At 39.4% G+C, this 144,179-nt stretch overlaps 1 protein-coding gene across 1 annotated transcript; it reads right to left on the minus strand.

Annotated features, from left to right (window-relative positions):
• Window positions 1-1,236: 1,236 nt before the first annotated feature.
• LOC136867116 (zinc finger matrin-type protein 2) lies at window positions 1,237-121,281 on the minus strand. The gene is made up of 5 exons (XM_067144220.2): window positions 121,116-121,281; window positions 87,241-87,461; window positions 58,554-58,627; window positions 35,116-35,261; window positions 1,237-1,494 (listed from the first exon to the last, which is right to left on the minus strand). Exons 1-5 carry the CDS (start codon window positions 121,128-121,130, stop codon window positions 1,354-1,356), a joined length of 597 nt encoding a protein of 198 aa, XP_067000321.1. The 5' UTR covers window positions 121,131-121,281; the 3' UTR covers window positions 1,237-1,353.
• Between the last annotated feature and the right edge of the window lie 22,898 nt (window positions 121,282-144,179).

Raw genomic sequence — 144,179 nt, forward strand, 5'->3', positions numbered from 1 at the left:
CAGAACGCCAGCACCTCCACTGTCTGAGCCACTCAGCCCGGCACTTCATCCAAAAGGTGACAGTATTAGGCTGCATTAATTGTCCTTTGTTCATGAAGAAAACCCCCCCAGCAAAACGCCCGCAGAGTCCCAGAAAACTGTTGCAAGCACCTTTCCAGCAGACGGGCGTGTTTTGACCTTGACCGGACCTGCTTCACCTCTTCGCTGTCACACCATGCTTGCTTGCTTTGACTCGGGGTGTAATGATGCACCCAAGTTTTTATCACAAGTCACAATACACAAGAAATCTTCTCCATCCTCCTCATAGTGAAGGAGGAGTCTCTGACAAACTTCCTGGCATAAAGTTTTTTGTTCTTGGTTGAGACGAGGAACCCACCCGGCGGACAATTTTCTGAAATGGAGTTCATCTCGGATGATGGTTTGAACACAAAAACAATTTGCGAAATTTTTATTCGCCGATCTTCACCAATAATATCACGTACGGCATACTGAATCTAATTGGTGAGAGGAGATCGATTTGGCTAAATTTGACGAAAAGAAGAGATAGAATGATAGGACATATCTTAAGACACCCAGGACTTGTTCAGTTGGTTTTTGAAGGAAGTGTAGGTGGTAAGAACGGTAGGGGTAGACCAAGGTATTAGAGCAGATGTAGGATGCAATAGTTACCTAGAAATGAAAAGGTTAGCACAGGATAGGGTGGCATGGAGAGCTGCATCAAACCAGTCTATGGACTGATGACTCAAACACAACGGCAACAATGTTGTCTGCACTGATACTTGTCTGCGGTCTCCTTTCACAAGGTTTATTTTTCACAGCTTCTCTTCCTGCCACAAATTTTTTAGCCCACTCATACACTCGAGTCTGAAAGTGTTCCTTCCCCAAACTGTGCGCGGAGATTGCTAAAAATTTCGGCAGGTTTGGCCCCTCTTCTGCAAAAAATTTGATAATGATGCGTTGCACAACAGGCGTGTGCACCTCCTACTCATTCATGGCGTACTGAAGCAGCCCAGCTCTCTACCGTCATTCGAGCGCACAAATCCCTTCTCCAAACACCCCATCAACATCCTGGCAAAGTCCCACCTCACAATTATTACCAACAGCAGTGGTACATTCAAATTCCCGTTTATATTTGATCTGCCTTCGTATTAGAGGAAGGAGCACTAAAAAATATATAAATTAAAAATAATTTGTAAAGTATGCCAAGGAATGTAAAAATTATATGAACTAAGAGGCTTAAAAGAAGATGATTTTATTAATTTGTACAAGTGAGATAATGAGAACTTACAAAACATCGAGCTCTATCTCTAAATCATACAATAGAAAATGTACAAAATGTCACGTGAAAGCTGGTCACTTTTTTGATGAACCAAACCCTGAAAAACCCATTATTGAAGCTAATTCTGATTCTGGCTCCTTGGCTTCAGGTTCATCTTCCAGTTTCCTTTTTCTTTCTTTCCTCTTCTCCTTACGATACTCCTTCAATTTTTCCTCCTGTAAAAATGAACAGAAAATTATCCCTTTTGTAATCACTCATAAAGCCTATTTTTTAATCAACACAGGAAAAAATTCCATCAACAGACAAAATCTGAGATCTTATTTACCTATATTTATAGTTACTAATATAAAATAGTATTAGACTGTACAGTGTGACCTTCTATATTATATTACTCTAAAAATCTCAAGGTATAATATTCAACAAAAGATATACTATAAAATAAACTGAACTGGAGAAAACTATAATGAGCAAATTGTGGTGGTGTTTACTGATTTAAGATGAAGTACAACTGCGCAACCATCTTGTAACAACACTAATCTGGCCAACAAAATTGAGCAAGATAGTCGAGGAAATCAGAAACTATTATACAGAGTAAAAAAATTGAAAAGAATAAATCAAGAAAAAATCAAGGCATTAGAGAGAGAAGATGGATCCGTAGTACATGGCGAAAAGGGTCTTCAGAAGTTAATGGCAAAATATTTTGAAAAACTTTATAATGAGGATGACTGCTCGGAGGAAGAAGGAGATAAGAAAATGGAAATAATAGATGGAGAAAAAGAAGAAAACCCAATAACATGGTTGGAACTTGAAAGGGCAGTGAAAGCAATGATCAAAGGTAAAGCAAGTGGAGAAGACGAATTCAATGCGGATATGGTTAAGGCAGCAGGAAGCACTGGACTCCAGTGGCTATACCAGGCCCTCAATGCCATATGGAAGGATGCCTGAAGATTGGCAACAAGGAAGCATTGTAACACTGTTCAAAAAAGGAAATAGGAAGAAATGTGAAAAATATAGAGGTATAACCCTATTATCACCTGGGTTAAAAATAATGGAGAAAGTCATAGAAAAAAGACTGAGGGATATAACAGAAACACAGTTAGAGGAAGAACAATTTGGCTTTAGACCGAATAGATCAACAATAGACTTGATATTTACAGTGCGAACGATGATGGAAAAACATCTGGAAAGGAACAAGGAAATCATCTTCATATTTTTGGATTTGGAAAAAGAGTATGATACAGTTAAGAAAAAACATGTATAGGATTGGCTACTGAAAAGGAATGGACTAAAATTCATTAAGAAGATAAAAATGTTGTATCATGAGAGTAAAAGCATTGTACAAGTGGGGAGTGGTGATTCTGAAACATTTTATACAAAAAAAAGTCTCAAGCAAGAAAGTGCACTGTTGTCATTATTGTTTATTATATTAATGGGTGAAATAATAAAACATGTAAAACAGAGTATCAGTAGTGATGATGTGAATGCTATGGTATTTTTTTTTTTTTTTTTTTGCTAGGGGCTTTACGTCGCACCGACACAGATAGGTCTTATGGCGACGATGGGAGAGGAAAGGCTTAGGAGTTGGAAGGAAGCGGCCGTGGCCTTAATTAAGGTACAGCCCCAGCATTTGCCTGGTGTGAAAATGGGAAACCACGGAAAACCATTTTCAGGGCTGCCGATAGTGGGATTCGAACCTACTATCTCCCGGATGCAAGCTCACAGCCGCGCGCCTCTACGCGCACGGCCAACTCGCCCGGTGCTATGGTATTTGCAGATGGTGTGGTGATTTGGGGAAAGGGAGAAAAGGAACAAAGGATCCTGGATGTTTGAAATGAAAGTCTGAAGGAGTTTGGGATGGTAATTAGTAAAAAGAAAACTGTAGTCATGCACTGCGGAAAAGAGAAAAAGAGAAGCCAAGTGAACGTAGACTGAGAACGGTTAAAGAATGTAGAACAGTTTACATATCTGGGTAGCATTATTAATGGAAGTAATGAAATCAATCCTGAAATTAATAACGGACTTAGTAAAGGGACAACATTTTATCATCAAGTCAGAGAGGTTTTATAGGATGACAAAGTACTCAAGAGAACGAAATTAACATTATATGAACAGTATTTCATACCAATTGTAACATATGGACTAGAAACGCTGATAACTAATAAGAGACAAGATAATAAGATCCAAGCGGTAGAAATGAAATTTTTAAGAACATCGGTTTAAAAGACAAGAGAGAGAATTAAAAATATTAAAATCAGAGAAGAGCTAAATATAGAATCGTTAGTACAGAAGATACACAAAGCAAGACTGAGATGGTTTGGACATGTAAAAAGAATGGGAAAGGAACTGGTAGCAAGAAGGGAATAGGAAAGAGAAGGGAAAGAGACCAGTTGGAAGACCGAGAAGAAGGTGGATGGATCAGATTTGGAAGGACAGAAAGGAGTGAAGGAGGCTTATTAATCACACCCGGGCGACTGGAGTGGGACATTGATGATGATGATGATGATGATGATGATGATGATGATGATGATGATGATGATGGAGTTACATTCGCTGAGGTTAAACTTGGAGAAGACCGGGTGAGTTGGCCGTGCGCGTAGAGGCGCGCGGCTGTGAAGCTTGCATCCGGGAGATAGTAGGTTCGAATCCCACTATCGGCAGCCCTGAAAAGGGTTTTCCGTGGTTTCCCATTTTCACACCAGGCAAATGCTGGGGCTGTACCTTAATTAAGGCTACGGCCGCTTCCTTCCAACTCCTAGGCCTTTCCTGTCCCATCATCGCCATAAGACCTATTTGTGTCGGTGCGACGTAAAGCCCATAGCAAAAAAAAAAAAAAAAACAACTTGGAGAAGAGATTCAATTTAATGGTTCTTCACTGAAAGCAAATGGCCTGGTCTATTTAGGTGAACCAAAACCAGATTGTCAAAGAAATCAGATGGCAAATCATGCATTAGTTTTCATGTTTGTACCTCTTTTGCAGAACTGGGTGCCACTTATTGCCATTTATGCAAGCAGAATTGCTACTCCAAGAGATATCCTTGTTAAAATTCCAGTTCAAGTTATACTGTAGCCAGAGAAGACTGGGGCGAGAGTGCTAGGTTTCACTAGTAATGGCAGTCGCTTAAACAAGAAAGCCTGAAAATCTTTAGGAATTAGTGGGAAGAAAAATCAGTGTTATATTCTGAATCCAGCAGATGTACAATGGAAGATCTGGGCTTTTACAGATTTTGTGCATATATTAAAATTTATAAGAAACTTTTTCCATGACTATGTTACAATAGCAAAAGTATCAATTTTTAATTTTATAGGGAAATGTTTAAGGAAGATCTCTCTGGGTATTCAAGTCTTACAGCTTGCTTCAAGCTGACAAGAGCTCATTTAGATACTTCCTCCTTTCAAAGAATGAATGCCAGGCTAGCATTCCAATTATTCAGCAACAGTGTCACCAAAGAATGGGACTGAGTGGATTTGTAGGCAGTGAGGACACAGACATTTATAAACACCGAACTTGATAACTACAGTCTCTTAAGTGTGGCCAGTATCCAGTATTAGTAAGATACTGGGTTTGAACCCCACTGTTGGCAGCCCTGAAGATGGTTTACTGTGGTTTCCCATTTTCACACCAGGCAAATGCTGGAACTGTACCTTAATTAAGGCCACGGGTGCTTCCTTCCCACTCCTAGCTCATTCCTGTCTAATCGTCACCATAAGTCCTATCTGTGTCAGTGCTACGTAAACCAACTAGTAAAACCAAAACCATTTACAAATGACTAGAACAATGTTTCTGATGCAGTCAATGTATTCATACCTTCCAACACACTCTATAAAAACTTGTCATCCCATAGAACTGTCCTCACTTTCTCAAAGCTCTAAAATCTACAGACAACACATTTGCCTAACGTAGGACCATGGAATCCTTAATGGTAACACTTCAAATTACATTAGAGATGAGCAAGTGGCTCTGGGAACAAGGTTATGTGCATGTATTGACAGAAAAACTCACTCAGGATCCCTTGCAGCAACACTTTGGAATCATGCATTCACTCATTTCAGATGGCCATCTATCCACAATAGATTTCCTTCATTTGTATTTACTATAATGAATCTACGTTGCTGTAAAACAGGCACTATCACCTGGACGAAACTATGAACTGAAAAGGGAATTAGTGCTGAAGTCCTTCTGTAAACCAGATGCAAATGTTGGCCCAGAATGTAAAAGTGCACAACGAGACTGTAAAAAAAGTAGTGGAAACTTCCACCATAAAAGAAGAAATTGTTATTCAAGACATTTCAATATTGAAGACTAGGAAAGTACTGTGCCAGAGCTGAGCCCCATTCCTGATCCTTCGATGGGAAAGTATTTAGTTGATATCTAAGATTAAATTCTAAAATAATTTAACTGTGTAAAATCCACCTGTTCAATACACGTTTGCCATTTAATAAAGGATCTCTTTAAAAAGCTACACAATTAAATTCTTTTAGAATTTCATCTTAGACATTTAAAGTCAACAAGGAACCGAAAGTTCATTACTTGTAGTATTTAGTTGATCACGTAGCTGGGTATGTTGTTAGGCAATCCTCAAAATGTATCAAGCGTATATCCTGTGCCCATTCTCTCAGTCACGAAGGTGAAAGTCGTCTTTCACTTCTTACGGAAATGAAAAATTACAGATCCGGCAGTGGCATGAGGTTTCTAACACGTCCCCCTAGAAGTGTGTGTGACATTCTTTTCCAGAGTGAAAGGAAAATTAATGGAAAACTGAGCTCATCTAGGTCGATGTGGGGCGATATTTTTTTATGAGTCTCTTGATTTGATTGAGGCGATTTCAGTTTGGCTATCAGGAGCTGGCTGTTGTACTGATCACTCTTTGGACATTATTCCTAAAGTGGTCTACTGCTATTTAAAGCACTGATCCTCATTCAAAGCTACAGAAATCCACAGAGATCTTCAAGCTCGACAATCTGCTAAGTCTACACGTAAACTATCAAAAGTGGCCTCAAACTAGTTTTAGTGAGTAATTTACTTTAAAAGAAATTAAAAGAAATATGTTTCATAATGATAGATCCGTATTGAACTGTGATTACAATAGAGTAAATTACTTTATTTGAGAAAAGTGTCAATGTTATTTTTAATCTGGTGTATATTTAATGTTTTATGTGCTCTGTTTATGAAGTTTCTTAAAAATTTCCTATCCTATCGTTGCCATAAGACCTATCTGTGTCGGTGCGATGTAAAACAAATAGCAAAAAAAAAAAAAATTAAAAATTCCTTAACTTACTTGCAAATCTTTTCTCAACTACTTTTACAAATTGCATAGGAGTGAACTGTTTTCTAGAAAACACAGGTAAATCTTGGTCCCTACTGAACAAACCACTCGCTACTATCACCTCTCCCACTGTCTGACCTCTAAATTCTTGCCGTATAACTCTCTGGCAATTCAAAACTTCTTCCGCTACTCTCTCAGCATCCCCTTTCACTATTCTCACTTCTTCCTGTAATAGTTGATGGGTGCCAACTATAAATAGATGTAACGATAATAGAATGAGAGTCTTGAATATCTCTAGGGTGTGAGGTAATAAGCTTACTTTGACAGCATAACATGTAGGTTCTGAGAAAAAAAAGATTGGCGTTCGGTTTCCTCATTAAAATGTGGGGTTATCTGATCTACTCGACCACCTCATGAATTTCTTCCCGATTACTATAAATTTTATTACTTAACGGTGTGACATTGTTACTGTTTTCTGTATACTACAGCGCCATTGAAACCTACAGTAAGTGCTTCTATCGTTACGTGGATGACACATTTTCGGTCTGGCCACATGGAAGGAAAACATTAAATGAATTTTTTTTGGAACACCTAAATTCCATTAACAGTACGATCAAATTCATGATAGAAGTAGAAAATGAAGGTAAATTACCTTTTCTTGATGTGCTAGTATACAAGAAGAATGATGGTACACTAGGCCATGCAATGTACAGGAAACCTACACATCGCTAAAAGATACGTTCATAAGTCCTCACATCACCACCCATGCCAAAAAGCAGCTCTCCTTCGAACGTTATTTACTAGGGTGAATAACGTTGCAGACGCTGATAACCACTCAAGTGCATTAAGAGAACTGACAACATCAATGAAAAAAAAAAAAAAAAAAACGGCTATACGTCACGAGACGTAGCACGAGCTGTGAAGATCAAGGAGCCTAACAGGGACAGTACCAACCAGGACTACAGTAAAAAGAAGAAAGTATGCCTTCCTTACGTGGCAGGTATTAGTGACAGAATAGGGAGCATTCTTAGAAAGCACAATATAATTCCAGTTTTCACCACAGACCGGAAGCTCAAATCCCTGTTTCGACCATTCAAAGAAAAACCACATCTTGAAACACCAGGCGTATATGAAGTTCCATGTGGTTGTGGTTGCACATATATTGGCATGATGAAAAGGCTTGTCAGTACCAGGGTGAAAGAACACATTAGGTCGGTAAAAAATGTTGCTCTTTCATCCTCAACGGAGAATGCCATAAGCCAGTCAGCCATAACAGAACATTTCTACAGTACAGACCATGAAATCCTCTTTGACCAGGCGAAGGTCATCGCGCCTGTAAAAGACTTCTATGCTTGACTGGTAAGAGAAGCCATAGAGATAGAGCTGCGCACAAATAACATCAACAAGGAAGACTGCTTCAAGTTATCAAATACATGGAGACCTGTACTGCAGAAATACATGCATAACACCACCATGGAACAGTGGGATGCACTCATGAAACCGTCGACAGAGGGCGGTGAATTACAGCACAAAGATCCTTGAGACCTATTAGCGGGGTAGGCCGTGGGTAATATGGCCATGACTTCCAAGTTTCTTTGAATTTCTTTGCTCACTGTCAGAAGCAGAATTCAACTTGCCCTGATGAAGGCCAATGCAATTTGGCTGAAAGCTTGGCGTCATTAAATAAACATAGTGGCTTTAATCCAGTTATCATTTATTTATTTACGTTAATACTATGAGCCACAAAAACCTACGTTCATTAAATTAAGAAGTTGTCAGTCCATCCTCCCTGAGACTTCCTTTTGAGATTCATTGTGCTTCTCAACTTCTGCACCTTCCTGAATTACCTCAGAAGCTTCCATCGTGTTCACCTGCTCCCTATTCTCAACCTTACCTTGGATGTCCGTAGAAGAAACAGCCTCCTCGTCACGTGACTTGCTATTGTCTTCCTTGTCCATCTTTGGTTCACTAGTAATAGCATGCAATCTCAAATTGATTTCCCTTTTCAAATCCCTTGACATACCCGCAAAATACAAATATGTAACACAAAATTACGCTCCTCACATTTACCGGTTATAATTCCATTGGTTTAGATGTGCATATTCTTCCCTAAATCAACATATACTGTAGTATGTTGTCATTCAAAAACAAGTTCTGAATTATTCGAGCCTCATGTTGCAGTGACACTTTGTGACTTCGAATGAATGTAACGATAATATAAAACTGAATTAAAATGAAATAAAATAAAATGCTCAATCGTCGGACTACGTACTTACGTATCCAACTGACTGCTGCTATAGGATACAGCCCATATATATACAGTAGACATAAGTTGTCACCCCACACGTCATATCTCAAAATAACTATGATGTCACTCCCACCTAGCTACAAACGTTACAGACTGTGATGAAATAGCCTAAGGCACACTAGTAGTTCCCTAAATATGATCTCATCGCTAAATGCATACAATGACAGTGCGATGACTCGACAATTACGGTAGCCGTATTACACCATATGTTGCAATGTCAAAAGGTTTCACAAAACATATCCATAGCTGATATTAGGCAGTTAGTCTCACTTTACATGATTTTAATGCTAGTATACACATACATATACATATTCATTTCATTTCTGTTGTGCTTAGTAGTGACATACGGTACGGTACCGGTATCGTAATTAGGATACGTCTGAAAGTAGTTTAAAAATTACTGTAGTGTACTGTACAGTAGTATACGAGTAATATCCTATTAGAATTTAGTGTGCTTATTTTATTATTGTAAAATATTTGTGTAGTACTGGTGTGGTAGAGGTATCCGTAGAAACTCTTACTAAAATATTGTTGAAATTAGGATAGGCTTAATTGCAGTTTGGAATTGTGTAGTTCTTGTGTATTACTTTCGATATTCAGTAATTAACAGCAGCTTTTATCCTGTTAGGGGTTGTAGGATAAAAAAAATAATAATAATAGAGCACGACTAAGTAGTATTGTAGTGTAGTCGTATATTAATTACCTTATTGTTGTGTACTATCCCAGACAATATATCCCTCCGTTCATTTATTTTTTTTGCAAATAAGTTATTTTATTTTTTAATTTAAAAATTTTCGTAAAGAATGGCTAAGGAGCGCGAGTGTACTTATTGTGGGTGTGGTGAGGCATTGAGGGGTATGAGGGAGGAGTTGGAAAGTTTGAGGGAGATAATTAGGATTCTCACAGAAGACGGGAAGGAAGATAGGACTCCCTCAAACAATGTACAGGTTACAGTAGGTGTACAAGAGGGAGGGGAAGGAAAGGGAGGAGTTGTAGAAGACAGGTGGTCTAATGTTCTAAGGGGAAGGAGATTGCAGGCCAAGGGCTCTATTCAGGATCAGAATTTAGGACAGGTGTCTGTGCGAAATCGGTATGAGTCACTCCAGGTAGAACAACAGAGGGAAGATGAGGGACAGGGAACTGTTGCTGAGATGCGTGGAAGTAGGAGGAAGGGAAAAGGTAGGAAAGGGAAATGTAGAGTAGAGGATAGGAAAAGACAGGTGGAACAGGGTCATGGGAAGGAGAAAAGGGAGGAGGAAGTAGCTTCTGCAGCTATCAGGAAAGATAGGGCTGACCAGGATGGGAGGGGATCAAATGAGGTGGGTAGGGTTGAGGCTGTGGTCATGGGGGATTCCATCGTTAGACATGTGGGGAAAGTGTGTGGAGGAAAGGGAACCAGGGTAGAATGTTATCCAGGAATTAGGTTGAGGCAGATGTTGAGGAAAGTAGAAGAGAGGGAGGAGGGGAAGGGGAAGGTGGTAGTGTTTCACGTTGGTACCAACAACGTAAGGCAAGCTGATATAAGTACCAACATAGTTGGAGATGTGTCGGATCTGGTAAATGCAGCACGGGTGAAGTTTAAGAAAGCGGAGATTGTTATTAGTGGAATACTGTGTAGGAGGGATACTGACTGGAGGGTGATCGGGGATTTAAATGAGACTATGGAGTGGGTATGTGGGAAACTGGGAGTGAAATTTCTAGATCCTAATGGGTGGATAGGAGAAAGGGATCTGCGCTCAGATGGCCTTCATTTAAACCGCAGTGGTACGTATAAGTTAGGAAATTTGTTTGGAAGGGTAATAGGGAGGTACATTCAGGGAAACGGGATGGCCTAGGGAGCGGTGATAAGGGAACAGGGAACTGGAAATCAAGTAGGGATGACATAAAATTGTTAGTGTTGAACTGTAGAAGTATTGTAAAGAAAGGAATAGAATTAAGTAATTTAATAGATATATATTTACCAGATATTGTAATAGGAGTCGAATCATGGCTGAGAAATGAAATAATGGATGCAGAAATTTTCTCACGGCACTGGAGTGTGTATCGTAGAGATAGGATAGGAAAGGTGGGAGGGGGAGTTTTCATTCTGGTGAAAGAAGAATTTGTAAGCTACGAAAAAGTTAAAGATGAGACACATGAAATTCTAGGTGTAAGGCTCATTTCTAAAGATAATAGGCAACTTGATATATTTGGAGTGTACAGATCGGGAAAGGGTAGCACTGATGCGGATTCGGAATTATTTGATAGGATAGTCAGCTATGTGGGAAACGACATGGAAAGAAATGTGATTGTAGCGGGAGATCTGAATTTGCCAGATGTCAATTGGGAAGGAAATGCAAACGACAGGAAGCATGACCAACAAATGGCAAATAAGTAAATATGGGAAGGACAGCTGATTCAGAAAGTGATGGAACCAACCAGAGGGAAAAATATCCTGGATGTCGTGCTGATAAAACCAGATGAGCTCTATAGGGAAATTGAAGTAATAGATGGTATTAGTGATCATGAAGCTGTTTATGTGGTAGTTAAAAATAAATGTGATAGAAAGGAAGGTCTTAAAAGTAGGACTGTTAGGCAGTACCATATGGCTGATAAAGCAGGTATGAGGCAGTTTCTAAAAAGTAACTATGATTGGTGGAAAACGGTAAATAAAAATGTAAACAGACTCTGGGATGGGTTTAAAGAAATTGTTGAGGAATGCGAAAACAGGTTTGTACCTTTAAGGGTGGTAAGGAATGGTAAAGACCCACCTTATTATAATAGAGAAATAAAGAGACTAAGAAGGAGGTGCAGACTGGAAAGAAATAGAGTTAGAAATGGCTGTGGAAGTAAGGAGAAATTGAAGGAACTTACTAGAAAATTGAATCTAGCAAAGAAGGCAGCTAAGGATAACATGATGGCAAGCATAATTGGCAGTCATACAAATTTTAGTGAAAAATGGAAGGCTATGTATAGGTATTTTAAGGCAGAAACAGGTTCCAAGAAGGACATTCCAGGAATAATTAATGAACAAGGGGAGTGTGTATGTGAGGATCTTCAAAAGGCAGAAGTATTCAGTCAGCAGTATGTAAAGATTGTTGGTTACAAGGATAATGTCGAGATAGAGGAAGAGACTAAGGCCAAAGAAGTAATAAAATTTACGTATGATAACAATGACATTTACAATAAGATACAAAAGTTGAAAACTAGAAAAGTGGCTGGAATTGATCAGATATCTGGGGATATACTAAAGACAATGGGTTGGGATATAGTACCATATCTGAAGTACTTATTTGATTACTGTTTGGCCGAAGGAGCTATACCAGATGAATGGAGAGTTGCTATAGTAGCCCCTGTGTATAAAGGAAAGGGTGATAGACATAAAGCTGAAAATTACAGGCCAGTAAGTTTGACATGCATTGTATGTAAGCTTTGGGAAGGCATTCTTTCTGATTATATTAGACATGTTTGTGAAATTAATAACTGGTTCGATAGAAGGCAATTCGGTTTTAGGAAAGGTTATTCCACTGAAGTTCAACTTGTAGGATTCCAGCAAGATATAGCAGATATCTTGGATTCTGGAGGTCAAATGGACTGTATCGCGATTGACATGTCTAAAGCATTTGATAGGGTGGATCATGGGAGACTACTGGCAAAAATGAGTGCAATTGGACTAGACAAAAGAGTGACTGAATGGGTTGTTATATTTCTAGAAAATAGATCTCAGAGAGTTAGAGTAGGTGAAGCTTTGTCTGGCCCTGTAATAGTTGAGAGGGGAGTTCCTCAGGGCAGTGTTAACGGACCTTTATGTTTTCTTATATATATAAATGATATGAGTAAAGGAGTGGAATTGGAGGTAAGGCTTTTTGTGGATGATGTTATTCTCTATAGAGTGATAAATAAGTTACAAGATTGTGAGCAACTGCAACGTGACCTCGAAAATATTGTGAGATGGACAGCAGGCAATGGTATGTTGATAAACGGGGTTAAAAGTCAGGTTGTGAGTTTCACAAATAGGAAAAGTCCTCTCAGTTTTAATTACTGCATTGATGGGGGTGAAAGTTCCTTTTGGGGATCATTGTAAGTATCTAGGTGTTAATATAAGGAAAGATCTTCACTGGGGTAATCACATAAATGGGATTGTAAATAAAGGGTACCGATCTCTGCACATGGTTATGAGGGTGTTTAGGGGTTGTAGTAAGGATGTAAAGGAGAGTGCATATAAGTCTCTGGTAAGACCCCAACTAGAGTATGGTTCCAGTGTATGGGACCCTCACCAGGATTACCTGATTCAAGAACTGGAAAAAATCCAAAGAAAAGCAGCTCGATTTGTTCTGGGTGATTTCCGACAAAAGAGTAACGTTACAAAAATGTTGCAATGTTTGGGTTGGGAAGAATTGAGAGAAAGAAGAAGAGCTGCTCGACTAAATGGTATGTAGGATGCTAAAAGGTTAGTTTTTTCCACCTATTCAATACATATAAATTTTATAAATTAGGAATTTATTGTTGATTCCACTTGAGACATGTTTCGCCCTTCATTGAGGGCATCATCAGTCAAAATATCACCTCAAGGTAAAAAATCAGGTAACTGGTTAGTAGTTGACGGTACAAATTAATACATATTATTAATACAATTACAAAAATTAAGTATGGGATATAGTTGTACAAAAGTGATGGTTGAACATATAGGTTTATAGATGAAAAGTCAGCACCAATGCCTAAAATTAACATAGTAGAGTTCGGCAGTGGTGCTCTGGAGAAACAGTTGACGCAATCATAGGGAAATAAAAAGTTAAAAAATATTTACATTAAAACAATTAAGGGAGAAAAGGTGTAGTGTTCGGCGTCAATGTTTGTATCCAAAAATTAATGTCAAAGGTTGGTAACTATACAGTATTTACATTGTTCAATTGAACAGTTGAGATACTGTATAGTAAATACTGTATAGTTACCAACCTTTGACATTAATTTTTGGATACAAACATTGACGCCGAACACTACACCTTTTCTCCCTTAATTGTTTTAATGTAAATATTTTTTAACTTTTTATTTCCCTATGATTGCGTCAACTGTTTCTCCAGAGCACCACTGCCGAACTCTACTATGTTAATTTTAGGCATTGGTGCTGACTTTTCATCTATAAACCTATATGTTCAACCATCACTTTTGTACAACTATATCCCATACTTAATTTTTGTAATTGTATTAATAATATGTATTAATTTGTACCGTCAACTACTAACCAGTTACCTGATTTTTTACCTTGAGGTGATATTTTGACTGATGATGCCCTCAATGAAGGGCGAAACATGTCTCAAGTGGAATCAACAATAAATTCCTAATTTATAAAATTTATATGTATTGAATAGGTGGAAAAAACTAACCTTTTAGCATCCTACATTCAGTATCTTCAATACGGATAGCAATGATTTTTATCACTTAAATGGTATGTTCCGAGCTGTCAGCGGAGAGATGGCGTGGAATGACATTAGTATACGAATAGGTTTGAATGGCGTCTATAAAAGTAGGAAAGATCACAATATGAAGATAAAGTTGGAATTCAAAAGGACAAACTGGGGCAAATATTCATTTATAGGAAGGGGAGTTAGGGATTGGAATAACTTACCAAGGGAGATGTTCAATAAATTTCCAATTTCTTTGAAATCATTTCGGAAAAGGCTAGGAAAGCAACAGATAGGGAATCTGCCACCTGGGCGACTGCCCTAAATGCAGATCAGTATTGATTGATTGATATATACACTTATACACAATAAATTAAATACAATAAAGCAAATGATAATTAATTAATACATAGTGAAATCAGATTATAGAATTGAATCAAACAATAATAATAGTTACAACAACAACAACAACAACAACAACAACAACAACAATAATTCTTGATATTATTATTAATAATAGTAATCAATATTTGAATTATTTACCCATGGGTTAAAGAATCTTGTTTCTAAGTTATATTACTTTATTACACTTGTGTCAACTTGACCCTGTAAAAGACCGTATGTATCGTTGCATTGGGTAAGGTGCTGGGTTGGACGAGGATAAGGAGATGATGGTCTGTGGCCAGTTAGCTACGTCGTACATGTTCCAGGCTTCGTAGACTACAGGTAGGGCAAAGTATGCCCCAGTGGAACAAGAACAGCATGCAATGGCATGTAAGTATGTAGCTGCACAAACTCCCCTCCTTCGAAGCAGTTTACAACACAAAGTTTATTCACTGCCTCAAGATGTATTCCAGCGACGAGTATGTGGATATGTTACTTATCTATGGAGAAGCTGGACAGAATGCATACCAGGTACAATGCCTGTACCAAGAATGCTATCCGGATAGACGACAACCGACGGGCATGACATTTCAGAGTTTGGAAAGACGCCTGCGGGATACTGCATACCTGGGAGGAACACGGCCTGTTTGAGATCATCCTGTGACGTCTCCTGACAATCAAGAGGTCGCGTTTGATGCTATCCGGCATAACTCTTACACTAGCACAAGGGGCCATTGCACAGGAGATGAACATCAGCCGAGTGCCTGTTAAGCAGAAATTGCATACCCACTGGTTTCACTCGTACCATCTGCACTTACACCAGGAGCTCCAGGGTCATGATTTCGATGCCCGGGTTGCGTTCTCTCAATGGATCCTACAGCATGTGCACACTGATCCTGCTTTTCTAGTGACCCTCTTATTTACAGACGAAGCACGATTCCACAACAATGGAACTGTTAATTGCCATAATATGCATTACTGGAGTGTGGATAATCCCCACTGATTGCAACAGCTTTTCAGGTACAGTGGGGCGTGAATGTACGGTGTGGAGTCATGGGTGATCACCTCATCGATCCCCATTTCTTTGAGAGCCACCTGACCAGACAACGTTATCTGTGGTTTCTCCAAGATGAACTACCACCGATTTAGGGACATGTGCCACTCCTTGACTGATGCAGGATGTGGTTTTTCAACATGACGGAGCTCAACCGCACGCGGCAGTGGTCGTCCGGAACCATCTCCATGCGACGTATCCTGATAAATGGATAGGAAGGGGAGGACCTGTCTCCTGGCCTGCCAGATCTTACACCCCTGGATTTTTTTTCCGTGGGGCCATGTAAAACAACTGGTGTATGCACAGGAGCCAGCCAGTCCTTGTCACCTTAGACAGCTCATTACCGAGGCATGCCGACCCGTTTCGCTGCAGATGTTGCAATGGGCCAGATGGTTCTTACAACGTCGTGTGCAGCTCTGTATCGACCATAAAGGTTGTTAGTTCAAGCAGGTGCTGCGTTAAACGACGTGGATAACTGAAATCCTGGCGACTAGAGGAGACACGCGCAAGCTTAGTGTTGCTGCAGTTTGTGTTGTTTGTGTGGTAATAATCAGAGTTGTTGCGCTTTACGGTTCTCTGCACGGGTCTATTCGAGTTAAGGAATCGGTGTGTGCAAGTGAAAAAGTGAGTTCTCCTTTTGCATGGCTACTAGCAGAGAGAAACTACTACATTCTGGTGTTCTCTCTGACTGGATGCGCCATTTTCCAGACTTATAGGCGCCTCCCTACTAGCTCTGAGCCGAACAAGCCTAGGCCTGGTCGCTCAGCGATTAGGGGCTTACTTTGCCTCCTACTAATGGCTGGACATGTCCACTTAAACCCCGGTCCCACCACTTGTGAAATGAAAAAAGACATAAACATCTATTGTCAGAATGTGCAAACCCTAAACAATAAGTTGTCTGATTGTGAACTATCCCTGCCAGACTTAAGAGAAGTTGATGTGATTGGACTTACTGAAACATGGCTCTCGTGGGCTAGTGACAGTGAACTACCACTCAGTGCTAATTACAGCATATTCCGTCGTGATCGCGCTACTCTAGGTGGTGGAGTGATGCTAGCAGTGAACAGTGCGTTACCATGTAAACGAAGGACAGATCTCGAACGGAACTGTGAGTTAGTGTGGGTGGAGCTACTCTTTCCTCGACACCCTGTACTTGTAGGATGTTACTACAGACCACCAAACAGCCCATTCTGTGACCTTGAAAAAAAAATTTTTTTTTTTTGCTAGGGGCTTTACGTCGCACCGACACAGATAGGTCTTATGGCGACGATGGGATAGGAAAGGCCTAGGAGTTGGAAGGAAGCGGCCGTGGCCTTAATTAAGGTACAGCCCCAGCATTTGCCTGGTGTGAAAATGGGAAACCACGGAAAACCATCTTCAGGGATGCCGATAGTGGGATTCGAACCTACTATCTCCCGGATGCAAGCTCACAGCCGCGCGCCTCTACGCACACGGCCAACTCGCCCGGTGACCTGACCTTGAAAAGTGCCTGGACTCAGTCATTGCAGCTCTCCCTCATGGCGAAGTAATTTTAATGTGCGACTTTAATCTGTCTATAAAGTGGTCTTCTCCAACTACCGGACAGTCAGCTAACAACTGTGACACATACTTTATAGACAGTTTTATTAATGGCCTCGGACTGAAACAGTTTAATATGTACCCAACCCGTGGACCCAACACCCTGGACTTCATACTCTCCTCATTAGAACTTAAAACAATAACCCCAGGCAGAAACCTTTTCCTGTGCGACCACCAGTCTCTCGATGCTACATTCCTCCTTCACCACCCCTCCTCAAAGCCTCACAGCAGGACATCCTACCGCCCTACCTACATCTGGCGCCGTGCCGACTGGCCTGCAATGTGTCGTGCCCTGGAATGCCTTCCCTGGAGTTTGCTCGAAATAGCTGATATCGAATCGGCTCTTGACCTGCTGTACGACTGGCTGCAAGCTGCAATTAAAGACTTTGTACCTGCACAACGGGCTACTACCAGCAAATATCAACACTGGATATCACAAGAGACCAGACTGGTACTATTTAATAAGAAGAGAACTTGGCACCTGTGGAAAGACTTCCCTAACCCACACACTCACAATACCTTAGTTAAAATCCGCCGCCACGCGAGGTTTATGGTCAGAAGAGACTACAAAACACATGTAGACACTGTCACTGAAAACGTCCGCAGCAATCCCAAGCGCTACTGGAGTCTCATCAACACACGGGGAAGGACGGAGTGGATTCCTGTCAGCGTGAACCACAACGATGCAACAGCAGACGGCGCTGATCACAATGAACTGTTCAACAGGTATTTCTTCTCCAACTTCTCCCCTCCCTTACAAAACCAACCGCTCCCTCCCGTTGGTACAGCTTCAAACAGAACCCTATCAAGCATAACTACCACACCAAGTGAAGTACATAACCTTCTTCAAACTCTTCGTACCAACAAAGCTACCGGTGCCGACACTATAGGTCCTCTTTTCCTAAAAAATACTGCCAGCACTCTTTGCGTCCCTCTCTCTAAATTATTTAACAGATGTTTTGCTGCGGGCTATTTTCCTATTACCTGGAAACAGGCAAATATTGTTCCACTTCTCAAATCAGGCAACAAATTTAATGTTTCATCTTACCGACCAATTTCTATTCTCCCCACACTATCCTTTATCTTTGAAAAAATTATACACCAGCGTCTCCTCGCATTCACTTTGCCGTATATCTCAACCATGCAGCATGGTTTTCTACCAGGTGGCTCTTGTCTAACAAACCTGGCCACTCTGCATAGCTTTGCATCACACGCCACTGCAGCTAAATCACAGCTGGATATCTGCTACATAGACATTTCGAAAGCTTACTCTGTTGCTTCATAAAATCTCCGAACGATTTAATATACATGGCAGTCTTCTGACCCTTCTTGCTGGCTTCCTACATAACCGTTGGCAGAGAGTGGTAATATCAGGCACTTCATCCTCAAGGTTACCAGTCACCCCCGGTGTCCCACAAGGCAGTACTCTTGGCCCCTTGCTGTTTTCTTTGTTTATGGACGATCTGCCGTCCGAACTCAATGAAACAGCGAATACCCTACTCTTTGCTGATGACTGCAAGATATTTAGAGAAATCAGGAATCCAGCAGATGCAGCTCTGCTACAGTCCTCACTTAATACCCTCTCGAACTGGTGCCGTACTTGGAAACTTATACTCAATCCACAAAAATGCAGCCACATGACCATAACACTACGTAAATCTCCTCTACCGACATCATATTACCTACTCGACAAGCCAATCACCGTGGTTATGCAACAGCATGACCTAGGTGTAATATTCGATACAAAACTACAATTTAAGACCCACATAGAAACATATACAACCTAGGCTATGAAATTACTAGGCATTCTCTATCGCTTCACAGAAATTTCTGACCCCATTGCTCTTCGTCACTTCTTCCTCGTGATCATTCAACCTCTCTTAAACTACTGCTCTCCGATTTGGACAACAGCCTCCCCCTCCAATACTAAGCAGTTAGACAGAGCAGTGTCCTTCTTTGCTGCAATTGTAAGGAACAGAAACCCCAAGCTCAGAAATCTGTCTACGCAGCAGGTATTAATGGCAATTAATATGTCACCGCTGCACATCAGGCGACAGGTAGCTGACCTGAGTTTCCTTCACGGGATCTTAAATGGGCATTACCGCTCGGAACATCTTGTCTCACTCTTCTCTCTCCGTGTTCCTTCCCGCTCCACCAGAACCAAAGACTTTCTCCACATTCCCCACACTCAGCACTCAATACTTCAACGATCTTTCCTAATCCGCCTCCCAACACTCTTTAACAATATTAATACGAGACAAGAGCTTGATATAACATCAAATAAAAGTGTATTCGAGAGGTGTGTAAATAGTATGTTAAAGATAAGTTGATGTGAAGGGATTATACCGCCATCTTGACCCACGACGACTTGGCTATGAACATGGACATTCTCATGGTTTTCGATTTGGACAGTTATTAGTAGGCTGTGTACCTAATATTGTTATATTTTGTTATGTTTGTTATATTTTATTAGGAAAGTTTACGTTTGTTAAATAGTCTGTTGACAGTGCAAGAGAAATTTGCTCAGTGTAGCTGTATCTTGTGCTTCGTGAATAAATAAATAAATAAATGTTTCCTAGCCTCTATCAACCCAGCTCCATACCAATGGCCCTTTTCAATGCCAAATAAACAAATCAGTCTGTGAAAAATACTGGTAGTAGGTATACTACCTTGCCACATCGCAGGCAACTGGCTTAAAAAAATACTTGCATGGGACTTGAGGACAGTGAATCCCAACGTTGCATTAGAAAGGATTTTTGAAATAATTCCGGCAAGCTCTCACATGGCTATGCGTGTGGCATGAACCGGGGTCCACTGCATAAAGAGAAGAAATTTACGGAGTGTATTCCGGATATTGTCAATAACGAGTCTGAAGAAACGGTTCCAGAACAGAGAGAGATTATGCTTTTTATTATGTGTTATTGAGAGGCCAAAAGCACCTGCAGTCTGTCCCAGTTGAAGGGATGAAATTTCATTCAGCTGAGAGTTGCCTTGGACTGTTAGTTAGAGAGGGGACCCATTTGCCATGTGAGGAAAACCAGAAGGGAGCCTTGGCCGTGTAGCTACGTGTATTTGCAGACAGACATATGTTCTTGATTGAAACAGCGAGGGTAAGACGACCCCGAGATGCGATTACATCACCAAGCCTGCAGGACCAGTGTATTTCTTTTCATGTGTTTATTTCAGATCCTGTGGAATATTTGTGATTTGTTTATTATTGTTCTTTATTGTGTCTCTGTCATTTGATGGTAAACTGCTAGAGGGGAAGCACGTATGCATTTTAGGGCTTGCGAGTTCTATCCTCGTGTTTCATTATGAGCTCGGGCTCCTATTAGCTTCAGTGTCTTTTTGGGGTATAAAAAAAGTCCTATATAAGCATTTGTGTGGATTTTGTACCCCAGATTTATGAGAATAACTTTAATCTTAGTTTCTTATATATGCAAAGTGTTCTGTTGTTTATCTTGTGTACCCAGACGTGTAAGTACAACACAAATAGTCGAGTCTGTTCAAACTTATTTAAATGTACAGTGTAGTGTTTGTGTAATGCCCCCACGGATTCCAAGATAATTGATTTTTGACTTGTTGCCACTTGATGGCTATCAACGATTACTGTAATATATTTTGTATCGAGTTAACTAAGGAATTTTTTTTTTAAATACAATTTTTATGTTTTAGCACATTAAAATTTTGTTCTAAGTAATATTTTAATCCTCATTCACTCACACAAAGCAATTCCTGTCCTACTTGTCCGACTTACATCTTTAAGATTTTATTTTGTGATATTTTGGAGACCAAATTACGGACATTTCAAAGGCAATGACCTCGATAATGTTGTGAGATGGACAGTAGGCAATGGTATGATGATAAATGGGATTAAAAGTCAGGTTGTGAGTTTCACAAACAGGAAAAGTCCTCTGAGTTTTAATTACTGCGTTGATGGGGGTGAAAGTTCCTTTTGGGGATCATTGTAAGTATCTGGATGTTAATATAAGGAAAAATCTTCACTGGGGTAATCACATAAATGGGATTGTAAATAAAGGATACAGCTCTCTGCACATGGTTATGAGGGTGTTTAGAGGTTGTAGTAAGGATGTAAAGGAGAGGGCTTATAAGTCTCTGGTAAGACCCCAACTAGAGTATGGTTCCAGTGGATTCAAGAACTGGAAAAAATCCAAAGAAAACCAGCTCGATTTGTTCTGGGTAATTTCCGACAAAAGAGTAGCGTTACAAAAATGTTGCAAAGTTTGGGCTGGGAAGAACTGGGAGAAAGGAGACGAGCTGCTCGACTGAGTGGTATGTATATAACAAATACTATTATAATATTTGTAGATCCTCCTGTTCAATACAATTCCAGTATTTCATGTGGTTAAAATTTATACATAATATATAAAAGTCATAGGTACATGTTTCACCCTTTTTTTTAGGGGGATCATCAGCCTATATCAATCTTAAAAATTAATGGATATGGGATCTTTCTAATCTTATAAACTATAAAGTACAATGCTCGACAATGATATCATAAAATGTTGTACTATAACATCTAAAATAGGGATATTGCACAGAAAGTATGTTAAAAATACTGTGAATTAACAGTTTTTGAAGATTATAATGTGGTTAATCATGAATATTTGAGCGTTTAAAACCAAAATGGATCCTCTTCTTATACATAATTAGGACTGTGACGGCCTTGAGTGTAAAAGCACAATCATCCAAGGGGGATGTTTGCTCCATTCCTATAGCATGAGTTCATACATACATACATACATACATACATACATACATACATACATACATACATACATACATACATACATACATACATACATACATACATACATACATTATCATTATAGACTGTTATGCCTTTCAGTGTTCAGTCTACAAGCCTCCGTGAATTTACTAAATGTCGCCAAAATCCTCGATTTGCAACTAGTGTTGTGGCCTCATTTAGTTCTATACCTCTTAAATCGTTAGAAACCCGAGTCTACCCATCGTCGTCTTGGTCTCCCTCTACTTCTCTTACCCTCCATAGCAGACTCCATTATTCTCCTAGGTAACCTATCATCCTCCATTCGCCTCACATGACCCTGCCACCGAAACCGGTTTATGCGTACAGCTTCATCCATCGAGTTCATTCCTAAATTAGCCTTTATCTCCTCATTCCGAGTACCCTCCAGCCTTTGTTCCCACCTGTTTGTACCAGCAATCATTCTTGCTACTTTCATGTCTGTTACTTCTAACTTATGAATATGATATACTGAGTCCACCCAGCTTTCGCTCCCGTAAAGCAAAGTTGGTCTGAAAACAGACCGATGTAATGATAGTTTCGTCTGGGAGCTGACTTCCTTCTTACAGAATACTGCTGATCGCAACTGCGAGCTCACTGCATTAGCTTTACTACATCTTGATTCAATCTCACTTACTATATTACCATCCTGGGAGAACATACAACCTAAATACTTGAAATTATCAACCTGTTCTAGCTTTGTATCACCAATCTGATATTCAATTCTGTTGAATTTCTTACCTACTGACATCAATTTAGTCTTCGAGAGGCTAATTTTCATACCATACTCATCGCACCTATTTACAAGTTCCAGGATATTAGACTGCAGGCTTTCGGCACAATCTGCCATTACGACCAAGTCGTCAGCATAGGCCAAACTGCTTACTACATTTCCACCTAAGTGAATCCCTCCCTACCATTTTATACCCTTCAGCAGATGATCCATGTAAACTACGAACAGCAAAGGTGAAAGATTACAGCCTTGTCTAACCCCTGTAAGTACCCTGAACCAAGAACTCATTCTACCATCAATTCTCACTGAAGCCCAATTGTCAACATAAATGCCTTTGATTGATTTTAATAATCTACCTTTAATTCCATAGTCCCCCAGTATAGTGAATATCTTTTCCCTCGATACCCTGTCATATGCTTTCTCTAGATCTACGAAACATAAACACAACTGCCTATTCCTCTCATAGCATTTTTCAATTACGTGGTGCATACTGAAAATCTGATCCTGACAGCCCGTCTGTGGTCTGAAACCACACTGGGTTTCATCCAACTTCCTCTCAACGACCAATTGCAGCCTCCATTCCAAGATGCCAGTGAATACTTTGCCTGGTAGACTAATCAATGAGATACCTCGATAGTTGTTGCAATCCTTCCTGTTCCCTTGCTTATAGATAGGTGCAATTACTGCTTTTGTCCAATCTGAAGGTACCTTACAAACACTCCATGCTGATTTTACTACTCTATGAAGCCATTTCATCCCTGCCTTCCCATTATACTTCACCATTTCAGGTCTCATTTCATCCATTCCTGCTGCCTTATGACAATGGAGGTTTTTTACCATCCTTTCCACTTCCTCAAGCATAATTTCACCAACATCATTTTCCTCCTCCCCATGAGCTTGGCTGTTTGCAACACCATTATAGGTGGGCCGGCGTAAGGTTGCACATGACAGCTGCGCAATGGCACACGAAGCGATGTTGCCGCCATAACAAAAGCTGATTGCATGACACGTGAGTTTTTAAAAACATGGGAGAAACGTTTTTAATATCATCGCGATGATGCACAATACAAATGAAATCGGCCGACAAAAATCGAACTTTCAACTCACCGATTATTCATCACACAAAATGATACGAGATAAATATACTACAAAGTTCCCATTAACGCGATGTTAGAAAATACGGAAGAAATCGGTCGACAAGAATCTCACTTTAAATACACCAATAAATGTTAGAATAATATACACCGGTGCTAATACAAAATGTTTCAAGTAAAATCTATAAAATTGACGAAAATTCAGAAGGCTTATTTTCATACCAGATAACTTTTTTTTTTTTTTTTTTTTTGCTACGGGCTTTACGTCGCACCGACACAGATAGGTCTTATGGCGACGATGGGATAGGAAAGGGCTAGGAGTTGGAAGGAAGCGGCCGTGGCCTTAATTAAGGTACAGCCCCAGCATTTGCCTGGTGTGAAAATGGGAAACCACGGAAAACCATCTTCAGGGCTGCCGATAGTGGGATTCGAACCTACTATCTCCCGGATACAAGCTCACAGCCGCACGCCTCTACGCGCACGGCCAACTCGCCCGGTATACCAGATAACCTCCAGATCACTGCCATCACTACCGTCGCCTTCGTTGTCATTGTCATCGTCGTCTAGGCAGATCATCAAGTCCTGACAGTCACTGATGATGCCATGTATTACAATTGCCGAGTTAATGAATGCTGCGACATGGCTAACTTTTTCCTCCACAAAGCCGCATCCATTCGAGTAATACTCTCCCGGAACAGACCTTCCACTTCAGTAACTGTGAAGGACTTGTTATTAATGCGTACGTAATGTTTTACTTCACCCCATACCGTACCAACTCAATGAGGTTAAAGTGACAGTAGTACGGCGGCAACCTAATAACCTCGTGGCCTTGTTCCTTCGCTACCTTGTCGACTAATTTAGTCATACACATATGCACTGGGATATTTATTTACTGCAGCCATTCCACTAACAGTTCTTTACGGGCGCTCGAAGTAGGGGTCTTGTCCATTATTATGGAATGATAAAGTGCACTGTCCATAACAATGACAGAAGGGACTTTGAGTTGTAATAATCGTACTCGTGTCTTTGTATTGCATCAGCTTGGAAAGAATTAATTCCTGTTACAGGAGATTTGTCCCTTTCCCGGAGTGCTGTGAAAAAAGTCCCTACTATCAGCCCCGTTTCCGCTACTGCTATGTACCCCAGTCCCTTTTTCCTTCTGTTCCTGGAGGCGAACACCTCTCTAAACAACAGAACGCTTTGAAAATGCGTTCCACAACATGATCTGCAGGAACAGAGAGACGGCTATACAAGCTTACGAATTTCCTCCCCCTCTCGTAAAACTCACGAATTCTCCGCACTAATTCTAATGCCTGACTATTAAGGGACACTCCACTTCGCGTTTAATGACTATGTTGTCATTTCCAAGACATCGCACTGTATTCGTTAAAATAAATATTCACAATTATCTCACAATCAAAACAAAACTTTCATAAACGCGCGAATCACACCCGACCACGTGCTAGCGGCGACAGACAAAACGGCAACACTTAAATACAGTAGTCAAGCTACTTATATATGGCACCACTATACCACCCATATTGCCAAAAACAATCAACTGAAAATAGTTCGTTTTTATTTTGTGGCTCGCATAAACCTTATAATTTTTTAAAATGCTCATATTTGTGAAAGCAAATAAAAATGTATAATCACTATGCGGAATTAAATACGAATTAACGTGAATAAAATGTGGAAATGTGTCTGACATTAAAAGTAGTGGTGATTGGTGATTCTGACTGACGGGTGACGTTCTTCACTTGATTTTTGTAGTGATGCCAACATGACTTACTACTATCAAGTGCAACCTTGTGCCGGCCCACCTTTAGAATGATTTACTTTTACATTGAGAAGATGTTCAAAATATTCCCTCCATCTCTCCAGTGATTCCCTGGGATCTATTATGAGTTCACCAGAATTACTCAAAACACTGTTCATTTTCTTTTCCCCTCCCTTCCTAAGATTCTTTATTACTGTCCAGAAAGGTTTCCCTGCTGCTTGACCTAGCCTTTCCAGGTTATTACCAAAATCTTCCCATGACTTCATGACTTCTTTTTGGATTCAACAACTATTTGTTTTGCTCTGTTTCTTTCATCTACGTACAAATCCCTGTCTGCCTCGGCCCTTGTTTGGAGCCATTTCTGATAAGCCTTCTTTTTACGTTTACAGACTGCTCTCACTTCATCATTCCACCAAGATGTTCACTTTTTCCTATCTTTACACACAGTTGTTCCTAGGCATTCCCTTGCTGTTTCTACTACAGCATCCCTGTATGCCACCCATTCACTTTCTATATCCTGAACCTGCTTACTGTCTACTGTTTGAAACTTCTCACTAATCATATCCATGTACTACTGTCTAATTTCCTCATCCTGGAGATTTTTTTCTACCCTTATTCGTTTGCAAACAGATTTCACTTTCTCTACCTTAGGCCTAGAGATACTTAGTTCACTACAGATCAGATGGTGGTCTGTATCATCGAAAAATCCCCGGAAAACTCGTACATTCCTAACAGATTTCCTGAATTCAAAGTCTGTTAAGATATAGTCTATTATGGATCTGGTACCCCTAGCCTCCCATGTGTAGCAGTGAATAGCCTTATGCTTGAAGAATGTATTCATAACAGCTAAACCCATACTAGCACAGAAGTCCAGCAAACGCTTCCCATTCCCATTAGCTTCCATATCTTCCCCACATTTACCGATCACCCTTTCGTTTCCTTCAGTTCCATTCCCAACTCTCGCATTGAAATCGCCCATTAACACTATTCTATCCTTGCTGTTGACCCTGTCCACGATGTCACTCAATGCTTCATAAAACTTGTCAACTTCATCCTCATCTGCACCCTCACATGGTGAATACACGGACACAATTCTTGTCCTAATTCCTCCAACTGACAAATCTACCCACATCATTCGCTCATTTATGTGCCTAACAGAAACTATGTTGCGTGCAATGGTATTCCTGATAAAGAGCCCTACCCCAGACTCTGCCCTTCCCTTTCTAACACCCGTCAAGTACACTTTATAATCTCCTATCTCTTCCTCATTATCTCCCATTACCAGAATATCACTTACTCCTAGCACATCCAGATGCATCCTCTTTGCTGACTCAACCAGTTCTACCTTCTTTCTTCCATAAGCCCCATTAATATTGATAGCTCCCCATCGAATTCCATTTCGTTCGCCAAGTTGTTTCCAAGGAGTCCCTCGCCTGTCATATGGGAGTGGGATTCCATTACTCCCATATGTCCGAGGCTTGCTTAAAATGTTCTGAGCTCAGTAAATTCATGAAGCAGGATGCTACTCTACTTGCACATAGTCCAAGTGAGGATCTCTCAGTTCAAGATAATAAAATCAATGTCAGTTATTTAAAATAGAAGTGTGAACGTATCAAATGTGTTTAAATATGTATGGTCGATTTGTCAGAAAGTCGTAGAAAAGAAGATGGAACTTCTTGTGGAGACGTTGCTAATGATAAAATGTTGTGTTAAAACTAGCTGATGTCAGTGTTTAGTTATGTTAGTACAGTAATCAATTGGATCCAAAAGATGGTCAAGTGGTATGTTGAGTGGTATGTTCCGAGCTGTCAGCGGAGAAATGGCGTGGAATGACATTAGTAGACGAATAAGTTTGAGTGGCGTCTTTAAAAGTAGGAAAGATCACAATATGAAGACAAAGTTGGAATACAAGAGGACTTAATTGGGGCATTCATTTATAGGAAAGGGAGTTAGGGATTGGAATAGCTTACCAAGGGAGATGTTCAATAAATTTCCAATGTCACTGAAATCATTTAAGAAAAGGCTAGGAAAACAACAGATAGGGAATCTGCAACCTGGGCGACTGCCCTAAATGTAAATCAGTATTGAGTGGCTGATTGATTGATCGATTGATGGTGATGCCGCTGAACTACCCAGGTCAAGAGAGGACAGGAAATATTGGTATATTGTGGCCTTTTTTTTTCCTGTGATGTCCCACCTTTTGTATTGTTATTTGTTTGTTTACTGACTTAGTAAGTACACCATCTATATAAAATAAGAGCTTAGTCTGTACATTGCTCAGAATTTAAAAGGAATGGTATTTCTGTAATAATTACAGTATGTCCACAGTAACAAGGAAATGCACTTTTTAATTTTTCCGTTATTTCTGTCTGTATGTATGTATGTACTACGTATGTATGTACTACGTATGTATGTACGCGCATCACGATAAAATGTCTGAAGAGAATTGAATGAAAATTGGTATGTAAAGTTGAGGAATGAGGCACTACAATCTAGGCCATAAATAATTTTATTCACGCTGAGTGAAATGGTAGTGTAAGGGAAGGCATAAAATTTAATTCTCAAATATTAATGTTATTAGTGGTCCTCTCAATACATACTACATAACTAAAGTTATAAAGAATTAAATTTCTGATCATTTATGTCTCATACATTTTTACCATTTCAGCTATGATGACAGAGATATTCATGAATTTCGATTTTTGTTGCAAAGTTCACATCAGTGCCAAGACCACGAGAAAATGGGTGAATAGAATTGAATGAAAATTGGTATGTAAGGTCTGGGAATAAGGCACTACAGTCTAGGATATACGTAGGTGGTTTGAAAAGTTCTCGGAATGTATTAGAATTAAGTATCTTACCTCGGTGGAACTGCTTTTATTTTTCAACATAGTCTCCCTGTAGACTAACGCATTTGGTCCAGCGATGTTCCAATGCCTTGATCCCATCTCGAAAATGAGATTCCTCCAGGCCTGCAAAATACCTCTCCAATTCGGCTGTCAGTTCTTCCCTTGTAGAAAATCTCCGTCCACTGAGGAAAATTTTCAGCTTGGGGAATAGATGAAAGTCTGATGGTGCCAAATCAGGTGAATAAGGTGGATGTGGCAACAATTCGTACCCCAGTTCATGAAGTTTTGCCATGGCAATAACACTTGTGTGGGGCGGAGCATTGTCCTGATGAAAGATGACCTTTTTCCTTGCCAAACCAGGCCTTGTTTCACGTATCTTTTCCTGTAGTTGGTCTAGGAGGTTTGCATAGTATTGACCCGTAATTTTTTGGCCAGTAGGAAGATAATCTATCAGCAGAATGCCTTTTGCATCCCAGAAAACTGAGGCCATGACCTTTCCGGCTGAACGCACTGCCTTTGCTTTCTTTGGTGGTGGTGAAAAAGCATGTTTCCACTGCTTTGACTGCTGTTTTGTCTAGGGGTATAGTAGTGGACCCAAGTTTTTTATCTGTAGTCACAAACCAGCGCAAAAAATCTTGTTGGTTGCACTGAAAACAGGCCAGACTTTGTTCGGACATTTCCAATCTGGTGCGTTTATTGTCCAATGTCAAGAGCCGCAGTACCCATCTTGCGGATAATTTTTTCATACCCAATTCTTCGGTTAAAATATAATATACCCATTCAGAAGACATTCCTACAGCTTCAGCAATCTCCCGCACTTTCAGTCGACGATCCCCCATGACCATTTTATGTACTTTTGCGATAAATTCTGGGGTCGTCCACTACAAGCTCTCCCGACCAAATTTAAACTCGCTGGTCCACTTGGCAACAGTTGAAATTGAAGGAGCAGAGTCCCCCAGTGTGTTCTGAAAGTTGGCATGAATTTCCTTTGCTTTCATACCTTTCTTTACAAAGTATTTAATCACTGCTCGAATCTAGTTTTTTCCATTGCCACAAATCACTATGCGGGAACAACAACAAAGAGTCGTCACTACCACACTCCTGCAGCTAGAGCACTGACGCGCCACGTGTTCACTCACAAAGGATGTGCGATTATTGCGTGGGAACCTCGTTGCTCTAGCACTGACATCTAGTGGTGATTCCGAGAACTTTTCAAACCATCCTCGTAAATCATTTCTCAACTATGTTAACACATACAAAGTAGCTAATTTTTTATGAAACAATGTTTAAAACTAGCCTTTAGAACGAACAATACATTACAAAGACACAGCAGCAAGTGCAACCTAAACAAAAAAGACCCTTTCTCAAAGTCAGGAGTATATGAACTCAAGTGCCAAGAACCTAACTGCATTGCCACATATATAGGTCAAATGAAACGTAATTTCCACACAAGATACAAAGAACACAAAAACGCGATCAGATATAATTGGCATTCAGCCTTCGGGGAGCACATATACGACTCTTCACGCCATTTGACAGACATCAACACTGATCTAAAAATTTTACACATCGAAAATAAAAGTACATCTTTGAATATAAAGGAAGCAATAGAAATTTACATTGCAAGAAATGCGAATGCAACTAACCTAAATAACCATTCACTCTTAAAAAATTCCCCTCTCTTTGCTTTACACACACAACATCTGGACAACACTTACTCATTAAATTAACTTTTCTCATAATAATATTTAACAGTCTCTATTTCAATTCCTTACTTTATTCACCTAAATCATTAATTTGCATTCATCCATATTACATAAAAGTGCATTTTAACATGAAGTAGGTCAATAACCTTCTCTCCCCTCTCCAGTGTTGATAGAAGGTTCCACATCACTCCACTTGCTCCGCCCTACTTCCCGCTCCCCTCTCCATGGTACAGTATACTAGATTTTGACATCCAATAGAAGAGATCCACAACGTTCCACAAGGCCCCTCCCATGCTTTTCCTCCCCTCTCCGTGAGCAGTATGCTTTACCCAAAAACTTTCCATGACCACGGTCCTGAAATAGTGTTTGGTGACAACGGACTTAGCATCGGCAGTCTAGATAAGTACATAAGTTTAAGTTTTTAATTACAGTGAAACTCTGTTAAGAAGTCTTTCAAGGGACTGCAAAAAAGAAACTTCTTAAGCAAGAAACTACTTAAAAGGGGTAATGCCCAAATACTTATTCTGCACTTTGAAATACATGTGAAACACACAGCCAAAAGATTTCCTTGTTTGTGAACAATACCAAAATAGGCTGATATATAAGAGCTGCTAACAGAAAGCCACAATATAAAAATTCGATTACCATGACAATATTTTTAGAGATAAAGAAAAATAATTGAACATATCGTATAATAAATATATTTTACTTAATTTTACCCCATGGCAAGATTCTCTCTTCAAAACTAGAGACATATCCAGAATAGGCTGGTAAAAAAGTGCGAATTCATTGAGATTAAAAACGTTGCAAAATTTGCTTATTTTAGCAGGCAGAATCATTTCCTTCCACGCTTCCCTTTCCTCCGCACACACACTCTCTGCTTCGGAACAAATTGTTTTGTAAACGATGCCGGCTCGATTTTTAAAGCGGTCCAGCAACTCGTTCGACGCGGTAAAAGGTACCCTTAATTTGCATGCAATTTTTCGGCTTTCTCCTTCACATTAGTCCCACTGAAAGGTATGTTTAAACTTCGCTGCTGTTTAAACCATATTAGCAAAGCTTGTTCTATTTCATCGTACTTTTCAGATTTAACTTCCTTGCAAATTGCTAAAGGATTCCCTGCAGAAGCAAAGATCTCTTCTTTCTTTGCTATAATGCCTTTTAATGTAGACGGCGGCATCTTCAGCTCCTTTTCCAAAGCAACACGGGAAAGTGTAGATGACCCCACTTTCCTTATAATCTCCACTTTGTCTTTTATTGTTAATGCCTTTCGCTTCATCTCTTTCCTCTGAGTTCCACTCATTTTCACTTAAAACCGTTTGTACGTTGATATTACAAGTACAACTAACTTCGCGACTCCTCTTCATACTAATTACGACGCTACACTATGCTTGGCAATCCGTAGCTTAGGCTTACAAGGCGTGTACTACAGTTTGTTAGCATGTGCTTTCTATCTTCCTCACACCCGCGACACTGGCTTCAAGGATAACGGCAGCAAATGGGAAATATGGCAACTTATTCTTAGAGATTCTTAGAACCTATGCCTAAATCACCCCTGCATTCCTACTGGTTGTCACGGCAACGGGCGTAGTTTCTGGCTGTTTCGCAAGTACCGCATGGCCAAGCCAGTATTGAGTTTATTTTCCTGCTTCAATCCTCTTCATGCTATAGGTAATGAAGAAAAGAAACACAGGTTCAAAGTTGCAGAAATGAGTGCATGGAAAAGTATCTGGGGTGTTACGTGGGAGTGATAAAGGTGCAATAGCAACGCTAGCACATCTAAATGTAAACAGTTTCTTTCCCCGTGAGAATTTTATTTCGTGTCTCCTCATCCTTGTGCTACGTTCTAATAATGCGAAGTAATAATTACGAGTGACACGATAATACAATGTTTAGCTCGTATAAAGGTAAAATTAAAAATAACTTTCAATTTTATGCCAAAATGTGGTATTGCAATGCCTGTGTGTGCCTCCCACCAACACCCAGTTGGCTATCAACATTCGTTCAACTTCGTAGACGATCGGGATCTTTCGGCCGGCTGTTTGGCGGCATGTATATCACCTGGCTTCTGGCAAGTCGGCTGTTTCCTGCTTGGAGTCGGGAAGTTGTTTTTGTTCACCTCACTAATAATGGACACGGAAAATCTTGTCAGTTTAGTTCAAAAACGCAATTTCCTCTACGACAAGACCCATAAGTATTATTGCAACAACGTAAGAGAGAATGCCTGGAAGGAAATAAGCAAGGAAATGAAAAATCAAACAGGTTAGAATATTCAATTTTGTGGTAGATTAACAGTCATGTTGTGGACAAATACACTTTACGGTTTTTAATTAAGGTTTAGGCCACCTCGATTAATGACTTCGCCCTGTCGCGGCCCGCAAATTACTGCATTAAAGTTTTATCAAACCATCCATTGCGTGCTTTATGTTTCCCACGTAGAATCCTGTTTGATTCTATTCTGCTAAATGGAACGGTGGAGTGAAAATTTCGACTGATGGGTTCGATTCGATTCCACAAGGTGAGAGTGAGCATCTGATGTCCGTATTGTCATAGCATGACGTCGTATGGCCTTGGAAAGCCCGCACAGGTTGTGTGACACCAGAGACACACCAAGAGCGCGCGAACGGTCCAACACAGGGTGCAACTTGCGTGGAGACTGGAGGGTTCTAACCATGGGCTGCTTTGAGCGGACGTTTTTTATCTCAAGGGGCTCTAAAATCTGAACTGTTTAACTAGGAAATATATTTACAACAGAACACTTTAAACGGGAAAAATATACATATATCTTAATGCAACTGATCAAGGGACCAAGAATATTGCACTTCTTAGGCAGGAAAACTTCTTATTCGGGAACTTCTTAACCGAGTTTCACTGTATATTAATACATGTAAATTTACTTTTTGTCATTACTGGTTCATGTTATCACTATACTCTGTATCATTGACAAGTTTATGCAACATAAACAATACTGTACATATATAAGCATGTTTTAAGTGATTTGATAGAATCTGAGGATGTTCTTGTAGAATGAAACATGCCGTTCTTTGTACAATAGTGTGTATTTTACAGGTATGTTTATAGTGTTATAATTTATATGGTAATTGCTGTGTGTTTGACAGACTAGAAAGTTTTTGTTACATTAAACTAAGTTACAAGTCGTCCATTTCATGACCGTATCGATGAGTATTATCAAGAAGTTAATATAAAGAACCACCTAATCGATACTTTATTTTTTGCCTCAGGCAAAATTTAATATATATTAACACTTACAGAACATGTTTCGACCACTTAGTGGTCATCTTCAGCTGTATAAAGAAAAAACTAAGATGAAAAAACATTAGGATAATAAGCACAAGTGATACTCTTAGGTTATAATGAAAAAAATTGCTGTGTTGACTGTTTGATAAAAGTTCTTTGGTGACTCCTTTGTTATTAAATGGCAGTCACCTGATCAGGACATCTTGCCTCTCGTTCTTATTTGGAAAAGATGTTTATTCTGCGCTGTCCAGAAGGTCTGTCTTTGTGCGCGATCTAGTGTAGTAGCGATGTGACACAGTCTGACAGTTCGTGCAATACTCTGGAGAGAAGGGAAGTAGAGTTCTGTCGTCATCTAATATATCAAGTGAGGGAGGAGGAAGATTAGGCTGTGCTTCTGCGATGTCGTGTTTGATTATATCTCTTGTCCGTCTTGTCTGTTTCCTGTCTAACCATTCCAAGTATTTACTGATATGCTCGTATAAGATGTTTTTTTGCTCGTTTTCGTTAAGATTCTGTTCAACGTTTTCTAATTTATCAAGAACGATGTGGATGTTTTCCAGTAAATACTTGGAATGGTTAGACAGGAAACAGACAAGATGGACAAGAGATATAATCAAACACGACATCGCAGAAGCACAGCCTAATCTTCCTCCTCCCGCACTTGATATATTAGATGACGAAAGAACTCGACTTCCCTTCTCTCCAGAGTATTGCACGAACTGTCAGACTGTGTCACATCGCTACTACACTAGATCGCACTCAAACACAGACCTTCTGGACAGCGCAGAATAAACATCTTTTCCAAATAAGAACGAGAGGCAAGATGTCCAGATCAGGTGACCGCCATTTTATAACAAAGGAGTCACCAAAGAACTTTTACCAAACAGTCAGCACAGCAATTTTTTTCATTATAACCTAAGAGTATCACTTGTGCTTATTATCCTAATGTTTTTCATCTTAGTTTTTTCTTTATACAGCTGAAGATGACCACTAAGTGGTCGAAACATGTTCTGTAAGTGTTAATATATATTCAATTTTGCCTGAGGCAAAAAATGAAGTATCGATTAGGTGGTTCTTTATATTAACTTCTTGACATTTAACTAAATCGACAATGACAAATATGGCTTCATTCTTAACAAATAAAGCCTGTACATAACTATGTAAATAATAATAATAATAATAATAATAATAATAATAATAATAATAATAATAATAATAATAATAATAATAATAATCATCATCATCATCATCGAGCTCGATATTTTCATTATTTACCCATGGGTTAAAGAATTGTTTCCAAGTTATACTAGTCCATTACACTTGCATCAGGATAAACTTACTGTAGTGTTGGGGTCATGTGAGGCGAATGGAGGAGGATAGTTTACGAAGAAGAAGAAGAAGAAGAAGAAGAAGAATTATGGACCTGGCTATGGAGGGTAAGAGAAGTAGAGGGACAGCAAGGTGACCATGATTGCACTCATTGATAATGATTCAATGATAACAGGTATGTAACTAAATCTGGTCACAGAGCTATTTGCAAATAGAGGATGTGGAGATGCTTAGTTAATTTAAAGAGGCTTGCAGATTAAATGCTGAAAGGCATAAAAGTCAACATGTATGTAGGTATGATGGTTATATGTTAGAGACTGTAATACTTCATTTACCTCTTCTCGTAATTCCTTCATTCTCTGCTCTATATCATAGTCTTTCTTCTTTTCTTCAAGCTTCTTTTTATTCATTTCAAAACGTTTCTTAACTTGATCCAGTGATGACCGCTCTACTCTCATTGACATACCCAAGTTACGTTGATCTAAAATTTAAATAAAAGAGTCCATGTAACGGTATTAACGAAAATGTGATACTACAAGTAACTTATAAATACAAACAATTATGATATCAATTAATAAAACTACTTACACTAAGTATAGGAAACTACTACTACAAATTAAATTCAGACAAACATAACTTTCGCACATCTTGTGGAGTTTGAGTTGCCTTTGGTTGCATACAGGTATGAACATAGGCATGACAATAAATGTAACAAGTGCCATACACTTGACTAATGAGGGAATGGTACGAAGTCAGACAGCAAATTTCATTTTAGTTTTATACATTTGTGAAGGTCTTTTTAAGTTGTAACAGGTAGTGGGTGTCCAATTATACGTTAGACCATTTTAAGGGAAATTAGGAGCTCCAAGTTCGCAGTGTGCACCCTGAATAGTAGAGTACATGAATACATGTTGGTATACATTAGCACCTTGCCTTCCTTCACCACACATTCTGTTCTCCACAGTCTACAGCTGTGTAAATGAAACGGCGAGTCCTAAGTTCTTCACGAGATATGGCTATTCCACATGCAGGCGAGCGCACTGGATTCGTTGATTTTTATGACTGCTTGCAACATTACTGCAGCTTTTATTAATGCCTACAGCATTAATATTTAGAAGCTACAGTGCTTTCTGATAAACAGCAAATCACGCACACACAGATAAAGACAACATTTGATGCAATTTTGGAAGGAAAATGCAAACTTGATCATGAGGAAGAAGCCATTTTTGTTGACTCAAAGATAAAGATGATGTCAGGGAGGAGGCACCATCATCAGAAGAATGTAAACATGAAGATGAGTTTAAGAAAGATAATATATCTTGTGATGACAAAGGATGACCTCATAAATCAGTGGAAAATTATGACCCCGAATCTTTGATGGTCATGTATCAAAATAGAAAGAGGACCTATGTATGCTGTATGGAAGTTTAAAAAGACTCGAAGACAAATTTATGAAGTCATTAACCATGTTGAACACAACGGAGAAATGGAGAAATTAGACAATGTACAATGGTTGAGCTTATGTGGAAGAACAGGTCACAAATGCAATCATGTGGTCTTTTATATGTCATAAAATCGAACATTGAACATTGAATTTGTATGAGTACAGAGTTGTTTTGCCCCAAACACTCTCTCCACAGCAGCTCCTCCTTGACAAACTTATTCGGTGTTTGAAAATTCGGTTCCACAAAGTAACCAAACTAGTCTATAAAACTTAAACAAAAAAAGACAAAGTAAAAGACAAAGTATGATATAAAAGTGGCTAAAAATTTTGTTACATTCATTAATGAATTGCATCAAGAGAAAGAGATCTCTGATGCTAATATTTGGAAATTGGACAAGTCTCGATTAGACTACAAAATGGCAACGCAGAGAAGTTATGACTATTGTGGTGTGAAAGAAGTACTTGCTACGCTTCTTTGCTTAAAGAGTTTTACACACTCCCACACAGTGCAATATCACATTTCAAAAGCCAGCAAAATGGGACATTGTTCTTGATGGTTTTCCAAGAAATGAATGGACAGTTTGGACCTAGGGTACAAGAAGATATCACGTACATGGAAACCTTCAAATATGTCATGACTGATTGGAGATGTGTCGGGAAGATGGGGAAAGCGCATGTGCATGACTGGTTCCAAAATGTTTTCCATCTGTAATTAAAGGATGGGAGAAACCTTCTCCTCTTGAATTCATTCAGTGCCGAGGAAAAATATTCACAACTTGAATCTGTGATGAACAAACATGTTCAAACAAACTGGTTAAGACGTCCCTTTCTAGCGCGTTTCCCTAGTTGTTATGCCATTATTCTGAAGTCTCAGGACATGTCCTATTAAATACATGCTAAAGAAACCTGGATAGCACTATTACGTCACTATTTAGTACGTTCGTAACTCCCACCATAAGAAATTTAAATTAGCGTTCCCGGCCACGTTGCACACAGGACGGGTCAGCAACAAATAGCCTGGGAAAGAATTTGGTAGATAACTTAATTTCACAGCCCCGGAGCACGGCTGTTGGTTGGCCTACAGCTGCAGGGAGCGTTAGTCCCAAGCCAGTCTTATTCCCTTTGCGTCTGATGTGTTTGTGCTTAATTTTAAGTTTGCGAGGCCTCTTTCAGATGGAGAGGGTTCGACCTACTTCCGCGCTTAGCCGCCGGTCCACCTAAGCCTAAACTAAGAACTGACTGTTCAAATGAAATCTTTCAGATGATGCGAAGGTAGAGAGTTACAGCGGGCAGGAAAAAAGATTGAGTGGGCAGTCTGTGGTGAGTCGTGTTCCCACGCCCATAGCTACTTGTTATTGAACATTAGTGAGTTTTTTTTTGGCGCTAGTTGTTTTACATCGCACCGACACAGATAGGTCTTATTGCGACGATGGGACAGGAAAGGCCTAGGAATGGGCAGGAAGCGGCCATGGCCTTAGTTAAGGTACAGCCCCAGCATGTGCCTGGTATGAAAATGGGAAACCACGCAAAACCATATTCAGGGCTGCCGACAGTGGGATTCGAACCTACTATCTCCCGAATAGTGGATACTGGCCGCACTTAAGCGACTGCAGCTATCAAGCTCGGTGAACATTAGTTTTTATGCATGTCACTGCACACAGCGGATCGACTGTGGTTGCGACATCAGTACTGCGACCTGTATCAGAACCCGATAGTGTACCTATAAGAAAGTAGAAATGGATTTAGATGATAAACAATCTGACATATTTCTTTCTCATTTTCAATTTAAAGTTATCTGTGTGCTTTTTTTCTTCTCCTGTGTGATTTATAGCGGTTGTTATGGAACCCGAAGGAGACACTGAGAACTTAATAACTTTAATGTCAGAAATACCAATGACCTTGTGTTTGGGAAAGCGTGATACCATTTAGACTCGTTATTCAGAGAATATCCTCAAAATTGTACCCATCTCCTTCTCTAATGCAATGTGAAGGACACAACATGCTTGAACTATTTTTGTATTTTCTTAAGTGTAGAAGGTAAACAAAGACTATTATGGTCCATATTTATTACCCACACTGAAAAGAGTGTTGAAAAGGATCCGCTGGAAAGAGTGGGGAGTTTTGCACCACTCGACCCGCTGTGTATGTAAGAATCAGAGGATGTGGGTGCACCCGCGCATACACATGGGCGCGTTTTACTCCCACGCCGTCTGAAAGGGGCCTGAATGACTTGTGTAACATTGTACGTAAATTAGGCCTACTGTACTTACATGTGTAACAACAAACATAAATTAGGCCTATTGTACTTAACGTATACAGCTGATATGTTGGTGCATAATTTTATGTCCGTAAGTGAATTGTGTAACAACATACATAAATTAGGTCTACTGTACTCACGCATAGTGATTTGCAGAACAATCATTTATGAAGAAGAAAGCTAGACAGTTTATAGATGATGAAAAATTAAAGCTTATTGAGAAAGTGGATGCTAAACCACACAGGAAACGTGTGCAAAGTGCCCAGCAGTTGGACTTCCCTGTGACAACTTTAAACATCATTGTAAGCGACGTGTATAATCCGCGTTTCTAAGAACGATTTTCCTTGATGTTTTACTGTGCTAGTGTTTTTAAAATGTATTATTTCATTAATTTCATTAATCATAATTGTGAACACTTTTTCTTTGTTTTCATCGTAATTATTTTTACGTTCAAACCTAACCTTAAATTTAACAGCGAAACTGTTTTTTATTTTTTAACACGTTCCCTCTTTATGGCATTCTTTTTTGGACCCCACAAAAATGCCTAACCAATTTTGGCTGTACATACCGAAAGGAACTAAATATATTTGCCAGCCGTGTGATCTCGGGCTCTTCTGACAACTAAAATGTTTACTCCATCAAATGGAAAATACTTGCTGAGTAAGAAATTTACCCAGTCAGTCAAAATTACACCCTAAAACAGATTTTTGCTCATAACTAGTCAAACGCTAGAGCATAACCAATTACAAGCTTACTGTTTTGTACCAGTGTTGAAACATGCTTGAAAAGCAGATGATTATGCAATTATTGACAATATGCCAAAATTTGACACAGTCTTACAAACTAATTTTCATGATTTGACTGATAACATGTATGCTAGAAATTATTGTACCAATTTCTTGTTTAAAAGGATTGTGTTAACGAGATAATGCTAAGATAAAGGTCACTGTCAGACTTCTTGAAAATAACTATATAATCTTATTGAAAGATATTACTTAAGTTTATGAATACATACACATGTGATTGGTAAATAGAAGGGCGGATCAAATCAGGAATTATTTTTTAAAATTCATTGCATCAACCAAAAAAATACACATATAGAGATCACTTTTCTAAATAGTGTCCTGCCTTTGATACACATTTTCTCTATCGGATTGGTTTAGTTTTTGATGCCGTTCTGATAGAAGGAAGAGGGACGTGCGTGGAGCCAGCTGCGTATAAACTCTCCTCCACTTGCATCATCATCATCATCATCATCATCATCATCATCATCATCATCATCGAACCGTTGTCCTCCTAGTTCTTGTTTGAGTGTTCTAAACAAATGGTAGTTTCAGGGCAATAAATCTGGACTGTAGGTAGGGTGTTCCAGAGGTGTCCAGTGAATTGCCTCCAGTTTTTCCTGCGTTAAAGCGGCAGTATGCGCCCTAGCATTGTCAATGAGAAGAATGATGTTTCGGATAGGTTGCCGGCGTTGCTTGTTACAATATGCAGGTTTTGCTTCATCCAAAAGGCGACGGTAATATGCTGCATTAATTGTTCTTTGGTTGTGAAGAAAATTCACCAGCAAAACACCCACGGATATCCCAGAAAATGGTGCAAGCACCTTTCCAGCAGATGGGTGTGTTTTGGCCTTGACCGGACATGCGTCGTCTCTTCACCGCCACTCCATGCTCGCTTGCTTTGACTTTAGGGGGTAATGATGCACCCAAGTTACATCACAAGTCACAATATGATGCAAGGAATCCCCTCCTTCCTCCTTGTAGAGACATAGGTGTCTGACAAACTTCCTGGCGTGAAGTTTTTTGTTCCTGATTGACTAGGAACCCACCTGGCAGACAATTTTCTGAAATGGAGTTCATCTCTGATGAAGGTTTGAACACTTGCGTAACTTATTTCTAGGCCTAAATTTGTAAAATTTTTATTCGCCTAGCTTCGCCAATGCCACGAATGGCAACATTGTTGTCTGCAGTGATGCTTGTCTGGTCTACTATCATGAGGTTCATTTTCCACAGCTTCTCTTCCCGCCACAAATTTTTTATCCCATTCATTCACTCGAGCCTGCGAAAGTGTTTATTTCCCAAACTGTGTGCAGAGCCGTCTCAAAATTTTGCAACGTTTGGTGTCCTCTTTTGCGAGAAATTTGATCATGATGCATTGCGCAGCAGACGTGTGCACCTCTCGCAGATTCATGGGATACTGAAGCAGCCCAGCTCTCCACGTCATTTGCGCGCGCAAACCCCTTCTCCAAACACCCCCACCAACATCCTGGCAAAGCCCCGCCTCAGAATTATTACTAACAGCAGAGGTACATTCAAATTCCCGCTTATATTTGATCTGCCTTCATAGGATAACTCCAAATAAATAACAAAGTAACAATTAATGAACGTAAGTTTTCGTGGCTCATTGTATTAACACAAAGAAATAAATGAACTGGATTAAAGCCACTATATATATATTTATTAATAATAAAGCCAAGCTTTCTGCCAAATTACATTGGCCTTCATCAGGGCATGTGAAGTTTTGCCTCCGACAGTGAGCAAAGAAATTATCTGAAGGAACATGGAAGTCATGCACGTACCATCCATGGCCTACCCTATTAACTGGACTCAAGGATCGTGGCGCTGTGCTGTGGTGGTTGGGAGGGAAGTTACTGATGCACCGCCCTCTGTCGACAGTTTGAGTGCGTCCCGCTGTGCCATGGTGGTGTTATGCATGTATTTCTGCAGTACAGGTCTCCATGTATTTGATAACTTGAAGCCGTCTTCCCTGTTGATGTTATTTGGGCGCAGCTCTATCTCTATGGCTTCCCTCACAAGACGACTGGGTGTATGTGTCATCTTCGTCATCATTTCATCCTCATCACAGCACGCAGGTTACCTACGGGTGTCAAATCAAAAGACCTGAACCTGGCGAGTCGAACATGTTCTCTGACACTTCCGGCACTAAAAGCCGTACGCCATTTCATTTACTAGCTTGCAATGAATATACATAATATCTAACATACTGCCCACCAAAAGGCATCTTGCCTTTTCTATTTAACAGTCGGTAAGAGACAGAGCTTGTGAATAGGCCTTTTACATTCACCGTTGTTCGTCTGCACAGTCACTACACGAATTAATCCGTCACTACCGAGATGTACATTGGTGATTACTACCATCTTCCACTGCATAGAAGGTACGTTATCTACTTTCAGTGTGACTATGTCTCCAGGCTGAAGATTGGGATTTTTTTGTCCATTTATTTCTTTGCTGTATGTTAGTGAGGTATTCAGTTGACTATCTCCTCCAGAAGTTCTGAGTGAGCTGCTGAATATATTGCCATCTGGACAAGGTGATGATGGGAGAAGTAATATAATCATGATCAGGGAGTGTAGTAATTGCCTCTCCTATACGGAAGTGGGACAGAGTGAAGTAAAAAGAGTCAAAAGGATCATCATTTAACTTGGTGGAGGAAAAGAGATTAGGAAAGCTTCAATTTGTGTTGTAAGAGTGCTCAATTCTGTGTAGGTGAAGCAGTGAGAACCCATCACTCTTCTGATGTGATATTTCAGACTCTTGACGGCTGCCTCCCAGATTCTACTGAAGTGTGGCACTGCAGGAGGGATAAAATGCCATGTCAATCCCATGCCTGCAGCTGCAATCAAGAGTTGGTTTCTTTCAGCGTTGTTTTGTAGAAAGGCCTTGATTTCTTTGGCTGCTCCGATGAAGTTCTTGCCATTATCGCTGCAAATATTCAGAGGTTGACCTCTACAAGACCTAAATCGATGAAGAGCAGCGAGAAATTCAGTTGTTGCAGGTTATAATGTATTGAATAGGGGGTCTATAATAAAATTATAATAAAATTATAATAATTTTGTATCACAAATGGAGTTGTGGTGAGATTAGATATCACCTCTATGTGAACAGCCTTGGGAGCTACACAAACGAATATTCCAATATATGCCTTCAGTCTAGTTTTGTTTGGTCTCACACCAGAGAACTGGGCCAGCTTAGTCTATTCCATTGTTAAGGAATGGGTGTAATAATAAAAAAGGAATGGGCTTGTCGGGGTTACACGCATCCTTGGCATATTTCCCATTAATTGCTTGGCAGTATCAGCATTCAACTTCCAACACGTAAGACATGCATGAATGAGCTTTATGATTTGTCTTACTGGTGTAATCCAAACCTTTTCTCTCAGAGATGTGATTAAGAGCCGAGTGCCAACATGAAGTAGTTGAAGATGTTCTGCTATTATGATTAGCTTTGTCAGATGACGATCCGGATGCAGAATGATCTCATGCTTTTACTCTTCCGTAATTTGGGCGTTATGCAGTCTTCTGCCGACATGAAGAATGAATGCCCTCTTGATCTATGATTGGGTTTAAAGTCTCAATATGAGTTGATAACTTAGATATTTCTCTTCAGCGATGGAAGTTCTTGAGGATATGTGACTTCTTGCATGATTTTGATGCAACATTTGAGGGCGGAGTTCAACTCTAATACGGACAGTGGACCTAATTTCGCTCCATGGATTGTTTACAACAATTTGAGATAAATCGTAAACAATATGTAACTACTCTTTGTAATTTGTGTAATTTTGAACATTTTGTTATGAACAGATCATTGTGCATGGTGGTAAGAAGAGTTAGTGGAGTTCTTTGTTCTAGGAGATTAGTTTGAACATCATGTTTTGATTGTGGTGGTGATTGAGGCCACTTCGAGGAATCGTGACTCAACCATCTAGGACGATGCCACCAAAGTGTATTGTTGATAATTACTTTGATTTGTAGTCCTCTAGTTACTAAGTCAGCAGGACTGTCCTTGGACGACACATGGCATCACTTGGTAATCAGTGCAGTTTCCTGGATTTTAGAAACCTGTTGGTGACGAATGTTTTCCATTTGGTAGGCCAGAAAGATAGTCATGACAATACTAATGTAGAGTCCGTCCACAGCTGGATCCTTGTCAAGTTCAAACTCAGAGCCCTTAATGTTTCCTTGAGTAGTCTTGTCAGGAGAAGGGCCGTGTTAAGCTCGAGATGTGGGAGACAGATTTGTTTTAGCGGTGCACCATAGGCCTTCTCAGAAGCATAAAAAAAGCCAAGGATTTGGATGTTTGATGGTATACCTCCGCCGAAAACAAGTCACAGTACACTAACTTTATATATAGAAAGAAGTTGAAGATACAGAGTCTGCCACTGACCGGTGAGGTCTGTGTCCAATGGATCGTCCCATGAGTGACTTGATTGCCATAGACATTGCATGAATATCTTAGTATAATAACTGGAGCTAGAATACCTAATGGATTGAAGCTGGAAGAAATTACGGATAGAACCACGCATTTTGTCAAAGTGGCTGTATGTTGTTCGTGTTCTTTTCTTAGGTTACTTATGACTTGAAACTGATCCTGAGCTGGTGTCCAGATGAACCCCAATGTTATTATTATTGTCACCATCTATGAGTTGATTTGGTTGTCTCTATTGTCTCTATCTGAGATGAGCAGGAATTGAATTCAACAAGTCTGGGCAGTTAGAGCTCCATTTCCTTAGATTGAAACCTCCACGATTGAGAAGGATTTGTAGTTCTTCACAAATTTTGATTGCTTCCTGTAATTTATCCACACTGGATATACAGTTGTCTACGTAGAAGTCTTGATTTATAACCTTTGCTGCATGAGCGAAGTCAGTACCTTCTTCTTCGGTGCGTTTCTTCATGCATCTTATGGCGAGGAATGCTGAAGATGGTATTCTGTAGGTCACAGTTGTGAGAGCATATGTTTTAATTGGCTCTTGTGGCCTTTCTCTCCAGAGTATACATTGAAAGTTGTAATTCTTAGGATTGATGTTCACCTGACGATACATTTCTTCTACATCCGCTGTGAATGCTATTTGTCGAGTTTGAAATTGGATGATTATAGAGAAGAGATCTTGAATAGCTGGCTGTACGAGAAGGATATCACTGAAACGCTGTTGTCAGTCTTGGCCCATGCATCGAAAACAATGCGTGCTCTTGTTGTTAACCCCATAACTGTCGCATGAGTTTTGGGTTTGACGCCTTTAGGCGTTCTTGTAATTCTAAATGTATTCTTACATGGGGTTAGCTTCTGCCATCTACTATCGTAATTTAAAACTAATTCCATTCATATTAGATGTGATTATTGCTGGCCTGTTCATTTTTATCCGATCTCACGCCAGTCGGGTAGTTTGCGCCTAGGCGGTAGTCCGCCAGCTGTCTCGTGTTGCCGCGTGCGGTCTGCGCCAAAGAATTTATTTGTGCATATGTAGATTGAAATTACTAAATTTGCGAATGGTTGTCGTCGTTGTTGTTACGATACAGTTGTTCTACAAACTCCATTGTCCATGTTCTGATAACTTTTTGTAAATTGGTCTGTGTATTGTAATAAAATGTTCCAAGTGACGTGAACATGGCTTGGTTAGAAAAGACGTTGAATTATCTGAGAACCTGCCAACCGGAAGTAGGAATCACTCAAGAAAACGTGTTGTGTGCCTGTCAAACCAGTGGCAACGGGAAACTGTCTACTGCTGTGAGGAATGTGACGTGGCACTTTGTGCTTGCCTGTGCTTCCGTATTTACCACACTGTGCGCAATTTCCGAATGACCTATAAACCCGAAGTATGTAGAACCTATTGATGCATATCTGAAAACTTGAAAAATGTCATAATAATGAAAGGAACACTTTTTATATTCACTTTTGTATGAACACACTGCGAATATATGTATATATTTACGGATTTACAAGAAAAATGGTAGTAACATAATGCTATTGAATTTCTACTACAGGGTCTTTTTTATGGCTTGCTTCATGAGTCAGGGGAACACGCACGGAAGGAGATAGCCAGGTGACTCGTTTGCCGAGAGATATATTGCTCTGAGTGGTGCTGTGGAACCAGCTAAGAAAAATACCCTGTATATCACTAATAATTCAAGTAATTCAAGTAAAATATATTTTTCTGTTGAGTATTTACATCTGCCGCACGCTAATGTACCCATTCCAAAAGTGCACGTTGCGCTGAATAATTATCCACTGACTGGTTGACGTTATGAAACTATTCCCCAGTTAAGGGGTTAAACTTAAGTGCTTTACAACAGTGTGATGTGGAATGTAATAGTGATTTTCTTCCTCTAATGGTTTCACAGTAACTTCTTTCATGTGGCCAAGGGACTCATATTGTCGCATGAACTTAATGTATTCCTGACAAAGCCTTTCATTGTGTTTCAGTCTTCTATCCAAGGACAAGAAACGCTTGAACTGCCATTTGTTTAGATCTACCAAGTTTTTGAGAGTTTGTTTTTAATAGGGAGTTCTACACTATATCTTTCTGATGAGTCTCTTGTTGTTTTGTTGGAAGTGTGCTTCACACTCCTCCTGTAGTGAATGCACAATATTGTACACTTTTTCTTTCCAAAATCATTGAAGTTGGTTTTCTAGGTTGCAGTCAGTGCGTAGGAATAGACACTGATGAACTGTTGTTCCTTCATCTTCCTTTCTTGTTTATACATAGCTATCATTGAGGATCCATCCCAGTTTTGGAGAACTGGGTAGTTTTCATGAGTTTTCTGTTCCATTATTAACAGCTGCATAAAAACTTGAGCTTTTAACAAAAGGTCTGTTGTTTGAGGAGTGTGGAACATAGGATCAGCAAGCATTAAGTTTCCAGGAATGTTCTAGCCTTGCTGATAGATGTACTGAGGAGGACTTGGTCTGTAAGTGCCCTGAGGACATGGTAGCTGGATTGCTGTGCTTCTCCGTTTGGTGTTTTCTGACTGACTTGGGTGTCACTGTTGTTTTGAGAGTGTGTATTAGACCTTGTGTCATCATGAATAAGGCTGTGCTGGTATTTCCTACATTCTCTGCATGTTCCTCTTGACATGCATGTTTTCCAGGTATGTGCTAGACTCAGACAGTTGTTACATGGTTTATTTTCTTTTACAATGTTGAATCTTGCACTGATATCTGTCTCTAGGAATTCGGGGCATTTGAAGACTCGATGCTCACCAGTACATTAGCAACATTGTTCGAACGTTGCTAGGTATGTTTAATTGTTTGCTTGTACTTACGCTTGAACTGGGAAGTTTGATGTGACTTCTTTACAATGTTTGGCATTTTCTGTCTAGGAATTGAATTAACTCTTTAAATGACAACTTGTTGAGAAAATTTGTTTTCAAACTCCAGTCTGATTTTTTTATTTTGACAGAAGTAGTTCATTTAAGATAGCATCAAGAGTGTTTACTTCATTGTTCAGTAACTGCAGAGCATTTAAATTTCCCTGGAATTTGTTTATTAAATGGCGTAGTTCTCGTCCAATGGAGCACGGCTTATCTGTGAGTTCGAGGATATGCTTCACATAATTTGATACAATCAGTTTAGGGGAATGATAGCAATTATGAAGTAAGTTATACACTACAGTAAAACTGGCTTCGGTCATTGCAATGCTTTTTATGGTGTTCTTTGCCTCACCTCAGGGACGAGGTGAGAAAATAACATTTTTCGATTCCAGTTAGATCTTCATTTTTAGTGATCAGATTTTCAAAGGTGTCCTTGAAATGTAGCCAAGACGTTAGGTCTCTGTCGAAAGTTGGTAAATTTATTTTCAGAAGCGACAGTTTTCTTACTGACTGACTCCAGTTATATGAAAGCCCGTCTTTAGTTCAGTTATTATTAGGTACTGGTATCAGATTTATGGTGGTTAAATTTTTGTCTTCAGTAAGTCATAAAAATCTTTGAAGTCTTCCCAATATATGTCGTGTCCAACTTCATCGATTATTTCCAATTCTGTCTGTACTGAGTTAAATTCTTCCTTTTTAATTTCACTTCTGCAGCAGTTTTGAGTTCATTCTTTACAAAGGTGTCAATATGGGTTCAGCCTGCCTTCAGTTTGCCTTTTTTCTTGATTAATTTCCATTTTACCATTTCATTCATTTTGTTGTTGTTTCGTCTATTTGTAAGTACTATAGAATGTAACGAGTAGCGCTATCTAGTGAGTTTTACAAGTGATAAAATTCATTTTTGGGTCCGTATTGAAAGTATTTGTATTAAATAACACTAGTATGTTTTTATTGTTCTCCCACCTATTCAATACAATCTTAAAAGTTAGGACTTTGTCCTTATCAAAATGTTAACATAAAATTAAAACATTGGATGGTACATGTTTTTCCCATCAATAGTAGGAATCATCGGCCATTTTTTACCTTAGGAATAGATCAGGTATCTGACTGGGAATGACTTATGAATACTGTTAAAAACTATGTCTTGTAAAATGGATAGTTGTTTAAGGATCTCCAATCCATTTTACAAGACATAGTTTTGAACAGTATTAATGTTATTCCCAATCAGGTACCTGAATCTATTCCTAAGGTAAAAAATGGCTGATGATACCTACTATTGATAGACATGTACCATCCAATGTTTTAATTTTATGTTAACATTTTGATAAGGACAAACTTTTAAGATTGTATTGAATAGGTGGGAGAACAATAAGAACATACTAGTGTTATTTAATCTAGTGAGTTTGCGTGAACTATTTGTGGTTAAAGGACGCTAGCATTCCTGGCGACCTCTTGGAAAAGTAAAGTTTGTGCAGTGGATGTTGGATTCACCTGGCCATGGTAACTTACGCTTAGCTTCTAACCATAAATATAGCTGGTGATACTGAGGGCCAGAGGATCATGTGTTAAGAAGATAATGCTAAGATCACTGGCAGCCTTTCTAATAAATAACTATTTAATTGAAAAATATTACTGAAATTTATGAATACATTATGTTAGTTGAACACATGTAATTGTTATATAAGAGAGTTCAAAATAACTAACACAGTTTAGGAGCCATCATGTCAATAATGTAGTATGGACACCTGTAACTAATGTGGTCTGTGGCACTAAATCAGTCCATGGCGATCATACAAATTACTAGGTTGCAATGAATAAATATGTAATATCTAACAGTATGCACCTTGTTCTCATGTGTCTTGTTATTCACTTTTTCTGCTAGATTTTCACCACCATGCTATGAACAATGAACTAATGCCAGACAGTGTTAGAATAAAGTCATTTCTTAAACAGTTTGAATGTGATGGAGATGGCATTTGATTATATATTGTTTTTGTGTTAAGTAGTGTTTTGATAAAACCATTATTTATTGTTTATTCATTCCATAATGAAATAATCTTTGTAAATAAGACACTCCAAATTAGGTCTGACAGTCTTAACTTACCGTCCCATATACACAACTGTAAGCAGCAGTACGTGGTGGGAGACAGAGAAGAACAAAACATGCGAAGAGGGAAGCCAAGACAAGATAGCCACTGTGAGTGCTGACATATACCGGCATGTACAGTACTATTCAGAGCGTGCACCGCAAACTTGGAGCTCCCAAATTCCCCCCAAAAAGGACTAGCAAAAAACTAGACCCAAGCTACCTGTTCTAGGTTAAAAGGATCTCATGAATATGTAAAGAATAAAATTGAAATTCACCATTCAACTTCATACCGGTCCCCTGAAAGGCTAACAAGGGATTCCCTATTCGTCACCACCGATTTCGCTCAAATTTATAGAACATGAAGAGCTTGGCTAGAAATGAAAGTACCCGAAGTGGGAACTCCAGATGGGCAAGCATATAGAAAATAAAAATAAAAATGTTGACGCGGCTCTCGCACCGTATAAGCCACTTACAAAGCATGTTACAAGTGTTATTTTTCATATCCACCTATTCAATACAAAGAGATCTAGTAAATTAAGAAAAATCTTATCATAAAAAGTTACAAGGGACATGTTTCGCCCATATTAAGGGCATCATCAGCCTCAAACTCAAACCTGTAAGGTGAATAATCAGGATCCTGATTGTTCTTACAAATTGTAAAATGAGGATTACAATGTAGGCGTTTGTTTAACATAAAATGATTAGAATGTCCTTGGTTAAAATTGTTTGAGTTTGAGGCTGATGATGCCCTTAATATGGGCGAAACATGTCCCTTGTAACTTTTTATGATAAGATTTAATTCTTAATTTACTGGATCCCTTTGTATTGAATAGGTGAATATTAAAAATAACACTTGTAACATACTTTGTATTTACGTACATTTCAATACAAATCTAACATGAGGATTATAATGCATATGCCACTTACATTAGTGCACACACCGAGCAGTAGTTGGCAAAGCGGTAAGAGCTCGGACTAGTAATTTGATGGTCATGAGTTTGACACCCCGTGAGGAGACTATTGTTTTCTCAATTTGTATACGAGGTTAATCCCAAAAATAAGGTCTCCTTCTTTTTATAAATACAGAACTCTGTTTGCGTGGCTGCTGGTCACAATATTGTGAAGAGTGTTTCCCGCGTTTGCATATAAACATGAGCACGCCATGCTGAGGCACTCAGTCTTAGCTTGGCAGCCGTTGAAAATGGAACTCCCGTTGGATGTTACCGCCAAGTGCAAAGTGCACGCAGTTATTCAGTTTTCGAATGCAAAAGGTACTGAACCGATTGAAATCCATCGCCAACTGACGGAAGTGTATGGCGAGTCGTGCATGGATTCACAATTAAGTATTTATTTATTTTCCACCTAGTCGATACAATGATTGCTTAAGGCAATTTTTAATGGTCAAAAGTGGTACATGTTTCGTATATTATCAACATCTTCAGCCACATAACACTGTTTAGATGAAAAATATATAAAATTGACAAAGTAATGCTTTAGAGGAAGTGACCTTAAAATTAACATAAGATTGACAAGATGAAAACAAACAAATAACTCAAGAGAAGTGCGATACGGACCATGAAGCTGATTTTATGTAATCGTGCATGGATGACGAAACATGGGCGTTCCACTTTACACATAAGACCAAGCAACAATCACGCCAGTGGTATCATCCCTCTTTGCCAAAGCCGCGGAAATTCAAGCAAACACAGTCTGCCGGTAAAGTCACGACTGTGTTTTGGGATTGAAAAGGGGTATTGTTGGTTGACTTTAGCCCTCTGGAAAGCGATGCAGCACCGACGACGAGGTGAAAGATCAGGTTCACAACTTCCTGAACAGCATGGCGGCGAGCTGATAGGACATAAGCGGTGTCACAGCGTCTACAAAAATGCATCGACCGAAATGGTGATGATGTAGAAAAATAGCTAAATGTCAAGCTGTAAAATGATGTAAACTATTGTAGAAAAAAAAAATATGGGACCATATTTTTGGGATTACCTTCGTATTATCCATTTTCCCATTAAGCAAAGAGGTGAATAATTTATTTTATTTATTTATATGCAAAAGGCATATAGGACATCCTTTTTTAATGAGCGCATAAGTGTAGAAAACTTGGAGTTGCGAACTTTCCCGACGTGTTCAAACAGAAATTCTTATTTTTTCTCCTTTATTGGCTTATCTCCCCTCCTTGGGAAATGTGCCATAAACGTGAAATTTGTTTCACAATAAGATTCGTTTCACCTGAAGGTTGCTCCTGGCGGCTGTACATGAACTATAGATTCTTGGCGCAGGTAGTAAAAAGGTGTTCCTAACCGTTAGGGATGACGCTAGCTAGGGGCTCATTTGTATGCTAGCTCTTGGTCAAGTAACTTGGAATTGTGCGAGAATAATGTTAGAATATTCTAGAAGATATTGAAATTTTTGTGAAATAAAATTCTGAGGAAAATATTGCGGAAAAATCAACAATGCCGGACAAAAGTGAAACTTTTGATATGCCTGGAACATCGATGGAAAAAGAACAGGTGCCAGACGATAGCACCAACAGCGAAGCGTTGAACCAACAATGGATTATAGTTTACATCTTTTGGCCGAAGAAAATCTAATCTCATCAGAAAGTTCTGAAGTGATAACCGAAAAACACATTCAAATGGGAAATAAAATACACGAGAAAGTAGTGGAAGTTTTATCAGAGTATCAGTTTATATGCGACGAAGAGTTGAACTGGCGCGAAGAAATGTGGTTAATAATGGTTAATAATGGTGGTTAATCTAGCCAAAGTGCATCCAACGTGGAGTTTAAAAAGTTTCCAAACGAAAGGAGCATCTTGCTTGAAGCACATGCGAGATTTGAAAATTTGGGAACAACGTATTAAAAATGGTAGAACTCGAAAGATGAATACAATACAATTGACTCGTGGACATATGACGCTTCGTGGAAGCATGATGTTGTAACCAGCAAGTCACCACAAGAAACTTGCAACAAAGGGCACTTGCTGCTTCAAGTCAATTTCCAGAGCTGAATTTCAAAGCCTCCGATTCGTGGGTCATCGACTTTAAACAAAGGCATAAGATTCGTCAGATAAAAATTACAAGATTTGTGTCAGAAAAAAAGACAGCTACACAACAGGAAATCCTTGCTGCGGCAGATATGTTCCGACTCCAAACTCGAGCTCTCATTCCTCAATATAACAAGGATTTTGTTATCAACACTGATCAAATGGGTAAGTCAAGAGTTCTTATTTCTCTACCTCAAATGAAATATTTTTAACGGCGCATATAATAATATTACATTCGTATATTCTCTTTCCAGGTTGCCAGTACCAGTCGACGTATAACCAAACCCTTGAACAGTTAGGGGTAAAAATGGTTTTTGTAAAAAGAAAGGATATGAACAAAGTAATCCACTCATATACAGCGAATATGCTATGAGCCTTTCCGGAAAGCTATTGTTGAAAGTTTACGTATGCTTACAAGAGAATACTGGTTCTTCTGGACCGAGGATTCAAAAACGGTGGATGAATACGCAGCAAAATACAAGAATGTCGTCATCACTTCTTCAAAATCAGCAAAACTTACAAGAGCATTGTATACAACATTTTTAACAGATGTGATGAAGCCGTACGTACAAGAGAACAAATTTCTTCTGCTGACTGACTTGTGGGGAGGATAAACAAATCCGCAATTATACGACAAACTCTTCCTAGATGAAGGAGGATTGCCAACATGTAGCATCAAAATAATTCCCCCTAAATGCGATGTATATTTTTATAGTCATGTCAAAAACCTGATTTAAAAAATACAAAATTGCTCTCATCGCATAGAGCAAGAAAAGGAAATAACTTCCCGAGAAGACTGCATTAAAATACGAGGAATGGGACAAAAGTCATGGCAGCTATTTTTTTTTATAGATATGCGAACGGATCACAAACGTATGTGTCGTGTGGAAGTTCTGCAGGCATAGTGTGTATACAGAACAACAGATGGCTCTGTGATAGCTGGTAGTAGCGCAGCGAGGGCTGTGAAATCAGTCAGTTGGTGAGTGTCATGCGAGATGGAAGTAACCCGTGTTGAGCAGCGCGCTTACATCAATGCGATGCATGTCATAGTAAATTAGTGGAAGCCCTTGGGAATAATGCCCTACCATACCGTACAGTAGCACGGTGGGTAGGAGAGTTTCAGCAAGGACATGGGTCCACCAGTGATGAGCAACGTTCGGGACGACCTGTCAGTGTGCGGACCAACGTGGCACATGCCGTCATCGAGCAGCTCCTGGATGAAGACAGATGATGGACACTACTGGAGTTAGAGAGGGCAAATGGCATCGAGAAATGCACCATCCACAGGATATTGCATAATGAACTGCAACTGTGCAAAATCGCATCATGGTAGATACCATATGCACTGACGGAGGTTCAAAGGTGGGTGCGCTATGCAATATGCACGCTGGCAACAGGACGGCAATCAATTCTTGTCACGAATAATCGCCATCGATGAATTTTAGGCCAGGGCATACGAACCAGAACTGAAACGTCAGTCCGCGGAGTGGCGACATGCTGGATCACCAAGGAGGCAGAAGGTCTGCCAGAATCCTTCCCCAGTCAAATTAATGGTGATCGTCGCGTATGATGTCAGGGTGTCATTGTTTGCCACTTTGTTCCACATGGCAGAACAGTGACTGCACAGTACTACAGGGACTTCCTGGTGCGACAGGTACAATGTGGCGTTCGGGAGAAACGTCCGGATCTTGTGGACAGTGCAATAATCCTGCATGACAATTCAAAACCACATAAAGCAGAGTGTGTAGGGTAGCTACTGCGACGTGGGGATGGGAAGAATTGGAGCACCCACCGTACTCTCCCAACATTTCGCCCTGTGACTTTGATTTCATTAGAAAGATTAAGGAACCACTACGTGGTAGGCGGTTTGCAACAAGAGAGGACATTGCTACTGCTGTGCGCCAACAGGTGACCCGATTCACACATGGTGTGGCAAATGCTGAGGCAGATGGTATTCAGCACCTCCCACATCGTTGGCAGCATGTGGTGTCAGTAGCAGGGGACTACTTTGAGGGTCTTTAGGCCCAGGTTTGTCATGTCAACTTTATGTGTACTGTGTTGTAATTCTTTTGCACTGGGAAGGCCACATTGCCCTGTATACCACCATAATAAATTAGTTGTGTTACGATATTTCAGTGCTATTCATTGTCCATACATGTAGTAAACACCTTGTCCTTTCGTCTGTAGATAGCACATTTTCCAACCGGACTGGTATCTTCAAGGGAAAAAAAAGAGTTGCCATAACTTTTGCCCCAACCCTCGTACATTCGATTGTTCATAATAAATTATTGGTGCCAATATTCGGTAACATGTTACGTTACGCGTGGTTCGCTTCTAAACTTTGTGATGAGAGAGAATGCTTTATGAATGTCAATCAAGCATGTTTTTCTATGGAGACGTTGAAACAACGATGTGGTTGTAAAAATGTGGTGTTTATAACTTGTGCTAGATGTAGAAATAATTATTGTTTCCCCTATTTCTACTATAAATATCATCCCAACACATTTAAATCATCGAATGCAATTAATAAAGTTTTGAATTTTCATGTACGAAGTCTTTTGGTACGCGCTTTAATTACAATCCCTTGTTGAAAAGTCTGACAATGAAATCCCAATTTTTTACCTTTTCTATGCCTTTTGCGTATACATAAAATGACTTATTCACCTCTTTGCTTAATTGGAAAATGCATAATATAAAAGTTGAGAGAAAAACAGAAAAAGTCTCCACACGGGGAGTCGAACCCACGATTATTGAATTACTAGTCCGAGCTCTGACTGCTATGCCAACTACTGCTCGGCGTGCGCACTAATGTAAGTGGTTTATATGGTGCGAGAGCTGCATCAACATTTTTATTTTCTATACGCTTGGCCATCTGGAGTTCCAACTTCGGGTACTTTCATTTCTCGCCAAGCCCTGTATGTTCTATAAATTTGAGCGAAATCGGTGGTGACGAGTAGGGAACGTCCTCTTGCAAAACAGAAGCAATGAACGTGGTAGAGATTTTGTACAGTGCTGGATTGTTATGCAAGCAGCATGAAATTATCAGTGGTTTGAGTCCTAAATGAGTAAAATACATTCACCTGGATTGATTTACCATAATAGTATCAGCCTAATGGATGATTAGTATTGAAATGAGCCAAACAGCTCTGATTTGGAGTAAACTTCAGTGATATGACAGACACGTCATTTCCTGCCACAATGCTGCACTAAATACAGCTCAGAGAACATGTAATTTGATTTATGTCCCACCAACACAGATAGGTCATATGGTGGCGATCGGATAGCAAAGGGCTAGGAATGGGAAGGAAGCAACCATGGCCTTAATTAAGGTATAGCCTGGTGCGAAAATCGGAAACCATGGAAAGCTATCTTCAGGGCTGCCGACAGTGGGGTTTGAACCCATCTTCCGAATGCAAGCTTATAGTTACGCCACCCAAACCACGCACCCACTTGCTTGGTACACTGGCAATGCATTCTAGCTCTTGTTCAGCAAGATGGATGCACATGAAGTAGCATTTGGATGCAATAACTTGCTGGTTCCTATCCAGAGGAGAATCTATTTTTTAAATGTAGTCCAGCTTAAGAAAGTCACCGTTTTCCTAGAATATGCTCAGACTGTCAGCAACCAATTGCATAATACCAGTCTTGTTTACCACAGGACTATAAAGAAGGAGGTTTTCTCTGATGACATTAAGCTCTAACAGATCTCTTAACAATCAGAAGAAAAGCCTGGCTGAGTGGCTCAGATGGTTTGAGGCGCTGGCCTTCTGACCCCAACTTGGCAGGTTCGATCCTGGCACAGTCTGGTGGTATTTGAAGGTGCTCAAATACACCAGCCTCGAGTCGGTAGATTTACTGGCACGTAAAAGAATTCCTGTGAGACAAAATTCTGGCACCTCGGCATCTCCGAAAACCATAAAAGTAGTTAGTGGGACGTAAAATAAATCACATCATTATTATTATTAAACTGGAATAAGTATGACCCATCAAAGAATGAAGGTATCAGAAATAGAAAGGGAAGGGTGTGAAAATGAAAGACTCGCAAGACCTTGTAAACCTAACACCATCGGGTTTTGAAGAGAAAAAGAGTTAAACAAAAAGGAAAGGAAAGTGAGGAGTCTGACACAAGCAAGAAGAAGCAATGTTAGACTCAGCTGGGGGCTCCATGGTTGCCAAACCATACGCCAAAGCTAAGAGCCCCTGATATTCTTAGTCATGTTTTATAATTGGCAGGAGATATCATGGATGTATTCTACTGTCCCCATCCACTGATGAAGGATCCAAATATGAGAATGAGCAATCCCAATAGGGTAATTCAATTTCAGCAGCATTTCTCTCAATGAGACATACCAGTCATATTGTCGTTTTGTTTGCTCAACAGTGCCACATTAAACTTATCAATAGGCCTGCTTAAATTTCAGACTTAAATTTCTATGAACGCATCTGGGGCGATGTGAAACATCATACATGATCAAACTAACTGCAATGGTTTCCATGAACACCAGACCAACTATGAAACTACACATCTGACACATGGGTTAAGAAGCTGGACGAGGAAATTTTCCACAAAATAGTAGACTACACCCCTCAATAGATGAAGGAAATAATGGGCACTCACAGAAGTACGAATTCTTGCTAACTCATTTTCATAAACACCAATAATAAAAATACAGAATACTTCCCTGAGAATAGATACAGAGAAGTGAGATAATAGAAATTTTAAAATACTGAGAGACGAGAATAAAACTGGAGTAGGGCTCGTTTTTCAACCACATTTCATCACTTGAGAGCATTAAATAACACCACTGCACTGTTCGAAACATGTTGGTTACTGCTGAAGTAACAGATTGTTATTAACAGTCATTGAATATTATTACTTGTTTGTATGATTCTTGTTGCACTGTTGCAGTTGTTACGGTTTAGAGATGTTGAAGAATGAATCCATTTGAGATTTAGAGACAGCAGGTAGTTAATCATAAAAATTCAAAAGTATTATACAAGAAATTTTAAAATTAAAAAAAAAAAAAAAATTAAAAAATACTGCGTTACCAATATTTGAATTACAAACAGTGTAAATGGCAGGTGCAAATGTTAATTCCGACCAACAAGCAATACTGTGTTAACCATCGGACCATGCTGGACATCTTTATACTACTCTACAGCTATGTTTAGCAGCCACATTACAGATTTATGATTTAACAATACCTATTTTAGTTCTAGTCATGTATTTGTATTCATTCAAAATGTAATGAACAACATGCTATCCTGCAATTTCATATCTGAATATACCATTCAGTAAAGACTATTGCATATCATCACAAATTTTGTTGCAGGGGCTGATGACCTACACATTGAACCCTCTCAAAACAGCAATTGTCAGTTTTATAGCAGCTGATCGAGTCAAAGATACACGATTTCAGCTCAAAGATTATCTGTGCAAGTTTTATCTTTGTCTAATTGTAAAGTCGCTCAAAAAAGGAATGAGCACATGGTATTGTATGTCCCTCGGATTGAAAATTTCATCAGACTTTTGTGCAAGTAGTTTCAAAGGATATATATATATTTTTTTTTTACAAGTCACTTTACGTCGCACTGACACAGATAGGCCTTATGGCGATGATGGGACAGGAAAGGGCTAGGAGAGGGAGGGAAGCAGCCACGGCCTTAATTAAGGTACAGACCCAGCATTTGCCTGATGTGAAAATGGGAAACCACAGAAAACCATCTTCAGGGCTGCCGACTGTGGGGTTCGATCCCACTATCTCCCAAATACTGGATACTGCCCGCACTTAAGCGACTGCAGCTATCGAGCTCGGTCAAAGGATTCTTATTCTTATGATATTTGTGTTGCAGGTCAGTATTTCGACCGGCCCCGTGGTGTAGGGTCAGCATAACTGCCTCTTACCTGGAGGCCCCGGGTTTGATTCCCAGTCAGGTCGAAGATTTTTACCTGGATCTGAGGGCTGATTCGAAGTTCGCTCAGCCTACGTGATTACAATTGAGGAGCTATCTGACGGTGAGATGGTGGCCCCGGCCTAGAAAGCCAAGAATAACGCATTATCCTCAGAAGATGTAGAATTGGATATATTCAAGGCCTTACTCCTGAATATTACAATCAATTTGCCACAGATCCTTTCAGCGATGAAACTATATATGTGGACAGCAGGTTATCACGTCCATTTCAACATCCAAGCAAGAACAGTGGTTAAAATTAATGGAAGAACTGAATATAGGAAGAAGTAGTTATAATGCCTGGAGACTGCTATACCGCCTGAGCAATGCTCTCGCTAAGGCCACATTATACAGCAATGTGACAGCAGACCAAATCGCACATCAACTTATAGAAAATGGATTCTTCGTGCTGACCACGAGACCTCATAAACTGCAGGCCTTCGGGCTCAGCAGCGGTCATTTGGTAGGCCATAAACCTTTGGGGCTGTTGCCCCATGGGGTTTGGTCTGGTCAGTATTTCTCCAGCATCACCGTCACTAAGTCGTTTTTGCAGGCACAAAGACTATATCTACAGGTTCAACTGTGTCTGAGAAAATTTAAGTATAGGAAAGGAACAAGTGTCAAAGAGAGAAAGAGAGGAGGGGATAAGAAAGGAACACACATAGTAGGTCGAACTCAATGGCAGGTCAGTATGTTCGTCCTATTATATGTGATTATTTCTTATTCCCCTTTCCCCCTCCCTCTCTCTCTCTCCGACTTGTTTCTGATTAAAGTGTACCAGTGAGAGCTTATACAATACCATGCACTCATTCCCTTTTTGAGCGATTGAAGAGTTAAAAATTAATTATTATCGAATGAAGAATACTTACGCTTCTTTCCATTAATATGGTCTAGAAAATTAATGGAGTCCTTCACTACACAGTCACAAACATTACAGTAATACCTGAAAAAAAGTAAGATATTTCTAACTATAGCAAATAATCTGGTAGTAACCTCAATTAAACAAACATATCATTTGAGTTAGTTTTAACACCTAATTCAAAATACATTAACTTTTGAGATTTTCACCTCATTTTCATTAGAATATTTTTACCTTTGATTGTAAATACTAACTATGCACCAGCAGTGAACCTAAAATCTAGACTATTATTTATCACTCTCTGCAATTATTGTCCTATCCTGTCAGTTACAAGCTGCTTATTGCCCGCACTGTGTTCCATTTATGTAGATGTACAATTTAAAAAACTGGCAAGTACAACCACCACCAAACACATGATGAGTCTGTTGATCTCGTAAAAGTCTGCTCTCAGTGTACTATTCTCAGAGGATGCAGAGCTAGATATATTCAAGGCCTTACTCCTAAATACTTCTACTCTCATGGAAGAACATTACAATCAATTTGCCACAGATCCTTTCAGCAATGAAACTATTACATGTGGACAGAAGGTTATCTTGTCCATTTCAACATCAACATAAAGAATCATTGTACGCTCTTAGACAAACTGTATGAAATGACTAACGATTCCATGATATTCAGTTTATTGGATGTCTTCTCCAAAATCTGAGATTCTTCATGGACTATCAAGGATGCCATAGCAGATGGAGGAACTTGAACAATGGCCTCCTATAAGAGTGTTAGCTCCAATACTCTTCAACATTTACACCAATGAGCGGCCCTTCTCAGAAGGAACAAAGAGTTTTATATACGCAAATTATCACGCCATTGCTGTTCAGGGCAATTGTTTCAAAACTTGGAACAAAAGCTGTTCACCAGCTTTTAAGACCTTTGCAAATATTATAAGGAAAACCAGCTGAGACCGAACCCTGCAAAGACACAAACTTGTGCATTTCATCATCTCAGGAACCAACAAGCAACTACACAACTAAATGTATTATGGGAAAGAATTCAACTTGAGCATTCCTCCACTACTAAATACCTTGGGGTTACTCTAGATTGAAGTCCTACCTATAAAGCTCGCTGTTTGGAAATGAAACGAAGTATCAGCAAAAAACAATATCCTGCGTAAACTGTCTGGTACCGGTTGGGGGACAAAACCTAACACACTCAGAACAACTGCCTCGGCCCTCCGCTACTCCACTGTAGAATATGCATGCCCTGTCTGGTATACATCTAGTCATTCGGAGCAAACAGACATCACTCTGAATAATACCTGCCTACTTATCGATGGTTGCCTAAGACTTATGCCTGTAGGAAATGTTTACTGCTTAGCCAGGATTTCTTCACCTGATATCAAACATGAAGTGGCAGCTAGAATTGAAAGAACAATGGTAGACAACTTAGAAAATCATCCTTTATACAGATACAAACCATCAAATCAAAGGCTCAAGTCGAGGAAAAGTTTCTTACATTCTACAAAAAGCTTTACAGAACCGCAGTTTCTTAAATGTTCTTAAAAAATGAAAGTAGACCACTATTTGTGCAATCTGAAGGGTGTACTCCTTATGTTATTGAGTGTTTCAATATGACTTCAGCTTCTAAGATTTTGAAGACTGGTTTATTCCTTGTGAAAATTTAACTTTAGGACATGACAATGGATGGGTTTAGTGGGAAACGTTGAACAGGGTGTGATGTGGGATAGATAGGTCCAAGGTGAGTTTGAAGAAATGGGGATACACTTCCGACACCACCATGTACAAGTGCAGGAAAGAACAAATCATGAATCACCTTCTTGCCTGCAGATTATGTCTAGTTAAGTCTAAAATGAAGGACTTGATGAGAGCAACACATGAAGCATATTATGTGGCAAAATACTGGTCACAAAGTAATATTTAATGCAGGTTGTCTGTATACCGTTTTTATAACCTATCATTGATAGTTTTAATGTGACTTTTCATAGTACCAACTAAATATTTACGTTTTATATTGTTCTTATTATGGTAATCTTGTACTTTTAAGACTGGCATAACTCCTGAAACGATTAAATAAATCAAAGACAACACTGGTCACTTTGAAAGATGAACCATCACACTGTACGTCTGATTCAATCCTTCCTTAATTTGAGGGTTTATTGCATTTAACATAATCAGAAAACAGAACAATAGAATTCCATGAATTGTAGGTACAGTAAAATTTAAATGTTCTTCAAAAATGAAAGTAGACCACTATTTGTGCCATCTGAAGGGTGTACTCCTTATGTTATTGAGTGTTTCAATATGGCTTCACCTTATGATAAACAAGTAAATTTACATCAGAAATGTTAAAACTGAACAAATAAACAGGGGATTGAAGCAAAAAAGTAGCCATTTCAGTCAATAGTTCCAATATTTCTAGAGAAAATAAAGAAGACTAACAAAGCTATAACTTAAAATACTGGAGATCCTAATATGAAATGCATAAAAAATGCAATTTACAGCCATATTGGTGCTGCAATGCTGATGTATCACAAAGAACAGGGGGGAAAAAATAAAGCCCTAAGCATTCTAATCAGTGGACTGTTACTTTGTGCTCAAGCAAAGAAAGAAGTTTGTTAGTATGCCGAGTATTAGCGACTAAGGAGAGCAATGACTGACTGATTCAATTCATAACTTTCAGAGCAGCACCTTGAAGAGAAAAATCTTTGGTAACAGACAAAGCAAACCTATATCGTAACAAAGTAATGCAAGATACTGCACCGCAAGACATTTATAATTGTGATGAAAAAGGGTTATTTTTCATCAGCTTCTTGTCGAAATGTTCAGAAAGTTCAAATGTACTTCTCTGTATGAATCTGACAGGAAATTACAAGCTATTGCCCTTGGTCCTCAGGAAGTCTAAAGCCAAGATGGTTCACAAACATTCAAAGTTTACTACGTAAAACAATTCAATCATATTTCACCGGACTGACCACTTTTCAAATGAAAACTTCTCTCATGCTGTGGCCTTCAGGGTAATCCAATCTGGTTATATGACTTTTTCCTGTGGGGTTTAGTTAAAGATCATATATATATGACCCCCATTTACCACAGGATTTACCAGTGCTTTGACAAAGAATTGCTGAAGCAGATGCTACTATTGACTTCAGTATGTTATAACTTATGTGGTAGGAACTCAATTATAGGATTGATGTCTGTCACATAACCAATGGTGCACAAATCGATCATCTGTGAGGTAGGGTAAAAACTTGTGCAGTTCCTCTTGTCTGCTGAAACTGATTCACTCCTTAACACTCAGGTGTTTTTTGTTATGACAAATTGTAAAACCCTGAAGGGGCTTGGTACACCTCAACGCTACGCATTCAAAATAAGCGCCTAATAAACTCCTCTATTGATCAAAAGGTGAAACTGATAACACAACAAGTTGGAACTTTAATCAGAAGATGTCACTACTAAAATAGAGTAATTTTGTTATTGTGAAGTTTCCTAAAATGATTGAATTTCTACTGATTTTTTTTTTGCTATACAAGAAGTTAGAACATCTTTCTACAGATGACACTACCAAAAACTATGATCATGCACTCTGGTGCAAGGTGGAAGAACTTAAAACTTAAAGAAGTTTTGTATTCCTAGGTTTTCCATAACTGAATCTATGTTAATTTATTTTCGGGTTGGCAATACTTCCTTTTCTTTCCGCCAGTTTTGAATCTAGCCAATCACAAATTTTTGTAATTCATTTTCAACTAATCCCGCATTTCTTGTCCACTTTGAATCTGCCAATAAAAATTAAGAGGGTGTGTCCTGATTAGTCTTGAATGCTCTTGAACCTTCCCTGAGGGTATATAAACTGCGGCTTATTACGTTTCCTAGTCAATTGATCATCGTCTTTCTGTGTGTGTGTTAAGGCAGGAGGCGGGGCTGCCTCTTTCTTCGGTCAGCAGAACATCTATAAGGTAATGGCCACGTAAAATCTATCTTTCTTGCTACCTCCGCAGCTTTATTTGAGGGGAAGGTCCGAATCTTTAATTATGTAACAATACTTTTCTAAAATTTAACTTTTCTTTCGGCTCATGTAAAAACATAAAATCTTTAACTGTAAATTGGCGATAGAGAGTGAGTTACCCTCTCGAGCTCCCCTTCATCTTGCTTTGAGGTGACTACATTTTGCAACCTTTCTGTAATATGTTAAAGATATTTCCATGCGAGCCACCTCAGTAGTTTGGGAACAGCCCTTGTTTCATCGGCCGAGAGCCCTATAGGTTTTAATATTTCATTATCTGGAGCGCAGTGTTCGCCTCCATTCAGTTTGTGTTCGGGCCATTTTATTTAACCTGTTCTTTTTTTGCAAAGGCCCTGTAGGTTGGGTACTAGATACCCCTGTATTAAGCAATTTCCATTTGTAATTCATGCCTTGTGAGGCCAGAGATTGTAATAGTTTGATGTAATATTGCCTTCTGGCCATAAGAAACTGAGAGCCTGTTAGCTCTTTTCAAGTTTTTGTAATAGTAAAGAGTGCCTCTGGAAGGCTAGATATTGTATTTTGGGAGCAAGTACTCTTGAATTAGGGGATTTCTGCCCTTGAGTAAATGATTCCTTGTTTGAATTAAAGTTGTAAACTGGATCCGGTATCTCTGGAATTGTAACCTAGGGGCTTGTAGCCCAGAATTGTCAAGGTCTGATTCTTGAATTTTCCAATTTCTTAAATTGTCATTGTACCTGATGTTTCATAGTTATGAAAAATGGTTAAGTTTGAAGTTCTAAAAGAAATATAACTTTTAGTTCAAGTTTTAAATTAATGTTGATATTGTAGATAAACCCATTCACTCCGGCACCTCCTTTAACCTTTTTCTGCTCCAGGGGTACCCCCGTAACAAGTGGTAGCAGAGCGTGGTTGAATGGGTCTAAAGTAAACCCTTTTGTCGGCTAGAATCGAAACCAATCCGACCTCTAAGAATTTTTCTCAGTCGCTAGATTTTTTTTTTTCTAAATTTGTAAGTTTGCTATTATCATGTCTGGCCCTCCCGAAGTCCTCCATCCCGGGTACTTGCGCAAGGAGGAATTGATTTATGAGTTACTCATTAGAAATGTTCAATCTGGAGGCACGGTTGCAGCAAATACTGCCAAACTTAAAGAATCCCTAGAATTGCCTATTTGTATCCCAATTTTGGGAGAAAAGGAAATTGATGAGGCTCTCTCCACTATCACTGACAATACCACCAAATTAGCATCTATAGTAAGTTTTCTTGAAGTAAGCGATCCGTCTACTAACCAACTTAAAAGAGTACAGGCTAGATTGTTCCATTTTTATAATAGGGCTAGGGACCTATTGTCTCTCAAATTAAAAGAAGATCATGCTAAGGAGGCTAGTAATTTAATTGACCACCTATCAGGAATGTCAAATAAAGTTAGTCAATTGTTGACCGGGGGCAGCTGCTCCCAAAACTGATCAAGCCCCTTTAATCAACTTGCCTGCTGAGGAGGATTCTTCCAAAGGTGTAGAAAGTAGGATATCTGTGGCAACTCAACAAACTTCTGCCCGACTAGAAAAATGAGTTTGATCATCGTACACAAATTCCACCTTTCTTTTTAAATAATGCGGTGTTAGAGACTTCTCAACCTTCTAGGCCGTTACCTATTATGTCACCTGGGTTTAGTAGTTTGCCTCATCCATTGGCTATGTTACTTAGGGGAATTTCAAAATTTTCCACTGTCATTTCATTTCTAAGATTCTTAGTTAAATTTCAGAATCACTCACTAGTGTTTTACCTCTCTCACTCTCAAATTCTTCAAATTATATACCCTTACTCTATACGTGCCTTCTTGGACAAAATAGTTGAAGCAATAGCTGAGCGATCTTCCATAGAAGACTTCCACGCCCATTTGCTGGCTAACTTCATTCCGGCTCAAGCCATGTCATCATTAATCCAAAAGTACTATTTCAGAGTACAGCGACTGGATGAAAATCTTGCAGACTTCATCCAAGATATTAAGTTTTACACCAGAGTATTCGGTCTTCATTTCCCTGAAGATCAAATTGTGCAGACGATTGTTGAAGGTATTTCCCCACCCTATAGGTCATATCTGTGTTTCGCGTCGCGCCCTCAAAACTTTTCAGAATTAGAGGCTATGGCGGTCTCAGCTGAAGGGGTAAGGTATGCCGACACCTTATGAGTTGCGAAGGGACCCCCTCCGCCTTCTAATAGTTTTCGGCCTTCACCTCGCCGAACTTTCACCACCCGTAAATGCTACGCTTGTGGGTTGACAGAACATCTACGTAACAAGTGCCCAGTGATAAAATCAAGTGGGACAAAGAAAGGAGCAGGATCATCTCACGGATGTTTCAAATGTGGCTCGTTTACTCATCTAGCCAAGAATTGCCCTAATGTTAATAGCAACCCCTCCTGTTCAACTTCTGGTGCAACCTCCGCAAACCCCAATAATTTAAAGTGACTAGTGTCATCGGCTGAGTCGGCATGTTCATCTTCCCAAGGCTCAGCCCCTGTTCAACCCAGTGAAAGCTCTGATAAGTATAAAGGTTCTTCTAATCTATCATTTGAATGTCCTAAAGAATGCCTCAGAATTGCGGCGGAGACCCCCGCACTCGTACCATTTCTTAAAATTGAATTGAACAGTGAACCTGTCACTGCTCTATTAGACTCTAGGAGTGTTTGTTCTATAATTTTGCCTGAATGGTATTCTAAATTAACGACTGTTTGTAAGTTTTCTGATTATTGTTCGTCTTCAGTCAAATGCGATTCAGCTAATTCCTCTCCATTAGAAATTTTAGGTTTCATCTTTGCCAAAATTCCTATTTCCAAATTCACTTGGAAAATAAAATTGTTTGTGGCTAAGCACTTGTCTTGCCCTGTAATACTGGGAGCGGATTTCACGTCTTATATCGGTCTGGTGCTCGACATTCTTAAAAAAGATCTCTTTGTACTGAAAAGGTGGATATTAAAAACAAAATATTAAATTAACACTTGTAACATACTTTGTATTCAGAGCAAGTCGTGCACCTTCTAATATGCTAATAATTGTAAAATTCCTTTGCTCAAGTGTAATTCTGTATCATGTTCATTTGTTTCACCTACCCAGGATGAGATGTTGTTATACCTTAGACATCTACCTGAGGAGCAGGCTGAAAGTATTCGTAAATTGTGTCAGTCGTTTCCTGATGTATTTTCCGATACTCTTGGTGTTACTGACCTTATCGAATCTAAGATTGAGGTTACGGATTCGATCCCAGTTAGGTTTCCACCTTATAAGCTGTCTCCACCTAAAATGAAGGCTCTTAAAGAGATCATCGATCACATGTTAAAAGATGGTATTATTCGACCCTCTAAGTCGGCGTATTCATCGCCTATTTTTCTGGTGCTGAAACCCCAAGGTGGTGATACAATCTGTGCCCCTTCCTGATGTTCATTCTTGTTTTTCATGGTTTCAAAAAGCCAAGTTCTTCACCATCTTAGACCTTAATCAGGTGTACAACTACTCCCTCTAACTGAAGAATCGAAACATCTAACTGCTTTTGCCATGGATTGGAACTTGCGTGCCTCTCGGGCTCCCCACGGGGGCAGCTGTGCTCACTAGACTGCTAGATAGGGTCTTCTCCGACATCAAATTTGAATGTTTGTATCACTATCTTGATGATGTTGTTGTATTTTCTGAGACATTCGAAGAACACCTTGATCATCTAAAAGAAGTACTTGATCACCTTCGTAAAGCTGGGTTAACTGTTAAGTTATCCAAGGTAGCGTTTGCTAAACCTTCTATGTCATTCCTAGGGTACATTGTGTTGCCCGATGGTGTTTCTATTGATCATTCCAGAACACAGGCCATCCATGATTTTAAACGTCCTAAGGACATCAAAGGTATTGCCAGGTTCATCGGCATGGTGAATTTCTTCAGAAAATTTATTCCTAACTTCACTAACAGAGCGGCGCCCTTGAACTTACTCCATAGGAAAGGCGTCAAATTTGAGTGGGGACCGTCTCAACAAGCCGCTTTTGAAGATCTAAAATTAGCTCTTTGCAACGCCCCTGTTCTTGCTATGCCAGACTTTTCGAAGAAATTCATTGTTCAAAACCGATGCCTCGTCATCGGCGGTGGCTGCTGTCCTTCTTCAGGAAACAGAACTCGGAAGGCGACCCACTGCCTATGCGTCTAGGACATTATCGGCTCAAGAGGCCAAATATTCCATCTATGAACTTGAGGGTTTGGCTGTTTTATTTGCACCAGAGAAGTTCCGACTCTATCTGGAACATGTCAAGCCTTAAGTTGGGTATTAGCTAGGCCGGGTCGTACTGGTCGTATAGCCCGATGGGCCATCAGGATTTCTGCCTTCCAGTTTGATGTAAGGCATATCAGAGGATCTGAAAATGTTGTTGCGGATGGACTAAGCCGCATGTTTTCTCATGATGTAGAGACCACCGAACAGGAAGACAGAGATAGTTCTTCTCTTCCCACGCCCATACCTTCGGGTATTAATGTCATTCTAACTGATGCCCCCATATTGATTTGGGATATTGAAAAAATCAACGTGAAGATCCTGTGCTGGCCCCTATTATTGAAACCCTTTCTTCTGGGGAACATGTCATCCCTTACGTATTGAAAAATGGGATTTTGTGTTGCCTGTCGAGGCATGGCCAAAAAATGAAAGTAGTGGTTCCAGCTGTTCTTGTGCCTATGATCTTCAAGTACTATCATGAGACCTCATTAGGGGGGCATTTAGGCATCTTCAAAACTCGGGAAAAGATCTGAGAGATGTTCATTTGGAAAGGTATGGACAGCGAAATTCGTGAATTGGTAAAAGCGTGTAAATCTTGCTTGCTTAGTAGGCCCACCTTCTCCACTAAACTAGGTCTATTATCTTCTCATCAAGCGTAGCTCCCCATGGAGCGCCTATATATAGACTACGTCGGACCCTTCCCCCAATCAAAGGGGAACGCCAATAATTTCATTCTTGTGTGTGTAGATGGTTTCACTAGATTTTCTTGATTATTTCCGACTAAGCTGGCAACCGCTCAGTCCAACATTTCTTGTTTAAATACTATATTTGCGTCTTTTGGCCCCTGTCAGTATATAGTTTCTGATAATGCTAAGGCATTCACATCCAATTTATTCCGCAAATTCTGTTTTGATCTGTCTATATCACATGTAACTACTCCGGTGTATTATCCTCAACCATCTCTGGCTGAGCGGGTCAATCGTAATCTTAGATCGGCTCTCATCGCATTTCATCATGAAGATCATTCCAGGTGGGATACGTCCCTGCATTGGTTGGCCTTTGCTTTAAATTCAGCGGTTCACAAGTCCCGTAAGCTTACTCCAGCTTCTCTTATGTTTAAATTTGTTCCTAACACGCCGCTCTCTAACCTTTGGTCTCTTAATGATATCTTACCAGAGACAATAGATCCCGATGATATTAGAGATCTATGGAAGAAGGCTAAAGCCAATCTCAAGGTTTCCCATGAAAAGGTTAGGGAAAGATATGATCGTGGACGGAGGCCCACCAATTTAAAAGTCGGAGATCAAGTCATGGTTAGGAATTTTGTTCGTGCGGGCAAGCTTGCCCCCAGATTTCATGGGCCGTGCAATATTTTAGATTTTTTGACGCCAGTTACATTATTAGTAAGCAAACCAGCCACAGAGAGAATCTCTAGGGTTCACCTCTCCCAGGTGAAACCTGTATAATTGCATTGCTATTTTCGTTAGCCACTCAATTTGGCAGGAGTAGAAGGTTATATGTCTTTAATTCTTTAATTCGAGGCCTTCTGCCCCAACTGTTTTATTTAATTATGTATATGATCTGTTATGTACGATCTTCCCCTCTGGTTTTCCTGCTGTCAATTAGTTGGTGGCCATTACCAAAGCCCCTGTCTTCTCCCCTCCAGACCTACCACATATAACATTTTATCTAGATACCAGAATCTCAAAGTCAGAGTTTAGCAAAATCTTAAAAGAGACTGACTTCTTGAAAGAGTGCTTGAAAAGTGGATTAGTTCCTAAATTTCTGAAACACTTACAAAGAAAAAACATTCCCCTTTCAAATACCAACAATACTGAACAAAAGATTAACGAAATCTGGTTAAAGAGCGAGATCAAGTCTCATTATAAAAAGAAATCGCTCTTGAACCTGCAACTATACAAAATTCATCTAGAAGTCGCCCAAAGTATGCCCCCATTACAATGGGATTCATATCTAAGATTCGTGAACAACAAAGTGTTAGATGTTATAAACAAAAAACAAGAAACACTATACAGAAAACTAGCTACTTTAAAAGACACTAAACACAAATCAACCAACCTCCCAAAAAAATGAACACGCATACCCCGCAACTAGGCAATACGCCTACAACTATAAACTTAACAAACACTTGTTTCACGAGTTGAGTTGGCCGTGTGGTTAGTAGCGCGCAGCTGTGACTTTGCATCCGGGAGATCGTGGGTTCGAACCCCACTGTCGGCAGCCATGAAGATGGTTTTCTGTGGTTTCCCATTTTCACATCAGGCAAATGCTGTGGCTGTACCTTAATTAAGGCCATGGCCACTTCCTTCCTCTTCCTAGGCCTTTCCTGTCCCATCGTCGCCATAAGACCCATCTGTGATGGTGCGACGCAAAGGAAAAAAACCACTTGTTTCTCAGACAAAGAACTGGATCTTCGTAACAATGGCATGAAATTCAACTGGCCAAATCTCAACAAAGCGGACGACCTGATTACCATAGCTACCAAAATTGAATCTAATAAACTCCCTACCAACAAACGTAACAACGTTAGATTTGAAATTAAAAAGAAACTACCCTCTTTAGTCAATGAATTGAAAAATAATCCAAAACCAAGTCTCAAAAAACAAATAGTAGAATTCAAAAACAAATCTTTATAATCTTTATGACAGCTGATAAAGGATCCACCACTGTTTTATTAAACAACGTCGACTACATCAATAAAACAGAACTTTTCTTCTCCGATAATACCTACACTATAGTAAATAAAGACTCCACGCCAAAAATTCAACGAGACTTAAAGATTTTGTTGAAAAGTTTATCTTTTCTCTTGCAAGAGCAAGAACATCAAAGACTTACTTTCATGAATCTTAAACTACTAACTGCAAAAGTATTACCCAAAATCCATAAAAAGGAAGTTCCAGTGCACCCTACTATAAATAGTAGAAACAGTCCCACATATAAAGTTTCACGATTTTTACATTATTTTCTTAACAAACCCTTTAAATTCAACAATGCAGCTTACATAAGAAATTCCATTGATTTCTGCGAAAAATTAACAATTTAAACTACAATCTAACAATATAATGGTCTCGAATGACATCAAGAATATGTACTCAAGCATCCTATCATTTTTTAAACATTAATCTTCTTTATCATCCCTCAAAATTGTTATTGTGTGTTATTCTGTGTCTTATGGCAAATCTAGGGTGTCCTGGATCAGACTAAATAAATAAATAAATAAAGTAAAATAAATATTATTAAAACGGACCTTTCCAAATACAGTAATTTAGCAAATTTAAAAATAAGTGACTTCATTAAATTATTGAGCTTTGTTTTGAACAATAACTATTTCACCTTCAACAACAAAATCTACCATCAAAAAGGACTGGCAATGGGAGATCCTGTTTTGGGTATTTTAGCTAACATTTTTATGGACAATCTAGAGGCTAATAAAATAGTACACAAAATCAACGTCCTCCACCTACGGATAAGATTCGTAGATGATACGTTTGCCATCATTGATAAACAGCAAAACAACAGCAACAACATTTTAAAGTTCCTTAATGGACTCAATAATAACATTACCTTCAAAAAGGAAGATGAAACCAACAATTCTTTACATCTCCTAGATGTAACCATAAATAAAGCCAGTAATAAATTCAAATTTCAAATCTACAGAAAACCCACCTTTGCCCCTCTGACTGTAAGACAAGAATTTTAACACCCATATTCTCACAAATGAACAACTTTCTATAGCTTAATTCATAGTGTTCAAAATTCCTCTTTCCAACGACAGCCGAGAAAACGGAACTACAATATATTAAAGAACTGGCTAAGCTTAACGGCTACAAACCAAACATGGTTAATAAAATTATAAACAAAATCAAATTAAAAACTGCTACTAATTTAAATGCTGAAGGACCTAAAAAAAAGAAACCAGTTTTGCTGCTTTTACCTTCACAAATTCGACTCTATATCAGATCACCAACCCAATCAAGAAACATGACGTCAATATTGCTTTCAAAACCCGTATTACACTCCCATACAGTAAATTCAACACACAACCGATAATCAAATTCAGGGATTTATAAACTCAAATGCGCCCAATGTGAGTTTTCTTATGTTCGGCAAACTGGACACAGCTTTCAAACGAGATACTTAGAGCATTACAACGCATCTAAGCACAACAAACACTCTGCTATGAGTATTCATATGAAAGAAATGGGGCATAGCTTCACCACTATAGACCAGGACCTTCAGATCTTAAATATTATTAATAAAGGTAGTTTAATGACTGAATTCAAAAACACCTACATCTTTTTAGACCAATACTTCAATAAGAATCAAAATCTAAATGACATCCTAGAAACAAAGAGCTCGCTGTCACGGAACAAATTCGTAACTTATTGTCATCTCTTAACATAAACAGTAATAATTTTTTTTAAATCTTCAACTATAAATCCAGCATTAATACCCCTATATCAACAGCAGCCAATGTCCCTTCTCCACACCACTTCCCCCACTCGTACCTCTCCCCAGACAATACACGACGGACATCCTCGGAAAGTTCCACAACAGCACTGAAGCCTAGCTTTCCCAGATCAAGTTCCTTCTTGATGGTCATAAGGACAGGTTCCTTGGGCTCACTCTGTACTTTCATGGGAACTCCCTCTCGACAATGGTGCTCATAGCTTCAGGTTCCATCGCCGGGTGCCTAGATAAACTGTCTGCTCCTACGTTCGGCAGTCCTGGGACGTGACACACATCAAAATGAAATTCTGCGATTAAAAGAGCCCATTGCATCAATTTAGATTTTGAGCCAGAGATCGAATTCAACCATTTGAGAGCAGCGTTATCGGTGCAGAGCTGGAACTTCCTTCCCTCCAAGTAGCCTCTGAATTTGCCCATGGCACACACCATGGCTAAGGCTTCCTTCTTGGCAGTGCAGTAGTGTTGTTCGGTGGGAGATAGTTTCCTGCTGGCATACTCGATGATGTCCCTCCCTCCGTCACTCATCTCCTGAAATAACACTGCTCCTAAGCCAGAGTCACTGGTGTCCATATGAAGGCACATCTTCTGTTAAGGGTCGGGATGAGCTAGACCAGGAGTGTTGCATATAGCAGCCTAAATGCCTTGAAATGATGCTCTTCCTTGCTGGTCCATCGGAACGGGCGGTTGTTAGGGAGTAGATCGGTGAGTGGTATTGCCTTCTCTTCAGAAGTGTGGCACAAAGTTGCTATAGCATCCACACAAGCCAAGGAAGTGACGAACTTGTCGCTTGGTCCACGGGCGTTCAGCTTCTTCGATAGCTCGATTCTTCTCCGGTTGCCTTTCTAAGCCTTCAGATGTTAGGACATGGCCAAGATATTCTACGCGGGACTGGGCGAAGTGGCACTTCTCCAGTCGGCAAGTCTGCTCATGAATCTTCAACATACAGTTGATAAGGGTGTTCATCTTTAGCTACATCCTACTGCTATCTTGATGTTAGTTTCCTTAATATGATTTCATGAATTGTAACTTGGGACTTAGTGCCACTGTGAACAGATCGATTTTCCAAGAAACTGTTCCTTTGCCAATGTCTGATTTTTTTCTTTCATATCTAATAATGAATCCATTTTCCTCTGCTGATGTCATTTACAAAGTCAGTGTATCAATATACAGGGTGATCAGATATGCTTTACTCTGGCACGCAGTGTTTTTACTACGGGTGAGTATGTGTTCATATGCTGCAAGCAGGTCGGGGTCAGTATTGGGAAGGTAAACCATACAACAATAACACAAACAATTTTAACAAGTTCATTACTTACCAAATTATAAAAGGAGTTGTTGAAACTCTCTCTTTACATTCTAGACACCCTGTTAGGGAATTACTTATCACTCATTGTAGTTCACATTGAAGAATCCTGACAATTTCCTGATAAATATTATGTTTCAGCTCTTGTATGGTGTGCAGGTTCATCTTGTACATGGCATTTTTTAATTTACCCCAAAGAAAATAATAACAGGCAGATAAATCGGAGTACCGAGGTGACCACAAATCCCTTCTAATAACTCTATTCTGTGGAAACACTTTGTGAATGTTTCAAAGTGCAAAATGTGGCAAAGTAATGTTGAAAGAATGCAAAATCATGCTCCCTGTCAGTTAATTCTCTGAAAAGGAGGGTTAGTATGATATTCACATAAATAACAGAATCAACTATATTCCCAAAAAATTGGTTCTATGATTTTTGCAGCAATGATGGCATACCATGCACCAAATTGTGTGTCATGGAGGGGCATTTCATGAAGTCAGGTTTAACAGCACTCCAGTTATGATTGTCTTGCACAGGCGTCGTCAAGTGAGAGCAAAATGCCTTCGGAGCCAGTTTGCTCCCTGCTTTCGAGGAACGAGCGCAGCTTAGCGAGCATGTAGGGGAGGAAGTAGGGAAAGTGAATGACGTAATGCGTACTGAAGGCCAGTGGCGCAAAGGTATAGCTAGGAATGGGCTTGAGCGCAGCTCGAGCTGGTGACGTCACAGCTCCATGTAGGTCGAGCAGTACTTGAGCAGGAGTATGGCCCGCCATCGATGAGCGATATCCTTGTACTAAATCAGTTGCATGGCAATCTTCTTTGCTCTTTGGTGTCAAATAACGCATGTTCGTGGTCATAAAATAAGTTTATATCGAAATATGTTAAATTATTAATGACTAATCCACTAGAATTACAAGAACATAATACCAGCTGTATGTGTCCAGTGATGCATTTTCACAACATGCAATATCTACGGACTGAGAGATGTAATTTTAAAAAGTCCTGAAAGTTCAGTTATGTTCTATCGGACTCAGGACTTATATAAACAGCCTACAACACGTACAATTGCTTTGGCACCAGCGGAATACTATTAAAATTCATGCCTGGCACCAGTGGAATAGTGTGCTACAATCGGCTCGGCACTGAACGTGTTAATATAGTCAGATGAGACCTGGTTCCACCTCCATGATTGTGTGTGTATGCAAGACCAGACGTCATCACATAGTTGCTCTAGGGAGTGGGTGTTACTTGCTCTGCTGTGGACAGCTGCTGTCACGTGACAAGAGAGCAGCGGTCGGGTGGGTTGCATACGAACGCTTGGAAATGTTACCATATGAACAACCACTATCATAATAATAATAATAATAATAATAATAATAATTTGGAGCATGTATCATGTTATACGAGCAGGACACAGATTACAGAGTATAACGGGACAAAAAATTATTCAATTACAAAGGAATATACAGCAGTGTGCAATATGTCCTGAATAAATACATTTTCACAATTAACTGAAACGTTGGGACACGTACATTTACCGAAAGAAAATACAATTTTTGTGATTTGTACACATTCTTTGCACTCTCATTAACATACATTTCAATATTTGTATGGCATTTATGACTATGACAACAAATTAAACACAGGAACCATTGGGCTCATTTAGATAGTATTGTATCAATGTTTGGCACTATCGTTCGCGTACTGGCAAGTCGCAAAGCACATTTCAAGTTTTCATCGGTGAGTCTACTTCTGTGTCTAGATTTACAAATCTGCATTAATGGAAACATCTTTTGACATAAGTTGACGCGAATATACTTAAAATGTGCATTAAATTTGTGCAATCTAGGAAATCTCTCCCGTGGAAAACGAACATAAAATTCAGTCAAACTGTTCGTGTTTGTAAACTTACCTTTAATTTCAGTATCTCACTCTAAGTAAATCAGCTCCTTTCACTTGAATTACACTGTTTACTCCAGGCTAAAAGCAAAATGGTCACCGTAAATAATGCATCGGATGCAGAATTGATTTATTTAGGGATGTTAAATGGTGTCCCTAACAGAAATAGGCCTGTACTAAGAAAGAACAATTTTCAAAATCTATTTGACAATTTCTGAATAGCATGTGCCATAGTTTCATGATACATACATAGTTACTTGTTACGATAGTTACATTGGTACATGACAGTCCTATTTTCACAAACACTCATATTAGAGCACAGTTTGAAACAGGAACAAATAACGAAGGCATGCTGCTTGGGGATAGTTGGTGCCCACTAAGGAAATATTCATTACAGTAACACCATACACACAGCCTGAAACAAGAGCACAGTATAACTACAAAGCAGCTATTGTCAGTAAAGTCATCGATGAAATTTATAAAAGGTTAGAATACACAACACACAAAAACAAGCCTCTCTCTCCCCTATACTGCAGGTATTCATTTCGTTAAGGTTTTACGCCACAGAGTCGTTTCATATTATGGTCGGAGTCAATGTTGGGGTATCCAGTAGAATGGTCTCTAAAGTGGCTGCAGCTATACCATCAATGAGACCAAGAAACAAAAAAATTTCCAGCAGGTGAAGAACGCTCACATGTTATTTATGATTTATACCAAATGTACCACTTTCCTAGTGTTTTAGGTGCAATAGATTGCACCCATGTGACAATCCAATCCCCTGGAAACAGTAGAGGTGAAATATACTGCAACTTTTTAAGAGTCATTTTTCTATCAATTTTCAAGCAATCAGTGATGCTAACCTCCAAATTCATGATACAGTAGCAAAATGGCCCGGATGAGTACACGATAGTACTATTTTCACTAACACTCATATTAGAGCAAAATTCGAAATAGGAACAATTAATGAAAGAATACTGCTTGGGGATAGTGGGTGCCCACTAAGGAAACATTTATTACAGTAACACTATACGTACATCTGAAACAACAGCACAGAACAACTACAAAGCAGCTCACATCAGGACAGAGAATTGTGTGGAAAGAATGATTGGGAGTTTGGAAAAGAAGGTTCCCAGTTCTGAGCTTGGGCTTGCAAACAAAACTATGTAGGCAAGTCAATAAGTACCTGCAATTTTGCTCTAATTGTCTTTAGGTTGGCTCTATGACGTGTGCTCACCAGCCCCGCTAAATGGCTCCGCTACCTACGTCTATCATAGGTTTTAGCGTTATCAGATCAGTACAGCTTGCACTGTTGTGACATACTGATGGCCACGCCACTCTCTGTTTGCACCAAGGAAGTGCAGCATTCTGTAATCCATTTTTTATGGTCTGAGGGTGAACCAAGAGCAGAAATTCATAGAAGATTTTCAACACAATACGGGGACAATCTTTTGCCACTGCGAAGTGTTTACCGGTGCAATGAACCGTTCAAAAGGGGTCGCACGAGCGTGAAGGATGAGGAAACATCCGGGTGTCCATCTGCACACGTAACTGATGCCAATATTGAACAAATGCATGATATTATTGTTCTGCGATTCGATTTTATTTTACGTAAATAAATATCACACGAGAACACGTTCACTTCCTTGTATAAATGACTTTATTTACACGGTAAGTCACAACACACAATTATACACAGTAGCAAATGACACTCCCGGGGCGAGCCTCAGCTACCAGGCGGGTCGCAGGTGGCAGATAGCGAACGGCCCTCAAATATGGGCGTTAGCTGCAAATAACGGGAAACCCGAATAAGCAGTCCCGGACCAAGGCAAAACGGCTGCCTTGCAGAGAGGGAGGTACCTCAAAGGCTACGGGAAGGAACCCTGACAGAAAATCTGGCAGGCCGAGGGCTATGAGGGAGGCAGCGCCTCCCACAAGGCTTTGGAACTAGGGCTGATAACCCAAGCATCTGAGAAACAATTATTAAAAGAAATTACAGAGAGGAAACTGGATTGATTAAACTGTTGACGACCAAGCGAAGAAAAATTACTATGAACATGGCAACCTGGAACGTACAGGGTCTAGCTGGCAAGGAGTTCGAACTGTTGTCGGAAATGCTAAGAGCAAGGCTGAACATACTGGCAGTAACAGAGACCAAGAAGAAAGGCATTGGGTGTGAACAGCTAATGGAACCGAACAGTGGTGAAAGGTTTTTAATGTTTCATTCAGGCGTGGACAAGGAACAGAGAGCAAAGGGAGGAGTCGCCATAGTTATCCCCGAAGGCTACAGACATTACGTCAAGTGCTGGAAATTCATCAACGAAAGAATGATGTCGGTGAGTTTATCTCTCAACAGAAGCACTAATGAAGACACTACTTTCATTGCCATATATGCACCAAATGAAGATGACATCTCAGAAGAGAAAGACAGGTTTTATGATTAACTGCAAAGAACAGTAGACGACACCATGGGAACCATTTTCGTCTTTGGTGACTTCAATGGCAGGGTTGGAAACAACACAGCGATTGGAGGGCCTGCTTGGGAAATACGGACAGGTTCACCAGCATGACAGTGGGAGAAGACTCCTGGACATGTGTGCAGGCAATGACTTTTTAATAGCAAATACTATGTTCCCACACAAAGAAGCACAGCACTACACAAGAGAAGTCATCAGCCACAATGAGAAATCCATCACTGACTACATCCTAGCACCACGTAGCCAGTGGAGATATATCTTGGATGCCAGAGCATACAGAGGTTATGAGATTAGAAGCGCTCACTATTTGTTAGTTATGCGGCTTCACATTAACATCAAGACCAACAACTCACTTACCAGGAGGAAACCTAAAGAAAGAATAAAGGTGCATAAATTGAGAGAAGAGGCCAGCCAGCAAGCATACCAAGATGCTGTGAAACAACGGATTGATCTACTGGAATTGCCACCTGAGGGAGAAGACCAACTGGAAGAGAAATGGTGCCTGTTCAAGGAGGTAATCTTTGAAGCTGCAGCTGAGGCCTGTGAAAGTCTAGGGGAGGGCAACATGAGAAGAGGACACCATGGTGGACAGAAGAGGTGAAGGAACTAGTCACGGAGAAGAAGAAATTGTGGAAGAAATACTTACTCACTAAACACCCAAGTGATTATGAGGTCTACAAAAAACAAAGGATTGCAGTGAAGAATGCAGTGAAAGATTCAAAACAACAGTCGTGGGAAAAGTTCGGAGAAACAATGGAAGGAAACCTACAAAATAACCAAAAGCTGTTTTACAGGGTACTGAAATCTTTGCGAACAGAGAAGCAGTGTCCTCTCAAGTTCATAAAGGACAAAAGCGGAAACCTCCTCCTAAGTGAAAATTACAGCATGGAACGGTGGAAAGAACACTTTCAAGAACTGCTCGGAGGAAATATGGAAATTGAGGATAACGATCAAGCAGGAGGAAAACAGCAGCACCAAGAGGAAGATGGGACCTGCGAGGAATTACGTACTGAGGAACTAAAGCGTGCACTAATAAAAATGAGACTAGGCAAAGCTGCAGGCCACGACCAGATAGCACCTGATGTGCTCAAATTTATGGGCAAAAGTGGTGAAGATTTGTTTCACCGTATTATCAACCTGGCCTGGAAAACAAAGAAGGTACCAACAGACTGGAAGCACAGTGTCATTGTTCCAATATTCAAGAAAGGGGACAACACAGATTGCACAAACCATCGTGGCATGTCGCTCCTGAGCGTGCCGGGAAAAATATATGCAAGGATCCTGGAAGATAGATTAAGGCAAGTTGTAGAACCACAGTTCGATGAAGCGCAGTGTGGGTTTCGGCCAGGAAGAAGCACCCAAGACCTCATTTTCACCATCAGACAGATCAGCGAAAAACTGATGAGGTATGGAAAAGAGGCACATCTCGCCTTCATCGACCTAGAGAAAGCCTTTTGACACGATTCTGAGAGCTGAAATTTGGAAGACACTAAAGAAAAGAAATGTTGACCAACAGCTAACAGCAGCAATACAAAGCCTGTACAGTCGATGTCAGAATTATGTTTGAACCTGCAATGCTGAGTCTCAGGTGTTTTGAGACCTCAGTAGGACTCAAACAAGGCTGCATCCACAGCTCACTTCTCTTCATTACCTTAATGGATGATGTGATCAAATTGTGTAATGGGAAAGTGCAGAAATTCAAGCTCGGCCGTAAGTTTCTGAGGCCGGTGTATATCACCCATTGTGCCTTTGCTGACAACATATTGCTGCTGGGAGATTCAGAAAGGAATCTACAAAAGAACTTGTTAATCTGAGAAGAAGAGCTGGAAAAGAGGGGCATGAAAATCAATGCAAGAAAAACTCGGACCATGATGTCACGGCAGCGTACCTCACAGCAGATTGCAATGAATGACGGTACAATATTAGAGCAGACCACCCATTGTAAATACCTTGGAGCCACATTGCAGGAAGATGGCAGAATAGATGGAGAAATTATAGCTCGATCCAAAGCCTCCAGGCGTCTCTTCAATGCACTGAAGAGAAATTTTCTTAACAACCCTTCTGTGTCTAAATCCACGAAACTCTGTGTGTACAAGGTGATATATCTACCAACCTTGCTCTATGGCTGTGAAACCTGGACATTAACCAGCAAACACCGGAGTAGAATTCAGGCATCAGAAATGCGATTTCTCCGCAAAATTGAAGGGAAAACGAGAAGGGACAGAATCAGGAATCAGACCAACAGAACCAGTCTTGACGTCTCACCTGTTCTCGAGAAAATTGAACAGAGCTAACTACGATGGTTTGGACATGTCCAAAGAATGCAGGATAAGAGAATGGCTAAACAAGCTTTGGACGCCAGAATGCAAGGAGCTAGACCGCGCGGCAAACCCAGAAGAATGTGGGAAGAAGATGTAAAGGCAGTTGTGGAAGCCAGGGGTGGGGAATGGAGGAAAGTGAAGGAGCTGGCCCGAGACAGAACCCGCTGGAGGACCCTCTGGAAAACCTCAACACTGCAAGGTAGAAGAGGACTTATTAAATAAGTAAGTAAGCAAATGACACTACAACACTTAATAGCGTAGTACCCTGCAGTCGATTCTGACAAGTACAGATATCAACAACACTGACTCGCGCACTACAACATCCACTCTCTTGAACTCACCGACTCCACCTCGGAGCCCAACAGTCACTCGCAGTCCATCACTTGCCTTTGAGTCCAACCTGACTCCGAGTCCAACACTTGACTGAGTCCTAACAACTGACCTCTCACTGACTGACAGCTCGGTATATATATATAATCCGATCAACCATCTAGAATTATCAATTTCTGGAAGAGTTCTTACAACACTCTAATGGAACACACTCGAAACATCGATCGACCAGGTAGTCGAATGCGTACTCAAACTTTCGTTTACTGTTTACCAGTACACATGGAAATCTCTACAACATTCGTAATGTCTCTACATGTATCTAGATAATAAAACCTTACAGTAAGTTTCCAGAACCCTTCATATATACCAAATTATAGTACAATAAGTCGAACATACGAACATTATGGAATTTTCTACCGCTTTCGACTATATAGATTTTGAGGTTAAACTTATACACAATACATATTTGAGGTTAAACGAAGTTTATAATACATATTTACAGGGAAACCATGTGCTAGTCATGTTTAACATTTAATAAAAGATAATTTAGCATTAATTAAACTACAGTATAATTAAAATACATTAAACATAATAATTGAAGGTTTTTCACTGGTTACGATGTCGTACCTACGACAATATGATCCTGAATAACAGACAAGTGAGCGTTCTATGAATTTCCGCTCCTGGTACACCCTCAGACCACAAAAACTGATTACAGAACACTGTTCTTCCTTGGTACAAACAGTGTGTGGCGTGGCCATTTTTACCTTGCAACAGCGCAAGCTGTACTGATCTGACAACGCTGAAACCTACTACAGATGTAGACAACGGTGCCATCTAGTGGCTGGTGAACACACAACTCCATAGAGCCAACCTAAGACGATTAGAGCAAAAATGCAGATACTTATTGACTTGCCCTCGTAAAAAGGTTGTACAGACCCGAGATGAACTTCCTCCACAGGACTTAGACTCTGCATCAGTATGTCACAGAGAGAAGAACGAACAGGAATATTGGAGATGGGAGTGACATCATTCTTCACTTCACACTGATAACGGCAGCACTGCAGGGGGCATATTAGAATGCAGTTGCATGACACCGTATCAGTCAAGTACAAGACTTATGAACATTATAGTATTATGAAGTGGTGATAATATACTTTGTAATACACTTTGAAACTAAACTGTATATTTACTTTTGTAAATAAGGTACTGTCAACTTTCAAAAAAAAAAAAAAAACTCTTGGCACAGAGAAGCTCAAATTCATTATCAGAAAACTAATAGCAATATAAGCAATTTACAACTTTTCAATCTAAAACTGCCATTGATCTAGCCAGAATCGCCATAGTAATATTTAAGGAAATTGGTCTGGACATCAGCGCATCAGCTGTCTTTTTATCAAGAAAGGTCAACTTATGTAGGGGAATATCATCATAAATGATGACTGAGAAATTAAATCACTGTGCAATGGAAACGCAATCCGCTACTTAGGGGTGAACTTCATCAATGAACTTAAAATTCTATCCACAAAATGCGAAACAAGATTGATGCCCTTGTTAGCTTACCATTGTTGCAATCCGATCAGAAATTTTCAGTTTTAAATACGTCAATATTATCTACTCTTATTTACACACTCCAAGTTACTTCCCTAAACAAGATTCCTCGAACTTTTTTGATAGAGGCAGATAAAATGTTAAATAGTGGAAATAAAGAAATATTACAACTACCAGCAGATGTTAAGGATCATGTGGTCTGTACCGAAAGTATAAATATTTTTATATTGTTTCACGCTATTTGGGAAGCTAAAAGGCAACATATTAACATTTTTAATAAATTAACACATGGAATTAATGGCTACATCAATGCAACTAGAAACTTGGAGCAAGAATGATTTGTTTGCAAGATCTAGGTGTAGATACGAACGATCAAGTTATGTTCAAAAGTAACCATCATCCCAATGTACGAAAAGTCCAGCACATACCATGAGACAAAGAAGTTCAGTCATGGATGAAGCTGTCGCACAAAGGAAAGGGCATTGGGGTCATCCAGGAACACACGCCAGGGAACAAATGGATAAGAGATCACCGAGGCTTATCCTGTATGGAATGGAGAGAGAGGCCATCAAGATGACTGCGAATGTTTGCTCTATTCGCTCCGTGCCAGGAAGGCCCTAGGACAGCACCCTCTGTCGGCACTGCCACAGAGAGCACAAAATCCTTGCCCATGTTCTGGGTGCCTGTCCTCATGGAGAGGTATTACAAAATTTCTGCCATAATTTGATACGGCACATGATCACAAACTTGCCGAGAGATCATAATTTCACAGTGCATGAAGAGGTTCCTGGCCTGGCTACCAATGGGAGTAACAGTTGTACTGACATAATAGCCTTTCAACCAGGTAGCAAGCAATCTGATCTTAGATACCACAGTATGCTTCAAGTTGCACGTTGGCCAGCCTAAAGAGGTGGACGCCGAGAAGTCAATTTACCACCATCCATAAACTAAAAGCAAATATCACCAAGACATCATCTCCATCCATGGACTCACGATTGATGCTCAAGGGACAATCCCTAAATTTCTCGTACAGCTGTAGGATTCTCTTGGTCTCAACTGGACACGACTTCACGACATTGCTATCGCTGCAATATGATGTTCAATAACCATACTCCGCAATCATTTATATAGAAATTGACAAACTGTACATCATACTATCATACTGAACCTTGTGTTCTTTGCTATCTTTTCTATCTGACACATTCTAGAAAATTCACCAATGACTTTGAAGACATACAATATTTTGTATCAATATATTTTGTCCTTGTTGCATCATCCTCATGAGGGAAGGTGTATTTATTAATTAAGTAATTATTCATCAACAACAATAATAAACTAATTATAAGGTGCATACAAAACCCATGAGTCCATATAACTAACTAAATTCTAACTATTATCCAACATTTAGGGATCTTTTCTTTTCTCTGTAATATTGTATTTTTCCTCTTGCAGGTTCCTGATTAAATTTTTCTGTTTCCATTCTCACTCACAGCTTCTTGATGTAGCTTTTCTGTTTCTATTTCCATTTTAATATCTGTTTTGCAGAGTTCTGATCATTCCTCAGCAAGTAAAGCAATGTCTTCATGGCAGATGCTCACCTGGAAACAAAAACCATGAATGTTGGTACTCCTGCTAGATTGTTACGTTCGACCTGCAACATGGATCACATAATAACACTAACCTTGTTGAGGCATGGAGCCTTTCTCCCTCTGCTTTTCAACATCTCTGTTGATTCTTTAGCCTGCAAGTAAAAAACTTGGTTAAAATACTACTCGAGGCAAACAAATACAATAACAAAGACTTTCGGATTTTATATCAAAGACCTGTAATAAAATAGCGTGCAGTGAACTAATGTAGTACTTGACAATCATTAATAATTATGCCTTCATTGATCAGTATTCATATAAAATAGTACAGTAGAAGTCCGTTATAGCGAGAATTCGTAACGGTGAAAAATTTACTTGCTATAATGGATTATCGTTACATCAGATTTTCACAAAAGTCGGGGAAAAGCCCATACACATTGAAGTCGGTATGAAACAGTGATCAGTTTGTTCAAAACTTGTGCTTTCGCGGATGATATCCACACTATGGCTTGCTAGTTTATTTTTTTCGAAATCCAGTACATGAAAGTGCATGTTTAGTTTCATTCTGAAAAAATTATAGTATCACTCCAGAGGCTTCTGTGGACAAAGTTCCAGTTTTCTTCTTCAAACAGCGTCACCTAACCCTATATGTATTGTGAAAACAAATTTCAAGCGCACGTAGAGAAATTATAACCTTCTCGCTACAAAACTACATGGGAACAACCTTGCCAAAATTTAACTAGTCACGAGAAAATATAAACTATCCTCTGAATCGGTGATGTACTCTGCCATATCTTGAGGTGTATCACATTCTTGCTAGATTTCAGTACTTAACATTAAAAATTAAGCGATCGTTTTCTTCAGCCTTTATTTCTAATGAGTTAACATCTGCTATCGGCCACGTTATTTACGCATTTATTACGCAAATGTGTTATCTTCTTCATTCTGAATTTTCTTTTAGAGTATAGCAGTCGACGGGCAACACTAATCGACTGTGCATCGCCTTTAAATGTCGAGGAGAGAGTTCACAAGCGTACATAGAGAGAAAACGATATGGTACCAAAGATGACCGATCGCATATTGTGGCAAACGTTTCAGTTTTCTTATTCAAAATGCGACACCAACTGTTCTATATGTCTCATGAAAACATATTCCAATGCCAGTAGAAAAATGGTAACATTCTCGCTATAAACTTATATAAGTAATAATAATAATAACTTAAATGTTTCCACCTTTTCAATACAATATATTCACAAATTTACAAAATTATACGGTACTAGTTTCGACCCATCTAGGGGTCATCATCAGCCGTATTGGAGCAAAGATCATTTGTGGCGAAATCCTAAGACAATATTATTTTAAACTTATATGGGAATAGCCCTCTCCGAAATTTAACCAGACGCGAGAAAATATAAACTAACCTCTGAAATCAGTGATGCGATCATTACTTAGCCTTTATTTCTAAAAAGTAAAAACGGCTATCGACCAAGTTATTTACATATTTGTTATGAAAACATGTTCTCTTCTTTCATTTATAATTCTCTTTATGGAACAGCAGTTGACAAAACTAACTGACTCCAATCGACTCCAACATCGTCTTCGAATGTCGACGAGAGAGCTCGCAAGTGCACATAGCGAGGAAACGATACCGAAGGTCGCATTTTGTTGAAAAAGTTTGTTTTCTTATTAAAACAGCATCACCTAACTTAACCGTGCTATATACATCATGAAAACATATTTCAAGCGCCAGTAGAGAAATTATAACCTTCTTGCTATAAATTTACATGATAATAGCCTTTCCAAAATTAACCAGATGGGAGAAAATATAAAACTAACCTCTGAAATCATTGATGCACTCTGCCTTATCTTGAGGTGTATCTCATTCCTACTTAATTGTAGTATTTACCATTAAAATTAAGCGATTGTTTACTTCAGCTTTTATTTTTTAAGAGATAACAACTGCTATCGGACACATTTACGCATTTATTAAGAAAACATGTTCTCTTTCATTTCCACTTTTCTTTACGGAACAGCAATCGATGGGTATTACTAATCGACTCCGACATCGTCTTGAATGTCGATGAGAGAGCTTGCTAGTGGACATAGCAAGGAAACGATACCGAAGATGATCGATCGCACGCAATATAATCGCTGGCTGCATAAATGTCAGTAACACGCATGCTTAATTGCTCGTAATAACGGATTTGTCAGTGATAGGGCTCTTGCTGTATGTAAAGGATAAAACACAGTTTAATATAGGAATTTTGAAGGGACAGACAAAAACTGTCGTTGTAACGGGGTTCTTGTTGTATGTCATAGTCGTTATAGTGGACTTCTAGTGCAGATCTATTCTATTTTCAACAGACATAACTCCTACATTTTTATAAGGAAGAATCAGCTGAATAATGAGCACAATGGTTAAGAAATTTTATGTTAAAATCAATTAACTTACACATGGCTTGGATTTCTCAAATGAAGCTGAGGTAACCTGAAGAGATGTATTTCATGTTTTGCATAGTGTTTCTTCCTTATTTGATGATTTGCTGGCCTGCTGTGATGTTGAGGTTGGTGGCCGTTCTACAGAAATGTCAATACTGACTTCCTGTAACTCAACTTCTAAATTCTGACAATTTCCACTGTCTTCAAGTTTTATTTCCATGTCTCCTAAAATAAAACAAATATTAATTAATAGTATTATAATTAAAAGTTCATATAACAATCTTATCTGTTGAAAAATTAAATTTCCATTACATATAATACAACTGAGATGTAATGAAATTAATGTATTACTCACCATAATACTCTGCATCACAGTCATATGGGTCGGCATTAGGCTCAATCTGGTCCTTTGTTAGGCAGAGAACACTTTTTTCAATTTTTGTGGTGGAATAAGGACCTCCACCTTTAAATCTTTCCAGATGTTCCTCGCTTTTCACTTTTTTTGCCGTCTTTTTAATATTTTCGTAGAACTGTTTAAGCTGCTTGCTAGATCACACTGTCACGTGAGCAATGCTATTAAATTCCCTTGTTATTTTTTCCCATGTGTCCTCCTTTTTCTTTTAATTTCACACCATCAGTCTTCTTGCACTCTATAGTGCTTTGGTACGTACTTGGTGACTAAAGAAGCAATGTTTTGTCTAAAGCAGAAAAAACAATTTGTGCCCCTGTTACTCTTCTGAACTTCTTCCATTTCTCTTGATCATTGCAATCAGTTCTATCACAATCACAAAAGAATTATACCTACCACAGAACTGAGGAAAAGAATGAAATACTGTACAAAAAAGAAACAAAAGAACCATGTCAGAAGTGTGTTCATAACCTCTGATTTTCAGTCACTGCCTCCTTGATTTTTATGGTAGCTGTTTTCCGTGAAGGTTAATATGCTGTTAGTAAACATCTCTGCCGAAATAGCTTGGTGAAATGTGTAACTAGTAAGAATGACTTAAAAATATAAACCCACAGTTAACAAACCCAGGATTCAGTAACTTATATTTAACACACTTGATGAAACCAGACCTAAGTGTAATAATTTAGTAGCCTTCTGAACAGATTCATATGAAATTCTCACTTGCTGTACAAGATGACAAAAGTAATTTTTTTAGGAGAATTTTCCAAACGATGACCAATGTCATTTCTTCAATAATAACACTACGCTGTTCTTTTGGTTTTCTTAAGCTGGATACTTCCTGTTTCCTGACATTTATTATACAGATTAAGGACTGTTTTCACACTTGGAAGCTTTCTCGAAACCATCTTCGAACTTCGCAAGCTGACTGAGTTAACACGTATAAATCGTACATAAAGACCAGCTGTGGTGATAAAAACAAGGAGCTATAATGACTAATTACAGAATTAAGAAAGGAACAATACACATGCACACACACCTAAGAAGAGCTGAAATACAATTGTGACATTGGACATGTGTACAAGAACAGGGATGCGCACGCACACAAAACAAAGTCAGGGTCAGGGAAATAAACATGTGATAGTATACTGCGCTATTCCCTTCCCGCGCACAGTGAACAAACGGGGAGCTCACCCATACAGGAAACACTGTACATATGCCGGTGTAAAGCGTATCTGATAACTCTGTGTTAAAATAATTTACATATAAATGTTACATTTTAAAACCTGTTATTTTATTATTATTGCTAAACCAGGAATATCTTTGATTGAAATTGAAATAATTAAGAAAAAAAAAAAAAGGACGAATTACTAAAAGTCTCCCTCCAGTGCAATCCACACAAACAGAAATACTGTCAAAAGGATTTTAAACATTTTTCTGAGGAGAAAACTTAAAATGTGTATTTAGAAAACAGCCATATTTTGCAGAAAACTGAAAAATATTACTGAACATTTATTTTGAAAATGAATAATTACATATTGTGATTTAATATTGCAATTTATCATTAATTCAAAACTAGTACAAGTCACAAGCAAAGATCATATATTCTAATATTTTGGACATAATTCAAGCTGCAAACCAGTACTTTCTTATACCTACCCTCCAGTTTGTGAAGATGGAGTATTTTTTGTAATAACAACACTCTTGCCCAATTTGGATTCTAAATCAACACGATAGTCCCTCTGCCGTAAAAGTTCCCTCTTTATTGGTGGTTGCTTCTGTTTTGCCTTTTCCTGTGCCTCCAGCTCCTCTTGAATCCTTTCAGCTGCAAGCCGTTCATACTCATCCCGATCCCATTTGCGCCGATGATCTTCTGGTCTCTAAAATGAAACAGGCAAATAGCATTAACATTTTTAAATATGCTAGGACCACATGACTATTGTTATTTTTTAGATACTGTATGTACTATAATCAATGGGCCAGTAGTGTGGCATAGGAGTAGCATGCCTGCCTCTTCCTCAGAGGCCCTGGGTTCAAATTCTAGGGAGTAAAGGGAATTTAATTCCAGTGCTAAAGGGCAAGCCTCTCCACACAATTGACACTTGCAGGTATCGCTCGAGATGTAATAGCGAGCTGTTGTACAGATCATACTGTTGAATCCATGGGTGGCAAACCTTGCATGAAGGTGGTGCAGCTGAATGCTGGGACCTTTCCAGACATCTGTCCTCATGGCTTCAGCGTTGTATACATTCCCTGGTATTTGGGTTGCCTTTCTTGTTCTCCCCTTTAGTGCTGGGACAGGGTTCACTCAACCTCATGAGAACTAATGAGGAACTCTCTGATGCTTATTATCTATTCAGAATTAAGCACAATGTGCACCAACACGGTAGAGGATGTATACATCTATTTTATTAATATACATTACATACATGTTTGATCATATTGCACTATACCTAACTGGTAGTGTCCTGTTCACACAGTCTTTGACATGGAAGCGAAGGCAAGCTTCTCCCCATAGTTAGCACTATCAGGTATCGCTTGGGGTGTACAGATCTTACTGTAGAACCCATGAACAGCAAATCTTTTGTAAATGTGGCACAGCTGAAAGTTGGGACCCTTCTGTACGTCTGTCCTCGTGACTTCGGTGTTGTATTTATCCCTTGGTATTTCGGTTGCCTTTCTTGTTCTCTCCTCTAGTGCTGTACGGGATGTCAGGGTGTCTTGAAGGCAAAAGGCTAACTTTATGGGCCAATTGCAGAAACGATCACTAGTTTTAAGCCTTAGACAACGTCTAAATCAAGCACTATCTTCCAATGCATAAACAATGTTCAGCCAATGTTTAACTAGACATCGTTTAAAGTTTCAATACTGGTTCAAAAATGGAGACAGAAGTATCTTTCATGCAACTCTTTGCTTGTCACAACCAATGAAATTTGGAAATTAAAACTCATATTATCAACCATAAAGCGACACGCCAACGTACGGGAAGTGTGGCTTTGATTATAGCGTTGTTATGGTGAGTGTCATCTATCACTAAATTTTTTTTTTTACAATATTTAAAATTCTTCCACCGTTTTGATACTTTTTTTGCCTTTTGGCAAATTTATTTGTCAACAGTACATGTTTTGTTCCTTATTTAGGAACATTCTCAGCTGTTATTGTAGCTTAGGTTAATTGCTAAGGTTTTAAACACGTTAATTTGCAGGTACATTGATTCACTTAAAAACTACTAAAAATACCAATTAAATTAAATGATATTAAAAACAATGTAGGGGTTAGTGTGTTAATGATATGAGAACGGATGATTACATAGTTGGTCAGCTTAAAAACTATGTCTATTCATTTGAATAGTTGTTAAAAATCTGTTTGCGGTTAAAAGTTTTAAAATGTTTGACTTCGTAACACTGTTCAAATTATTGAATGTTTTATCTTCTGTTCCTTCCAGGTAACTTGTTATATATTATGAGTTTGCTTATGGTGCCTTTGATTGAGTCTAATGTGGAACTTTGAAGCTGATTGCTGATCAATTTTTGTGAAGGGAGCTTCGTTTCAATTTCTTGCTATTGTTAGACTCCAATTCTACTGTGACCCTGAAGGGACATTTGTTGCTGCTTTGCGTCTTGTATAGTATAAGCAACAAACGTCCCTCCAGGGTCACAGTAGAATTGGAGTCTAACAATAGCAAGAAATTGAAACGAAGCTCCCTTCACAAAAATTGATCAGCAATCAGCTTCAAAGTTCCACATTAGACTCAATCAAAGGCACCATAAGCAAACTCATAATATATAACAACTTACCTGGAAGGAACAGAAGATAAAGCAACAAATGTCCCTTCAGGGTCACAGTAGAATTGGAGTCTAACAATAGCAAGAAATTGAAACGAAGCTCCCTTCACAAAAATTGATCAGCAATCAGCTTCAAAGTTCCACATTAGACTCAATCAAAGGCACCATAAGCAAACTCATAATATATAACAAGTTACCTGGAAGGAACAGAAGATAAAACATTCAATAATTTGAACAGTGTTACGAAGTCAAACATTTTAAAACTTTTAACCGCAAACAGATTTTTAACAACTATTCAAATGAATAGACATAGTTTTTAAGCTGACCAACTATGTAATCATCCGTTCTCATATCATTAACACACTAACCCCTACATTGTTTTTAATATCATTTAATTTAATTGGTATTTTTAGTAGTTTTTAAGTGAATCAATGTACCTGCAAATTAACGTGTTTAAAATCTTAGCAATTCACCTAAGCTACAAGAACAGCTGAGGATTACACTGCCAGCTCTGTGTTGTAACTTATGTTTTTAACCTCTGGCAACACGATTACATGTTTTTTCTAACTCAGCCATGATGAACACTCTTATATATTTTCACTCTTGTTTTTATGTTTGAACATTCTGATTGACTGACTGGTAACAATGATATCCTAATGATTTTAATTATTTCACTACCAGCTCCGTATTGTAGCCTACTTTCTGTTCTTATCCTCTGTCTCAACTCGATTGTGTTTTCTCTCTTAGCCATGTTGTAACATTCCATGTTTTTTCACACTAGTTTTAAGCCTATTTTCATTTTATAAATATAAATGTTGATTCTTAGGGTGCCATATATGTTAAGGACACTAGGTTCAGGGCCCTGACCTAACTTTAGGCTAAGATTTATTTTTGGCCGATGATGCTTATGACTGTTAAGCGAAACATGTCCCATCTTACAACGCCTGTTGTAATGTTTATTTCCTAAAGATAGGAAAGATAAGTATTGGAAAGGTGGTGTTAACTATTATTCTTGTTTTAATGTTCATAGCTGAGGATGTTCCTAAATAAGGAACGAAACATGTACTGTTGACAAATAAATTTGCCAAAAGGCAAAAAAAGTATCAAAACGGTGGAAGAATTTTAAATATTGTAAAATTTAGTGATTAAATTTTGATACGGAAAATGAAGTTGATTACTTGCGAGTGTCATCTAGTCGTAAATAGCTTCGATGAAGGGAAGATGAAACAATAGCAATGTGTAACTGAATGTGTTGTACAGGCCATATAGATGGAGATCGTAGGTTCGAAAGGCATCATCGGCCACCCTGAAGATTGTTTTCCGTAGTTCCCCTATTTTTTACACCAGGTAAATACTAGGGCTGTTATTATGGCCACGGCTGTTCTTCTCCAGTCCTCCTCTTTAAACAATAATCACCACCACTTGCCTTTTCCTATCTCATAGTTTCAGAAAACTTATCTGAATTAGCACGATTATATATATAAACCACATACCTGCAATCGGCCCTATGGCATCTAGGACAAAAGTTTTATTGGCCATTGTACAGTGTTATTCATCTAAGATGTTACACCAAAATAACTTCTAATCCTCTGAAGAATCAATATTCAGTGTTCATATTCTTAAAAGGTAATAAAGGGCTCATAACATTTTGAGATGCCTTTGCTGTCAACACCTAGTGTTTACAATGCATTATGTCTTTAGGTGTGGGCTAGAACAATTTTGTTATTTTCACTGATCTGTCTCAGTCTCTGATGCTTGATGTTTAAAGGGGCCTAACATCTAGGTCATCAGCCCCTAATGGTACGAAATGAGACAAAATGTAATGACAATAATAAGTGCAAAATCATCCACTGATCAGAATTCAAAACGTGTCAATGAAGAATGAATGGATGAACATGAATTTAAAACAATCAGTGGATCCGACCCACAATGCCTCACATTCCCAGAAACTATCGTAAAATAATAGTATTACTGACCAAGAAACTGCTTCTAAAGCACAATACTGAATCAATGATGCTTGTTGTCTAAAGGGGTCCAAAATCCAAGTCATTGGCCCCTCATAATGGTACTTATCGTTAGAAAAGTAGAACCATGGTATTTTTCATGTTGCGGTACTAATCAAAAGTAACGTAAACTTGCGGTATTCCACACATTATGGTACTACTCACAGGTAATGTAATATGCACATGTAACGCAGACCTATGGCGTTTCTCACATAACGACACCACTTACAGACGATATAGATGTTGATTCCCATAGGGAATCTGAAATATTTGTCCTGAATGAGCAAATTTATAATACCAATATAAATGGTCCGTTATTGGACATTATAAATTTTCCAGCTAGCTCATTCTTGGTTGCCAGCGTTTCGCCCTCGTGTGCTAGGGTGGGCTCGTCAGTTGGTACCTAGCACACCTACCAATACGCTGGCTAGTGCATACCGTGGAGGCCACTGCGTAGGGCAACCAAGAATGAGCTAGCTGGAAAATTTATAATGTCCAATAACGGACCATTTATATTGGTATTATAAATTTGCTCATTCAGGACAAATATTTCAGATTCCCTATGGGAATCAACATCTATATCATCTGATGGCCAAGCAGGCATCAATTTTTAGTGATGAGACAAAGTCTCTTAGTGCATTGGCACTGCCGGTGGCTCCAGTTACCCTACGCAGTGGCCTCCACGGTATGCACTAGCCAGTGTATTGGTAGGTGTGCTAGGTACCAACTGACGAGCCCACCCTAGCACACGAGGGCGAAACGCTGGCAACCAAGAATGAGCTAGCTGGAAAATTTATAATGTCCAATAACAGACCATTTATATTGGTATTACCACTTACAGACAACGCAAACCTATAGTGTTCCTCACATAGGTATATAAATCACAGGGACTCGTAGTATTCCGTGGTGTTCCTCACATAGTGGGTACTAATCACAGGCAACGTCCAGACCCGTGGCGTTTCTCACATAATGGTACTAATTACAGGCAACATAAGCCCGTGGTGTTCTGCATGTAGTGGTACTAATCAGGGTACTGTAAAACCCATCCTGATTCACACACTGTTGCTACTAATCACAAACCTATTATGTACCCAACATAGTGGTATTACTCGCAAGTAAAGGCGACCCATGGTGTTGCCCGCATGATAGTACTAATTATAAGTAGTCTCATGGTTCTAATTCGATCATCCCTTGTCGCCCCTTTTAGTCGTCTCTTACTACTACTACTACAAATAATAATAATAATAATAATAATAATAATAATAATAATAATAATAATAATAATGTTATTGGCTTTACGTCATACTAACTACTTTTCCAGTTTTCGGAGACGCCGAGGTGCCAGAATTTTGTTCCGCAGGAGGTCTTTTATGTGCCAGTAAATCTACTGACACGAGGCTGGCATATTAGAGCACCTTCAAATACCACCGGACTGAGCCAGGATCGAACCTGTCAAGTTGAGGTCAGAAGGCCAGTGCCTCAACCGTCTGAGCCACTCAGCCCCGCGTCATCTCTTACGACAGGCAGGGGATACAGTGGGTGTCTTCTTCGTCTGCATCCCCCACCCAAAGGGGGTTGTGTGTTTGGTCCGTGAGAGCTATTTTATTTCGCTCAAGTCCGTCGGCAAGCTGGTTAGGACCCCCCTATCCGCCACCTGGGAGTATCACCTCTCCCCCTGCTACACCAGCGTAGTAGGTCCGTGGTGTCTCAGTCTCATCCTTGGCTTTGACAAAATGAAAGTGACTGAGGTATGAGTGATGCTAGTAATGCCATCCCTAATGCAGCCAGTCCCTGTTATGAATGGTGTGAGAATGGCGCTCATAGGGTCGGCTAGTGTATACATTTCAGTGGGCTTGGCAAACTGATATGTAATGGCAACTTCTGGGTCAGTGTGAAAAGCAACAAGAAACTACCTCACTCTTCATTTCCTTAGTATGCCTCTTCAGCGATGCCTGGCCACCTATGACGGCTGATGACGGAGCAGCTGAGGTCCGAACCAACCTCCGGGCTGAACACTCAACATACATACATGATTCTGAGCTATACTTAAGGGATTATTAATAACGGACAAGTCGACTCTAAATTTCATTTTCTTTAAAATGGAACTATAGAAAAGTTTGTACTATTATGACTTTGGACATGACATTAATTAATATATCGGATGATTGCTTTTTGAAATATCAATATTTAAGTGGCTGACTGTGGGCTCTGCTCTTGCCGTATCAGACTATTCAATGGTACAAGGTCATATTGACATTCTTCCAACCGCACAACTGGTACTCTGTTTACAAGCTTGTCTCAGAAATACAAAGTGATGTATCCCTTGGATTTGCAGTAATTTTATAACAGACAAAGGAAGAAAAAGGAAGGTTTATGTTTTTAAAAGAAATAAAATAATAATGTTAGTTGCACAGGAACATTACTAAAGTTTTATTGTCTCTGTTTTGAGAATACAGTACATTTGCATTGGGAAATAAAGAAACTGCTAAATGAACCAAATGCAGGCATCAAAGGATTACTTTTTGTAGTAATAACTCCTCACATGATGGAGGTAAGGAAACCTGCACTTGAAGACAAAAAGACGTGCTCAGAAATGAAAGAAGGCATTGAGGAAGTAATGAATTAAGATCAACCATTGATGAGTGTTGTAACCAACACTATTATTTTATTTCTTCAAAAAAAAAAACATAAACCTCCCAATCCTGTCTTTAGTTTGTCTGTCATTAAAAAGGTAGCAAATCCCCAGAGATACATCATATTGTATTTAAAAGACATGCTTGTGCAAAGTTACCATTTGTATGGCTGGAAGCGTGTCACTACAACCTTGCGCCAGCGAATGGCCTGATATAGCAAGGTCAGAGCCTGGCGTCGGCCACCAGAATCGCAAGTATTACTGATATTTCAAACAGTAGCTGCCCAATGTATGAATTACATGTATGAAATCATGGTAGTACAACTTTTTCTACTAGTGACAGAAATTACTATAGTTCTATTTAACAAAAGAGGCGATGTCGATATACCTGTTATGTTTTAAAGTTAAAAATTTCATGATTGTTCTGAATATCTGTTATGGGTATCATCTCCCTGATGTCGCTCACACTATTTTCTTTCAGGTGAGCTCTAAGGTCCTGTTGAGCAATGCAGTTTTCCAATGTTATTCCATGCCAGTTGCTCTGCAGCTCTTAAGTTGCTACATTTCCTTCTCTGTTTCGGTGTTGTATTGCTTGCGTTTGGTCTCCAGCCAGTAAGCATACTATCTTTTGCTGCTCTAGGGGTTGATTTTCAGGTTCAACAGAATTGTTGTGGTCTTCCAAGGAAGATTCCTAGATTTCAATGGCTCCAGCTCTTGATGGGAGGTTCCCTGTGGTTGCTTGTTTGACTATTGAATGTTGCGTTTTCTTTACTTTCCTTAAATGTGCAGCCAAAATGTCCAACAGCTTTACATGCACCTTTTCTCTACTTTCCTTAAATGCACCCCGCACCCACAGGGGGTTGTGTGTTCGGTCCGTGAAAGCTATTTTATTTCGCTCAAGTCCGCCGGCAAGCTGGTTAGGACCCCCCTATCCGCCACCTGGGACGCGCCACGTGGGAGACAAGCCTGATTGCTTTACTTGCTCTTTTAACATAAGTGAGAGCTTTGTGAGGAGTGCTTCGCTTAGCTCATCAATGGTTGATCTTAATTCATTACATCCTTAATGCCTTCTTTCATTTCGGAGCACGTCGTTTTGTCTTCAAGTACAGCCTTCCTTACCTCCGACATTACTACAAAAAGTAATCCTTTGTGCCTGCATTTGCTGCACAGTGAACACAGGTTGTATTTCTTTGATTACAGCATATTAAAAGCTGAAAATTAAGAGTCCTACACAACTGAGATGGAATTTATTCTTGCAGTTCATTACAGACCACTCACTGTCTTTTCACTGTCCACTATCAGCCTGCTCCATTTTGAACAGCCATTATTGTTGTCTTTCTTGCTCATTGTGTTGAATTATTTCTTCTGTAAACTTTGTGTTATGTTTAGTTACAGTAAGTGAAACACAACTGCTTGTGCTGAACACAGATAACAGTTTCATCCCAGTATGAACAAGTACACTCACGAGCAACTGAATTAGAGATAGCTGCCATAGTGGGGGAATGGCACTGTGCTCGCCCTGGCGAATGTTAAATGAGGGTGTGCATGAAACAGTGGTGGTGGTGGTTATTGTTTTAAGAGAAAGTACAACTGGGCAACCATCCTCTATTAACAATAATCAAAGGGCAAAAGTGGAAGGGGTCCAACTCTTCAAAAAATCAAGGTTACTAGTCATTAATCTCATATTTGGTCCGTATTGACGACAGTGATTACATATAATTTTTAAAAAAATATTTGTTTAATGTCAACCTAGTCAATACTTACAATTACCACTATTGTGGTTAAATGATCATAAATAGGCCTAATTGAAAAATCGTGAACACGTTTCGCCCTTCTTAACGGGCATCATCAGCACTATGAACAACTTGAAAAATAATAGTTACATTTAAGACTGTCTTACAATAATCAATCATATAAGATTGGAATAAAATGTGACATTAAAAGTTGTTTTTGATACCATTATTAAAAAGTTATAAGTAAATCTTATAAACAACAAGTGAAAACAATTGTAGGTCAATCTCATAATCTAGTCTAAAAATATATATATGTTAATGTTGGTAGGAAGATTGTCAAAAGGCATTCGTCTGAAATTGAAATGGATCCATTTTCTTTAACATTTGGTGAAGGTCCATATTAAACTGTATTTATCAGCAAGTAGAAATTCGAAGAACAAAATATATACAAAACAAGGGCTCTAATTAATCATGCCGTTTGACAATCTTCCTACCAACATTAACATATATATTTTTTAGAATAGATTATGAGATTGACCTACAATTGTTTTAACTTGTTGTTTATAAGATTTACTTATAACTTTTTAATAATGGTATCAAAAACAACTTTTAACGTCACATTTTATTCCAATCTTATACGATTGATTATTGTAAGACAGTCTTACATGTAACTATTATTTTTAAAGTTGTTCATAGTGCTGATGATGCCCGTTAAGAAGGGCGAAACATGTTCACGATTTTTCAATTATTTATGATCATTTAACCACAATAGTGGTAATTGTAAGTATTGACTAGGTTGACATTAAACAAATATTTTTTTAAAATTATATGTAATCACTGTCGTCAATACGGACCAAATATGAGATTAATGACTTGTAACATAGTGGCCGACCAGGCAAAACACCTAAAGAACAAATTTCTTAATATTAAGACAAAAATTTGTAAATTGAGTAAGGACATAACTTTTTTTAAAAATTGCCTGAAATTGAAATTGATCCCAAAATTCTTAAAATCGACACAAAGGAAGAATTTAAATAGTAAAACCGCACATAGGGTACAAAACAAGGTAAACGACATTTGGTTGAGGAATTAAATTAAAATAAGATACCAAAAGAAGGCCCATTTGAATCTTCAACTATATAAATTACACTTATTAGTATCCCAAGAATTGGTCCCATTGGAATGGAAGTCATTCCAGCAGTATGTAAATGACAAACTAACGCGACTAATGGATATAAAACAGACAACACTCGACAAAAAACTTATGCTACTAGAAACAAACCATACTCAACCCCCCAGGCCAAAAATAAATAAACAGAATATAAATCTAATGCATAACTTCACACCAACAGTAATAAATTTGACGAACACACAGTTTTCGAATGAAGAGATAGAACTTTTACACAAAGGTCCTAAACATAATTGGCCTAATAAAAATAAGGAGGTTGGTATTATAAATACCATAGCCGAAATAGAGAGTAACATTTCCAAATTACCTTGTGATGTACAAAATGATTTAAGAACTGATATAAAGAAGAAACTTCCAAAGTTAGCCGAAGACCTGAACACCAATTTTGACCCAGACCAACAAAAATTAATACAGAACATGAAAACAAAAATAGATAAGAACAATATCATTGTAACCAAGGCTGATAAAGGAGGCTCAATAGTTCTGTTAGATAAACATGCTTATATCCAAAAAACAGATTTTTTTCTTAATGATAATAATTATACAATAGTAAACAAAGACCCAATAGTAAGAATACAACGAAACTTAAAATCATTATTAAAAAAATCAACATTTCTTTTTAATGACCAAGAACAACAAAATCTCATTAACATGAATCCTAGCCTCCCTAAAGCTAAAGCCCTCCACAAAATTCATAAGAAGGATGTCCCTATACGTCCAATTATTAACTGTCGTAACAGCCCAACCTACAAAATTTCTAAATATATCCATAACTTTCTCAAAAGACACTATACCTTTAACAACAAGCATCCAATAAAAAATTCTATTGATTTTTGCGAAACCCTTAACGAATTTAACGTACAGTCCCATCATATAATGTGCTCTTTCGATATAGTCAACATGTATCCAAATATTCCGATTAAAGGCACCACTAATATTATTTACAATAATATCAGTAAATACAGTAATCTCAGTAAAATGGAGAGCGAAGAATTTATGACTATACTAAAATTTACATTGGATAATAATTATTTCACCTTTAATGGTAAAATCTACAAACAGAATGGATTAGCGATGGGAGATCCCATTTCAGGCATCCTAGCCGATATCTATATGGATACGATAGAACACACGAAAATTAAAACCTACATAAAAGGAATTACTTTATGGTTGAGGTTTGTGGATGACACATTTGTCATAATTGACAAGAATGCCACCAAATAGTAATGATATATTGGACGAATTAAACAAGATTAACCCCAATGTAAAATTTACGAAAGAGGATGAAGATGAAAACTCTTTAAACTTTTTGGATATAAAAGTTACACGATCTAATAATTCCTTTGAATATCAAATTCACAGAAAACCTACACACTCGTCAATTACAATAAATAATTCTTCGCTACATCCTGGAACACAAAAACAGACATCTTTTTACAGCCTAATATATCGAGCCTTAAGAATCCCCTTATCTCCCAAAAATTTGAGAACTGGATTGAATTACATAAGAAACCTTGCAGTAACCAATGGATACAAAATTGAAATGATAAACCGTCTGATATATAAGATAAAAAACAAACCGTCCACTAACCTCAAACCGGATAAACCTAGCAAAAATAAATATGCCGTTTTCACTTATAATAGCCCAATGATCCACCAAATTACCAATAATTTCAACAAACATAATGTAAACATAGCTTACAGAACAACCAATACTGCGCAGAACATATTTTTAAATTATAATAAAATAAATAATAATAATAACAGCAAATCCTGTGTGGGGATTTACCGGTTACCTCCATCGGGCGCGTCCCATTGGAATTGGGGAAGCTCGCTGGCTCTGCCGCCAGCAGAGTCAGAGGGTAGTAGGGAAATAAAATACCACCGTGAAAAAAAAACTGGTCCCTTGCCAGGGTTACGGCGAAGACTGGTAAATGACCAGAAGCCAGAAAACATCTTGAGGCAACCTCTAGGGCTAACAACCCTAGTTGTAAAAGGATGGGTACCCTTCCAAAGCAAAGTCAAGTCAAAACGCATGATGGCACAACATTTCAAGAAACATACCCCAGGGGGTAAATCTTCGGATAAATCCCTCGTCGTGAATGCCACGGCGCACGAGTCTCGTTCGGATTCTGGGGGAGACTCGACATCATGCAAGAGACGAGTCGGAGTGTCTCGGTGTACCCCGAAGAGTCAAAAACTCAGGCCAAAATCTAAAACCTTTCTAGCAACTTTCAACATAAATTCACCTACACAAACTGGCAAGCTGAAAACCCTCACCAAAGCTCTTCACGAAAATCAGATATCCATAATGGCCCTACAGGAAACAAGGTACCCAGATGAAGAGATTTTTGAATCCGAAGGCTACCGATTTTTCAAGAGCAAAGCGCAAAGAGGAATCCTCAATGGAGCTGTGATGCTTGGAACCGCGTTTGCTGTTAGAACCAAGATCCTTAAATCGGTTGCAAATTTCGAACCTGTGAATGACAGATTGTCTATACTCACAATTAAATGCGCGAACAAAACCTACGCCCTAGTTAACGCACATGCTCCTACAAACGATAAGAACAAGTCAGATCCAGACGAAGTTGATAATTTCTGGGACCTACTGGATGAAAAATTAAACAAAATCCCCAAACACCATGTCACGCTTCTTTTAGGTGACTTCAATGCCCAACTAGGTTGTGAACAGAAGTACAAGAAAGTTATAGGAAATTACCCTGCTCACAAAAGAACCAATCCCAACGGCAAAAGACTGGTGTCCATTTGCGAAAATCACAACCTGCAGGTCATGTCGACCCACTTTCGCCATCTACCCAGAAAGCAAATGACTTGGCGTTCTCCCGTCCAAGCTCTCGGAGAGTTCCAAATTGATCATGTTGCAATCTCCAGGAGAAACAGCCCTGAGATTATGAATGTCAAGGTAAAGAAAGGCATCAATGTGGCCTCAGATCATTATATGTCTCTTATCAAATTCAAACCAATTCCCGCAAACACAAGGAAGACAGCCAAACAGATCACACGCTTCGACAATGATAAACTTCGGCAAAGGGTCGAGGAGTTCCAGGAGAAGGCTAGACCAAATGACTGTGACTTTAACAATGCCAAAAGTCGCCTTGTTGAGGCCGCCAAAGACGTTGCAGAAATCAAGAGAAGCAAAAAGCATGCCTGGTGGAATAGTACCTGCGAATCAGTTCTCCAAGAAAGACTCAATGCGTGGAAACAGTACTACTCTACGAAATCAAAAAATGATTGGGAAACCTACAAAACCCAACGTGCTCAAGCAGGGTGTTCAGAACTGAGAAACGTAAATTCGAAAAATCTCTCATTGAAAAGATAGAACAAAACTTTAGGAAGAATGAAAGCAGAGAGTACTACAGAGCCTTCAAACGCAAAGTCACTGGCTATAAACCACCATCTCTATGCTTTGAGCGAAAGGACGGCACACTGGCGATGTCAAATGAAGAAAATTGCAGCATTCTGGCAGATTACTTCAAGAATTTACTTAATTGCTCTAAACCGCAAAGCGCAATTGAGACCAAGGAACCCTTACTCAGGTACCCAGATTCCAGACCACCCGACAGAGATGAAATCAAGCGCCACATTGCCCATCTCAAAAATAACAAAGCACCAGGGGAAGACTCAGTAGTAGCAGAACTATGGAAATATGCCCCAGAGGAATCACTTGATATCTTGCAAAAGCAAATAGAAGAAATTTGGAACAAGGAGACCCTACCCGAAGATTGGAAAATAGCTTTGATCCATCCATTACACAAAAAAGGCAGCATGAAGAACATCAACAACTACAGAGGAATATCTTTGCTACCCGTGACTTACAAAATTCTATCACTTGCCATCCTGGAGCGTTTGGAAGCACAAGTCGAACATCAAATAGGTGAATACCAAGGAGGGTTCAGAAAAGGTCGCTCAACAGCTGAACGGATCCAAAATCTCAAAACGATCATCAGATATTGTACACTAAGGTCCAAGCAGCATGTGTCTGTCTTTGTGGACTTTAAGAAAGCGTACGACTCCACTGACCGGGAAGTCCTGCTAAACATCTTAAATGAATTTGGAGTTGATTTGAAACTGCTGGCATTAATTAGAGCCACCCTGACCGATACAAAATCCAAGGTGAAGTTCCACGGATGTCTCTCGCATTGCTTTGACATCAAAACAGGAGTCCGACAAGGTGATGGGCTATCCCCGATACTCTTCAACTGTGTTCTTGAAAAGATCATCAGAATCTGGCGGGTGAGATTACAGGAAACCAACTACAGTCCGTTGAGAATAGGAACCAAATCCAAGGGGACCGCAACAGACTGCTTAGCATTTGCCGATGATATTGCTGTTCTCTCAAACGACATAGAAACTGCTAGAGCTCAAGTTGAAATTTTAAAGGTAATTACCGAACAAACTGGTTTGCAGATATCGTTTGAGAAAACAGAAGTAATGACTAACATCAAAGAGGCTCCACCAAAACTCCATACAAAATACGGGGACATCGCCCGAGTTGACAAATTCAAATACCTGGGTGAGATCATCATGAAAAATGGACTGGACAAAGAAGCACTTCAGGAGCGAGTACGCAAACTGGAAATAGCCTACCAAACATCCCGCACAATCTACAACAAAAAATGCCTTTCCCAAAACACCAAGATACGTCACTATGAAACAGTTCTGAAGCCAGTAGTTCTATATGCTGCCGAAACCCTGTCTCTAAACGCCAACATAGGACTCCTTGAAGAACTGGAGAAAAGAGAACGCAAAATTGTGAGAGGAATCTTGGGATCAAAATACAGAAATGGAATCCATCAAAAGAGATCCAACAAGGAAGTCTACAGCAAAATAGAGAAAATTACCGACACAATCAGAAAAAGACGGGCACGATTTTACGGTCATCTGAAAAGAATGGACGGAAGAAAGTTAACTAAAGAAATCTTTCACTTTTTTGATTCAAACCCCAAAACCACAATTCCCTGGTTTAGAAATACCAAAGAAGATCTGCAAATGCTACATATCTCAGCTGAAGACGCTTTTAACAGAGATCTCTTCCGCAAGAAAATATTGATGAACGGGCTAAACCGAGACGAGCAACCGAAGAGAAGACACGGTGCCCCTTGGACAGAGGAGCGTAAGCAGGCCCACTCACAAAGAATGAGGGAAATTTGGGCTCTAAAGAAGGCCAAGTTCAGTGTCAAATGCAACAAGATTTAACGTGGTCCTTGATGCCCCCAGCGAATTATATATATATATATATATATATATATATAAAACAGCAAATATCAGAATTCAGGAGTTTATAGGTTGACTTGTTCACGTTGGTCAAACTAGGCAAAGTTTTATTACAAGGTATTTGGAACATTTCAATGCCGAAAAACATAACAAATATTCCGCTATGAGTACACACATGAAGGAAACAGGCCACCATTTTACCACAATAGAAAAAGATCTAACAATAATAAAGAATACTAACAAGGGAAAACTGCTAAACGAATTTGAAAATATCTATATTTATTTGGACAAAACGTTTAATAAGGATTATAACCTTAATGACGACACGGAAATTAAGAGTCCTTTGTACACATTAATACCTAAGTTGTTGAAAACAGTTATCCCAAATCAGAAGAGAATCCCGCATATTTTAAAAATTACCAATACAACAACTCCAAATACGCCCCCAGATACCATACCTATAATTCCCCCTCCGAATAATCCCCCTCCCATATCGACACCAGTATGTACCAATCCACCCAGTTCTTCCCTCCCTCAACTTGTCCCCCTCCCTCCGCCACACCCATACAATACACGTAGTAGAAACGCCAGTCAGATTACCGCTAGCAACAGAACAAGTTAGACACTCTACGGCATTCGAGTAAGTACGCATTTTTACGTAACCCATAACCGTATACAACTGTTATTTTTGTTCATACACTTTAAATGCATTTTTTTATATTTTTCTTTACAGTCTACCCAACATTGTAATCATTGAAAATTTACACAACAGAGGGGATACTACAATTATATTGATAAATATCTTCAATCCAGTGCATTGTCGTGAATTTACGACGTGTATTTTTAATTCATCGTATTCTTATTCGACTGGTTACATAACCAATTTAACTCAAGAAGAATTACCATGATCATCCCTGATCTAATCTTCTACTACATGATTAATTAGAGCCCTTGTTTTGTATATATTTTGTTCTTCGAATTTCTACTTGCTGATAAATACAGTTTAATATGGACCTTCACCAAATGTTAAAGAAAATGGATCCATTTCAATTTCAGACGAATGCCATTTGACAATCTTCCTACCAACATTAACATATATATATTTTTAGACTAGATTATGAGATTGACCTACAATTGTTTTCACTTGTTGTTTATAAGATTTACTTATAACTTTTTAATAATGGTATCAAAAACAACTTTTAATGTCACATTTTATTCCAATCTTATATGATTGATTATTGTAAGACAGTCTTAAATGTAACTATTATTTTTAAAGTTGTTCATAGTGCTGATGATGCCCGTTAAGAAGGGCGAAACATGTTCACGATTTTTCAATTATTTATGATCATTTAACCACAATAGTGGTAATTGTAAGTATTGACTAGGTTAACATTAAACAAATATTTTTTTTAAATTATATGTAATGGAGTCTTACATTTCCATGGCCACTGTGGCCCTACAGATGGATAAGACACAAAACCTCAGCATATTTGATTGCAGCCAGATGTCGGTGACAGATGTATGGGCCACTCCATCTCTGAAGTTCTGCAGGGCTTTACCACAGCCACAGCTTCAAGAGTGTAACTCTTCCATTTTCACATCTGATTAGGGTTAAGAGGGGGTGGTTGCCTAGTCGTACTTCTTCTTAAAACAATAATTAGCACCACCACCTCCACCGCAGCCGCCACCAACCCATGAAGAACAATAGTTCTCAAATCAGCTAATTCAATTAGGCAATGAAGCTCACCTGTTTTACCCTCGCACCATACGTAGGTGGTTTGAAAAGTTCACGGAATATACTAGAATTAAGTATCTTACCTCGGTGGAACTGCTTTTATTTTTCAACATAGTCTCCCTGTAGACTAATGCATTTGGTCCAGCGATGTTCCAATGCCTTGATCCCATCTCGAAAATGAGATTCCTCCAGGCCTGCAAAATACCTCTCCAATTCGGCTATCAGTTCTTCCCTTGTAGAAAATCTCCGTCCACCGAGGAAAATTTTCAGCTTGGGAAATAGATGAAAGTCTGATGGTGCCAAATCAGGTGAATAAGGTGGATGTGGCAACAATTCGTACCCCAGTTCATGAAGTTTTGCCATGGCAGTAACACTTGTGTGCGGCAGAGCACTGTCCTGATGAAAGATGACCTTTTTCCTTGCCAAACCAGGCCTTGTTTCGCGTATCTTTTCCTGTAGTTGGTCTAGGAGGTTTGCATAGTATTGCCCCGTAATTGTTTGGCCAGTAGGAAGATAATCTATCAGCAGAATGCCTTTTGCATCCCAGAAAACTGAGGCCATGACCTTTCCGGCTGAACGCACTGCCTTTGCTTTCTTTGGTGGTGGTGAATCAGCATGTTTCCACTGCTTTGACTGCTGTTTTGTCTAGGGGTATAGTAGTGGACCCAAGTTTTTTATCTGTAGTCACAAACCAGCGCAAAAAATCTTGCTGGTTGCACTGAAAACGGGCCAGACTTTGTTCGGACATTTCCAATCTGGTGCGTTTATTGTCCAATGTCAAGAGCCGCGGCACCCATCTTGCGGATAATTTTTTCATACCCAATTCTTCGGTTAAAATATAATATACTCATTCAGAAGACATCCCTACAGCTTCAGCAATCTCCCGCACTTTCAGTCGACGATCCTCCATGACCATTTTATGCACTTTTGCGATAAATTCTGGGGTCGTCCACTAAGCGGATCATCATCCAAGCTCTCCCGACCAAATTTAAACTCGCTGGTCCACTTGGAAACAGTTGAAAATGAAGAAGCAGAGTCCCCCAGTGTGTTCTGAAAGTCGGCATGAATTTCCTTTGCTTTCATACCTTTCTTTACAAAGTATTTAATCACTGCTCGAATCTCAGTTTTTTCCATTGTCACAAATCACTATGCGGGAACAACAACAAAGAGTCGTCACTACCACACTCCTGCAGCTAGAGCACTGACGCGCCACGTGTTCACTCACAAAGGATGTGTAATTATTGTGCGGGAACCTCGTTGCTCCAGTACTGACATCTAGCGGTGATTCCGAGAACTTTTCAAACCGTCCTCGTATCTGTCTTGTTCTTTCCCATGAATACCATAAGAGGTATGATACTGAAAGTGTGCAAGTTCCTATCCAACCGCTCTTGGTCAACTCTTGTTCTCTTCTGAATCTGATGGTATTACGTTTGTAAAGCCTAGGGAGGCTTTCATTTTCATGCCCATTGTGGCCCTTCAAATGGGTAAGACACGATGCCTCAGTAAATTTGATCATGGCCAGATGTTGGTGCCAGATTTATGGGTCACTCCATCTCTGAAATCGCTCAGGCATAAGTCCAAAAGTACCATAAATACGTGGATTCGGGCAAAACCACTGTTGCCAGGGTCAAAAGTCAGAGCATACAACGCATTGATGACAGAAGTCGCCATCGGCTAATTTGGATCATAAGAGCGGATAGCAGGGCTAGAGTGCAGCATATCACTCATCAATTCAGTGCTGGATGACGTGCGAGTAGCCGTACCATCCCGAACTATCTCCTCACCATAGGGTACAGAAGTAAGCATCCCACAAGGGTATTTCTGCTCAACATCCGTCACAAGGCATAACAACTGATATGGGCAGAGGAACGCCACCATTGGACACCCAAAGCGCGGAAAACAGTTGCTTGGGCAGATGAGTCAAGATACCTGCTGGTACATGCCAATGGCCAGGCTCGAGTACCTCATCAACCCCATACACCCACAGTCCATTGCTCCCGAATTTTGGCTGACTGGTTCGATGAGCACTCCACAGATGTGAAGATACTTGCCTGGCCCTACAAGAAATTCTGACCTCAATCCCTTTCAGCATATCTGGGATGCTGTCAAGAGGGATGAGCAAGCCCTAAACATTGCTCCGAACAATCTTCGTAGATTATGGGAGGTTGGGGAGTGATCATGGATCACTATGGCTCCATAAAGCTTCTGGTGTCTTGTCGAGTCCATGCCATACTGAGTTGCCGCCGCCAGCAAGGCAATAGGGGGTGCTACACTCTACTAGCCAGGTATATCTAATTTTAACTATTCTTTGGTCTTGGAAAGGAATAACCAAGTGTCAAAACAAATCATATACTGAAAGAGGAACAAGAAAAGGAACACATAATATGACAAACACAATGGCAGGTCAGTGTGGGAAGAAGGAGCAACAGAACGATGAGACAAGTATGAACATGAGAACACAAAAGGACAAGGACAGGTACCCCACTTACAGCAGAGGTACTCTCCTTGTCCTCTTGTGTAGAATGTTTCTCTCTTGCCCAATTATATGTTGACTAATCCAGATTAAATAGTTCAGATATTCATGCAACTAAAAATATATGGCATAAAGAATAATTATAATGTATTGGATTATGTCCCACTAATTACTTTTTTCTGGTTTTCAGAGATGCCAAGGTGCCAGAATTTTGACCCACACATGTAGGATTCTTTTTTACTTGCCGGTAATTCCACCTACACAAGCCTGACCTTTTTGAGCACCTCAAATACCACTGGGCTGAGTTAGAATCAAACTCGTCCACTTGAGCTCAGATGATCAGCAGTTCTAGCATCTGAGCCACTCAGCCCAACAGTATACAGAAGCACTCTACTTCATTTTAACTCTTGAAAGGCTCCATCCCTGCACAGTGTGTATCTGCATGTTGTACAGTTTCAGAAAAGCTACTGCACACAATGATACAATTTCCCATGCTCATCAATTCTATACATGGGCACAAAAACAAATTCTGTATCGACAAAGCTGCAGATTAAAGATAGCATGGTTATAATGGGAGCTGCTCATAGAGAGGCCTTGAAATCACCCTCCCAACGAGTGATCTCCTCTGGCTTTAGTATCCAGATAAAATTTTTAGACCCGGTGATTCAAAAGCAATTGTACGAATGTACGAATGGTCTGAAATGCTTATTCTTCTGTGCTGTAGTGTTCAGGTATTTTTGCTTTTCAACTAGCGAGACTCAACAGTGCTCCACCTTTTATCCCTGAGGTGAGAAATACAAATGTCTTCTTTATTAACCCACTTCATAACAAGTAACCGTTATGTATTTAAGTGGGTAATGCAGTGCTGTGACTATTCATTTAATTCAATTGTGATTTTGTAATCTGATTCTGTGTGTGCAGGTAGCAGTGCAGGCCTCGCCAGATGGCCACTGCTCACTGATAATATAGTCCACATGTCAGGAGGTAGGCCTGCCACCATGGCAGATCAAATTTGGGAACTAAAACCAACCCCATCCTTCCAGGTTGGAACTATAAATGTTGTCAATCCCCACCGAGATGACACAGAAGAGTTACATAAAACAGGTATCCGAACTTTCCATTCAAGGGTCAGATTTAAGCAGACAACTCCAGTCTTGTTCCCGTCAATGGTACAGATCAAATTCGAGCAGGAGATCCAACAGCCATAATTCATGTGCAACTCCAAACCTGTGTTATTTATTACCACTCAAAGTTTCAGTGAACGTGCTCATAAGCGTTTGCAGCCATGCAGTATGAGTGCAGTATTCCAAGCCCAGCTAGATAATCCAGAAAACTAACTGCCCGTCTCTCCATGGCGACAGAGAGCCAGGGGACCCAGTCGAGTCACCTTATACTGTATGTAAGACACACGGAATCAGCAGCCCTCTTTCCGATAGATAATGGAGCAATGTTTCAGTTGTTCCACCTTCAACCAACGAAAAGCACACTGTAAGGAGCCAAGATCTTTTCATCTATTGACTTTCAAGGATTTAGAAGATGTGTTTTTAATTTTTAACCCTCTCCTCACCCTCATTCTTTGAGGAATGGTAAGATATGTTTTTAATTTTTGACCCCTTCCTCATCCTTCAAGGAGCAGTAAGATGTTTTTTTTTTTTTTCCTAATTTTTGATCCCCTCACTATCCTAATTCTTTCCAGAGTTGTGTTTTTCCGCCCTTCATTCTTCGAGGATTGTCTCTATTAACTGACTGTGTCAATTGTTGTGCTTTTTCAATTTTAGTACTTACAGTGAGAATTTTTATGTATCATATTTTCTGGCTTGAGAGCGCTGAGTAATGGCATTTGGTCTCAGGCCTCTACCTCCCCTTGGGACTATTCTTCTGTGGGGAACAGACAACATTCATTGAGTGAATAAACAGGACAGAACCATGGGAAAGCCACGAGAAGCTTCCAACTCCATCCCGGTGGTGGAAAAGGCCCCTCTCTTGTCCTTCAGATAAAAAATTGCCCCTAAAGGCAGATGAACCTGCAATGATTTGGTCAACAGCATAGGTTGCAAAAGACAATGAGAAATCACTGCATTACTATTCCCAAGAAAAATCTATGAGGAGTTAAATAATGAATATTGATGTAGCTGGCAACTGTAAGATCACATGTCTGAGGAGTGATGCTGGGTCAAGCAGGGGAAGAAATAGGACCTCTCAGATCATCATCAAGCAAAATCTGTATTTAAGAATTGGGATATGGAATGTGAAAAGTATGCTAGAGGTTGGAAAATTCGATAACCTCAAAAGAGGGAGATAGAAAGACATAGTTTAGATACTTCAGAATTAGCATATGTTGGAGAGAAGAGGGTGAACTGATGTGTGGAGAATACAAGGTTTTACATTCTGGAAGTGATCATGACCTGGTGGGGCAGGACTGGTACTTAAAATAGTACTTTGTGGAAAGCCCTCCTTAGTGTTGAGATTTGCACATTTCTCAGCAACACCAGTAAACCTGATTGTGGTGCCTATGTCAACGTCCAACAATGATGATGGCACTGAAGAAATGTATGAGAAACAAGAAGAATTACTCAGAAATACAAAGTCTAGTGACAACGTCAGTCATCGTAATGGAGAACTGGAATGCTCTGACTGGCGAGGAAAAAGAAGGTCTTGTTGCAGGTTAATCTGGACTTGGTAACATAAATAACAGAAACACACAAAGACATCATCTCAAATTTTGTGAAAAAGATCATTTTGTTGTAATACCTGGGTTTCAGCACCAAGAGTAGTTACACATAGAAGACACCAGGTGACAAATACAGGTTTCAGACTGACTATAACCTTGTTAAACAAAGGTACAGAAATAAAGGGAAGAAATCCATGGCTTATCCTGGTGCAGACATCTACTCCTATCATTAACTTGTAATGACGAACAGGATACTGAAAATAAAGCGCAAGTAACATGGAAAACCATAAGAGACCTTGAAGCTCTAAAAAGTGATATAAAAAGATATAAGATAAAAGATATAAAGTAGCTACTGATGAACAACCAACAAAACATGCAAATAAACCTAATATGGCAGATCAGTTACGGGCATCAGTTAAATTCTCCATTGAAAATGCTGCTAGAGATAAGGAGCGAACTTTGCAAAGAGTAAATCAAAGGCCGTGGATAACCTAGGAGATTCTCCGAGAGATGGATGCAAATAGACAATTTAAAAACAACCCTTCAGAACTAGGCAAAAGAAAGTACAGAGTATTGAAGAACAAAACTGACAGGCTCTGTAAACGAAAGGAGGAGGAATGGTGACAGTCAAATCAATAATGGTATTTTGACATACTGATTCAATACCGTACAATAAAACTTTCAGCAAAGGAATAATAATTACACAGGTTTTACAATTAAATAGAAGTATGGCGTGAATATACAGAAAATAAAGGAAGAACAGACTTATCCTACAGGAAAGTCAAATAAACAACAACAAAAATATCAAAGATTCTGTACCAGATTAATAAAAAACACTCAAGGTAAACCAATATTAGATCAGAATTACAAGAAAGAACTTTGGAGAAAACATCTCAAAGATCTATACATAGAACCAGCTCAATCAGTTTGGTCAGCATCCGTTGAACAAGAAAGATCATTTGAAGAGAAGGCAATACTCAGAGAGAGAAGAGTCTGAAGCTACTATGAAGTCAATTTCTGTGCATAAATCACTGGGACTAACAACATTTCTGTTGAATTAATCAAGAATAGTGGGAAGATTACTCTTGAATGCAGAAGCAGTGATTGGAAATTACAGGGGGGGGGGGGACAAAAATTTGTAGACAACAAAGTACCCGGGTCCTTGAGATATTGCGGCAGTGGGGGAAGACATCAAAATTTTTAAAAGAAGCTATAAAATTGTACGTTTTTTTTATGCTCTCTGTGTGAATTTTGTTAGACGTAAAGGTTGACAGTCTACCAACTTAGCATAAATGCAGTAATAATAGTTTTTTGACGTATTAATTCAATACAATACAATAAAACATTCACCAAAGAAATAATAATTACGCATGCATTACAATGAAATAGAAGTACGGTGTGAATATACAATTAAAAAGTCATTTAGTATCTGACTACACCCTAAGACAGTAACAGACACACTGACTGAGTGAGACTGCTCGACTGACGAATGCGCACGGCAAGCAGGTAACTCATACCTGTGTCCATAACCTTGACAAAAATATACCCCTGGTAGCCTTCATCAAAGCACGTGCTACACATCGCTGTGCGGGCCTCCACTACGTGCTGTGGTGCTGTAAAAATCGGGTAGCTGCGATGAACGACATTTTGTGTGTATTTCCTCAAAGTACTTTTCTTAACCCTCCGTCGGTCGCGCCGTATCCAGAAGGCAAAAGTGCTAGTTTCTCGCGCCCTACTTCACAGCGCATGCGTCTGGTTAACCTGCACTCACAGTATCTTCATAACTCCCAGTGTCTTACAATACAGTTGAGAAGTTGTCATTGTTGATAACATTAGTGTTGGAATACCTGAACGTTGGCGCCTACCGGATGCCATGCGACCTAAACCTTCCGTGTGTTTAGTATGGCCGGTAACCACCAGTTTTTCAATATGAACAATCCTAGTGACTTGAAATTAATGCACATTTTATTTACTAATGATAATTTTGACGAAAACCAACAGAATGAAGAGGACAGTGATACTGGCGCTGAAGATCTTCCGGCTGAGAGCAGAGAAGACAACTCCGATACTGAGAAAAGTGGAGCAGAAGATGAACCTCTTCCCATGGACATCCTGTTTTATGCAGCGAAGGATGGAAACACACCATGGGATAAGCACCCTGAATCTAATCATAGGAAGAAAACACCCCCACATAATTTGCTCACCAAACTGCCAAGAGTTATTTGTGATGCACGTCACATAAAAGACAAAGGTGAGTGTTGGAAACTGTTCATAACTGACGATATGTTACATAATGTCGTTCAATATACAAATCAGTATATTTATTATTTAGCGTATGATGCTTCATTTGACAATCAGTATATACAGTAGAAAACATAAAAGGACATTTTCAAAGGGAAAGAGATGCGAAAGTGACAGATATTATTGAAATAAAGGCATTCTTAGGATTTTTATATTTGGCTGGTACTTTACATACTAACAAAATAATGCTGGAGGACTTGTGGGGCACGGACGGCAATGGAGTGGAAAAATTCCATCTTGTTATGAATTTGAAGCGTTTTAAATTTTGCTTTGTTGCTTTCGTTTTGATGACAGAGTTACAAGAAAGGAGCGTAAGAAGTTAGACAACTTGGCAGCTATCGGGAAGTATTTCAATCATTTGTTGACAACTGTAAGAAGAACTACTCTCTTGGGGCGTTCATAACAATAAATGAAAAGCTTGAACCCTTTCGTGTAAGATGCTGGTTTAAGCAGTATATCGCATCAAAACCAGCCAAATATGGGATAAAAATATACACCCTAGTGGATCCAAAAACTTTCTATTGTCATAATTTGGAAATTTACCCAGGGAAACAGCCAGAGGGGCCGTTTCATATCAGTCATAAACCATCAGATGTTGTTAAGCGGTTGGCACAGCCTATCTATAACACACGTCGTAATATTACGGCGGATGATTGGTTCACAGACTTTGACTTCATAGTTGACTTGAAGAAGATGAAATTATCTTACGTCGGCACAATTAGAAAGAATAAAAGATGTCTGCCAGCTGAGCTTACAAATGTGAAACAAAGGACAGTAAAGTCATCAATGTTTGGTTTCAATGAACATGCCACTTTAGTCTCCTATGTTCTTGAGAGAAACAGAATTGTCCTGCTCGTTTCCAGTCACCATTTAGATGACGACTCGATTGATGACGAAACTGGAGAAAATGCCAAACCTATAATTATGACATGCTACAACGGGACAGAGGGTGGAGTAGATGTCATGGAGTTACAACGTAGACTGAAATACCACACGTTGGCCACTAGTTATTTTCTTTGCTATGTTGAATGTAGCTAGCATAAATGCTCAAGTAGTGGCTGTTGGGAACAGAATGAATGTCGGTAGAAGGAGACTGTTTCTGAGAACACTATCTGAGCAGTTGGTGTCAGAAGAGATGAGGCGAAGGAGCATGAATCCAACAGGTGTCCATTCGACACTGCGTTTCCAACTTGAAAAGTACCGACCTGCAGAGCAAGACAAAGAAGCAATAGCCACTGGAACTACCCTTCCTCCACTTGCTGAAAAGAAACGATGTGACACTTGCAAGCTCGCTAAACTGAAGAGGATCATTAGAATGACAAGGCACAGCTGCAGGAAGTGTAAGAAACATTTTTGCCTTGAACACGGAAGAATGATTTGTCATGAATGCTTCAATAATCTGGGCTTGGGAAAACAAAAGGAGAGATGAATAGTTCATTCTGTATTTTTTCTTTAGTTCTATACTACATTGCATACTTTTCTGTTTATACGTTATAATTACCTACTTCAAAATTCTGTGAACAAGGTTATGGTATATCACGCTATAGTTCTTATTGTTGAGTATATTATTGTGTGTGAAATAAATACTACCTAAAGGTTATGACACTGAGCATTCTTGTAATATTTGAAACGAGATAAAACAACCTGCAGGACTTTATTGTTGCTGTTAACAATAGAAATAAGAGTAAAAGGAATGTCAACATTATTTAACTCAATTATATCCAAACATGTCTATAGGAAATGTATTTTTAAAACTAATAACACAATGGCGCCTCCTAGATACCGTGCGACTTATCGTGTCGAAAATAGAGCACGACCGACGAAGGGTTAATAATTAAAGAAATTAAAGGACAGAATTAGCTGAAAAGACAATAGTGTTTGTACAAATTGATGCTTTTATAATTCCCTGCTTCAAGCAGCAAAAATGGAATTTAAAAATTTAAAGCTGCTACTGCTTGAATGAATAATAAAATTAGTAGCAAAATGTTTTGAAGAAGGCAAATGGCCAAATGAGTTTTATACCTCAGTTATAACTGCAATTCCAAAGAAAACTGTGTCAGTTTATTGCAGTGATTCCCGGTCCACTACCCTTATCCCTCACGCATCTAAAATCCTGCTGCGCATGCTTAAAAAATGAATTAAGTTCTATATTGAGCAGTATATGGTTCAATTCAACTTTTGTAAGAGCATGTCAACTTGTGCCATTCGCTCCTCTATGTATGTGAGAATTCAGTGAGGTAAACTGGCAAAAGTTGTTTCGCCTTCTTGAACTAATTGGCTGCCCCCAACGAATACTGTAATTAATATACTTTTAGATCTGTATCAAGGTTAGACAGTTGTCATCTAGCTTGGAAATGAACTTACAGATTGTGAAAAGATTTGTAATGGTATGAGACAAAGATGTTTGTTTTCTCCAGGACCATTTTATGCTTTTGCCGAGCTTACCTATATTGAATCAGTCCTTAAAGGATTCCAATATGGGAGTAACAGTTGGTGGAAGAGTAATAATATTAAACTTGCTTGATCTAGCACTGACAGCAGGAAACCCAAAGACTCTTACAAAATTGTTACAGTGCTTGATTGATAAAGTTACAGACTCTGGTATGAAAGTAAACCTCAAAATGACAAAAATTCTGATAAATCAATACCCACAGATATTGCAGGTTAGTATTACCGTAAATGGAGGAGTAGTACAACACATAAGACAGTTTAAATACCTTGGAAAAATTCTGACACAAGCTCTTTGTTATAAAACTAAAAATTGCAGCCCCACAGCCATGGCAAACAGGCATCTCATGACAAATAGTCTCTGATATCTCAACAAAAATGTCCCTCAGTTTAAAGAAACATCTTGTAAAGATTTGTGTGGCCAGCTGTATATCGTGGAGAAAATGGACACTGAACAAAGGTGACACATAGACACTACAAGCCCTTGAGATAGGGTGCTGGCGACATTTGGAAATAAGCTTGGTGGAAAGATGACCGATGTGGATGTAAGTTAATCAAGCAAGTTAACGACAAGCAAGAGCTAACCAATAAAATCAACAAAAGAAGATCAACATGGCTGGAGCACAGATTGCAACATGGCAGTTAAATAAAGATATAGGTCTACTTGAGGGCAAAATACTTGGGAAATACCTTCATGAGAGGCTAAGAAACACATTTATGGAGACATTCTTCAGTTGTACTGGTCTTATATTTTTCTTTATACTGGTGATTTACCATCACACTAACACTTTGAAGGTTTTTGGTGACGAGAGGATGGGAAAGGACTAGGTTTGGGAAGGTAGCGGTTGCGGCCTTAATTAAGGTACCTCCCTAGCATTTGCCTGGTGGCAAAAAGGGAAACCATCTTCAGGACTGCTGACGGTGGAATACAAACTCGCCATCTCCCGAATGCAAGCTCACAGCTATGCGACCCTAAACGCACGCCCAACTTGCTCCGTTTGAACAATTTATGAAGAAGCTAAAAGAACAGTCCAAGACAGACTCATTGTAGGGACAAACCACAGAGAGTTGTAAGACTCAATACATGATGGTGATGTATGTTCCAAGAGGGGAATAATAATAAAAATAATCGTATGGCCTCAGCTACCCTGTGCAGACAGTTCGATCTGACACCATCTGGCTGTCTGCTCGTCAATTTCGACGTTCCGTTTTACTCTAGGCCTACTAGATGGCAGACCGAGTAAACCGAAACTCTCTTAGGCGTCTATGGCTGAGATTTAATGAATTTTGTTGGGTAAACACCAAATGTGTCACCAGAGTTCTTTTACATGCCAACATCGTACGACATGGAGTGTCCAATGGACTTTTTTCCGCCCTTCAAAAATCCAACTACCTCTACCAGGTTTGAACCCGCTATCTTGGGATCTGGAGGCCGACACTCTACCACTGATCCACAGAGGCAGCTTCCAAGAGGGATTCAGGCTAATCAAACGGTAGATAGGGTGGCCAAAGAGGGCTCTTGCAACTTATTCATATGACCTGCAGCCTGCATTTGGTCTTTCACATGGGCCAATTAAGGTGAAGCAGTCATAAAAAGTTCTAGAAATCAACTGAGCGACTAGCACACACTATAGTTGTGCTACTCATTGTGTCAGAACTGTAAATCAGATACCTAACAACACAATAAGAATGACCGAGGCTACTTCAACTAAAAAGACAAAGCATCGGATATGAGTTGCATTGGTCGTGGATTCAGTTGCCACCCGTATCCGGTTGGCTATTCTTGTTCTGTACTACACATCTCTTCAGCATGTACCATATACATTTAAAATAACCTAGAAAGCTGAGATCACCAGGCGAGTTGGCCATGCGATTAGGGGCGCACAGCCGTGAGTTTGCATCCGGGAGATAGTGGGTTCGAAACCCCACTGTCGACAGCCCTGAAGATGGTTTTCTGTGGTCTCCCATTTTCACACCAGGCAAATTCTGGGACTGTACCTTGATTAAGGCCACAGCCGCTTCCTTCCCACTCCTAGCCCTTTCCTATCCCATCGTCGCAATAAGACTTATCTGTGTCAATGCGACGTAAAGCAACTAGCAAAAAGAAAAAGAAAGAAAGAAAGAAAGCTGAAAGTCTATTTCAACTACTAAACACATTGTGAATATAAAACCCTAACCCTAACCACTCTTGTAAGTCATATTGTTTAGATCCTCTTAGAATATTAGTCATATTATTGATTTAAGTGAACACTTTAATATTTCTCTCAGTAGTCTCATGGCATTAACTGCTGTCAAGTTCTAAGGGAATACTCAAACGATGAAAGCACAATAGAGTTAACTGTTCATATAGCAAGGTCATACAGCGTCATCCACCTTGTGAACCAACCTACCCTAACAGTAAACAAAAACTCGTTTCATCGTGTCAGCTTTTTAGGCTATTCAACTCTCTTTATTTATTGTTATTCTGTAAGCAGGTATTAGATCAAGAGACTCTTCTAGAAACAGGCTATCCAAATCTAAAAAATTCATGACCTTGTCAACATATACAAGACATGTAGAATCTGTTAAATGTTTCTTCTTCTTCCTGGCTCTTTCCCAATTATCTAGCACTGCATGGATTTTACCCAGTTTCACAGTCGGATCCACTTCTTGATGCAAACCGTAAATGTAGAGATGTATTCACAGTTGGCTGTTTCCGTGGTGTTTGTAGTGTAATGCATTGTATGAAAATGAAGATGTATATTGAGACAAAAACCCTGCCCCTGAGCTAGAGAAATTAACTAAACGTGTTTAATATTCATGTCCTGGAATCGAACCCAGAGCCGTAATAACCGAAGACTAGTATGCTAACATTTCAGCCAAGAAGCTGGATAATCTGTTGAATGATACAGATCCTTCAATGAATCTTGAATACTAGCTTACAGATCAATAAAGATAAAACAGTACACATAATCTCCAGATAAGAAGGTAGACTAGCATTGATGATCACCTTATCATGCAAGGAGATATGCTAACGATTGTGAACAAATTCAGGTACTTAGGAGGTCGTGGTGGTGGTGGTGGTGATTATTGTTTTAAGAGGAAGTACAACTGGGCAACCATCCTCTATATAACACTAATCAGAGAGAAAAATGGAAGGGGTCCAACACTTCGAAAAATGAAGGTATCGGCCAAAGGAAGACAAGGGCCACGAAGGGCGTGAAAATGAAAGACTCCCTAGCCCTCGCAAACCTAATAGCGTCGGGGTCGGAAAAGAACAAGTGTTGACCAAGAGAGGTCGGATAGGATAGGTGAAAGTGAGGAGCCTGGCACAAGTAAGTGGAAGCAATGCCAGGACTCGGCTAAGGGCCCCGTGGTCGCCAACCCACGCTCCAAAGTTCAGAGCCCCTGGGGCCCCTTTTAGTCGCCTCTTACGACAGGCAGGGGATACTGTGGGTGTTATTCTACCGCCCCCACCCACAGAGGGATCTTAGGAGTGTACCTGCAAATGACTTGTCTTCCTACAGGATACATATTCAAGAGAGAGTAGCAGCAGCCATGAAAGCCATAGGTAGAATTAAAAATATCACTAAATTCTCTTTGCCTACTGCAAGTGAGATTATTTAAGGCAGTCATAATACCAATTGTCTCATATGGAATAGAATTAATATAGGAGCAACCAATAAAGAGCGACCTCACACGATTAGAAAGTGTAAAAGCAAGAAAACTGAAGAGAACTCTAGGAGTTGCGATACAAGGATCCATAAGGATTGTTTACCTCTTCTTCTTCTCCTCCTCCTTCTGGTCATTTATAGGGCTTTGTGTTGGCTCTTTACCCAGTAACCACATTTGTTGTTCTTATTTTGGTAGTCTTGTATATCTGTGAACTTGTGATTAGGTTATGAATTTAGGACTCTAGTTATTTGGTTGGGTTCCTGCGAGATGATTAAGGCGACACTCCAGAGATAAAAATCGATATTTTAGTCATTTTGGGAATTTTTTTTTAATGACTGACATTGAAAAGATTGAGTTTCTTCTTTCTTGTCACAAAGTTTATTTTGGTGAACTGAAACAATTTATCACTTTAATAATACTTTGTTTGCAAGTCTGCACACAGCAGAAATGGGCGTGGCATCTGCTGAACTGCTTTGTTAGGTAATGATGTCATTACCATGTTTCCATTCAATCAAATATGCCTGTTCTCTGCAATTATGCAACCATGGGATGGGCCAACAGTCCCCCCCCCCCACCCCCTCTCCCAATATATTTATACAGACTCAAGCTCTAAGATCTAGGCCTACCATATTTCTGAGTGAATTTATAAAAACTGTTATGAACTAATTTGTCAGTACTTGCCTGTCATTGAGCAATATTTTATGCTTGTATTGGAATTCCTGATGGTACTATAATAGTGCAATAGTTATTCTTGTATGTTTAATTTTTTTTTCTGGGTTCTGTGGTGGTAGCCAGTCTGTTTACTTTTGTGAAGTACCCGCGCAAGTAACGCCTTGTAGTTGCGTATCAAGATAGGCTACTGTTATTATTGAAAGAGTGTGCTGTAATAATCGATAGATTGTATCCAAGGGAATAAACAATATGCATAAACATAAACCAGCCTTAGCTAAGAGAAGAATTGCTGAATGTTTGATAGGAAAGAGATGGGGATCAGCTATTACCGAACAGGAGTCTCCACTGAAGAAATCAGGGACAAAAGGTCATGAAATGTTATCGGAATCTGATTGTTCTCATCAGAAAAGTGTCGCATCAACTTCAAGCCATGTAAGTCCTGCACCTATAGCCAACAATCATGACATGACAGAAACTACAATCCCCATAACTTCCGACTCAGGAAAAGTTGCATTGTGAAAAACAAAATGCAGGTGAATCATTTTCCGTTTTTTGGAGAAAGAGAAGAAGAAGAGACAAGCTTCCACAGTTACCAGTATTCGTACAGAAGCTGCTAAGAAAGGAAGGGAAAAACATACGGTTCTGGTGACTTTTAGGTAATGAATCAGGAAGAAAACATCACTTAAACTTGCTTTAATTTTCCCGCCAATTGTAATTTTTACACATAAATCCCATTTTCTTCCATAATATTCAGCCAATGTAACAAAATTTGTATGGTATATGTATCACAGCTATATTACGAAACCTGTATACGAAATTTTTGATTGCAGAATTTTTTCAAGTAGTAGAGATTTTTAAGTACAAAATTTTAGAACGTAAACATTACACAAACTTTAGTACAATATATCAACCCTATATAAATTACGTACAGAAAAATTGATACATAGTGCTTTTAAAAGAAGTATTATCTACCTAATGACAAATTTACATTAACATATTAATTAAATTTCATGAAAAAATGGAATTAAAAAATTCAAAACTATTCCAATGTTTTTTTTTGAAAAACTATTAACTGTAAATGAATGAAATGTGTGTGATATCTCTACTTTTATGCAGGTGACATTCCCACAAAGTTTCGTGATAATCCATGCATTAGGTGCAATAGTTATTCTCGTATGTTTAATCTTTTTTTGTGGGTTCTGTGGTGGTAGCCAGTCTGTTTACTTTTGTGAAGTACGCATGCAAGTAACGTCTTGTAGTTCCATATTAAGATACTTTTTATCTCCGGAGTGTCGCCTTAAAGTATATTTAATAGTCTGATAATGTATTTTAATTTTTATGTGATTTAATCAGTTTAGTCCCTCTAATTGAACATTGTGTTTCTTCTATATTCAATCCGTTGAGAATTCAGTAGGCCTACTGTTTATTTTCTTATAAAGGTTAGGGGAGTAAGCTTGAGTATCTTTTGGTCACGCGTTAATAATTGTTTTACGATATTGGGAGTATTGTGTCCATTTATGAAATTATACTATAATGCTACATTCATCAAGGAAATCGGTTATTATTTTGACTGAAGGATAGGTAGGAATGTGGGTGAGGCAAGCGACACATGTTGGTAATTGAATGTTATTGTCAATGAGTTTTTGGAGAAAAACTTTTCTTTGATTTAAATAGTTAGGGCCTGGAACACGATGGTACCAATAGTTTGTTGACATGAGCATATGTCTGTGTCAGATAAATGGGATTTGTATTTATTTATTTATTTATTTTTTGCTAGTTGTTTTACATTGCACCGACACAGATAGGTCTTATTACAAGTGATGAAAATCATCTTTCTGTCCGTATTGAAAATTTCGCAAAGTATAAAGGAAAAATTTTAAAATTTTTCCTTTAAACTTACAGATAGGTCTTACAGCGACGATGGGACAGGAAAGGGCTAGGAGTGTGAAGGAAGCGGCCGTGGCCTTAATTAAGGTACATTTGCCTGGTGTGAAAATGGGAAACCACGGAAAACCATTTTCAGGGCTGCCGACAGTGGGGTTCGAACCTACTATCTCCCGAATACTGGATACTGGCCGCACTTAAGCGACTGCAGCTATCGAGCTCGGTGATTTGTATTTATATTCAGGTGTTAGGGCGTGATTGAATCTTAATCTGATCATAGTAGTGATGTGTCTCCTTATATGTCTGATAAGAACCAAGGGGCTCTCTGTAGTTCTGGTCATATTTGATAGTATGTTTTATCCTTTTCTGCCGATTCTTTCCATAAGGAAGACCAATTTTGCGTTATGTGCTCTTTGGTGCTGAGTAAATAGTCTGTGTGAGGAATGGCTATTTGATATCTTAGTCCTATATCTTTGGCCGTTTCTTTTGCTAAAGTATCTGCCTTATTATTACCAATCATATTACACTGGCCCGGTATGCAAACCAGTATTATATCTTGGTTGTTTAGTGCTAGGTTATGTAATTACGTATGTTCCAAATAAACCTACAGTTAAGATTCCGCTGGAGATTGTAGGCTTTGTAAAACACTTAATGAATCAGTGCATATGAATGCATTTGAGATTTTATTTGTTTTATAGATAAGTGTTTGGCAGACAGCGAATGTTTCTGCTGTGAAAATTGAGACATCAAGTGGTACAGTGCGGTATGAAGAAAGCAGCTCGATCCCGACTTTATGCCATGAGTGCAATAATAGAACGGCAATGGACAGAGACTGGGCAGAACCAAAGGCATGTTGTAACTAGACTTGCGGTTCACGGCTTTCACCACAAAATATGGAAAAGCAAAGGTTTCATCAACATAACGGAGACTGCGTATGTTCGTTGTGTAACGGGAAATGTGACCACTATCACTTAATAACAAGTGCGAAAATAACAGAAACCATCAGAGACTAGAGTGAAAACTAAATGATATTGTATGACTCAGTTTTTTGCATTTTGTAGGTTACGCATCTTAATTGTATACTACTAGCTTATTCAGTAATTTTACTTAAAAACTTACTTCCTTAGAAGCCATGATTGACACTTGATGTATCACAGAATTGATGTATCTTATGATTTAAGAAATACCCTTCGTGAAAACGAAACACTAACACGAAAATCACACCTAATATAAAACATAAACATGCTCAAATACATGACATTCCCATTCCTGCGGTGCTGCCTCTTCTTTTGTTTGTTGTTCTTGAAGTTGATTTGGGCTCGTTATTTCACTTGTCTTGCCAGTTCCCTCTTGGCAGTGCTCGTGTGCAGTTGAGTTGACAGTCGCTGTGAGGAGGTAGCGTGGACGGTATAGAGTAGTGATTCTACGAGTGTAATAAGTACGTTATGGGGGAGCAAAGTGGTGGTGAGGAGTCTCCTGATCCTTCAACCCTCCCAGTTGCTCGGGAAGAGACAGTTCAAATGGACCAGGATGAGGATGATAGTCTAAGTGAGAATAGTAGTACCGTGAGTACATCGATTCCACCCAATGAGATAGTGCATAAAGAGACTGATGCTTCGATTTCGAAGACTGAGTCGCAGGAACTTTATCCTAGTACTCATTATGGACCTTTCATTATTTTTGTGGAGTCCATAGCAACAGGCAATGTCGGTAACATGCATCCTATGACACTGGGTAGAATTTTCTATGAGAAAAATATTCCAGGCATAAAATCAGTGGCCCGCAAGGGACGAAATAGGGTGCAAATAGAATTTGTGTATGCCGTACAGGCAAATTCATTTTTGAAACACCCTATATTAGTTGAGCTTAAGTTACGGGCATATATACCTAGCTCTAATGTATTGCGGGTAGGAGTTATCAGGGGGGTAGAGAAGACCTTGACCGAGGATGCTATATTAAAGCACTTAAAGTCTCCTGCTACTATAAAATCTGTAAAGCGTTTGAACCGTCGAATTGTTAACGAAAAAGGCACACAGTATGTACCTACTAGATCTATAAAAGTGGTTTTTCGTGCGCAGAAACTTCCACAGTACGTGTCATTATATCAGGTGCATTTAGAGGTGGAGCCATATGTTTTTGCTCCCATCATCTGTAAAAAATGCCAACGGTACGGTCACGTTGATAAGCATTGCAGAGCAACGAGTCCCAGGTGTGGGAAATGTGCATTGCACCATACTACGGCGAACTGTACGGAAACTTTCTTGCAATGCGTGCATTGTCGCGGCTCCCATTCAACTGGCAATGTTGACTGTCCAACTCACCAACAGCAAGTCCACATTAAAAAGATCATGAGCCATCAGAACTTATCTTTCAAGGACGCTGTACAAAAAGTCCAACCTAGTGAATATAATCTAGTGGACACTTCCCAAAATTTTCCCCCTTTAACTGGGGAGGGGCAGACTCCTACACAGTCGAATCCCCGTAAAAGAAAATTCACACAAGTAATTTTAAAATCACCGAGGCCAGTACCAGCCGCGGGATATGATAAGGAAGGTTATCAAAATTTGGTTCGAGAGATTCCCCGCATGGAGATGGCAGCTTCAAGAAGTACACCTGTTTACGGCGGCGCAAGCCGTCGGATGGAGGCACCTTTGGACGAACGTGTTGCCACGAGTAGCGCCTCCATGGCGCAACCGCTTTCGTCATTTCATAGGCAAAGTGAATATCTTCAAAGTGGTCTTTATCAATCTATTCAGCAATTGGTACAATTATTGGGTGATCACCCCGCGTTAGCTCATAATGTATTCCAGTTAAGGGATAGGATTTGTAGTTTTATTCAATTCTATGATCAGAATCACTCGATGGAATGCTAGAAGTCTCATGAACAAGCGTCATGAGCTATTTAAATTAATACAGGAAACAGTACCTCACTTTTTAGCTATACAAGAAACTTGGTTTCATCTAGAGACTCGCATTAAGTATCCAAATTACAAAGTTTTACGTAATGATGGACCCGGTTACGGTGGGGTTGCCTTTTTGGTCCACTCGTCCGTGACATATCGCATCCATTCGAATATCCAGGCCATACCCCATACATATGTTATAGGATTATATTATATGCATTTTTTACTTGTGAATATATACTTTCCTCCTGAATTTTCCATTACTGAGAGACAATGGAACCAATTCTTTCAACAATTTACTACCGAACCATATGTTTTTATCTTTGGGGACTTTAATCTTCATCACACACTGTGGGGAGGACATTTGGATACACTTCAAGGTACACAGTTCCTTAATGAAGTAAATAACCATGCTTTTGCTATTTTGAATGATGGCTCTCCTACGCGTTTGACTGCGCCTGCTGCCCCTCCTAGCGCAGTAGATTTAACATTGTGTAAGCGAAATATGGTGTCTATCGCTACATGGCATACTTTGAGTGATACTTATTCCAGTGATCATTTCCCTATTGTTATTTCTTATGGTGTAGGCAGACCCTTTTCTCCACCGCACCACACATTTCAACATAACATGATTCGATCTTTGAGAAGATTTATACCACAAATATATACCGCTTACATTGAGGATGCGTTACAAAAAATACCGGAAAATACTTTTTCATATCAAGCTTTACTGCAGATTTTAACAGATTATATTAACCTTCACCACCCCATCAGCGCTTCACCTCCTTTATCTTCTAGGAAACCTGTGCATGTTAAGTGGTGGGATGACAGATGTCATTTGCTGATTCAAACTCGTAAAGTACTGTTTAGACAATATAGGCAGCACGCAACACCTGAAAATTACTTCCGGCTCAAACGACACATGGCACAAACCCGCCGAATTTTCCATCAAAAACGTCGTGTCGCTTGGAGGGAGTTTATATCGTCCTTCAAGCGTCAGGTTCCAATTGCAGACTTGTGGAATGCCATCACGGCAATTACACGAGTTACGCAGCACTCCCCTGCCAAGACCATCCCAGGTCAAGTATTATCAGATTTTCTTGTTAGAGAGACGCCAGATTTTGTAGTGCCACAGTATGTTCATTCCCAAGACCCACTAGACGCACGTTTTTCCGTATTGCTACAACCCTGCGACTATCAGGAATTAGAGGCAGTACTCCAATCATGCTCAAATTCTTCCCCAGGTCCAGATAATGTATCCTATCAAATGCTCCAATTATTATCTATTCGAGCAAAGAAGGCATTACTAAATAGGTATAATGATATTTTTCGCAATCACAGTACACCGGTTAGTTGGAATGAATTTTTCCTAATTCCCATTCTTAAAAATAAGCAGTTACCCACTGAGGTAAGTAATTATCGCGGTATAGTCCTCGGTTCGTGCATCCGTAAAGTCTTTCTAAAGATCTTACTTCGAAGAATCCTATGGGTATTAGCATACTATAACTTGACGCCTCGATATCAATATGCCTTTTTTAAGGGACGCAGTACATCTGATGCATTTAATAGTTTTGTTATCGATTTACTATTAGCTCGTCATAGAAAACATAGTACCATAGCGGTTTTTCTTGATATTCAACGGGCTTATGATTCCGTACCTTTGAACATATTATGGGAAAAACTTGCAACTCTTAAGATTCCTGAGGGATTTATTAGCATTCTCAGACAACTTCTGACTTATCGAACACTCCGATTTAAATCGACACCTTGTACACTCCAGCCCCGGCAGGTAAGTAATGGGTTGCCACAGGGCGATATTCTGAGTGGTATTCTTTTCGCTCTTTTTATGAAAGATTTTGAAACGGTCATTTTACGTCATGCTCGAATACAGGCGTATGCTGATGATTTTTTGATTTATTGTACACATGAAGATTTACAGCTCTGTAGACAACATATTAGTTTCACGCTTCATGAAGCTAGAACATGGTTAGAGGCCCATGGGTTAAATCTTTCCATAGCGAAATGTCGAGCAATGATATTTACACATCACCGAACCTATAACCGATCGCCACTTGCTTTTGATCAGTATGAAATACCAGTGGTTAGTCACCATAAATATCTTGGGTTATTTATCGATCAAAAACTTACATGGAAACATCATTTTTTATATTTGCGTTCGAAGAGTGAACGGTATATTCAGGTCATACAGGCCGTAACCCGGAGGCAATGGGGGGCAGATCCCGTTCAATCAATCAATCAATCAATACTGATCTGCATTTAGGGCAGTCGCCCAGGTGGCAGATTCCCTATCTGTTGCTTTCCTAGCCTTTTCCTAAATGATTTCAAAGAAATTGGAAATTGTGGTGCTAGCTTTGTACAAAACCACTATTAGGACGATATTGGACTACGGATCACATATTTTTGACGTAGCCTCTTCTACTAACTTGAATGTTCTTAACACTTGTCAATATAAAGCAATACGCTCCTGTATTGGAGCTTTAAAGTCCACACCTACCAATGCCCTTTTAGTTGAAGCCTGCGAAGCTCCCTTACAAGTACGTAGAAAAATACTTGCGACGAAATATTTACTTAAAAAGTTTTCTTTCACAAGTCATCCTTTAATTCCGAAGTTACAGTTACTCTCGGAGTATTATTCCGTTCGGCGCCAGGGTTTACGCAGATTGCCTGTACTGTTTCATGCATTTAATACATTGAAGTTGAAACAGTGTACCTTAATACACAGTGTTACTTTACTACCCTATACCTTACCCTATCCTGTTTCTTATTTTAAGCCTCATATAATTTGGCCAATGCGTAATGGCTCTACTAATGTTCCTTGTCTGCAGGAGACCGAGATATGTCCTGTTAAAAGAGTGAAATTTTCTCATATTCCACGAAGCATAAACATTTTTACAGATGGGGCAAAGAACATTAATGGAGTTGGTTCCGCTTATTATATACCTTCTCTAAATGTTAAAGAACAATATGGTTTGCCTCGTGACTGTTCGATTTTTACGGCGGAGCTATTCGCCATACAGCAAGCTTTACTTTTTGTTCAGCGACAGGGATATACGCGAGCTACAATCTATACGGATTCGCTGAGTGCATTACAATCTTTGGTTTCGTATGAGTTATCTTATAATTGGTATATTTACAATGTCAAGAGTCTCCTTTATATGCTGGACAACGTCGGTATTTCCATAACTTTAGTATGGGTACCAGGTCATGTGGGTATCAACGGTAATGGAAAAGCAGATTGTTTTGCAAAACAAGCTTCTCATCTTCCTGTTCCGAATACTAACAATATTGTTCCAGCTTCTGATTATGTAGTTGTTATCCGACAGGAGGGGCATCAAGACTGGCAGAATCTTTCGTCAGACTGCACAAGTCAAAGGTAACTTCTATTATCATTTACAACCAACACTTTTAGTTAAACCTTGGTTTATACGAGGATCTTATACTAGACGACGTATTATTAACATCATTCGGTTACGGTTTAATCATGCCCTTACACCACAATATCGATCACGTTTCCATTTAACGCAGGATACACACTGTTTGTGTGGTACAGATATCCGTAATGGCGACTCTAACCACATTTTCTTTGAATGTTCTTTATATGCTAACCCCCGTAAAAAACTTCTGAATAACCTCAAGCGACTCAAGCAGGTTTTTCCTACCAGTGTTTCTTGTTTGCTCTGTACTCCTACAGTCGAGATTATTCGAGTGTTAAATTTGTTTCTAGATGAAGCCAATATCGTGTTATAATTCTGTCTGTAATGTAGGGTGAGAACTACTCTTGCTTTTAAGGTTCCATTTGAGTGATTCCTCATATCATTAGTGTATTACTTGTGAGTGCTATTTTGGATTTTTCGTGTGGGTGAAGCTTTAGACGCAGTGTGCTTGCAAGATTGGAAGTTTCCCGTATGACAACAGGCTACTATAGCAAAATGGGGTTGTTATGTGATATAGTGAAGTGCAGTGTTTTGTGTTTTTCTACTTGCCAGCGCAAGCATCAATTATTGAACTGACATTTTTCATTTATACTAGTGTGTTTACATGAGTAAGCGAGTATTGACTGGGTGAAATGTCGTAGACACAGACCATAAGCATCAGTAAGCAAGCAAGCACTTGTCTTGCCTTATCTTGCGGATATTTATTTGGGATTCAATAAATTCTTTCCCGTTATTTCACTTCGGTATTGCACATAGGAAATACAAGCAGTGCAAGTGTACAGTGAATTGAACTGCAGTGCAATGGATTCTTGATAACAGGTTTGCTATGCATGTGAAGTCAGAATATTCGCCATCTGGAGTGCTATTAAATAGTGCCTTATAAAGTGGAGCAATACGATAGTTTTAATGTTGACATTAGTGGACAAATTTTGCGGGCAACGGCCATGTCATTAACGTAAAATATTTTTAGTAAATACGAAAATAACATGATAGAATCAGCGCTTCAGACGTGAGTAGTGTTGTCAAGACATTTCCTTTTTACCCAAGTGAAGGTGAGGTGAGATTCGCTATGCTTCATAGTGAAAAACTACTCAACGTATCTGCAATTCAAGTGAGCTAGAACTCAACTACGGAAATAGGAAATTGGACGAAGACTTCAGCCCATCGCACAGTTCGACAGAAAGCTACATTTTATTAGCGCAACACTTAGACACTTTATTGGACACTCTATGTTAATTTATCCGATAATACCTGATAATGCTTGATAGTGCCTGAAGATAAATTCTCAGGATCAGTGAACATTAAGTTATGCCGTTATTAGTTATTTAAATATGACAGTAGATGTTCCGTAATAAACATATCTTCATCGTGCGTATTACCGGGTGTAATTCTTTACGAATGAATTATGAATCAGTGTTCACAAGATTTTAATTAATCCTGTTCAAGGTGAATTGTAGTTTTGAGGTAGGCATAGTGATTGGAATAGCATTACCTTATGCATCACGTGTAGTGTAGTAGGTAAGGTATTTACACATATCACTCACACAGGTGAGGAATATACTCATGTATGTACTGTGGTGAGACTTTCACACACGTAGGGGATGAACGTCTGGCAGATGCGCTAAATGAGAATACGCATTCAGACATCGATAAGACAAATTTATGTAGTTAGTTAGAGAACACGTTGGCAGATATTTATACGTGGATACGAAGACGGTGATTTGTGTGATAGGAATCTAATTCAAGAAGACAAACCGACGAACGTCTACAATTGACAGGTAAAATATAATTTAGCTCATATTGCAAGTGATTGTTCCTTCGGAAGAGTGGGCCACAATCTGTCTCTGAGAGCGATCGTGGCATCCTTTGCAACTGGACGCCCTATCGTGAGAGTGGGTCACAGTTTTGTTGTGTGTAACCTTGAAATGAACTGTTTAAGACGCTGTTTAAGTGTCTTAGCCGCGCCTTGTTGCTCTCATACAGGGGAGGAAATATACTCTTGCATGTACTGTGGTGAAACTTTCACACACATAGGGGATGAACGTTTGGCAGAAGCGCTAAATGAATTATGAATCAGTGTTCACAAGATTTTAATTATTCCTGTTCAAGGTGAATTGTAGATTTGAGGTAGGCATAGTGATTGGAATAGTATTACCTTATGCAGGTATTTACACATATCACTCACACAGGAGAGGAAATATAGTCATGCATGTACTGTGGTGAGACTTTGACACACACAGGAGATGAACGCTAAATGAGGATACGCATTCAGACACCGAAAAGACAAATTTATGTAGTTAGTTAGAGAACATGTTGGCACGTGGATACGAACGGTGAATAATGTGATAGGAATCTAATTCAAGAAGACAAACAGACGAACGTTCGCAATTGACAGGTAAAATACTGCTAACATCTGACATCCAGCAGATACATCATGCCAACCAACAACTACCAAACAGATGAAGAATGCTTTACCTGTACAAAAGCGATCACTACTGACGAAATTACGATGGAATGCGACCGCTGCAACACACACGTACACAAAGACTGCTCAACCCTAACACAAGGAGAGTATGACATTCTGAAAAGGAGGAACCGGAAACTCATGTGGTTCTGCACCGCCTGTAAGCGTGCTGCCCAGGTAAAAGAACACGGCTGCATAAACCTAATCGAAGATCTCCAAAAGAGGCTCGACAATTTGAGGGAATACTTGACCCAGCAAATGGAAACCGAGCTAGAAAAGCGTATCAGTAATGCCGTCAGGGCTGAGCTGGAAAACACGATGGGGGCCCACCGCCTATACCAAAAAGAACCAAATGAACCAGAAGTAACCAAAAAGGGAAGGGAAGGAAGTGGAACCAACACCCAAATCAGCCATGGAAGAGTCACAACTGCAGTCACAAGGCACAACGAAGCGGAGGAGACAATGCAACAAACCATGCCAGGGGACAAAGTGGTGCGCCACCAGATGGACCAGATGGAGGATATGAACAACAACGGCCAGGAGGACAACGGACACAACAATGCGAATAGTGCAAAAGAAATAAATGACATCTCGCCAGCGGAACAGATAATAATGAATTCGTTCGTTACAGCAGCCAAAATGAGCACGAATTGAGAGAAAGGGAATGGCGATCGCGATAACACGTGGAAGAATGGTGGGAAAAGAAGAATGCAGAAAATGGACGAAGATAGTCTTGTACACAAAACCTCAGACAACAGCGGGCTAGACAAGTATAATACTCAGATTACATGGAAGCCTAGACCAACGCCTCCACAAAGGAGTAATATGCAAATCCGCCGTCCTAACGAAGCACAAGCAGAAACACCGCCGAGAAAGGAATATGACTTGGTGCAGGTAAAAACTCCAGACCTAGAATATGCCAATTTTCCGGAGCAAGTTGCCAGCAAATCAAGTAGAAAGCAAACTAGACAGCAATACGCAATGATAAGCACAGGTCCAAGAGTTGAAGAACTGCAAGCGGCAAAGAAGAAAACTGGGCTCTTTATGGGGCGTTTGAGCCCGCACACAACCTCCGATGTCATAAAGAAATACCTAGAAAACAGAGGAATCAAAGACGACGTTACATGTGAAGAAATAATAACCAATTACGACACGAAAGCTTTCAACGTGGGGATTCCATTTGATCTAATGGACAGGGTATATGAAGAGGAATTCTGGCCGAAAGGGATTACTATCAAACGTTTTCAATTTCGATCCTTTCGCCCCATACGAGACAATGGACGCTCCTTCGAATAATTCGGAAAAGAAAATAGTTGAAAGAAGGAACCAAAACTTAAAAGACGCTTCAAGAAGTCGAAGAATCATGATGTGGAATATAGAAGGGCTAAAAGGTGCAATGAATATGAGCCCGGAAAACTTTCTATTAGGGTACGATATAGCAATTTTATTGGAAACATTCGTCACTGACGATTGGCAACACCCAGACTTCTATGGTTTTCATCTTACAGCTAGATAGGGAGAAAAAGGAAGACCTTCTGGGGGGATAACTATCCTCATAAAACCACACCCAACCCCAATATTATCAAAAAGGCAACAGAACCATACCCTACTACTGGAAATAGGCGGCCTCGTAATTATAGCCGCCTACTTCCAACCGAACATAACAGCGATCGACATAATGGACGAGCTAGGCCAAATGATCACTCAGACCAAGCAAGATAAACCAATATTTATAGCAGGTGACCTTAACTGCAGACTGGACATTCCGAATTACAAAGCAAAGCTAGTTCTCGAGAAACTGGAAGAAGAAGGCTTCATCCTGCTAAAACAACCCCACTGTCCCTAGATACATCTCACATAATGGAAAGAGCACAATAGATATTGCACTTACGAAAGGGCTTATAACAGGCATCATGACTACAATATGGACAACAAACCAAGCCGTGATTAGGAAACACTCACCAATTGAAATACGTATCCAAGGGGAGTGGGAAAAACTATAGAAAAAGACAATTCACCCCCTTTCAAGGAAAAATGATGTTGAGAAAGTTAAAGATATGCTAGATTCAACTACGCATCTAGACACATTAATAGATAATTCAAGATTGGATGATGCAACAGGAATAATAGAAGAAATCCTACAAAAGGCCGCCATTCCGCGGGCCACAAGAAGAACAAAGATATGGTTTGATAGTGAGTGCTATAGGCTGAGGAGGGAGACCCTAGATAAATTGCAACAGTTAAGGCATAACTTGAATAATCAAAGTCTAATATACATATACTGTACAATTAGAATTTGTTGACATCATCTGTATATTAATTCTTGTTTTTTTCCCTGAAAGAGATTAGCAACGAAGTCTCCATAAATGCCTGTAATTACAGGCTCTCCTACCAAGCAGAACCTCTTGGACAACCCTTTCATTCCTTGTTCTTATGACTATTTTTGAATGGTGTCTTTTCACATTTTGTTTGGATAATTTTAGATTCCATTGCAGTAAATGACATTTGGACTCCAAATGTACAACTGTTTTCGCCATATTATAGGGACTTTGAAGAATCTAACTGTCACTTGTAACTGTATCAAATGTTTCTACAAGGTTATTACTTTATTAGATTCCTTTTCACAGGTGACTTCCTCGTGTTAGGTGATAATTTCCTTAGATGTAAAGGGTAGTCATACTTCGAGGATGCAATATTATCCTTCAGGTATTTTCTAACATTAGCATAAATGAAAACATTGATTTGAATTAGTAATGATCAGATCCTGTAATTTATTAAGCTTTAATGTCAGTTGGAGTAATCATGAAAGAAAAAGATCATGGCACTTCGTTTCTATCCCTGCTGGAACTTCAATTTACTGGTTTCCGTAATCACAACTGAAGTAGCCACTGTGGTGACTAAATAGCTAAAATGCCCCTGTCAAGCCTAGTTATCAGGTTGAGGTTTTCCTCTACCCCTTATGGACAAGTTTCTGGTAAGTAACAGGTGAACTATTCTTTGAATTCATTCCACCAATAAATCATTCATCTCATTATCACTGACTGTCACGCTGTGAAAGACCTAGCTCCTGCATAGTCATGCGGAAGATTTCTATCTCCTTTCTTCTTTTAGACTGTGTATATAATTCCCTTTTGCCATTCTCTTGGAAATCTTCCATTCTCAAATACCGTATTAAATAACTTTACTATACCCTCCCTCATGTGCCTATTTTTCACTATTTCTTTCCAAAATACGCTATTTGTCCCGTTTCTACCTCCTGACGACTTGTTATTCATTTTTCCTGACACTTCCGTGATCTCATCCCCTGTTATCTGTTTATGCATCTGATATATATCCACCACAATTCCCCTCTGCATGACCAAATTTCCTGTTGTTTTTCTCCATCTGCCCCCAGGTAATAATTTATGAATGCATTCCACCCAATCTTCGCAGTTTATCTTCGTTTTTACACACACTCTAACCCTCTGCTAATTTTATTTACTCTTTCCCTATTTATTTACTTGATTCATTTCACATTCTAAATTTATCGCCTGCGTCTGCTTTCTCGACCTTGATTTTTTCTCAACAATTCTCGTCGTATGTTCTTTACTTAATTCACAAAGCTGCTTTCTTTCTTGCTCCCTCCATATCTTCTGAACACCTTTCGCGCTTTCATATCAACTACCCTCAGATACTTACATTCCTTGTTATACAAAATTCATCAATCAATCAATCAATCAATCAATCAATCAATCAATCAATCACTACTGATCTGCATTTAGGGCGGTCGCCCAGGTGGCAGATTCCCTATCTCTTGTATTCCTAGCCTTTTCTTAAATGATCGCAAAGAAATTGGAAATTTATTGAACATCTCCCTTGGTAAGTTATTCAAATCCCTAACTCCCCTTCCTATAAATGAATATTTTCCCCAGTTTGTTCTCTTGAATTCCAACTTTATCTTCACATTGTGATCTTTCCTACTTTTATAAACGCCACTCAAACTTATTCGTCTACTAATGTCATTCCACGCCATCTCTCCGCTGTCAGCTCGCAACATACCACTTAGTCGAGCAGCTCGTCTCCTTTCTCCCAAGTCTTCCCAGCCCAAACTTTGAAACATTTTTGTAACGCTACTCTTCTGTCAAAAATCACCCAGAACAAATCGAGCTGCTTTACATTGTGTTTTTTCCATCTCTTGAATCAGGTAATGCTGGTGATGGTCCCATACATTGGAACCATACACTGGATCGCCTTGATCGACAGCAATGGCGTCATTCATCATGAATTTGTATCTCAGGGTACACCTGTCAACGCGGAATCTTACGAAGGAGTTTTGAAACGGCCACTGCAAAGCATCAGACAGGTTCGGCCTGAACTGTACTGGAGTGGATAGTGGAAGCTCCTCCACGACAATGCCCGTCCACACACCGCGGTCCGCGTGACCCAGTTTCTCGCTGAACGCCAGATGAATATTCTTCCACACCCTCCGTATTCTCTGGATTTGGTGCCGGCAGATTTTTTTCTTCCTCCGTCTTAAATTAGCCCTGCAAGGCCACCGGTTCGACAGTGTAGCAGGTATCCAACAACGCGAGACACGGTTTCTCCGGGAGATTCCAAAAGAAGCGTTTGCTGCCAGATTCCAGCAGCTTCACAGTCGATGTTAAAAGTGTGTTGTAGCAACGGAGATTACTTTGAAGGCCAGTAAAGGAGTTTTGTGTGTTACTTACGATGTCTTTATTTGATGAGACCATTCACTGAACTTTTCAGACACAGGTTGTACTTTGTATTAATGAACATGTGTTGGACAAAACAGAAGTGGAATTTATTCCCCTTCATGGCTGACGCATTTTGTCGAACCAAGCGCTATATTTCTATCCTTTCATTTGTCACATGAAGTTATTGATGTGTCTCAGTTTTCTGTTGAATCAAGTTGTGAACCAGTAGTTCTTTTGCTTGCTGAATGTATCCTACACCTTACCGTCTCCTTCCTGCAGTATAAATATCTTTCTTGAAAATATAGAGCATTATTAGAAAATATATTAAAGTCTAGGCCTAAAATAAATATAATAATCAGTGGGAACCGTAATGTAGATGTTAGATTTTCTTATTAAGAAAGTGGCATAGTTTGTAATCTTTTAAAGTATTATGTATTATACCATACTGTCGATGAACAAACACGGGACCGTCCTGCTTAGACAATATCTTCACTGATTTTAGCCCTCAATGTTTTCAAGTCAGTTTTGTTAATCATTGTCTATCTGATCGTGCTGGTGTAATATTTAATGTACGGTACCTCAAACTGGGAAAACAAAGGGGAATCGAAACTAACTGATCTTGATCAATGTACTAAATTTACACAACAGAATATCGAGTTACTTAAGAGTATTTTAGTGCATGTGTTCCCAAAAAATTAGGATAAAGGACAATATTCAGTTATAGAGTGTTGTGATATGTTTATCAGTATCATTATTGAAGCGTTCAATATTATTGCCCCGTTATATGGACAAGGATACCTACTGATGGCAATCGAGCTAAGCAACGAAGGAAGGTCGACGTGCGGAGCAGCAAGTGCGAGAGATGGGTAGGTCCTAGGCGCAATATCGAGCAGGTATTTGAGAATGGCAGAGATGCAGAAATATGCAAATGGTAGGACGAATGAAAAGCAAACTTCTTCTGGATAAGAGGATGATTGTGTCATCGATGTCAGTGGTGGTAGCAATTTTACTAATTATTGGGGACGTTGAATTGAATCCAGGCCCGGTCCAGGACGACACATTGGTTGGAGGGAAGTCGAGGCTATTAAAGTAATTGTGACGGAGGCGTGTCAAATAGACCAAGTAAAGGAGCTTATAAATGTGCAGTCGATCGAAATTAAGGATATGAGGATGTCCCTGGAGGAGAAAATGGAGACGTTGAGACTGAAGTCGAAAGATAATGCTGAAGAAGTAGTGCTTTTGAGAAAGAAGGTGAAATCTTTGGAAGAGGACCTGGAGAAAGTGAAGAGAGGATAGGCAATCAGCTGCCAGGACCTCACGAGGAAAAATATCTTCCCCTATGGTATACAGGAGTAAGTGAAGGAAAATAAAGTGGATATAGTGTATAAGGTAGTTGACGTGATACAGAACAAATTGAGAATTAATTTTAGTGAAGTGGATATAGACGATGTGGAAAGAGTGGGTAAAGTGAAAGGGAATAGAGCAATAAAAGTTAAGTTACTATCCACTTTGATTGGGGGTATTGTGGTTAGAAGTACTGGAAACCTACAATGCGAGAGTGTGTGGGTGAGAGGAGACATGGGGAGTGACTGAAGCAGAATTATTAGAATTTTAAATAACCACTCAATGAGAGGCAAAAACCAAGGTCTGAGGGATTTCATTAGGGGACAACACCCGGAGATAGGGAATGGTAGATGGTTTAGAACGTGGGTAGTAGCTGAAGGAAATGGATGATACTCATAAACAGGAAGGGTGTTTGGTGTCAAATCAAGGGGAAAAGAAAGTTGCAGAGAGATCGAATTGCGATGATCAAACAGGCAACGGCAGCTCTATTGAGTCCAAAGTACGCGAAGGCGTTTTAGGAGACAGCAGATACCAACAGGCACACGTGGTAGGGAGAAACGGAGAAGAAGCTAATGGAGTCTACAGAGGGGAGGACCATTAAAGAAGAGAGGGGAACGAGGTGAAAAGGGAAGTGAACTTCTGAATCTAACCCTGAATCTAAAAGTCCTGTGGGGTAAGAATAGAAGATGACTGGGTGAGAAGGTAAATAAAGAGTGTTAATGACCAAACATGATGGTATGGATTCGGAAACTGAATGTGCGATAACAAGAGGTAGGGCAAGTAACGTGAGCGAAGGAGATAAAATCATGGAAGGAAGAGGGTCGGTAGTGGCGGGAAACTGATAACTAGAATGGAAAATATGCTTTGTAAGTACATGGTGTGTTAATTAAGCAAGATGGGGACGAGGAAATAATTAAATTAGTACAGAGTTTTGAAATTGTACCCCTACTGGAGAGGTGCCTAGGTGAAGCTGAGACGTTTATATGGAGAGGGTGTGTGGTGAAGAATAAAACAAAAAGAATGGAGAGGGTGATGGTGGAACCCTGGAGGTATTGTTGCCATGATAAAGGATGTGATTAGTGAACGAATAGCAGCCATTGAAAATGAAATAGAGGAAATGATTTGGATCAGATTAAAAATAGGGGACCTTGAGAGATAAAGAGAAGAATGTATGCTTGGCCTTCCTGTACAACCATCCAAAAAATTCGCCCTACGCGAATGACAAATTTGTCGAGGACATTTTATTTGAAATAAGCGCGATCTATGAGAAGATGGATTGCTTCTGTTTGGAGATTGGAATGCAAGTGTAGGGAGCTTAATCCCTACCTATAATAAAATGGGAGGTAGGGGGATGAAGGGATCGATGTGTAGTGAAGGCAGTGTCATAGTTATGGTTTCAATTTGCTTGAATTCTGTGGGACAGGTAATTTGTACATTTTAAACGCTTGGTGAGATGGAGATAGTGAAGGGGAAATTACGCATATTAAGCCAGTGGGGGAGGGTGGTAGATTTGGTTGTCAGCACGTTTTTTTGCTAGTTGTTTTACGCCGCACCGACACAGATAGGTCTTACGGCGACGATGGGACAGGAAAGGGCTAGGAGTGGGAAGGAAGCGGCCGTGGCCTTAATTAAGGTACAGCCCCAGCATTTGCCTGGTGTGAAAATGGTTTTCCATTTTCAGGGCTGCCGACAGTGGGGTTCGAACCTACTATCTCCCGAATACTGGATACTGAGCGCACTTAAGCGACTGCAGCTATCGAGCTCGGTGGTTGTCAGCACGGAGGATATGCTTGTTACAATTAAAACCCTTGAATTAGGGGATTGGACTGAATCTCATTATAGTCCGGCATATGTTAGCGACCTGGGCCCTAAATGCAGATCAGTATTGATTGATTGATTGATTGATTGATTGATTGATTGATTGATTGATTGATTGATCGATCAATCTTGGACTTTGTGCGCCGACTTTTCTAGGGAGGCGGACAAGACGCTGAACACTACGCCATTGGCTGTCTCTTGGTCTCCGGATCATCCTGGTAGCACCACGTCTCGTCTCCTGTAATGATGGTTTTCAACACCTCCGGATTTTGGTCACAAACGTCAATGAAATCTCCCGACGTTTCGATCCGAGTTTGCTTCTGCTCGTCTGTCAGGTTGTGCGGTACAAACCGGGCATAAATCTTACGCTTTTTCAAATGTTCGTGAACAATGGTCCTTAAACTGTCCTTGCCTACACCCACTGCATCTGCTATCATTCGTGAGGACAGTCGCCAATCATTCTCAAGCATCTGTCGCACTCATTCGATGTTGTCTGGAGATGTGCTTGCGGTTGGTCGACCCGAACGCGCCTCGTCCTCAACACCTTCCTTTCCATCTCGAAAGCGTTTAAACCAGTCAAAAACGCACTTTTTACTCCTGCTTGAGCGTGGTAAACTTGCACTAACATTGCGAGCTTTTCTGTTGTCGTTTTGCCTGGGTGGAAGCAAAACTTCATATTAACGCGTTGCTCCGTTTTCCACTCCATTGTGCAATGACACGAGTCCTCAAACTGACTCCGTGCGATGTGTTGCAGCGTTCAACTACGTTTAACTGTGTTGAGTTGGCCGGTAGGGGGGACTTGGTGTCATATCTCCCACGGTGTACAAATTAGGCGAACAATCACCGAACTTTTCAGACGCAGGTTGTATATAAAACTATACTCCTTTAAGAATGCATTTAGTTCTAGAGTTTTATTTCTTAAGCTAGGATTATTCTGGAAAATGCTCAAACTTATAGTTCTTTCACTGTGATTAAACATGTATCCTATAACTCTACTATATTCTCCACATTTAATTTGAAATAGATGATTATGACTGATATTATAATTAGTATGAAAAGTAGTCTGCTTATCATCACAGTCGCCATTACCTTCGTTATTGCAACCACTATAATGATTGGTATTGTTTTTATTATTATTATTATATTATTTTTAACGTTGTCATTAAACATACTTAACGTTATTACATTGAGAAATATCTACTGGCCCACTTACCTTGCGAATTTTCTCAGCGTTTGTGGTTGTGTTCTGCTTCACATGGCCACCGCTCTGCTGCCTTACTCGTTTACCGTCTAGAGGCTGTCCGATACTCAGTTTAATAGGCTGGCGAAATGTGAAGATCCCCTTCTGTTGAAACATAGGCCATCTCTTCCAATTTCCTATCTCCTATCCATGAATTGCCATCAAATAATTGCAAGTCCATCTCCTCACAAATCCAGTCAAGGCACGAAATAATTGCATAAATATATCTTTTTGTTATTGGCTTTACGTCACACCGCCACAGATAGGTCTTATGGCGACGATATTATTCATATATCTGTAATGAACGTTACGTCTAATATCACTTACGTACACTTTCGTGCCTATGGAATTATCCTTCACCTACCCTACATTCTGTTTCATGTCTTCCATTATGTGAGATGCTGTTGAGGAGTCGTTAATATTACCTGTACCCGCATGAATCACTACAATATCTGCCTCTTATTTTGCATCACCAAGTTTTCGCGTAAGTTGACTAACCTGGATCTCTAGATATCAGTACACAATCGAATTTTTCACATACCTACTCACAATCCTGACCACAGTCTCTCCATGCACAACAACACGGCCATTTTGCTTAACATTCTTCTGTTTACTCTCCCGTATAGTGAACTAATATTCCTTCTTCTTCATCTCCTTCCGAATCAGCAAAACTTTCTAAACGGTTTGCCGTCGTTATGGGTGAAGCGTAACTTAAGTCGCGTGCTTTCATTGTGGCGGCTTTCACTTGAGATAATTGCCTAACTGACCTATATTCTTCTTTATCTTATTCTGGGACGATTTCTTGATCCCGAAAACAACTGATTTCTAATGATTTCGACCTTACTAGTGATATCCGACTAAATTTGGCGAACTGTAGTAGACACTTCATCGACGGTCAATGTCCATCTTGATTTTGCTTCTTCGACAGTGTAATAATCACATTATCATTGTAATTCTTGTCACCGCATGCATGAAACATGACTACATCACTAACTTTTCTCTTTTTTACAATCCACACATTTTTCTCGGGCTACTGCTACACACACAAATTTACGGTCAGCCATATTTACGGAGACATTTTTCCGTTTGCTCCAGCTGCTCTGTCTCTGATGCGTTTGGTAAAATCTCTTTCTTTTGTGTAAATAATCACGCCTGAGTACTTGTAGGAATTGATGCAGGCAAGTTCACTATTCCTGTACGGTACTTGATGTTCTCTCCAGCTAGGTGTTTCCCACCCCTTCTAAGTGTCATCTGAGCTGTTTTTCCTGCATCAAGTCGTACACTCTTTATATCTGGCAATGTATTGAGTTTATCAAACGCTTCCTGGAGCTGTTTATGTGACGTTGAAGCTAAAAGCATGTCGTTAGCATACATAGAAGAAGACAACTTCACTGATGACATATTCAAGTATGTCCCTTGTGGCAATGTTGAGCAATTACGGACTTAAAGCATCTCTCTGCAGCACTCCTGCCGCCAGTCGAATTGCCTCTGATCTATAATAATAATAATAATAATAATAATAATAATAATAATAATAATAATAATAATAATAATAATAATAATAATAATAATAATAAGCAGGTACGGACCCTCTTCGGAGGCAGCCCCACCCAGGGAGTGGCGTCCCTACCTATGCGAGTCCCACACCACACTGAACCGTTGTTTATCATCTGGTAAGGGCTCCCGCTCAAGGTTAAGAGTGAAGACCTCAATGGTAGTGAAGGCGGAGATGAAGACCATTGGTAAGGCGGAACTGGCTGAAAAGGCATCCTTGCTTTTTTGGATAGTTATAAAAAAGCCTGTTTAAAATCCAAGTGCGTCTGAGTGGTATCCCCCGGTTTCCTGGTCCACGTCTGACACCTTGTGAGTGCGGTGGTAATACCAAGCTCCAGCAAATAACAATCTCTGGTTTTAAGCACCCATCACTGCTGGAACTCCCATTTCAAGCCAAACATGATTCGTGAGCGTATTAACAACATTAGCCCTATCCACCCGTCGCATTGAGACGGCAACCAGGCTTTCGGATTCTGGGGAGCCTGGATGACCACGAAAATATGGGAGAGAGTCGGAGCTCTCTGGTAAAATGTCCCACAAAACTCCCATATATTTTGGTACATTCAATATCAACACTTTGATTCAACCGGAAAATTACTAAATTTAGTCACAGAAGTTGATCGGCAAAAATTGTTTATCCTTGCTCTGCAGGAACCACGATTTACTGATGATTCCTTCTTGGATTATGGAAATAACCGTATATTCAACAGTGAAACAGAACAAAAGATACTGAATACGACCCCTTTATTTGGTATGAGCTTCGTAGTATATAAAATTATACTAAACTCGATCCAAGAAGTTAATTCCATTAACAATCATCTAATGACCATGAAGATTCAGTGTGCCAATGAAAAATACACATCAATAAATGCACACGCCCCTACAAATATAGATAACTAGAAAAAACCAAAACGTTGACAAATTTTGGAACAAAGTTGAAAATGTAATGTCAAAATTACAACGGATGACGTCAAAATCCTCTTAGGCGATTTCAGTGCACAAATCGGCCGAGAAAAGGAACACAGGAAAACCGTAGGATTCTACCCGGCGCACAAATTTACCAACAAAAACGGTTCAAGACTCATTGAACTATGTCAACAGTGCAAACTAAAATCATGTCCACATCCCTCAGGAAGCATCCCAAGAAACAAAAAATCTGGAGGTCCTCTATTGAATCCATTGGCAAATATCTGATTGATCATGCAGCTATCTCATATCCGCTACAGAAAGAGGTACGAGATATAAAAGTGAGAAGAGGGGCAAACATCGACTCTGATCACTATCTGACAAGAGTTAGAGTAAAATGTTCTTCAAGAAAAAACCACCCGAAAAAATCCAACAACAGGGATTTGACAAAAAGGATTCCTGTTACGGATCTAAAAGAAGCATAGGAAAATCAACCAGCAAAAACATGGGAGGAATTCCACAAAGGAATCATACAGAAGGCACGAGAAACGGCACCCTTAAGAAACACCCCTGGTGAAACTCAACATGCGACCAAGACCTAGAGATAATAATATCTGCATTTCAGAACTACAACAGTAGAAAAAACCGGAAAACTCAACAAGAATTTTATGACGCCAGAAAACATGTATCCAAAACCATCAATAAATCAGTGCAGTACAATAGAGTGTGAGTGAAAACCAAGTGTGCAGGCGCAGGAAGTGTTTGCAGATGGTGTTCCTAAAGAAAAATTGGATACAGTGATTGTAGACCTGATGGGGGACAAGAAAGTGAGAGACCTTATTACCAAGGGGAGAAGCAAGAGCCTTAAGGACCTGTGCGGAAAAAGAAATAAAGGCTTAGAAGATAAGGAGAGGAAGGATAACAATAAAACGCCAAATAATGATGGAGAGAGGTAGAAGTTGAGAGTGAGAGGGTGTCGAAAAGCAAGAATAAAGATGACAGTTTGGAAGGTAGGGAAAAAGGCTGTAACTAGACTGGAAGATAGGATTTTTTAATATAGATGATGATGATGATGATGCTTGTTGTTTTAAAGGGCCTAACATCGAATGTCATCGGTCCTATTTTAATATAGAAGTTGTATTGAGTAAAATAGTTATAACAGGAGTGAAAAATTTAATAGGAAGTTTTGATGTCGTAGCACTCTTGGAAACATGGCTAGAAGTAGGCAGGGAGATAACTTGGGGGGATTCACGGTGAGGCAAAAGTTAAGAAAAAGATTAAGTAAAATGGGCCGTTCGCCCGGAGGAATAGCGGCGCTAGTTAAAGAAGTGATGAATGAATGTATAGATGATATTGAGAGCGACACTGAAGGGGTTTTGTGGATAAGATTTAACATGGGGAGAGAGGCAGGGAGAGAGAAACATGTGTGTTGGCTTTTGCCTACTGTCACCCCAAGGAATCTGCATATGCAAATGATAAGTTATTTGAGGGATTATTAGTAGAATTTTGTTTGTATCATTGGAGGGAGGTATGAGGAGGACGGAATATTGTTACTTGGAGACTGGAATGCCAGTAAAGGCGAGCGAAATCCGAGGTCGAGTAAAGTAGGCGAGATGACAGTAGGGTCAGGAAGAAGTGGTAATGATAATGGAATTAATAGTTACAGTAGAAAAATTTAGAATTATCTGAAGTCGAGTATTTCTTCATCCTGAGCGGCTATTCTGAGGGGGACAGAGAAGGCAAAATGAACTATATTACTGAACAAAGGGGGAGCGTTATTGACATAGTAATGAGTTCAGAGGACTTGCTAGAGTACATTAAAAGCATAGGGGTGGAGGACTGGTCCGAATCGCACAACGCTCCGATATGGGATAGATTGGAGAGAAGGAGAGAGGAAGGCAAAGAGGAAGATATAAAACGTCCTGTAGGGTGGGATAGTGCTTATACTAAATATATATGTACAAAGAATTCAAAAGAGAGCTAGACACTTAGAATTGACTGGGAAAGGGCGCTGGAGGAAAATAATACAGATAGAGCGCTGGGGTTATTAGAATATCCTGTAAGGAGAGTGGCACGAGCAGTCGAACGCAGCAGAAGGAAAAAATAGAAGGTGATGGTTGGTACGGGAAGGAATGTGAGATCAGCAGAAAGGCAGGTTAAGAGCATTGAAAGAATATAGAGAAAAAGGAGGGAGCAAAGTTCGAGAATTACTTCGCAGGCTGAGGAAAGCGTACAAAAGCAAAATCGGGGAGAGGAAGAACCAGTAGTTGAAGGTCCAATCAGAGCTAACAAACAGGGAATGCAGAAAGAATCGAATTGAAAGAATATGGGAGAAAATAAATATGATTAATAAAGGAGGGAAGGGACTGACGAAAATGAATATTGATTATGTACAATGGGTGGCATATTTTAGCGAGCTATTAGGAGGAAGGGACGAATGGGTGTATAAGGAAAGAAGGTAGGCTTTGTGGTCTAACATGGAAGTAAGTATACACGAACTAGATAGGGACTTCACGCTAGAAGAAGTCGAGGGGGTGATTGGGAAACTGAAGATGAAATCAGCGGGGGTAGGATTGGTATTAGTAATGTACACTGGAAACAAATAAGTAAATTCAGTAAGATGGGAGAGGGAATTGTAAAACTATTTCACAGTATTTTCAATGTGGCGAAGGTACCGAAGGAATGGGAATATGGGATCATATGCCCAATATATGAAAAGGAAGGGAATAGAAATCTACCTAACAACTACCGAGGAATAACATTTAGATTTATTGAGCCAAGTTTATACGGAAGTCTTAGCTAATAGACTAAGGGATTGGGCTGAAAATAACGGCGAAATATCCAAATACCAAGGAAGATTCAGGAAGGGGAGGCAAACAATAGATAATATCATTATTGTGAAGTTGATAACGGAAAAATACATGGTGCGGCTAAGAGGCAGCGTATTTTTGGCAGCGGTCGATTTTGAGAAAGCCTTGGAAACCGTGAGTAGAAGAGAATTAATAGAAAAATTAGGGAGGCTGAGAGTATCTGGAAAATGATACGTGCGATAGAGCCGCTGTATCAGAGAGTATATAGTAGCGTCAGACTAGAGGATAATGTAATAAGCAAACCGATAGAATGCAAGCTGGTCCTTAAACAAGGCTGCAAATTATAGCCCATATTATTTGTATTATTTATAAATGTTATACTGGACGGGCACAGACGGGCTAGCTGGGTGAGCAATATAGAGATCCCAGGCCTGATATTCGCAGATGATATTTTATAAAAATGTTATTTGCTTTACGCCCCACTATCTACTTTTACGGTTTTCGGACACGCCGAGGTGCCGGAATTTAATCCCGCAGGAGTTCCTTTACGTGCCATTAAATCTACCGACACGAGGCTGTCGTATTTGAGCACCTTCACGATCGAACCTGCCAAGTTGGGGTCAGAAGGCCAGAGCCTCAACCGTCTGAGCCACTCAGCCCGGCAGATGATATTTTGTTCTTGACGCTGACAAGAGGTGGATTGCAGAAAAGTTTTTTATAAATTAGCAGATTACGCAAATAATTGGTCGTTGAAAATTAACAGTAAGAAATCGAAGGTGATGGTTATAATTAAGAAGAAGAGGGCAAAAAGTGAGGGAATGGAGGATTCAGGGGTAAGAATAGAGGAAGTAGATAGATTTAAATACTTAGAAGTGCTACTAAATAGCAAAGGAGGTTTGGATGACCACATCAAGAGATGCAATTTGAGAGAGGTTTCAGTTCTCGCTGCAATAAAAATCTAGTCGCCAAATACCCAGAGGAAAGCTATAAAATAC

This window comes from Anabrus simplex, chromosome 3, assembly GCF_040414725.1.
Source record: "Anabrus simplex isolate iqAnaSimp1 chromosome 3, ASM4041472v1, whole genome shotgun sequence".
In the NCBI taxonomy this organism is placed as follows: Eukaryota; Metazoa; Arthropoda; class Insecta; order Orthoptera; family Tettigoniidae; genus Anabrus; species Anabrus simplex.

Bases quoted from the DNA above. Each gene is read 5' to 3' on its own strand.
- LOC136867116 (XM_067144220.2), bottom strand. The intron at 58,628-87,240 runs GTAGGTATAAGA...ACTTTTTTTCAG, and splicing joins CCATCTTCACAAACTGGAGG to GTATTACTGTAATGTTTGTG. The intron at 1,495-35,115 runs GTAAATGAAGTA...TCATTTTTACAG, and splicing joins TGAAGGAATTACGAGAAGAG to GAGGAAAAATTGAAGGAGTA.